The following is a 140,000-nucleotide window of genomic DNA, read 5'->3' on the forward strand; positions in this document are numbered from 1 at the left end:
GGGGGGACAAGCACAGACACACAAATACACGCGCGCGCGCACAACACACACACACACACACACACACACACACACACACACACACACACACACACACACACACATATATATATATATATATATGGCTGTGTGGTAAGTAGCTTGCTAACCAACCACATGGTTCAGGGTTCAGTTCCACTGTGTGGCACCTTGGGCAAGTGTCTTCTGCTATAGCCCCGGGCCAACCAATGCCTTGTGAGTGGATTTGGTAGACGGAAACTGAAAGAAACCTGTCGTATATATATATGTGTGTGTGTGTGTGTGTGTGTGTGTGTTGTGTGTGTGTGTGTGTGTGTGTGTGTGTGCGTGCGTGTGTGTTTGTGTGCCTGTGTTTGTCCCCCTACCATTGCTTGACAACCGATGCTGGAGTGTTATGTACCCGTTACTTAGCGGTTCGGCAAAAGAGAACGATAGAATAAGTATTGGGCTTACAAAAAGAATAAGTCCCGGGGTCGAGTTGCTCGATTAAAGGCGGTGCTCCAGCATGGCCGCAGTCAAATGAATGAAACAAGTAAAAGAGTAATAAAAGAGTAAATATATATATATATATATATATATATATATGTAAACATACATATATACGACGGGCTTTCTTCAGTTTCCGTCTACCAAATCCACTCACAAGACTTTGGTCAGCCCGAGGCTATAGTAGAAAAAACGCGTCCATGGTGCCACGCAGTGGGACTGAACCCAGAACCATGTGGTTGGTAAGCAAGCTACTTACCATACAGCCACATTGATATCTATATACAATGTTCGTGATATTGCTGGTGTAGAGCAGTAGCGTAGCTAGAGGCGTACCGCCCGAGGCAACACTTGAGTTTGTCACTCCAACAGCCGAGCCCTGAAAAAAATACAATATATTGACTTATACAGCAGACCCAAAAGTGCTGCTCGGGACGGGCCAACTACTCTCTGCCTCCCAGCTACGCTACTGATATAAAGCATGTTAAAGGACCATTGCTGCATCCTGAGCGGTTTACGATACCACAAATCCGTTTTGCAGATATAGTGGGAAATAGTCTGACATAAATTAGACTTTAGCTTTAGACGTTCATTGATGCTTGATTTCTGAATATGTTGGTAGGAACTAATGATATAAACAAAAGCTGAACTTTCTGTACGTTTGTATTTGACAGCATTTCTTGAATTACCAAATTTTGAACCAAAGTGTAATGACATTTGCTTCTAATAAGACCCAATGGAAGTGGCGCCTGAGGTCTCTATCCCAACGACGCCCACCAAAATATAGTGGGCGGAGAAGATGGATGGATGGATGGATGAATCAAAGTACCTGATTAATGCTTTAGGCCATTCGTCAAAATTTGTGTGGTAAGACATGGTTCCGGGTTCAGTTGCAAGTGTCTTCTACTATAGTCTCGGGCAGACCAAAGTCTTGTGAGTGGATTTGGTAGGCGGAAATTGAAAGAAGCCCGTCGTATATATATATATGTGTGTGTGTGTGTGTGTGTGTGTGTGTGTGTGTACATCTAAATGTCTGTGTGTCATTGTGTTTGCACCCCCATCACCACTTGACAACCGGCGTTGGTTTGTTTACATCCCATATATTAGCGGTTCGGCCAGTTTGTTCGACTAAAAGAAAAACCCTTCGGGGCGGTGCTCCAGCATGGCCGTAGTCAAATAACTGAAACAAATAGAAGAATAAAAGAATTCTTTTAAAAAAAAAGAACAACGAAATTCTTATTTTGCCCCCTTTCGTTAATTCCATTGTGCTTATCAACCGTTGGTGGAGCACCTCTGCTCGCGAGCGAGCCTATGGCTACCATTTATTAACGAAGATATATGTTGAAATGCAATACGTTAAAATACATACCAATGAGTATGGAAAATAACCAGAAGTAGACATTAAGCAGGTTCATAAGTTCAATGATACAGAATAACATAAATATATGCCTAACCTCAGATCTAACCTTGTATTACTTTTCAAGGTTTTAGATTATAATATCTGTAAAGCATTGTTCATTTCAAATAATTTTTTTTTTTAAATTGAGGACAAGTATTATGAATAGTAAAGTTATATTTAAATGCATAATATATATATATATATATATACAGATTACTGGAATAGTAAAGTTATATTTAAATGCATAATATTATATATATATATATATATAATATATATATATATATATATATATATACAGATTACTAGAAGCTGGTCTAAAATCCTGTAGGGCCGCCCGTAAGCCGCTCCTTACAGCCCAAAACCGGAAGAGGCGGCTGCTCTGGGCCCGTGCCCACAAGACATGGACCGTGCAGCGTGGCGGACAGTGATGTTCACTGACGAGTCGCGATTCAGTCTCGTCAGTGACAAGCCTGTCCATGTGCGACGCCGCAGGGGTGAGCGCTTCAACAAAGACTGCATTGCTCCCACCATGAAGCATGGTGGGGGTGGTCTGATGGTGTGGGGGGCATTCAGCTACAGTGGTGTTGGGCGGCTCTATGCCGTCAAAGGCAACATCAACGCAGCAAAGTACGTTGAGATAGTACGGAATGCTGCCCTACCCTCTGCGGGATACCTCTTTGGTGCTCCAGCAGGACAACGCGCCTCCCCACATAGCCAAGCTCACAACCGGTTTCTTCAAGGACCATGGGGTGACGGTCATGGACTGGCCTGGCCAGTCACCTGACCTGAACCCTATTGAGAACCACTGGAGTCGATTGGGTAGGGATTTGAATGTGCAGCAATACAGGAACCGACACGAGCTGTTTGGGGCACTTCTTGCTGCATGGAGGGCCATCCCTGCACAGTACCTGCAGGCACTCATAGACAGCATGCCGGCCCGCATAGCAGCTGTCATTGCTGCCAAAGGAGGAGCAACAAGATATTGACTAAATTTCACGATTAATAACAATTATGTGGTATGCTGGGATATGTTTTAATAAATTTTTGATTAAAAACGAGTTCGTTTCTGATAATAAGTTAATTAAATTAAGAAAATGTAAGAAAATGTAGAAATTTGAGAAGTGCTAATTAATTTCTGACGCAAGTGTATATATATAATTATCAATAATAATATAGGGTGAAATTAATTAATTTGGAATAATCATCAATTTCACCAAGTAGATCGGCATGTAAAACCCCCATTCAATTTCGAAACGTATGTCCGTAGGTGACTTAATATAGAATGATTGTCGTCGTTTCTTTCTCTTTTGCCTGCGTTGTTTGCCTTTTAAGTGCTATGGTTTTACTGGGATCTCCCTTTTAAGTAGAAAAAATAGCCAAAACTCTTTTGACTGCTATTTCTAAATTCGGTGTGTGGTGAGGCAAATCGTTGCTAAACCCTTAATTACTTAGTATATATATATATAATATATATATATATATTATAATATATATTATATATATATATATTATATTTATATACGTAACAGTAATGGTGAAGGTGGAATCAGTGGTCACCAGTGTAACGGTTGTTGTTGCTGTTGAGCGAACGGTCTTCGTCCCAGAGCTCGCAAGGTGGGAGTAGTCCGAAACGTGGTCCTTTGCTATTCGTAAGACCCGCAGAAGAGAAAGCAGGTCAACCCCCACGACACCGAGAGCATCGACGGATGGATGAATGCGCATCCAGGCTCAGTGGTTGCGTAGGAAGTCGGGGACAAGAAGCAGGAAGAAAGAGTGAGAGAAAGTTGGAGCGAAAGAGTACAGCATGGGGTCGCCACCACACCCTGTCGGAGCCTCGTGAAGCTTTAAGTGTTTTCGCTCAATAAACACACACAACGCCCGGTCTGAGCGAGTCCGCTGCCCTAACCACTGGGCCATTGCGCCTCCACTTGTTGTTGCTGCAGATGTGCAAGATGAAAGAACAGAAATCGAAGTTGTAAAGAAATATTTATTTACTGTTACTTAATATAATGCCGTGCTTCGATGGGCAGATGTGATATAATTGAAAGAGCAAACGAGGTTAAGAAAGGTTATTTTGACCTGTATGTGTGTACACGTTCTTATTGTTGTAGTAAACCATAGATAGTGATAGATGGGAGCACTCCGTCGGTTACGACGATGAGGGTTCCGGTTGATCCGAATCAACGGAACAGCCTGCTCGTGAAATTAACGTGTAAGTGGCTGAGCACTCCACAGACACGTGTACCCTTAACGTGACACAGAGTGACAGGTACAACAGAAACAGGAAGTAAGAGTGAGAGAAAGTTGCGGTGAAAGAGTACAGCAGGGATCACCACAATCCCCTGCCGGAGCCTCGTGGAGCTTTAAGTGTTTTCGCTCAATAAACACTCACAACGCCCGGTCAGGGAATCGAAACCGCGATCCTATGACCGCGAGTCCGCTGCCCTAACCACTGGGCCATTGCGCCTCCACATAGTGATAGAATGATGTAAGAGAAAAGAAATTGAGCTAGTGAAAGTTATAGAGTCGAGGGAAGGTATGGAATCTTTTCGGTTTGAACGGCAGTTTTTTTCTAGCGGTGTCATATGAAATTGTCACCCATAATTATGACCCTAGTATCGATCTATTGCATTTCAATCTGTTTTAGGGTTAGGGTTAGAGGTGGGGGAAGGGTATCTTCTTTTCTTCACAAATGTAAATAAACCCAATCTGTTTCTTAAACGAGGGACATATTCATACGGCACAGAATGTTTTTTTACCTCAATAGAAGTCAGTGATTGGTTGAAATTGCAGAAATTAAAGAAAGAAAAACAACAAATATCTTACAAACTATAGAATTTTCTCAATAAAGCCAAGAGAAAAAGATGTTTTATAAACACCATTCTACCAGTATACGAAGTTTAAAAGTGTTTAGTTACCTAGAAATTATGTTAAAAACTGCCGTTCAAACCGAAAAGATCCAAGTTGTGTCTCATAGTTTGCTAATTGTAACCTCCTTTCTCCCTCTGGCCATTTGGTCTCAAGTGGCTGCCTGCTTGTGGCCATGACTCTAGTTGTCCGTTCACTAACTGATTTTGCCTTACCAAATTCTAGTATGCAAAACCAGCCAGAAGGATAGATATATTGTTCAGAACAATAGATTTCGTTGGGGTCTGTTATGGCCTTGCAAAGGTTAGAAGGGTCAAGTGGAAAATACATTATTCTGCTTAGCGAAGTCATCTGGTAAATTGTAACTGCTGTCACTCACAGAAAAACTATTGTTTTACCGTGAGAAAAGTGCTGTTGAACTGTTAAGTGAAATTTGTCGATCGCGGATCGAATCCACGCCATGCCTGCATGAACCACTACACACCACACACAGATATTATATATATATATATATATATATATATATATATATATATATATAGATATATTATATATATATATTATATATTATATATAATATACTTACTACTAATATAGATGAAGTTTTTATAGAAAAAAATTCCATCAAAAAATGTGGCAGCATATTAAAATACCTTTAAAGTTAAAATTATAAACAACTTATAAATAAGGGCTAAAGAAAATTATTTCTATGCCAATATACTGATAACAGACTTTTAAATCGTCAATTTCCACAAATTATTTACTCGCTACAGAAAAACACGTAGAGCTAAAGTCTGTTATCAGCATATTGGCATAGAAATAATTTTCTTTAGCTCTTATTTATAAGTTATATATACATACATACATATATATATATATAATATATATATATATTATATATATATATATATATATATATATATATATATATATTCTTCCAACCTTTCTCATTAACCAAGAGAAACGGTAGAGCATTCGCACCAAATATATCATTGTATCTAGCTTTATCCCTCTTCTTTCTTCGTTTTAATTTGCTTTTCCATGCAGATGCACCATCCCTGTGTGCAGACCGCTTTGTATAATCACAACTGCCGTAAAGGGAAAAAAGAGCATTGGCAAGGAAAACAAAGGCAGGTCAAATGGTCTTCAGATTTGTTCAGAAATTCGACAACTTACCTGTGGACATCCATTTGTGTGTGTGTGTGTGTGTGTGTGTGTCCCACCACCACCGTTTGACAAACGGTGATGGTGTGTTTACGTCCTCGTAATTTAGCGGTTCATCGAAGGATATCGATAGATTTAGTACCAGTCGATTCATTCGACTAAAATTCTTCAACGCGGTGCTCCAGCATGGCCGTAGTCTAATGACCGCAGCAAGTGAAAAATAAAAGACAAATGAGCAACTGCATAGATGCCCCTCGTCTGCCCATATATTTTCGTCTTTGTCAAGAACAAAGAACCTTTCGTTCGCTTGCATTTCTAAATTCAAGCACTTTTAATCTCAAGTACCCTAGAATCTCTAAATTGTCTCGTTCAACTATATTATTGGCTTGGATTTAAAGCGGCGAGCTGGTTGAATCGTTAGCACGCTGGGCAAAATACAGTTCTTACGGCTTTACGTTTTGAGTTCAAAACTCCACCGAGGTCGACTTTGTCTTTCATCTTTTTCGGGTTCGATAAAATAAGTACCAGTTGAGTACAGAGTCAATGTAATCGACTTTCTCTCTCCCCCCCAAAAAAAATTTCAGGCCTTATACTAAAATTTGAAATCATTACTGACTTGGATTAAAACGGCGAGTCCCCCTCTCACAAAATTTCAGGTCTTGTGCCTGTAGTAAAAAAACCGAATTAATGGCTTGAATTCGGGTTAAGCGTGAGAGCAGATATACAATAATCCTATACAGGCGGCGAGCTGGCAGAAACGTTAGCGCGCTGGGCGAAATGCTTTACCTTTCATCCTTTCGGGGTCGATAAATTAAGTACCAGTTACGCACTGGGGTCGATGTAATCGACTTAATACCTACGTCTGTCCTTGTTTGTCCCCTCTATGTTTAGCCCCTTGTGGGTTGTAAAGAAATAGGTATTTCGTCTGTCGTTACGTTCTGAGTTCAAACTCCGCCGGGGTCGACTTTGCCTTTCATCCTTTCGGGGTCGATAAATAAAGTACCAGTTTCGCACTGGGGCCGATGTAATCGAGTTAATCCCTTTGTCTGTCCTTGTTTGTCCCCTCTGTGTTTCGCCCCTTGTGGGCAGTAAAGAAATATATACAATAATCCTATACGTTAATACCTATTTCTTTACTACCCACAAGGGGCTACACACAGAGAGGACAAACAAGGACAGACAAACGGATTAAGTCGATTACATCGACCCCAGTGCGTAACTGGTACTTAATTTTAACGACCCCGAAAGGATGACAGGCAAAGTCGTCCTCGGCGGAATTTGAACTCAGAATGTAACGGCAGGTAAAATACCTATTTCTTTATTACCCACAAGGGGCTAAACACAGAGGGGACAAACAAGGACAGACATAGGTATTAAGTCGATTACATCGACCCCAGTGCGTAACTGGTACTTAATTTATCGACCCCGAAAGGATGAAAGGCAAAGTCGACCTCGGCGGAATTTGAACTCACAACGTAACGCAGACGAAATACCGCTAAGCATTTCGCCCAGCGTGCTAACGTTTCTGCCAGCTCGCCGCCTTCCTATACGTTAGTACCATCAACCCTTACTCATCCACAACAGAAGTCTAATTATAGCGACTATTGTTCATATCTTAACAATCAATACTTATTAGAATGTTCATGAGACAGGTGTTAGTGCTACCATAACAGAATTCAGGTTAGTTTTCAAGCTGTAGAATCAATTGGGAATTTAAACTAATTTTAAAACACCATCTGCATAAAAATAATAACTAATTAGTGTCAACATGTTTACTACCAGGTCTATTAAGAAAAGCTAACGAGAAATACATATGCGATGAAGGGGGAAAATAATAATATTTGTCATTTGTCAAAGACTGACATCATTTTACGATTTTCCCGAAAACACGGGAAACAATTCTGAACATATTTTAGTCTTATTCTGATCTCCTCACTAAAGTACAGCCACCACTGAACTTACCAAACTAAAGGATGAGTTTATAAGTAGGAATGGATCATTGTTCAGAGATTAAGTAAAATTATTCTGAATATATTTTAGTCTTATTCTGATCTCCTCACTAAAGTATAGCCACTAAATTTATATTATATATATATATATATATATATATATATATATTAGTTTATAAGTAGGAATGAGTTTATAAGTAGGAATGAGTTTATAAGTAGGAATGGATCATTGTTCAGAGATTAAGTAAAATTATTCTTAATTTTTTTTCCTCGCAAGCACGGGAGATGATATCGTAAATGTTTCCATCTTTCCACTAATGGGGAAATGAGCAATAGTCCATTACGGGGGGTTATTATGCCCTAATATTAGACTATTCTCTGTAGTCAATATACGGTGAGTCGTACAAAATGCTTAGTAGCATTTCGTCCGTCTTTATGTTTTAGATTCAAATTCCGCCAAGGTCGACTTTGCCTATCATCCTTCCGGGGTCAATAAAATAAGTACCAGTCCAGTGCTGGGGCCGATATAATTGGCTTACCCCCTCGCCTAAAGTTGCAGAACTTGTGCCAAAATTTGAAATTAATATGTGGTGAAAGTTTATAATTTTATTTACATAATTTTAGCTTTTGTTTGATTAAAATAATTATTGCTTTCAATTTTTCCTTCCCTTTTTTTTTTGTCTTTGTTCTTTCTAGCAAAGGGATGAAAGAAGTTACAAAATTTAATAACCCCTGATTTACAGGAAGTAGTTGTACCTATATAGAAATTTTTTTAAATAATAAATGCGCCCTTTTAAAGCCTAGCCAGGCTCATGGGCCCGGTTTCCTGGTTTCAGTGGTGTATGTGTTCCCCAGCTGGACGGGACGCCAGTCCATCGCAGCGTTACTCATTTTTGCCAGCTGAGTGGACTGGAGCAACGTGAAATGAAGTGTTTTGCTCAAGAACACAACGCATCGCCCGGTCCACGAATCGAAACCCCAATCTTACGATCATGATGCTGACACCCTAACCACTAAGCCACGCGCCTCCACAGTTGTACCTATATAGCCATCACAAACCTTCTCACATAAGTATCAATGACACAGTTTATTACCCCCTCTTAAAATAGTTTCAAGTTAACGACCACAAAAGGAAACAAAACGTGCTAAGTGGGAATTCCTAACAGCTAACATACTGTTGCTGTACATAACAGTACGATGGTTGGTGAGATAAAAAATTTGCACGATTCAGTCAATGTTTCGTCACTGAAAGTCATATCCTAGATATTCATGAGTTACACAAGCAGGAATAATGTGCCTGATAAATTTGACAATATCTTTAAAAACAGTTCGTGAACTCAGAACAATGCTGGCTAAGTATAAACGGATGTTTGCCTGGTTAAGCTTATGCTGTTATGTTAACAATTGGTCACCTGATAAACAGTCACGTCAAGTTATGAAGCGTTGTATATGGAGCATAATAATAATGAAATATCATGTGATGATGAGAAAACAAGGTCTCTGCTCTGCTAGATAGGTTTGGCTACAGCAACTCGAGCTCTGCACTGCAAGCAACAAAGTCCCCTTAACAATAGAGTGCTATACGTGAGCAATCTCATTTGTCCTGCGTGCGTGTGTTTGAACGTCTTTATCTTTATTTCATTCCTAACAACCGTCTGATGTCACGAGAAGGTGAAATCAAATAGTTTAACTTGCTGTGGTTGTTCTTATCACTTTTACTAGTAGTTTTGCAATTATTGTTGCATTTCGTTTAGGTCTCCTGTAAGATCTATTGGCCAAGTCCTTCGAGTATCGAATTACTTTGTGGTAATTGTTACGGGATTCTCCACTCTGGTCTTCTTCTTCTTCTCATCTTCTTCTTCTTCTTCCAATCAGGACTCACGCCATTAGCCACAAAGAATAATCTCCAATTCGAGCCTACTCTAAGCTACTAAGAATGCGTGTGGAAACTTGAAGATCCATCCAACACACGCGATAGACTGGCGGTTTCGCGGACACGAAAGCTACGTTGTTATCCTCATTCCGTAAACGGTGGCTTTTAACGGGTGGAGAGCTGAACCATCTTGGGGTACAAAGGATTCGCAATCTAGACTTGGGTCTGAAAGTTTACCACACCATAGTGGGTTACACCATGGTTCCTCTGCTTTAAGGCAGAAGTAGGAAGAAAGAGTGAGAGAAAATTGTGGTGAAAGAGTACAGCAGGGTTTGCCACCACCCCCTGTAAGAGCCTCGTGGAGCTTAGGTGTTTTTGCTCATTAAACACTCACAATGCCCGGTCTGGGAATCGAAACCGCGTTCTTACGACCGCGAGTCCGCTGACTTAACCACTGGGCAATTGCGCCTAAACACGGCTGTGGTTGTACTTGGAAAGAGAAGGGCTCCACTGGGGCTAAAAATGCCCAAGACACGCTGTATATCACAACGGCGCCCCTTCCACTCTGTCAAGAAGTTGACGACCCAAAGTTAGACAAGGCATATATATATTTCTTTACTGCCCACAAGGGGCTAAACATAGAGGGGACAGACAAACGGATTAAGTCGGTTACATCGACCCCAGTGCGAAACTGGTACTTTATTTATCGACCCCGAAAGGATGAAAGGCAAAGTCGACCTCGGCGGAATTTGAACTCAGAACGTAGCGGCAGACGAAATACCTATTTCTTTACTACCCACAAGGGGCTAAACACAGAGAGGACAAACAAGGACAGACAAACGGATTAAGTCCATTATAATCGACCCCAGTGCGTAACTGGTACTTAATTTATCGACCCCGAAAGGATGAAAAGCAAAGTCGACCCTCGGCGGAATTTGAACTCAGAACATAACGGCAGACGAAATACGGCTACGCATTTCGCCCGGCATGCTAACGTTTCTGCCAGCTCGCCGCCTTGTAAAAATGAAATTCTAGCAAGTAATAAGAACTCGTTAGACATAATTAAAATTATATAAATAGCATGTTTCTTGTTACGACAGAATTTTTTTTTTCTCTGGCGATACTGCATCTGTCCAACGTAATTGAATGTGAAAATAGATTCATATAAATAGATCCAATAAAACAGATTCAATAAATCATTTGAATTCAAAGAATCTGTGATTTTCTTCCTTTCAAATTAAGGGGTAACGTCGGCGTAAATAAATATTTGGGGTAAATAGGTTAAAAAAGTTCCCCGACCCCTGGTTTACTTGAATAAATTGACTGGCCCCAGTACTCATTTTTTTAATCTGGAAATTAGTCTAGCGGTATATTTTATCAAATCGCTAAGACAGGGGATGTAAACAAGACAACACTGGTTGTCAAACATAAAGAGACACACACACATACATACACCATACACACACACACACACACACACACACACACACACATACGCATATATATATATATATATATATATATATATATATATATATATATTATATATATATTATATATATATATATATATATATAAATATATATATATATGCGACAGGCTATCACAGAATTTCCGTCTACCAATTCATTTCACAAGGTTACAAGGTATTGGTTGCCCCGGGGGCTATCGTAGAAAACCGCTATCATGGAAGACACTTGCCCAGGGTACTGTGCAATGACACTGAACCCTAATCCAGGTGGTTCCAAACCGACCGTGTAAACTACAGACCCGGACCTGTAAAAAAATCATTTTATATCTTCAGATTGTTCTCACTGTACCAACTGGCCAGTTCTGAAGCTTCTCTTATTTAGTTGGCAAGAAATCCCTTAACCTGTGGAGGCGCGTGGCTTAGTGGTTAGGGTGTCAGCATCATGATCGTAAGATTGTGGTTTCGATTCCTAGACCGAGCGACGCGTTGTGTTCTTGAGCAAAACACTTCATTTCACGTTGCTCCAGTCCACTCAGCTGGCAAAAATGAGTAACGTTGCGATGGACCGGCGTCCCGTCCAACTGGGGAACACATACGCCATAGAAACCGGGAAACCGGGCCCATGAGCCTGGCTAGGCTTTAAAAGGGCGCATATATTTTTATTTAAATTCCTTAACTTGGATAAGATAAAACAGTCACAGACAAGTTATAGAAGATGCCGGAAGTTGTTTGACTTTGGTCTAGTCATGAGCAAACTGCGGCCCGGAGTGCTTCCTGAATGGCACATATAACGAATAATTACCATAATTTTTTTTTTGTGGTGGGGTGCGGCCATGTCTCATGCAGTTTGCTTCTCGGAAAAGGTTACTCATTTCTTCTTTCTTCCTATGTCCTTCACCGAGCAAAATCATTCCAAATGAATATAACTTATTTGTTGTTGTTGTTGTTTTGCTTTCCACCTATAATAATGAAAATACTAATACTGCGGAAGTATTGAGTATTGTAGTCTATTGTAAACAATGCTTTTTCCTTTCCCAGTCACATAATTTTAAAGCATATTTCTGCCAATAATCAACCAGAAGTTTGGCTTGAATTTACAAAACATTCGGCTGTTTGACACTACTTCACGTCCCAGCATACTTTCTATTCAGCTGTCATTTGCTAATTTGCTAATTATAATAATTATACTTAGTTGGCTTCACAATTAATATTTAATTGTTAAATGTCCGTTGATCGGAGCCATCCACTTTGGCAGAAGAGCACAAATGATTTGGCATAACTAAAGTCTGTCGTTAGCAGCCGACAACATCGTCTGCAAAGCTTGGCTTCATAGCAATTTATTTAAAGCTGACCCACTTTTACGCAACGAAGATGACGTTTGCTGTTTCGTCAATATCTTATGACATGGCTACAGTAAATAGATCGCTGCACTCAGGCAAGCAAATTCGCACACATATTCATGCATACGTGTAGGTATACATACATTTGTATTAACGTGCATGCATACGAAATACGTACGTGCATACTGGCATGCATACGTGCACACACATCCATCCATAGATACACATACATGCACACACATACACACGCATATACATATATAGATATACAAATAGATACATATACATGCACACTTAAACACACATACATACATGCACACTGACGTACATAGATGCACACATACATTCCTACATTTATGCATACACATACATATCTGTGATAGCATTGAACAATTTCCCAAGGGTACCTTCTGCAACAAGGAAAATATTAAGTGTAGGAAAGCTACCAAACCTGAAGTGGAGGCTTAAAACAACATGTATGTGTGTGTGTGGTAAACCTATATAATCCTGGTTACGATATATAACTATTCAGAATGTTACTGTTGGCTTTTGTGTCGAAACTAACGATCAAGCTAGCAAGTTAGGTATCTATCTTTTATCTTTTACTTGTTTCAGTCATTTGACTGCAGCCATGTTGGGGCGCCGCCTTGAAGGGTTTAGTCGAACAAGTCGAACCCAGGACTTATTTTTTAGGTTTAGTACTTATTCTATTGGTCTGTTTTTGCCGAACCGTTATTTTACGGGAACGTAAACACACCAACACCAGTTGTCAAGCGGTGGTGGAGGAGAAACAAAGACACACACCCACACTCAGATATTTACAAATATATACGATGGGTTTCTTTCAGTTTCCGTCGACTAAATCCACTCGCAAGGCTTTGGTCGGCTCGAGGCTATAGTAGAAGACACTTGTTGAAGGTGCCACGCAGTGGTACTGAACTCAGGACCATGTGGCTGGGAAGCAATTTTGTTACCACACTGCCACGCTTGTGCCTATCTATCTATCTATCTATCTATCTGTCTATCTATCTATCTATCTATCTATCTATCTATCTATCTATCTCGTTGGTGATTTTCTTCCTCCGTCTTCCTTTTCTATTGGATTTTCCTCTGCTCGAAACGTTAAACCATCTTTCTTTCCCTCAGCGTCTGCTAATACTTTACATGTACCACGTCCTTGCGTTGTTGTTTTTTTTTGTGTTTGTTCGTTTTTTGTGGGGGGTTACTATGTGTGTGTGTGTGTGTGTGTGTGTGTGTGTGTGTGTGTGTGTGTGTGTGTGTGTGTGTGTGTGTGTGTTTAAGGACTGTATCAAGTCCTCATTAGAGGCCTGTGATATTTAAAAAGCACGTATTCTTCATGAAGAATTCAAGCGTGCTACTCGAAAGCGCACTGCTAGCGTAGTGAATGGGGAAGCTTGGTCTGCAATGTTTGCAGTCGTGTATGCTTGTCAAGAGCAGGGCTCATTAGCAACCAACGGAGCCGCAAATGCAAAATATACGTTAGTCCTAGAGCGCACAATGTTCCTTAAGGTCAGCAATGGTCCTCCTGATCACCTGTGGACGGCCATCATATGTGTGTGTGTGTGTGTTTATGCCATGCTTGTATAGTATGAATACGTGCGTGCAGGTATATATGCGTGTATATATTATGCATGAATGTCCCATGGAAGATCAACTATATGCAACATCCTTCCTCCTAGACAGGGTAATTGGATGAGTGGAGTGTGTGTAAAGGCTTGCAAATCGATTTTGAGTTTTGAAGAGAGATATACGGCAGTACACAGAGATCATATCTTACAAAGTGATCCGATCAATCCAGAGCAAGTTACAGCTTTTATTTGTCACCTATGCTTCAGACCATGTAAATTTGCAATGAGACTGAATAGAGATCTGAAAGGTCATAGGCGGAAGATCTGAAATGCCGTTGAAAATGAGGAAGCTCAGAGAGACGGCAATTATCTTGAAGATGAGGTAATCATCATACATATATGCTTGTATGCACAAATGCATGTATGTATATTCTTTTTCTGGTTTCATGGATTTTAAGCAGTTACACCAACTCAATAATTATTGTTTTCTACCTGGGAAGAATAAAAGGCAAAATCGATTTGAGGGATATGTGAGCTCTTACGAGGGATACATGATTCCGTTTACGCATGACAAAATACGTAAATAATGAATCCACAGCGATGCGATGTTCAAAGAAAATGAGAGGACGTTCGGTGAAGATGGAGGAGGTGTAAGTTGTGTAATATGATGCAATGAGGTCACGCGTGATCACGTAACCGACCAGATGGCGGTTGCACATCGATCACGTGACCGACCAGATGTTATTGCACATCGGTGGTCACAACGCGTTTTGCATTGTTTTAACCTTCCAATGATGCCACCCCGCTGGCTAGGCAAGTAGGTCTACACCCCCCACCTCAAGAAAGGGATATTCGCGTGACATGAAACGAAGTGCTTTGCTCAAGAACAAAACGCGTCGCTCAATCAGGAAATCGAACCCACGATCTAGCGATCGTGAGTTCAACAGCCTAACCTCGAGGCCAGGTCCTTTCACCTAGGCCACGCACCTTCACCTAAGCCTCACGCCTTCACACGCACCTTGACGAGATGAGGTAGCACATTAATAATAATCATTGTAGACGTAGGAGCGGCTGTGTGGTAAGTAGCTTATTCTATCGGTTTTTTTGCCGAACCGTTAAGTTACGGGGACATAAACACACCAGCATCGGTTGTCAAGCGATGGTGGGGGGACAAATACAGACACACATACACACACACACACACAAACATATATATACATATATATATATATATATATATATATATATATATATATATATATATATATATATATATATATAATATATATATACGACGGACTTCTTTCAGTGTCCGCCTACCTAATCCACTAACAAGGATTTGGTTGTCCCGAGGCTATAGTAGAAGACACTTGCCCAAGGTGCCACGCAGTGGGTCTGAACCCGGAACCATGTGGTTGGTAAGCATGCTACTTACCACACAGTCACTCCTGCGCTTAGTTGTTCTTTTTTTTTATGTTCTCGGATACAGAAAGATTGGCGTCGACAACTTTTCGTTTATCCCAAGTCAATAAGATAAGTATTAGTCATACGGTGAGATCGATCCTATCAACTTTACCTGTCGCTTACTTAGTCATCAACAAATATGTTACGTTGGGCCAACAAAGGAATTTCTATGCAGTCGCTTGACTTGCAGAAATAGCAAGCAAATCTCACTCAAATAATATCTTACCACCTTAAAGTATAAGGGGACTCGGTAGATAATGTAGTCTCAGACACTTCTAAAAATAAAATCGGACGGCCATATCTGTGAATACCTTTGAGTGTGTGATAGCTCGATCAGTATTAAGCCAGAGCCAAACAACAACGTATGTAGCCATGAGTCAAACTGAGAAATCAATAATAACACTGAATATATAAATATATATTTGTGTTTTGAATAGGTTTACATATGTTCTTGTATACGTATATAGTTATTTGTTTACGATATCTCAGTTAGTGTCACAGCGATGATTGCAGTTGACTAACGTTAACTGCACAGATTTTGATAGACTTTAAAGGTTAAGGCGGCGAGCTGGCAGAAACGTTGGCACACCGGGCGAAATAATAAATATATAAATGCGCCCTTTTAAAGCCTGGCCAGGCTCATGGGCCCGGTTTCCCGGTTTCAATGGTGTATGTGTTCCCTAGCTGGACGGAACGCCAGTCTATCGCAGCGTTACTCATTTTTGCCAGCTGAGTGGACTGGAGCAACGTGAAATGAAGTGTTTTGCTCAAGAACACAACGCGTCGCCCGGTCCAGGAATCGAAACCACAATCTTACGATCATGATGCTGACACCCGAACCACTAAGCCACGCGCCTCCACTCACTGGGCGAAATGCTTAGCGGTATTTTGTCTGCCGCTACGTTCTGAGTTCAAATTCCGCCGAGGTCGACTTTGCCTTTCATCCTTTCGGGGTCGATTAAATAAGTACCAGTTATGCACTGGGGTCGATATGATCGACTTAATCCGTTTGTCTCTCCTTGTTTGTCCTCTCTGTGTTTAGCCCCTTGTGGGTAGTAAAGAAATAGGTATTTCTTCTGTCTTCGTGTTCTGAGTTCAAATTCTGCCAAAGTCGACTTTGCCTTTCATCCTTTCGGGGTCGATTAATTAAGTGCCAGTTGCGTACTGGAATCGATCTAATCGACTGCCCCACCTCCCCCAAAATTTCAGGCTTTGTGCCTAGACTAGAAAAGATTTTAACGCGAAGTTGTGGGATCTTTTCCTTTTGAACGGCACACAATTTCTAGTTAACTTAACACTTTAAAACTTCGTATACTGGTAGAGTGTGTCAAAATAAAACATTTTTTCTCTTGGCTTTCTTGATAAAATTGTAATTCGTTTGTTCAACGTAGTTTAATTTTTCGAATTTTAACCAATGAATCGCCTCTAATTGAGCTAAAATCATTTGCTGCGTCTAAAACTGAGACAACATCCTGTCACTAAACTACACCTCAATATTTTGTTTGTTAATTGTTTAAATTATTTTCCATTGCTTTCGTTTTTTTTACACGCGTAACAATTAAATTAATTTAACAATCAAGAAAAAAAAATTTAGGGTTAGGTTAGGGTGAGGTGTAGGGTTTTTGATAGGATGTTGTCTCAGTTTTAGACGCAGCAAATGATTTCAGCTCAATGGAGGTAATCGATTGGTTAAAATTGCCGAAATGCTCGAAATTTCAGACGAAATATCTTACAAACTATAGAATTTTCTCAATAAAACCAAGAGAAAATGATGTTTTATAAACACATTCTACCAGTATACGAAGTTTAAAATTTTTTAGTTACCTAGAAATTATGTTACAAAGTGCCGTTCAAAAGGAAAAGATCCAAGTTGATCGTAAGTAAAAAATACTGAGGTTGATTCATTCGACTGAAAATTCTTCAAGGCGGTGCCCCAGCATCGACGCTGTCTAACGACTGAAACAAGTAATAAAAAAGTAATAAAAATAAAAGATATTGCCCCAATTCAGCCCCAAATTATTTATGGTAACAATACAGGAAATATAATTTTGTTTCCTTCAATGTATACCATTATAAGAAGTGGAGGAGAGCAGAAGAGTTCATTCCAAAAATATACTTTCTGTATTTAATGCTGAAACTTTGAAACATGAGCTCCAAATTGACATCTGAGTAAGATAATATTTTTGACATTTGGCGTGAATAAACTTGTTTATGATACTTAAAAATCTTGCTTAAAGTTCATCAATGATTATTAGCGCAACATTGTTAAGCGCACTTTGATTCATAATGTTTATTTGGGTAATTTTTTTGTTTCTGTTTCCTATGTTTTGTTTTTGTTTTTGTTTTATCCTTTGAGCTTTGGAAATCGCTGTTTACCACTGCATAAGAGTCGAAATACAAACAACAAAATCCACTAGGAAAGATTTCAAGTTGGTTTTCTGTAAATAGGTCTTTTTCTTTCTTTCTTTCTTTCTTTCTTTCTTTCTTTTCTTTCTTTCTTTCTTTCCTTCCTTCTTTCTTTCTTTCTTCTTCTTCTTTCTTTCTTTCTTCTTTCTTTCTTTCTTTCTTTCTTCTTCTTTCCTTCTTTCTTTCTTTCTTTTTTCCTTCCTTCTTTCCTTCCTTCCTTCTTTCTTTCTTCCTTCTTTCTTTTTTTCTGTCCTTCCTTCCTTCTTCCTCCTTCCTTCCTTCTTCTTTTTCCTTCCGTCTTTCTTTCTTTCTTTCTTTCTTTCTTTCTTTCTTCTTTCTTCCTTCTTCTTTCTTTCTTTCTTCTTCTTTCTTCTTTCCTTCTTTCTTTCCTTCCTTCTTCTTCCTTCCTTCTTTCTTTCTTTCCTTCCGTCTTTCTTTCCTTCCTTCTTTCTTTCTTTCTTTCTTTCTTCTTTCCTTCTTTCTTTCCTTCTTTCTTTCTTTCTTTCTTTCTTTCCTTCAAATGGGCAACAAAATTAGTTTTCAATGACTCACTAAGTTGCCCATACAGCTTTATGGATATACAGACAATAAAATAAGAAGACATCTACACATTATCTTTGATGTAAGTGTAACACACACGCACATACATGCACACACAAACATAATTTAATACATTTATAAACACACACACACACACACACACACACAAACACACACACACATGATGGATTCTCTCGTCGGATCCCTGGTTACTATTCTGGTTCAGAGTAGACCCGAGAACAATTGTGGTTAAAAGGTGTTCTACACTCCTCAAAAACTCGGAACTCCCGAACCAAAGCTACACAACCGGATGCAGTTTAAAGCCATACTCAGGACAAATATCTATCTATCTATCTATCTATCTATCTATCTATCTATTTTATATATATATATATATATATATATATATATATATATATATATATATATATATATATATATATATATATATATGTTTATACTTAAACACACATATATATTTATTTATATATATATATTTACATAACATTCACATTAGTTATCTTTTACATGTTTCAGTCATTTGAAGGGTTTTAGTCGAACAAATTGACCTCAGGACTTGTTTTTTTATAAGCCTGGTACTTATTCTATCGGTCTCTCATGGCAGAACTGCTAGGTTACGCAGATGTAAACACACTAACACCGGTTGTCAAGCGGTGAAAAGGGACAAACACAGACATAGAGACGTGCGCACATACACACATTTATGTATATATGCAACGGGCTTATTTCAGTTTCTGTCTACCAAATCCACTCACAAGGCTCTAGTCGCCCCGTGGCTATAACAGAAGACATTTGCCCAAGGTGTCAACGCAGTGGGATTGAACCGGGAACCATGTGGTTGGAAAGCAAGCTTCTTACCACACAGCCATACCTGTGAAAGGGGTCTAAATGGATTTTAGTAGGGTTGTTTTTTTTAATCTTTTATCGAGTGCCTTTTACTTGTTTCATGAACAGAACTGTGACCATGCTATAGTGTACCTATTTCTTTATTACCCACAAGGGGCTAAACACAGAGGGGACAAACAAGGACAGACATAGGTATTAAGTCGATTACATCGACCCCAGTGCGTAACTGGTACTTAATTTATCGACCCCGAAAGGATGAAAGGCAAAGTCGACCTCGGTGGAATTTGAACTCAGAACGTGACGGCAGACGAAATACCGCTAAGCATTTCGCCCGGCGTGCTAACGTTTCTGCCAGCTTGCCGCCTTGCTATAGTATACCGCCTTGAAGAATTTAGTAGCACAAATCGACATAAACAAACCAACACTGGTTATCAAGCGTTGTGGCGAAGGACAAACTCAGAGACATGAACATACACATACACACACGTGTGTGTGTGTGTAGACAGATAAGATAGATATGGCCGGCTTATTGGATTACCCAGGGTTTAACGTCCATAAAGCGCTTAGCTTCACAGCATCTCTTCAGAAACTAAACCGGCCATAACTAACTTTATCTAATTAACTGCTCTATAACTTAAGGTGTGCTTCTCTTTCAGATTTATGATGTAATGACGATACGGCTTCGAATGACCCGTCCTTGTTTTTTTGTATCGCCTATCTGGATGTTTTGTTGTCCCTTTTTGTATCACCTAGTTGTCCGGATGTTTTGCGTTCTTGTCCCATTTTGTATTTTATATATATCACGGGATCACGGGACCGACCAGACCATCAGATGTTGTTACACATCGCTGGTCACAATGCGTTCGCATTGTTTTAGCCTTCAAATGACGCCGCCCCGCTGGCTAAGCGAGCAGGCCAATATATATATATAGGGAGAGAGAGAGAGAGAGAGAGAGAGAGAGAGAGAGAGAGAGAGAGAGAGAGAGAGAGATACAGGCGCGGTCCCAGGAATTTTTCGGAGGGCACAAAGTCAGAAGGAAATACAATTCCAGGAGAAAAGGGTGTAATAATATTATTTAGAAAGGCGCACTTCTTTTCGGAGGGGGGGACGAGCACCCTCAGCGCTCCCCCCCCCCCTTGGGTCCGCCCTTGATATATATGACGTGCTTCCACACAGTTTCAGTCCAACAAATCCACTTACAAGGCACTGATCAGCCGAGGCGGTCGTAAAAGACACTCAGGGTACCTTGCGATGAAACCGAACCCAAAACCGCGTGGTTGCAAAGCGAGTGTCTTAAGCACAGAGCTATACCTGCACCCAAGAGAAAACATGATTCGGCATTAGTTTAATCTGGTTCTGCCTACCACAATTCGAAGAACAATTTCTAAAAGGAACATGACTTTATCAGCAATTCATCATGTGACCAAAAAGTTTTATTAATTTTTTTTCTTCCGAGTATCAAAGGTCTCCACGTACACTGGTGCAGTTATTGTTCGACCACAAATACGAAACTGAGAATGAACAGTAACGATAAAACGTTTCTGCGTGTAAATGGCTAGTGTTGTGATTTGGTATTGAGTTGATACGGACCAGATGAACACAAATTCTGTGGAGACTTTAAATACAAAAATATTTACTCTTATCATTAACTACTAAATTTTGTCGTTATCAAGAATAACATTCGTCGCTATCTTGCGTTTCTTGGAGTGAGCTGGTTAGAGAATGTATAGTTGCAGACGACACCATCGTCAACGTCGTCGACATTGTCCTGGTGCAACGGACACTGCGCTAGTCTGCTTTCTGGTTTTCTACTGCTATCTGCTCCAGCTTCCATTGGCTAGTGGCAAACATATACAACCGATAGTCTCTGCAGGAAAAGCGCGCCAATGATTTTATTCTAGTCCGCCAGAAGTTTTTGAATGGTTTAATGATTTGATGACGTCATCAATATTTGGGCGAATCACGTTCGTGTTACGGAGCTGTTTGTTTGTATCGGATAGCGGTCCCAGTTCCGTTTCTCAGTGTTTTGTGACTGCCAAATATTCATGCGGCAAATCTAAATAACTAAAACACTAACAAAGGATCTTTTCGGTTTGAACGGCAGTTTTTAACATAATTTCCACGTAACTAAACACTTTTAAACTTCGTATACTGGTAGAATGTGTTTATAAAATATCTTTTTCTCTTGGCTTTATTGAGAAAATTCTATAGTTTGTAAGATATTTGTTGTCGTTTTTTTCTTTAATTTCTGCAATTTCAACTAATCACTGACGTCTATTGAGTTAAAAAGCATTCTGTGCCGTATGAATATGTCCCTCGTTTAAGAAACAGATTGGGTTTATTTACATTTGTGAAGAAAAAAAAGATACCATTCCCCCCACCCCTAACCCTAACCCTAAAACAGACTGAAATGCAATAGATCGATACTAGGGTCATAATTATGGGTGACAATTTCATATGACACCGCTAGAAAAAACTGCCGTTCAAACCGAAAAGATCCCTAACAAAGTGTAACATTGGGATAGATCAAAGGTTCTTAACCATTTTGTGTGTGTGTGTGTGTGTGTAGCATCCTCCACCTTTTAAGTTGTTGTTATGTCTAGCGGACATTCAAGTGACGAGTGAGGTATCACGGCTAAATTAACTTAACATGGACGATAATTTAAATGGATTCTATAAGTTTTTAATAGTGAAATAATAAAAACAATTGATAAGGACAAAAACTGTAAATTTACTTTATACTGAAACAAGTAAAAGAATAAGAGAAGAAAAAATACCGGCGAGCCTGTGAGAAGCTTGCTTCCCAACCACATTGTTTCGGGTTCAATCCTATTGCGTGGCACCTTGGGCAAGTGTCTTCTACTATATAGTCTCAGACTGACCAAAGCCTTGTGAGTGAATTTGGTAGACGGAAACTGAAATAAGCCCGTTATGTGTGTGTGTGTGTGTGTGTGTGTGTGTGTGTGTGTGTGTTGTGTGTGTGTGTGTGTGTGTGTTTCTGTCTATGCTTGTCCCACCACCACCGCTTGATAACTGCTGTTAGTGTGTTTGTATCCCTGTAACTTAGCGGTTCGGCAAAACAAAGCGACAGAATAAGTACCAGGCTTAAAAAAAAGAAATACTAGGGGTCGATTCATTCGACTAAAAATTCAAGGCGGTGCCCCAGCATGGCCGCAGTCTAATGGCAGACACAGGTAAACGATAAAAGATGGCAAATTAATGATTTCCCTGTGCCTGAGGAGATCTCATTCTATTTTAATTATCACAAACTAGTTTTATCATGTATAACATAATTACTACTATGAGGCGGCGAGCTGGCAGAAACGTTAGCACGCCGGGCGAAATGCTTAGCTGTATTTCGTCTGTCTTTACGTTCTGAGTTCAAATTCCGCCGAGATCGACTTTGCCTTTCATCCTTTCGGGGTCGATAAATTAAGTGCCAGTTACGCACTGGGGTCGAACTAATTGACTTAATCCCTTTGTCTGTCCTTGTTTGTCTCCTCTATATTTAGCCCCTTGTGAGCAGTAAAGAAATAAGAAACATTACCACGCCGGCGGTATTTCCAGTTGAGTACGGAGCGGTTCGATGTAATCAACTTACCATACCTGAAATTGCTGGCCCTGTGCCAAAATTTGAAATTAATATATTTATCATTATAGGTGTAGAGGCACATGGCCTATTGGTTAGAGCAGAGGACTCGCAATCGAATGATCGCGGGTTTAAATCTCAGACCGGGCGATGTGTGTGTTTATAATAATGAAATTATTGTATGAAGTGCTCAGGTGCACCACAACTTGTCAAAAGTGCGTGTAAAGTATATGCAGTAATGTATAAATGTCTGGAAAGCGAACAGTGTATGAGTCAGATACATGCTTGCGTGTGTATGGAGGGGAGAAAATCAGGTGTAGGGTTGGCGAATCTCAGGAAGCATGGAAGTTTTGAAGGATGCAGTGCTCCGAAACACCTAAGTGAAACACCTATGAGCGAAACACCTAAGCTCCACACGGCTCCGGCAGAAGGTAATGGCGAAACTTCTGCTGACTCTTTCGCCACAACTTTCTCTCACTCTTTCCTCCTCCATCTTGCAGCTCACCTGCAACGGACCATCGTCCCGTCCAGGTGGGGGACCTATACGCCAAGGAAACCGGGAAACCGGTCCTTATGAGCCAGACATGAGAAGGAACAAACAAAACATCATTATAGGTAAAATTTAGTATGTTAATTATATTACCTCACCGCTTTCTAAAGCCTAACGCCTCCTTCGACATACCCAACGCCCCCTTGAGGGTGGTCTTGCCTACTTTGAGAACCTCTGTGATAGAATATGCAACAGTCAAGGACTAATGAATGACCTGTAAGCCTATCTGCTGGATTGACTTACATACAGACAAAAGGAATATCTGTAGAAGCTCACACATATGTCCATTGTTTATGTTAAAAGATGTCGTGAGGAAAAACAAAAAATAAAAGGCTTTTTGACCGTTGGCGATAAATATATATTTCATGCCGAAATCGATACTAACAGTTAAAGTGATTGTGTATCAAACATCAAAATAAATCTCAATTACTAAATATAACTCTCTGTGGCTGTGTGGTAACCAACCACATGGTTCCGGGTTCATTTCTTGCTTACCAACCACATGATTTTTGCTTACCAACCACATGGTTTTTGCTTACTAACCACATGGTTTTTGCTTACCAACCACATGGTTCCGGGTTCATTCCCACTGCGTGACACCTTGGACAAGTGTCTTCTACTATAGCCTCGAGCCGACCAAAGACTTGTGAGTGGATTTGGTAGACGGAAACTGAAAGAAGCCTATCGTATGTGTGTGTGTGGAGGCGCGTGGCTTAGTGGTTAGGGTGTCAGCATCATGATCGTAAGATTGTGGTTTCGATTCCTGGACCGGGCGACGCGTTGTGTTCTTGAGCAAACCACTTCATTTCACGTTGCTCCAGTCCACTCAGCTGGCAAAAATGAATAACGCTGCGATGGACTGGCGTCCCGTCCAGCTGGGGAACACATACGCCATTGAAACCGGGAAACCGGGCCCATGAACCTGGCTAGGCTTTGAAAAGGGCGCATTTATTTATTTATTATTTATTTAAAATAAGTACTGGGGTCGATTTGTTCGACTAAACCCTTTGCTGCAGTGCTCCACTATGGTTGTAGTACTCCACTACGGCCGCAGTTCAGTGACGGAAATTAGTAAAACAAAAAGTGTATTCTACAAAAATATAGCCCTCAACGGTAACACCACCAGCGTATATAATCTATCTCGAATAGGTGAACATCAATCAACAATATCAATGATCATAGGTGCAAGCTTGGTTATATGGTAAGAAGTCGGCTTCCCAACCACATGGTTCCGGGTTCTGTCCCACTGCATGGTATCTTCAGCAGGTGTTTCCTACTCTACCCTGGACCAATCGAAGCTTTGTGAGTGGATATTGTTGAAAGAAGCCCACTACTAAAGCCTCGGCCTACCAAAGCATTGAGAGTGGATTAGGTAGACGGAGACTGAAAACAGCCCTTCATATATAACCATATGGTTCCGGGTTCAGTCCCACTGCGTGGCACCTTCGGACAAGTGTCTTCTACTATAGCCTCGGGCCGACCAAAGCCTTGTGAGTGGATTTGGTAGACGGAGACTGAAAGAAACCCGTCGTATATATATATGTATATGCTTGTGTGTGTGTATGTGTTTGTTTGTCTCCCCACAATTGCTTGTCAACCGATGTTAGTGTGTTTACGTCCTCGTAACTTATCTGTTCGGGAAAAGGAGCCGATAAAATAAGTACTAGGCTTAGTTCTTCGACTAAATACCTTTTGAGGCGATGCTCCAGCATGGTTGAAACGAGGAAATTGTTGGCGTATAACAAATTTTTTTCAGATAAATTTTAACAGCAAAATTTTATATGGACCCCGGTTGAGAACCATTGGAATCTTTTCGGTTTGAACGGCAGTTTTTAACATAATTTCCACGTAACTAAAAAATTTTAAACTTCGTATACTGGTAGAATGTGTTTATAAAACATCTTTTTTTCTCTTGGCTTTATTGAGAAAATTCTATAGTTTGTAAGATATTTGTTGTTGTTTTTTCTTCAATTTTTGCAATTTCAACCAATCAATGACGTCTATTTGAGGTGAAAACATTCTGTGCCGGGTGAATATGTCCCTCGTTTAAGAAACAGATTGGGTTTAATTACATTTGTGAAGAAAAAAGATACCCTTCCCCCTACCCCTAACCCTAACTAACCTTAACTAACCCTAACCCTAAAACAGATTGAAATGCAATAGATCGATACTAGGGTCATAATTATGGGTGACAATTTCATATGACACCGCTAGAAAAAACTGCCGTTCAAACCGGAAAGATCCCGGACGTTTCTTATATTGCATCGAGATCCTTAAGAGCTGGAACTTTGGTAGTGAGAGCATGTTTAATTATCAATCAGTTGAGTATTGTAAAACATACGTCCAAGAATAGGATAATTCCTCTCATTTAAGCTATTTAGATATAGATATTCTTTCTATCATGTGGTAGTGAGTTCGATTCCTGGACCGGGCTGTGTGTTGTGTTCTTAAGCAAGACACTTTATCTAACGTTGTTCCAGTTCACTCATTTGTAGATATGAGTTGTGAAGTCACTAATGCCAAGCTGTGTTGGCTTTGCCTTTCCCTTGGATACCACCGGTGGGCATTGAGAGGGGAGGCTGGTATGCGTGGGTGACTGCTGGTCCTCTTTAAACAACCTTACTGGGGCTTGTACCTCGTGGGGGGGGGGAATTTCTGGGTACAATTTCATGGTCATTCATGACCGAAGTGGGGAGGAGGTCTTTCCTCCGATATATATACATATATAGTTATGGTATATTCTGTAAAGAACGTAGTAGAGTACAGTATAAAGCCCGTCCGCCTTCAGATTTTGCCCTGTGCTATCCAGTAGTAGCATTATACGTACTTCTAAATTATATATATACTAGCAGTATCGCCCGGCGTTGCTCGGGTTTGTAAGGGAAATAACTATATAAGCATTTTTAGAGAGTTATAGCCAAAAAATAGCAAAAAAATGCATTAAAAATGGAAAAAAAATTATGGTAATTTTTTTTTAAATCGTTGACTCATCGTAGACATTTTTAGAGAGTTACTTCCCTTATATAATAGCGAAAAAATGCATTAAAATGGAAAAAAATGATGGTAATTTTATTTTTAAATCGTAGACTCATCGTAGACGTGGGCTAATACCCAGAAGGGCTCGATATGAATCACGACTATAAGATACCCGCTTTTGGTTAAACTGCACCGCAAAATGTGGGAGTAGTTAGGAATCTAAATCGTAGGAGACAGACACACAACTTCACTTTTATATATAAAGATATGAAATACAAAATGGAACAAGAACGCAAAACATCCAGACAGTTAGGTGATACAAAAAAGGGACAACAAAACATCCAGATACATGATACAAAGAAAACAAGGACGGGACATTCGGCGTTTTCTCTCATATATATATAAAACGCATGGCTCAGTAGTTAGAGTGTCGGGCTCACAGCCATGAGGTAATGAGTTCGATTCCCGGACTGGGTTGTGTGTTGAGCTCTTGAGCAAGACACTTTATTTCATGCTGCTCTAGTTCGCTCAGCTGTAAAAATGAGATGTGACATCACTGGTGCCAAGCTGTATCGGCCTTTGCCTTATCCCCTGGGTAACATCAGCGGCGTAGAGATGGGAAGCTGGTATGTATAGGCAACTGCTGGTCTTCCATAAACAACCTTGCTGAGACTTGTGCCTTGGAGGGGAACTTTCTACGTGCAATCCCATGGTCATTCATGACCGCGAAAGGGATCTCTTTTATTCTTTCTAATTATGGCATAAGACCAGTAATTTAAAGGTAAGTAGGAAGTCGATTACATCGACCCCACTCCTCACCTAGTATTTAGTGTATCGATTCCGAAAGGATGAAAAGCAGACAACATCAGCGGTATTTGAACACAGAATGTGAAGAGCCGGAAGAAATGCCACTAATCGTTTTGTCCGGTGCAGTAACTAGTCTGTCACCTCGTCGTCTTTACTTAAGCAAAAATATGTTAATTTTTTTATTTCTTTATTGCCCACAGGGGGATAAACACAGAGGAGACAAACAAGGACAGACAAAGGGATTAAGTCGATTACATCGACTCCAGTGCGTAACTGGTAGCTGGCAGAAACGTTAGCACGCCGGGCGAAATGCGTAGCCGTATTTCGTCTGCTGTTACGTTCTGAGTTCAAATTCCGCCGAGGTCGACTTTGCCTTTCATCCTTTCGGGGTCGATAAATTAAGTACCAGTTACGCACTGGAGTCGATGTAATCGACTTGATACCTATGTCTGTCCTTGTTTGTCACCTCTATGGTTAGCCCCTTGTGCGTAATAAAGAAAAAGTACTTATTTAATCGACCCCGAAAGGATGAAAGGCAAAGTTGACCTCGGCAGCATTTGAACTCAGAACGTAACGGCAGACGAAATTCTGCTAAGCATTTTCCCCCGCGTGCTAACGATTCCGCTAGCTCGAAGTTTAGAAAAAAAAATCTAGTTACGTTAAGTGAGACACTACTTCAGAAAAAAAAAATGAACTCGATCTATTTAAGTTTGAAAACAAAAACAATCAAGCATTATTTAAGACAATCACCAATAACCATCCTTTCTTGTCTACTAAAATAATTTACCGAAACAAAATTACCCGATGTGTCGATCTTGTTTATCGCTTTTTTTTTTACACCTTTTTAACGATAGCGTACAATTTGAGGGATATTTGACGACTATTTCTTGAGAACGCATTAAATTCGTCTCTTTGGCTCGTTTTCGCAATCTTGTTAACCATTGGTAATTAATTATGGCCGCATACCACGTGGGAATGTTGCAGAATCACCTTTATTTATTTATGTATTTTTGCACATTTGATATTAAAAATTGCATTTACATTTACTTAAGTTATGAAAAACCGCGAAAAGCAGAATCTGTGGAGCTGCAGACAATATGCCTTGTAGAGTTACGTCCCTTGACATCTTGAATTTAGTACAGACAATATTGAAAAGGATAAACTGGCTACGTGCTCCAAGGCAACCTCTCCTGTTTCAGGTCCTAGGTACGTCAGTCCCAACCAGGGTTACCTGAGAGTTGGGAACCATTCGAACCCAACCTTAAAAAAAAAAAAAATAGAAAACTCAGTAACGTAACTAGAAATGGTCAAATGCCAACATTGTTTACTAAACTTAATACAGGCAACGTTGTGCGGTTCAGAAGGTCGCTTTGCAACCACATGGTTTTAAGTTCAGGCCCAATGTGCAGCACTTTGGACAAGTGTGTTCTATTATTGGGCTGGGCTCCGACCAATGCCTTGTCGATGTATTTGATAAGCTGAAACTGTAACAGTGTGGAAGATGTGTGTGTGTGAGGGAGAGAGACTAGCGTAGCTAGAGTGTGCCGCCCCCGGGACCTCACAAAAATATACATATTGCCTACAGCAGACCCAGAAGTGGTATCAACACCATAAAAGTGCTACCTGGAGCGGACCGCCCCTGCCGTCCCCTTCAAGCTACGTTAGTGTGGTGTGTGTGTGTATGTCTGTTCTTTCATTGCTTGACAACTGGTGTTGGTTTGTTTACGCCCCATCCCGTAACGTAGCGGTTCCGCAAAAGTACCAGACTTTAAAAATAAGTACCGGAGTCGATTTGATTGACTAAATCTTTCGAGGCGCAGCTCTAGTATGTTGGCTGTCCAATGACTGAAACAGAAGATTATAGCTAAAATCAAAACTTTGCAATACTACAAATAAGAATTTATTAAAAAAAAATACTATTGCGACAAAGTCAACTTCATCCTATATTACAATGGCTTAAATAATATCGATGTCTTCTTTATGAGTTTACGAGTTGTGATGTCTATACCTTGATATCACTACAACTGTAACGATTGTCTAATTTCAAAGTTTCCAATATTCTGTCGGTTACGTACAAATCTTTGCAACAAATTAAACAAACATTGAGATGCATCCCGACTATCTATTATATAAAAGTACTAACGATACATTCCTCTGGTGCAAAAAGAACTATCTGTCACGCTGTAGAAAGTGGATGATAAAAGTGTATGTACAAGAGAGTGAGAGGCGGGGTCCAGATGAACACTACTGGGATCTTTTCGGTTTGAATGGCAGTTTTTTCTAGCGGTGTCATATGAAATTGTAACCCATAATTATGACCCTAGTATCGATCTATTGCATTTCAATCTATTTTAGGGTTAGGGTTAGTTAGGGTTAGGATTAGGGGGGGGGGAGTATCTTTTTTTCTTCACAAATGTAAATAAACTCAATCTGTTTCTTAAACGAGGGACATATTCATACAGCACAGAATGTTTTCACCTCAATAGACGTCATTGATTGGTTGAAATTGCAGAAATTGAAGAAAAAACAACAACAAATATCTTACAAACAATAGAATTTTCTCAATAAAGCCGAGAGAAAATGATGTTTTATAAACACATTCTACCATATACGAAGTTTAAAAGTTTTTAGTTACCTAGAAATTATGTTAAAAACTGCCGTTCAAACCGAAAAGATCCCACTACTGTTGCGTTCGAATATATACATACTGATATAATTATACTATTGCCACACACACATATACATGCAGACAAAACCTAGCTGTGCGTAGGAGTGAGAATATGTGTATATGAGTGCACACCAAATAGCATTCCTATAACAAACGACGAAGTTGAAACAAAGAGAATGAGAATTGTTAATCAAGAAAGAAGACAAAATAAGAAAGATGATAATAAGCAAGAATCTAATCGCAGAAGCTAGAATGAGAAAACTGAATGGAAAAGGAAACATGAGCGAAGAGAGTGGACAAGATTTCTTAGAAATAAATCACAGGATTATGGAGGAAATGACAGGATTATTACTGAGTGAGGTGTTTAATGGCTGACAGTATGACATAAAATGGGTTGCAGTATTTTCACGAGTTCTTTTAGTATGTAAATGTTTATACATACATACATTTAACTCTGTGTGTGTGTATGTGTGTGTATGTGTGTATAAAGAGTAAAAGGGCAAGGCGCATGGCTCAGTAGTTAGAGCGTCGGGATCACAATCATGAGGTAGTGAGTTTAATTCCCAGACCGGACTCTGTTTTGTTCTTGAGCAAGACACTTTATTTCACGTTGCTCCAGTTCACTCAGCTGTAGAAATGAGTTGCGACGTCACAGATGCCAAGCTGTATCAGCCTTTGCCTTTCCCTTGTATAACATTGGTAGCATGGGAAGAGAAGGCTGGTGTGCATGGGCGACTGCTGGTCCTCCATAAACAACCTTGCCCGGACTTGTGCCTCAGGGGGCAACTTTCTAGGTGCAATCCCATGGTCATTCATGGCCGAAGGTGGTCTTTCTATATACATAAACACAATTGTTGCTGATGCCACTAAGCTGAGCAATTCTGTCTCAAGACGTCGAAACTACCTGAATTCTTAATGAGACAGCTGTTGAAGGGTAAATTTTCGTTGAGTATTTTTCCTTTTCATTTTTACCGTTACGTATTTTCGTTTGTGCCCATACTTTATATTTTTGACTGCCGACGCACACAGCCACACCTTTTCACGTTTGGCTTTGTACTAAATGCTGTGAAACTCGTCTGTTCTTTGTTTTTCTCCTTATCTACAACGTTGTCTCTACATATCTCCTATTCCCTCCTTGCCACTTTCTGCTTCCGTTATAATCATTGATCACTCTTTTACCTTCCGGTTCATAAAGCGAACAAACTTATTCTTCGATGCTATGTTATTTGCTGAAACACATCGTTCAAGTATTTGTGAATTTTCATTGCTTTGTACTGTTCACCTTTAATGTTCATCATAATTAACTAATGTTACATTTTTATCGAAGATGTTTTATGAGTGCACACGTTCTGAGTTCAAATTCCGCGAAGGTTGATTTTGGCTTTCATTCTTTTAAGGTTGATAAATTGAATACCAGTGAAACACTGGGTCGATGTTATCAACTGGCCCCTCCCCCAAAATTCCAGGTCTTGTACCTATAGTAGAAAGGATTATTATTATCATTATCATAATTATTATCATTATTATAATTATTATTATCATTATCATAATTATTATTTTTATTATAATTATTATCATTATTATAATTATTATTATAATTATTATCATTATCATTATTATTATAATTATTATAATTATAATTATCATTATTATAATTATTATTATAATTATTATCATTATCGTTATTATAATTATTATCATTATCATAATTATTATTATAATTATTATTATCATTATCATAATCATTATTATAATTATCATAATTATTATTATCATTATTATTATCATAATTATTATTATTATAATTATTATCATTATCATAATTATTATTATTATTAATATTATTATTATTATCATTATCAAAATTATAATTATTATTATAATTATTATTATTATCATTATTACGGCGAGCTGGCAGAATCGTTAGTGCGCTGGATGAAATGCTTAACAGTATTTCGCCTGCCGCTACTGTTCCGAGTTCAAATTCCACCGGTGTTGACTTGGCTTTTTATCCTTTTGGGTCGATAAATTAAGTACCAGTGAAACACTAGGGTCAATGTAATCAGCTTGTCCCCTCCCCACAAATTTGAGACCTTGTGCCTTTAGTAGAAAGGATTATTATTATTATCATCAGAATCAGTGTTAGAAAAATATCTCAAAGAATTTATTCCAGTACGTTCTGAGTTCAAATCCTGCTGAGGTCAACTTTGCCTTTCGTCCTTTCAGGATCAGTTAAAATACCATGTAATAGATTTAATCTCCACCATTTTACACACAACAAACAAAACAGTGCCATTTTATATTTACGTTCTGAGTTCAAATTCTGCCAAGGTCAAGTTTACCTTTCATCCTTTCGGGGTCAATAAAATAAATCCCAGTCAATATTTTATTTCTTTATTGCCCACAAGGAGACAAACAAGGACAAATGGATTCAGCCAATTACATCGACCCCAATGCGTAACTGGTACTCATTTAATCGACCCCAAAAGGATGAAAGGCAATGTTGATCTCGAGTTCAAATTCCGCCGAGGTTGACTTTACCTTTCATCCTTTCGGGGTCGATAAATTAAGTACCAGTTACACACTGGAGTCGATGTAATACCTTTGTCTGTCCTTGTTTGCTTCCTCTATGTTTAGCCCCCTGTAAGCAATAAAACAATAAAATATTGACTGGGATTTATTTTATTAACCCCAAAAGGATTAAAGACAAACTCGACCTTGGCAGAATTTGAACTCAGAACGTAAATATAAAATGACACTATTTTTGTCTGGTGTGTTTTATGGTTGGTCAATGAAATCAAAACCTCCCACCCTCACAAGCCATTCAAAAATTTGCTGGTCCTGTGCCTAAATTTTAAACTATTATCAGTCCCATTAAGGACTACTAAGCTATTAATACTTTATTGCATTGACTGTATGGATGAAAAGCAGTCTTATACTGGATGGAGACCAATTCAGTCAACAAGCCTGCCCCACTACATCCCAAAATTTCTGCCTAACCTAGAAACATTATTTCTGCCAAGGTCATTGCAGTTGGTGTAATTGACTAACTCACTTTTATGTTCAAATCCCTCCTGCTGAGGTCAACTTTGCCTTCTAGGTCAATAAGATAAAAGAACTGCCATCAATGGTATCAAATATACCTCTTCTTATAATAATGAAATTATTGTATACAGTGCTCAGGTGCACCACAACTTGTCAGAGAGTGCATATAAAGTACATGCAGTAATATATAAATTTCTGGGAAGTGAACAGTGTATGAGTCAGATACATGCTTGTGTGTGTATGGAGGGGAGAAAATCAAGTGTAGTGTTGGCGAATCTCAGGAAGCATGGAAGTTTTGAAGGATGCAGTGCTCCGACAACTAACAACTGATGCCGGCAGTTTGTTCCATGCTTCAGCAACTCTCAGCGTGAAAAAAATGTTTCCTTCTTAAATTGCTAGCCTTGTCCCTAAATCAGAAACTGTAATTTTCTGGCAAAATCATTGGAGTATTAGGAAAATAATTACCTTGTGGTATTTCTTTCGACTCTTTACACTAACATTGTTACGATTCAAATTGAAATCATGTTTGCCTTCCATCTTTTTTTTGGATCCATGAAATAAATTACTAACAAGAACAAGCTTCAGCTTGATATTACCAACTAGAATTCTTCCCTTCGAAATCGCTGGCCTTGGACTTAATTCAGAAAATGATTAGTGGCATTTCTTCTGTCTTTTAAGTGCTGAGTTCAAATTCTGCTGAGGTTGACTTTGTCTTTCTTTCGTCCTTTCAGGGTCGATAAAATAAGTAACAGTTGAGCACTGGGGTTGATGTAATCAACTAACCCCCTTGTCCAGAATTGCTGGCCTTGTAAGTAAGGCGGCGAGTTGGCAGAAATGTTAGCGGTATTTCATCTGCCGCTACATTCTGAGTTCAAATTCCGCAGAGGTCGACTTTGCCTGTCATCCTTTCGGGGTCGATTAAATAAGTACCAGTTATGCACTGAGGACGATATAATCGACTTAATCCGTATGTCTGTCCCCTGTGTGTAGCCCCTTGTGGGCAGTAAAGAAATAAGAATTGCTGGCCTTGTGCCACGTTTTGAAATCATTATCATTATTATTATTATTATTAAGGTGGCGAGCTGGCAGAATTGTTAGCATGCTAGGCAAAATGCTTAGCAGCATCTCATCCATCTTTATGTTCTGAGTTCAAATTCTGCTGAAGTTAGCTTTCCCTTTCAGGGTCTGTAAATTAAGTATCAGTGAAACACTGGGATCAATTACATCGACTAGTCCCCACACCCCAAATTTCAGGTCTTGTGCTTATAGTAGAAAGGATTATTATTATTATTATTATTATTATTATTGAGTGAGAGAGCAGTGCATGCCATCAAAGTGACACTGGGGTAAAATATACGAAGCCCGGTATAACCATCAAGACTACCCGTCTGATAAGGGTACACCGGGCACATGCATCACAACCATATGTGCGCGACATGGTGATCTCATAACAAGATAAACAGCGCATGACCTTGCAGGTAGAGCCCAGTTAAAATTTTCTTCTGATCGAGTAATCCATCCCGCTCAAAAGGTCCCCGAATAAGGGTTGTTTAAGGATGTTGAACAAAACACTCGTTTCCAGAGGTGAATTATTCAAACCCCAAAGAATCCCTCTCAATACATGGCTATGATGCTCCCCCACTACTTCTGCTCGTGATCAGAGATGCACATATCGTCAGCCACTAAGGGACATGCTCAACTGGTTATGGTCAAGCAACTGACAAGCAAATCTGTGGTATTGGGCAGAATATTTGCTGTAGCCCATCTTTTATACCAAGACAAAACAATGTACATGATAACACTTCCAATCAGTGAAGATCAGAAGCCACGAGAGCCACTGCCTGGTACTGCATCAGGGCATTTATTATTACTATTATTATTATTATTATTATTATAAAGGTGAGCTGGCAGAATTGTTAGTGCACCAAAATGCCTAGCAGTTCTTTCAGATTTACATTTTGAGTTCAACTTTGCCTTCATTCCTTTTGCAGTCAATAAAATAAGTGCTAGTGGAGCACTAGCCCCTTCCCACAAAATTTCAGGTCTTATGCCTACAGTAGAAAAAATTGTTATTTTCATGTTAAAAAAAATTCTTTTACTGATGAAAAAAATAAATAAAATACCTGCCTTTTTCTGAGTAAATTTCTCTTCCCTTTAATCAAAACAAGAGTACTGCAGCAAGCCTATAAATATGCTGCAAAGACGACTTAAATCAATCGTCTACTCATTTCGGTCATTTGACTGCGGCCATGCTGGAGCGCCGTCTTTAGTCGAGCAAATTGACCCGAGGACTTATTCTTTGTAAGCCTAGTACTTATTCTAATCAGTCTCTTTTGCCGAACCGCTAAGTTACAGGGACATAAACACACCAGCATCGGTTGTCAAGCGATGTTGGGGGAACAAACAGACACACAAATATATACGACGGACTTCTTTCAGTTTCCGCCTACCAAATCCACCCACAAGGCTTTGGTCAGCCCGAGGCTATAGTAGAAGACACTTGCCCTAAGTGCCATGCAGTGGGACTGAACCCGGAACCATGTGGTTGGTAAGCAAGCTACTTACCACACAGTCACTACTACTTCACAACAAAACTTGGCAGTAAATTCATCTTTAAATCAAAAGAAAATGTAGATGTTACATCTGGCAATAAAAAGAAATATAAATACAAAACAAAATAAAAAAGAATTATCAGCAGTAAAGTTTACTGAGGAAATGAAAACTAATGAAATTATGTACGTTTATCCCAAATGAAGTCTATTCCATATTGGAAAATTAAAAAAAAAAAAAGCACCATCCGAACGTGGCCGATGCCAGCGCCGCCTTGACTGTCTTCTGTGCCGGTGGCACATTAAAAGCACCAACTGATCGTGGCCGATGCCAGACTCCCCTGGCACCTAAAACGGTGGTACGTAAAAAGCACCCACTACATTCGCGGAGTGGTTGGCATTAGGAAGGGCATCCAGCTGTAGAAACACTGCCAGATCAGACTAGAGCCTGGTGCAGCCTCCTGGCTCCCCAGACCCCAGTTGAACCGTCCAACCCATGCTAGCATGGAAAACGGACATTAAACGATGATGATGATGATCTGTATACTGATGGGTTCAGTGGCTTTTCTGCAACTCTTGGCAAAGTTAGTTTTATTCAATAATCCCTGATTTTCATTTATCCCCCCTTTTTTTTCCCGTAACCCTTGTCTTGAGATCATGTGATGACTGTAAAATAAATATGTGTGAACAGATGTTACCTATTTCTTTATTGCCCACAAGGGGCTAAACATAGAGGGGACAAACAAGTACAGACAAAGGGATTAAGTCGATTACATCGACCCCAGTGTGTAACTGGTACTTAATTTATCGACCCCGAAAGAATGAAAGGCAAAGTCGACCTCGGCGGAATTTGAACTCGAGGTCGACATTGTGTGAACAGATGTTACCTTGCTTAGAAACAGGTGAGGGCTGGCGACAGGAAGGGCATACAGTTGTAGAAAACCTACCTCAACAGATTCCATCTGACCCATGCAAGCATGGAAACATGGATGTTAAATGATGATGATGATATTGGAGATGACGTCATTTTATAGAAACCTTTGTCATGCTTTAAGGAAATCATAATTCCTTAAGACATATACAGTGAATGATTGCAACATACTTTCGTAAAAATTCTTTGATTTCACACAAACCTTCCTCTTAATTACATTTGTAAGAAAACCAAAAGTCTTTAACAATGTCAGTAAGAAAGGAAAGAAGGAAAACAACAAAGAAAAATGTTCATTTATTATGGATGTAACTTTTTGTCAATTATGGTGATAATTTTATAGGAAGATACAATAAAGCATTATTGGTAATAGGGTATAAAGCAAAGCTCACACAAACTAGTTAGTGTAGTCTGAGGTCTTTCACGTTTCTTCTTTTATATTAAAAACTATTCCAATCTGTATGTTCTTCATATCAATGCCAGATGCCCTATTTCTACAAAACAGCCTTCTTTTTCCCAACATAGAAAATTTATTTCTGACAGAGTTTGAACAAGCTTTATCCACTAGGCCAACCTCATATGACTGAAGACCCTCTAGAGAAATATACATACACAATTAATGAACTTCATGATTAAAAAAATTAAATAGCGTGACATAATGTAGTGAAACAATGAAGGGACAAAGATGATTGGATGCAAATGAATGACTCATGTTCCAAATTATATACCCATGAACTTCAATTAACTTCTGACATATGCCAGTGGTATTAGAAGATCAGAACATAAAACTCTGTACTAAATAAAATGCCTTTAGATTTGTTCATTTACGTGGTTTTAAATCTCACCAGGATCAAACTTTGTTTACCAACCTTCTGCGAAATGATTAAATGCACTTTAATACCTCTTCCTCACAATCTCGTGGGATTGCATCAGTGTAACAAATGACTGACACATAGTTTTAAGAGTTCCACCGAGCAAGAAAAATAAGCAAATTTGTTATTCAAACTCCAAAAGGACACACATTTTCTCTGCACATAAAACATAAAGAGTGTTGTTTGGACTATTTTGGCTCTATCATGGCATGATTGTCACGCCTGCTAATAAAAAAAAAATGCCTTTCTTTAACAAAATATAAATCTTTGTTATTCTACGAGACAGGAAGCATCAGAGTAATGTGATGACCCTCAGAACCAATAGTTCTCAACTGGGGTCCAATATTTTTTTAGGGAGGGTCCACAATAGTCTTTTGATGGCTCCTGAAAAATTTTGCTTTAAATGTATGTATTGCAAGAAACAGCTAGGTTTCTTTCTCTAATGTTTTACATAGTTCAACCTACAGTAATTACTGGGAATTTTGAAGAAAAGTTTTCAATAAAACTAGTTTTTATACATTGAATGGCTATGGGGATCCACGAAATTAAAATAATAATCGAAAGGGTTCATAGATAAAAAATGGGTGAAAACCCCCTGATCATGAGTATAAGCTTTATCTCTATATTCTGTAGATTATATAATTTATCTCACAAATTGCTTGACTAACAAGTTCTAGTACTGTTTTATAGCTGAAAATTGTAGCAATAAGAAAAGGACATTCAGATGCAAATATGATTAATTGCTCTAATACTATGAAAATATCAGAAACTGTAAAATAAAGAAAATAAACCATTCCACCCATTTATTGAGAAGTGGATGCAAAATAATCATAATCATAAAAAATTAGGTATTTAGTTGCCTTCCTTTAAAGATACGAAACATGCCTAACCTAAATCTTAATGCAGAGCTTTGCAGCATATCTTAACCAAATAGTCATTGCATCTTATAATCAACTGCATGTGCAAGCAGTAGCTTAGCCTGGAAATCAATGAAATGCACTGGTAACAAAGGAATGTGGTGAATCTAAGGTACATAGGTCAGGAATATCAGGTAATGTACATGGAAGGGAGGCAACTGTGTTTACGCCAAGCTCAACTGAGAATAGGTAATGACAGACAAGATTAAAATTGCACTTTCGTTTTTATTGTACTTTTAATAAAGATTTAATCTTATATATATATTAATATATATATATATATATTAATATACATATATATATATATTAACATATATATTTATTCTCTTCTTTTTTTTTTTAATATAGCCATGTTTACATTCTTCCTTAAGTTTGCTTCATTATTCCACGAAACGTACGGAATTAATGGTTTTGTCAGGACATGTGGTATAGTACAAAGTGAGGCTAAGATAGGAGAGAAACATCAGTCACTGAAAGGAATGTTTTATAGGAATGTCAAGTGCTTTTTTTTTACTAACGAAACAAAAGTGAGCAATGAAGAGTAGACAAATATTTACAAAATCATACACTATATGAGATCAATGCCCCCTCAACCAATAGAGCGAGTTAATGGCAAAGAAAGAGAGAGAGAGAGATAAGGGAGAGAGAGAGAGAGAGAATGGGGAGGGTTAACTGTTAACATTCTTCACAAAAATGAAAATTAAAATGTAAAAAAATGAAATTAAAAAAAAAAAAAACACATTTTGCCAGCAAATGATTATTACTAGGGTGGAGATGGAGGAGGCAATATAGCAGTCAGGTTTTTTTTCAAGAGAGGCACCAACTGCCTAACTCCAAGTTTTAAAAATAAAAAAATAAACTTTAACAGCTATCATGATTAATCACCTCATTCCATAAGTGCTTTATCAGTGATGGATATAAAACGGTGTTTCTCAGAATTACCAAAATCAACATCTATAGAACAAGATAAATTACAACATATGAATAACAACAATATATATATATATATATATATATGTATATGTATGTATATACGTATATTTATATATATTCATTTTAGGCACTATGGCAAATCTGTGACATAAAAACTAAGATCAGAGACTAAACATAATGAGTGTGCATGTTTCTTCATTAATGTGTAGGCGTGTGTTTATATATGTGTGTGTGTGTGTGTGTGCAATTGTAATTGTTTGATATTTTATTATACAAGTACAAAATATGTAGATCCCTATCTTTGATGAATAAAAAATATGTTTTCTTCTATGTGGGGGGGTTGTGTGTGAAACGTTTTAAATAGATTTTACACATTAGTCAAAAAACGTAATTTTTTTTTTCTTCTTCTTTATAAGAATAACAGGTAAGAATGAGTGAAGGTAGGATCGAAATTGTGAGAACTGGGAGGGGGCTTCTATATAGCTTAAAAAGAAAAACTGTGCTGGTAATACGAATGTCTGATGTGAAGATCAACAAAGTGGTTTTTTTTCTCTAATTACAGCAACATGATCTTCGTAGATTGGAGGTGAAAAGATAAGACCAAAGTTAAGTATTACAATATAATTTATCAGAAAATAGAACAAAGAAACAAAGACAATATTACCAACATGAAAGGAGACTTTTTTTTTTTTTTTGGTTAAATCTTTCTCAAAAAGACTTATATTTCTAAAGAATAATTCTACAATTTTTCTTCATTGTAATAATCAAGTTTTATAGTTATGAACATTTATTCAAATCTCGCACACATATGTACATTATATACACGCAACGTATGTACATACATACACACACACATATACTCAAAGGGAAAAAAAAAAAAAATGAGTCCCTGGTGAAATCTGATAATAAATAACGTCAGTAAGTAAGAACCGTTTTTGTTATTGGTATTTTTTGTTTTTGTAGTTTTCGCCATAACTGAAGAAAAATTGTAGAAATTGCCAAAAGAAAACTGGTCTGTTTGACAGAATCAGTTTTTCAAAAGATTCTATTTATAGTAGATTATTTACTTTGAAGAGTGACAAAGCTTTGGTCCATAGAGATTTCCCATCAGGCCAAAACTGGGAGGCCAAAAAATGTGTTTCTTGAAATTTCTCCTTTCTCACCTATCAGCATTGAGTTCAAGAGAGAAAAAAAAAATAATGTAAGCAGAATTGGTGATGGCAGTGGGCGACAGGTATAAGCTAGCTCATCTAGTTGAACAGCAACACATTTCAGTTTAAGTATTTCCTACAACGCCTAGAGCCACAGGTGCAGGCAATTTTGATATCTTCTATGGGGAATTTGTAGTCGTAAGTTAACTCTTCGCCTCGCTTGATGCTGGAAAAAAAAAAGCAGAAGTTGTATAACACAATTTAATCCTTTGGTGTTCAGATTATTCAATCAAACAATGCCTATTGATTCCCATTAATTTGAATTAATCATGCATTATCTCATATCTTCAAGATCTTGATGGTGTAATTACCTAATGTAGAATAACATTGTAGGGTAGGTGTGAGAGCCCGGATCTGGTCAGTTTGAACATAAAACAGATTAACTATTTTGGCCGGATATGGCCGGTTTAAATACTAAAGGGTTAAATAACACAATTTAAATAATTGTATCCTAAATCTTAACAGAAATTTCATTTCAGCTAAATATTGTTATTCTGGCAAAACTAGATTACAAAGTTATCTAAAATGTCTGCCAAATGTAAAGTTTATTTATTCACATTGTTTTGAATTAATCATGCTTTGTTTTATAGCTTTGAGCTTTTGATAATGAGCTTAGTTATTTTTTTTAGAAAGACATTGTAAGGTAGGTGTGAAAAGTCAGATCTGGTTGGTTTAAACATAAAACAAGCAGAAAATTTGGGCTGGATATAACCAGTTTAACCTTTCGATACCAATCCGGCTGAAACCGGCTCTGGCTCTGAGTATAAATGTCTTGTTTTCATAAGTTTTGAATTAAAATCTTCCACCAAACCTTGGTCACAATTTACGTTCCTAACACTAGCTGAATGATAACTAAGTTATTTTACTAAATTCTTTGTTATATTTAAAATTAATCAAAAGAAACTCTGAGCATCTCAAAATAAATACAGTAACAAAAGGGTTAAATTCTAAGGTTAAATGAGAAACTGAATGAGCAAATTTAAATGTATGTATGTAATACAATATTTACTCCATGAAAAATTCAATGTTTTTTTTTTTTATTCCCTAGTTCGCTTTTAATAGCAGAAAGAATAATAAACATAACAGTACTTACGGTCTCATTGCAAAAATTACAATATGCTTTTTGCCATCAACTTGAATCACTTTAGAATAACAGTTTGGCTGAAACAAACAAATAATGATTTTGTTTTATATTTCTGTATAATTCTTAAAGCATAAGATGATTATAGTCTGAGCTGCATTTTTTATTCTATGTTTTACATAACACAAGTTGGAGCAGAAAAAAGATTCATCACATTAAAAAAAAAAAAAAGCAAGGTTTCTAATATACATTCAAAGATGGTTTTAACAATTTACTATTCAGCTCAAAACCATTTTCATAAACAGAATCATGCAAAATCATAGCACTTCTTGGTAACTGACTGACTGTTACCAAATCTGTGATCTAAATAGTTCTAAAGATAAATATGCTCTGCTTTTTAAGACTTAGAATTATCAATATACTGGTCAATACTAAGCAAACTTACACTAAATATAAACAAAACACTGATATTCTGAAATGCTGAAATATTTCTTTTTCAATAAATATAGGTGCAGTACATCTGCTTGGTTAAGAAATTCATTTTGCAACCGTGGTCTCAAGTACTACACAGTATCTGAGGTAAGTTTCTTCAAATAGCCTTGGGACAACCATTGCCTTCTCAGTGAATCTGGTAGACAGAAACTGGACAATACTTGTTGTGTAATTATGTGCCTGTACACACATTTTTGTATCCATGTAAATGCTAACATTCTGCACTGAGTTGAACTACAGTAAACAATGCATGTTGATATATCCTTGTTAACTATCAGCAAATTGCTCAGTAGTTCTGTACTTTCGAAGACAAGTGGAAGGAAAGCTCCTTTATTTGAAAAACAGATAAGGATTAACAACAGAGAGGGCATCCAGCTGTAAAAACAATGCCTTAACACAAAGTATTCGTGTAACCCATATTTGCACAGAAAAAATGGACATAATATGAACAAATGAAATAAATACGTTTATGATGAATGGATCAATACAACTGACAAATGAGTGGTGACAGGTGATAGATGAGTGAAGGTAGATGACCAAGTAGTTAATAAAACAAAGAGTAAGATACTGAAAGGAGTTAATTCCAAAATTTGTGTAAAGGATAACATTACAACGAATGAATTTGTATGATGGATAAGTCCATTTCCATGCTTAATGTATCTTTCAATGTAGCATATTATTCTTTGTGCCTTATTCCTCAATGCTACTTTGATTTCATATGGAAACATGACATTGAATATAAGAAATTTAAATGATAGGAAATGTTTTAAAAACAAACAATATGGCTGTGCGGTTAAGACGCTAGCTTTGCAACCATGTGGTTTTGGGTTCAGTCCCACTGCACAGCACCTTGGGCAAATCTATTATAGCCTTGGTCTGATCAATGCCTTGCCTCCCTCTCCATCTCCACTTGACAACCAGAAGTGGTATATTTATGTCTTCAGAATTTAGCAAAAGGGACTAATGGAATAAGTACCAGACTTACAAATAAGTACTGGGGTTGATTTGTTCAACTAAACCCTTCAAGGGAGTCCTTCAAGGCGGCGAGCTGGCAGAAACGTTAGCACGCCGGGTGAAATGCTTTGCGGTATTTCGTCTGCCGTTACATTTTGAGTTCAAATTCCACCAAGGTGAACTTTGCCTTTCATCCTTTCGGGGTTGATTAAATAAGTACCAGTTACGCACTGGGGTTGATATAATCGACTTAATCCGTTTGTCTGTCCTTGTTTGTCCCATCTACATTTAGCCCCTTGTGGGCAATAAAGTAATAAGGGAGTTACCACCACCACCACCACGGCCAGCATGGCTGCAGTCCAATGAATGAGATTATTAAAAAGAAGTTTTGAAAAAAATAAACCAATAAAAAACTTACATCACATGAATGGTTAATAAAACGGGCAGCGTTACCATGCATTGTTGCATCTACAACTTCTACATCATCAATACGGAACATATAACAACCAATGCCCTGCAAAAGAATAATCAAATACAAAGATTTTAAGATTTATTTTATAAGCAGGCAGCTTTTTTTTTTTGTGAATCACTTTAAAAAGAACAGAAAAGAAAGCCTGTCAAAAATTAACCCTTTAGTATTCAGATCACACTATCGAATATAAAGGTAAAAGGTAAAGACCCCCTTCAGTCATGAATGACCATGGGATTACACCTAGAAAGTTACCCTCCAAGATACATGTCTGGGTAAGGTTGTTTGTGGAAAAACAACAATTGCCCAGGCATACCAGCCTCCTCTCTCCACACCACTGATGTTATCCAAGAGAAAAGCAAAGGCCAATACAGCTTGGCACCAGTAACATTGCAACATGAAATAAAGTGTCTTCTCAAGAACACAACAGACAGCACAGTCTAGGAATTGAACTCACTACCTCATGATTGTGAGCCTGATATTCTAACTACTGAGCCATGTGCCTTCACATATCAAATGTAATACTTATTTATTCACAGGAGTGGCAGTGTGGTAAGTAGCTTGCTAACCAACCGCATGGTTCCGGGTTCAGTCCCACTGTGTGGCACCTTGGGCAAGTGTCTTCTACTATAGCCTCGGGCCGACCAAAGCCTTGTGAGTGGATTTCGTAGACGGAAACTGAAAGAAGCCCGTCATATATATGTACATATGTATGTGTGTGTATATGTTTGTCCTCCCAACATCGTTTGACAACCAGTGCTGGTGTGTTTACGTCCGCCGTAACTTAGCAGTTCGGCAAAAGAGACCGATAGAACAAGTACTAGGCTTACAAAGAATAAGTCCTGGGGTCGATTTACTCGACTAAATGCGGTGCTCCAGCATGGCCACAGACAAATGACTGAAACAAGTTTGAATTTATCATATATTATCGTGTAGCTTTGACATTCTGATGGTGCGAGAGTTTTATTTTTAGAATGGCATTGCATGGTAGGTGTGAGAGGTGTGATCCATTTGGACATAAAACGGGTAGGATATTTGGGCCTGATACGGCTAGTTTGAATAGTAAAGGGTTAAAACAGATCAAAAGCATTTGGTGAAAGACAACTGTAGGTACCTTGCTTTCATAAAACTTCTCTCTTTTATCAGTTAATTCTGCTCGAATGACTTCGCCAGCATACTCAATTACCATCTCTCCAGCATCTATATTTCTTTTACAAAACAAACCTCTGCCATGGATCATAGATCTAAAAAATAAATTGACATAAAAAGTTTTATGTAATTAACACAGTGTCTATTTCATTAGGTGTTTGAAAAGTAAAAGATTTAAACATAAACAGTAATATTTCAGCATTGTAATAATAGGAATATTTGTGTATATGCTAATACATTTTCGTGTACCAAACCAAATTAAATATACTCTGAATCTATATACTTCATCATCATCATCATCATTTAAGATCTGTTTTCCATGCTGGTATCGGTTGGCCAGTTTCTTATTTGTTTACTACCCACAAAGGGCTACACACAGAGGGGACAAACAAGGACAGACAAAGGGATTAAGTCGATTACATCGACCCCAGTGCGTAACTGGGAGAAACAAGGACAGACAAAGGGATTATTAAGTCTATTACATCGGCCCCAGTGTGTAACAGGTAATTAATTTATCGACCCTGAAAGGATGAAAGGCAAAGTCGACCTCGGTGGAATTTGAACTCAGAACGTAACGACAGACGAAATACCACTAATCATTTCACCCGGCGTGGTAATGTTTCTGCCAGCTCGCCGCCTTGGGTTGGACAGTCTGATAGGAGCTTACAAGCCAGAGGGCTGCACCAGACTACAGTCAGCTTCTGTGGCTGGATGCCCTTCATAACACCAACCACTTTACAAGTGTACTGGGAGCATCTTATGTGAAACCAGCACAGGTGCTTTTTTTTGTATGTGGCACTAGCCCTGGTGCTTTTTACGTGGTGCCAGCCTGGGTGCATTTTACATGGCACCAGTGCAAGTGCCTTCTACAAAGCATCAGCACGAGTGCTTTTTACATGGAACCTAAAGAACAATGAAAAGACACCTCAAAAATACTCTCAAATCTTATGTAGACAAAATAGATATTATTGAATAAGCAACAACAAATATCCAGCAATTACAAAATCAGGTTCTTTTTTTAAATACCGAGATGCAGGTGTGGCTGTGTGGTAAGTTTGCTTCCCAAACACATGGTTCCAGGTTCAGTCTAACTGGATGACAGCTTGGGCAAGTGTCTTCCTACTATAGCCTCAGGCTGACCAAAGCCTTGTGAGTGGATTTAGTAAACAGTAACTGACAGAAGCCCGTCATACATATGTGTATGTGTGTGTCTGTCTGTGTTAGGCCCCCACCAATGCTTTTTATGTCTCCATAACTTAGCAGTTCAGCAAAAGAGACCAACAGAATAAGTACTAGGCTTCAGAAAAAAATAAGAACTGGGGTCAATTCATATGACTAAAAATCTACAAGGCAGTGCCCTAGCATGGCCATAGTCTAATGACTGAAACAAGTAAAAAGATAGCATATTTTATCATGCTTTTTTTAAAAAAAAAATAGTACATTCATTCATAAAATAGGAGTATCTCAACAATTTAAGGCTGAAATAATAATATATTTTATCCCCTCTACAATATGTTTTCCAACTTTAAAACCCCGACCACTAACTTTTTTGCTTGAAATCAGAGACTGTACTGAATTCTAACCACCAGGTACATTGAGACAGCCGTCTCTGTAAATATTACTTATAATAAATAATCTCATGTAAAAGATTAGTCATAGTAATTTAAGTCAGTATATTTCAAAACACTTTAATCAAACTGTTCAGAAATCCCTGCATCTGATAAGAAACAACAAAAAGGCTTGCTAACTGCAAGGGCTGTAAAACACAACCTCAAAAAGTCCAGTCCAACACATGACAGCATGATAAATTCGATATAATGATGATGATGATGATATCAATTACTTTCTATCAGATATTCAGATTTCATAAAATCCAAAAGACAGATTCTTATTATACAAGTTTAAACTTCAACTTACCTATAAACACCAACCGCTTCACGAGCATGTGCTTGAAGATGGCGAAACCTCATAGCCATTGGAAGGTCCATGCTGGTCGGTCGCCTGGTTTAAGAAAATAAAAAAGTTTTTGTTTTTTAATAAATAATGTAAAGCAACTTAAATATTCAAAATTGGAAAGAGAGCATACAAGATTGATAGTTTGCTTCAATAAAAATTATTTCTGCAAGCGAAATGTTTTATAATCAATATCAAAATTTCCTTAATGGTTGTTTAATGATCTTACAATATTTCGGGAAAGATTCCCCCTTCTAAATACAAAATGATTTTTACATAAAAATAAGCATGTTTATGACTGAGGAAGAGTTGTTGCAATGAATTCATAATAAAATTTTAAGCTAACCTAGATGATTTCAAAGCCATTTCTTCATCACCAGTAGCATGATTTGACTGAGGACGGTTCCGGTAACGTGACATGAGAAAACTAAACATGTCATATGGTTTCCTTGTACTGAATGGTTCCGTGCGAATACAACCACTTGATGTTTCAGTAGGTTCCTGAAATAAGCAAATTAATGTTTAAGATATATATTGCAATATCAAAGCACTGATATAAAACCTTTAAAACTGGTCATATTCCTTAAAATAAGTACATATTATGTATTTCTCATGATTTACTAAGTTTGCAGTAGACAAATTTATCAACATTAAAAGTTTTAGAAACATTGCTTTATAAATTGTGTTAGAATTTTCTACAATTATCTTTAACCACCATATATAATTGTGTATAATATGGACATCATATATAATGCATACCTATAATTATAAATAATAAAATCTTGGGGAAGAAAACAAAAATCACTTGTGTGTAATAAATACAGATTTGTCTTTAGTATTACAATGTATGGAAAAATGTTTACTGAGATTTATTATAATTCTAACAGATAGGATATGTCAGTGGTTCCCAAACTACGAGTCGCGACCCACAGACGGGTCACGAATGGAATCTTAGTGAGTCGCAAAAAGTTATAAAATTACGCATTAGCTTTGATTAACTGCTGTCTATCGAGATAGCTCAGTAGAGTTAAGTGGGTCGTCATAAACTGGTGTGATAAATAGTGGGTCGTGACTCTAAAAAGTTTGAGAACCACTGAGATGTGTTCATGTATCCTAAATGAAATAAGAGGTAAATTTGAAAGTGACTTTTGAACAAATGTAAACTGTAAGTGCATCTGTTGTAAATTCAACATTTGAAAATCACATGAACAGGTTTTTCTTTTTTAATTTAACCTTTTCCACAAATAAATATGGTGTTTGTTATTACGAAATATTGGAAAACAGACTGAAATAGAATAAAACTGGAAGAAGCATTAAAAATAAATAAATATCAAATGCATACCTGATCATCTTCATCATATTCTCTTGGAGGAGAATGATAGTTAAATTTGTAATTATAACATTTCTTTGCACCATGCAGCTGTTCCAAAAGATATACCACAGCTCGATGACTTACACCAAACATTAGGGCACCATCTATATCTAAAATGAGAGAGTTTAGGAAATTTAAGTCCGGCATTGATTAGTGTACATCAAATTTGACAATTTTTCATGTTACAATGTTACTATAATGAAATTTAGCTGGTTTTCTAATTGTTAAATATATGAATAATAATTAAGGATTTATCTTTCATAGAATCAAATTCAGTCTCACTCTATGATGCCTTGCCTAAGTGTCTTCTACTACAGCCTGGACTGACCAATGCCAAGTGAAAGAATCTGGTAAACTGTAGCAAGCCTGTTGTATTTTATGTGTGTGTGTGTGTGTGCACGTGCACCATTGCTTATAAATTCCATGATTGCCCCAACTAGAGTAAAGCAGCACTGATGTTGATATCTCTTGCTGACATTAAAACGAGTCACTCTGTGCTTTCTGAGACCAACAGAATAAAGATATGCCTTACTTGAAAAGCAGGAAATGATTGGCCACAGGAAAAGCACCCAGCCAAAAAAATCATACCTTAAATAATTCCCATCTAAAACTATGCTAGCATGGAAATGTGGACATTAAACAAACAAAATTTAAGTATAAAATAAACAAGCGCTACATCAAACAGATATCTGCCCTCCTGTCTCTTACCAGTGATCCCTTGCATCTGAGAACTTGAGAAAGCAATGTCATTATATTTGCATCACCAAAGAACTTGACCGTGACAATGTCCAAACTAAACTATGAGTCTCAAATTATTTCTTCGATAAGATATTAAAACAATTCAGTTGTAGGACATCTTATGAATAAAACACCTACAATTTCTGTGTATGTGTGTTGTAATTTATAAAGACTTCTTCTGGAGAGCCTACAATCCCAATATAGCTAAAAATGAATTAAGTGAGATCGTTGCCAGAGCAATAAGCTGGCCTTCGCGCCGATGGCACGTTAAGCACACCATTCAAGCGTGATCGTTACCGCATCACCTTACTAGCACTTGTGCTGGTGGCATGTGAAATATTCGAGCGAGGTCATCGCCAGTGCCGCTGAACTGGCTCCTGTGCAGGTGGCACATAAAAAGCACCATTTGGGCGTGGCCGTTGCTATTACCACCAAACTGGCCCTCGTGCTGGTGGCACGTAAAAGCACCCACTACACTCTCAGAGTGGTTGGCGTTCGGAAGGGCATCCAGCTGTAGAATCTCTGCCAGATCAGATTGTAGTCTGGTTTGCCAGGCCTCAGTCAAATCGTCCAACCCATGCTAGCATGGAAAGCGGACGTTAAATGATGATGATGATGATGATGATGATGATGATGATGATGATGATGATGAATCAAGGCAAGGCTTTTACTTGCACTAATGTCATCAAATAACAGATAACTGTACCTAAGAAAAAGTAGCTCAAGAGACAAACTTCTCTATTACAATTATACATAAATTGGTTTTGAGTGCTTTGGTAACATACAACCAAGAGCAATCCACTGAATCTGTTCCTCCCTCTCTCTGTTTTGCTAACAAATTCCCCTCTGGTATCTAAAACGTTATGCTGAACATAAATGGAAATTTGGTAAGTTTTCTATAACAATATACTCCAAATGAACATACAATATTTATCAAAATATATTAACTACATCAGCAGAAAAATTACTAACTTGCATAGGATAATTGCTTCCTTTTAGACAAGGCACGGACATCTTGGACAGCCTCATAAACCTGCCGCCAAGCATCTAGAAAGAAAATAAAGAAAAAAAAAAGACATTATTTCAAATTCATATTTTGTTTTTCCTTTTTACATTGGACAAAAAGTAGAGAGAAAACAATGAGAGAAATGTAATAATAATTACCATCAATTGAATGAGCTCGACAGTAGAAACCATCATCACTAGAAATTTCAAATACAAGATGTGGTAGGTTGAGATCTGGTTTAGGCTGGGGTAAAGGACCAGTTGAGTTTCTCGTTTGAGAACTCATGAATGGAGTTTCCATTACTTCTTCTTCCACCTCTGCAAATGGGGCACCTCCATTCTGCTGATTACCTTCGCGACATGTTGTCTTCCTTAAATCTGAAATCGTAAAATATTTTCTCATTATTTTGAATGTTCCAATCATCATCATCATTTAGCGTCCGTTCTCCATGCTAGCATGGGTTGGACGGTTCAACTGGGGTCTGTGAAGCTGGAAGGCTTCATCAGGCCCAGTCAGATCTGGCAGTGTTTCTACGGCTGGATGCCCTTCCTAACGCCAACCACTCCGTGAGTGTAGTGGGTGCTTTTTACATGCCACCCGCACAGGTGCCAGACAGAGCTGGCAAACGGCCACGAACGGATGGTGCTTTTACGTGTCACTGGCACAGGGGCCAGACAGAGCTGGCAAACGGCCACGAAACGGATGGTACTTTTACGTGTCACCGGCACGGGGGCCAGGCAAAGCTGGCAATCAAAACTAATATTTCTAAATTCATTTTTTCCCTTGTATTGTTATATCATTTCACATTAATAGATAATATAGTTATTATAAATAATATGGTTAATACATTATTCTAATTTTTGGCACAAGGAAGGAGAACATTAATTACATACATACACACACACAGTGCTCAACTGGTACTCATTTTATTGAGTACCTGAAAGAACGAAAAGCAAAGCTGACCTCAGCAGAATTTGAACTCAGAGCCAGAGGAAATGCCACAAAGCATTTTGTCCAGCATACAAATTATTATTCTGCCCCACCCACTGCACTGGTTTCTCTTGAGATAATAATATTAATGACAAAGTTCGACTATTGTTAAGTAATTAAGCATTGAAAATACAAATTATATTCACAAATATATTTTGCATTTTCAATGTTGAAATTTCATTGACTCCATAAAGTTACCTTGAGAGGAACTGGTGATAGCTTTTCCAAACTTTTCATATAATATATATCTCTTGTATTCTTATCATTAGAACATTAGACAAATGTAAAAATTCCTAGAAAACACATAATGTGCTCTTGTCACAGATATTTAATTTAATAACCGATGTCAGGCATGGTTGTGTGGGAAGAAGCTTGCTCCCAAACCACGATTCCAGGTTCAGCCCCACTGCACAGCACCTTAGCCTTGAACCAACCAAAACCTTGAATGGATTTGGTAGGCAGAAACTGAAAGAAGCCCATTGTGTGTGTATGTCCCCCACAATTGATGTCAGTGTGTTTACATCCTTGTGACCTAGCAGTTCAGCAAAAGAGACCAGTAGAATAAGTACCAGGCTTTAGAAGAAAAAATAAGTACAGAGGCCAATTCATTCAATTAAAAATTCTTCAGGGCATTGTCCCAGCATGCCCACAATCAAATGACTGAAACAAGTAAAGGATTAAAAAGAGATAAAAGCTATTTACTAAATACTAACCTCGAGGACGTCTCCGGAAATTTAGGTTTCTTGCTTTTCGCACAGGTTTCTTTCTTAGAGTTACTTTTGGTGTAAATGGGTCAAATACTTTTGAGTCAGTAGCATCTGAAGTTTGATTGGGGGAGTCAGTTGCTGGGGTCAATGTTTGATTTCCGGCATTTTCAGTTGCCTTGTCTTCTGTGTTGTTGTTGGAATCAAATGCAACCGCACGCTCTTCTTTTTCCTTCTGTTGATCTGATACAATTCCATTTTTGCTTGAAATAAATGATAGTATGCGCTTTGTTGATTGCAATCCCACAGCAGATTGCCGTTTGCGTGACACTAGATTAAACTGTTCTTTCTGAGAAGGTAACACTGATTTATTAACATTACTTACTACTTGTATATCTGAATTAGAACTGAGACTCACCATATTCTGAATAAATTTGCTGCTTTCTTCAACTCCAGATACAATTTTTACTGCATCAGCTGAATCGGCAAGCTGACTTTTATTACAGTTCTGTTTAATAACAAATGGTGCTTTGAGTCCAGAAGGCTTCACTCTAGAAATCCTAGAATAAAGTTTACGACTAGGGGAGCGTTTATGATTGCTACTTGGTAAAGATGATAGCGATGGACTAGCCATTGGATTTTCAACTATCGAAGTGCTTGTAGTTTGACAACTATCAGATTTGCTAGATACTGTCGAAGCTATTAGAGACGTTTGGTTCGTGATAGTTGGTGGTTGTGTTACTTTAAAAATTTCCTGTAGTAATTTGCTATAATTATATGCTGTGTTTGAACTGTTCGAGTCTATACTAGACCCAGTTACAAATGAAGTGGGAGGATTATCAACAAGAATCTTTACAACTGAGCTGGAATTTTGCATAGTAGGCACAGACGTTTTATGTATAATATAAGGAGATTTGTTTTGCATTGAGCCTTCTTGTAACATCATGGTATTTGGTGCATGGTGCATAGTTGTAGCTGATTGTATCTTAGAAATTGGTTCAGAAGTGTTAATGTTCGCAGTAGACTGGAGCTGAGGTACAGAAGTTGCTATAGAAGAAAAAGGGTTGCTTGAGAGTGGCGGAGTAATATTCACCAGCTGGTCAGTAGCAGATGGTAACACAAAACTACCCACATAGTTGATGCTGAGAGTTGGAGTAGGAGGTGGTTGAGATGAAAGCGGAGGAGCAATAGCTATTGGAGTAACAGCAGCTTGGCTAAACACGGGTGATGCAAGAGTTGGTAAGGCAGAAGAAGTTAAGTCTGAAGTGTTGAAATATGGGGTGTTTACTGATGTCAAACTAAGAAGATGAGGAGAGGCACTTTGCATGGACATAGTCAGTGGCTGAACACTTTGGGCAGGAGCCACCACACATGTAGTCTGAGGCTGTACATTACAAACTGTATTACATAATGCCATAGTAACTACAGGTGTGGTTAACATTTGGGGTGCCATACTGTCTTGGCACTGTATTAATTGAGTGCTAGAACTATTTAATTCCGAGATGTGTGATGAATTAACATTTGAAGATAACGATGCGGTTAACTGTGTTAAAGATGCTTTAGATGAGGTACCTACTAAAGAAATAGCTGGGTTGTTAATGTGTGATATTTCTGCAAAAGAATTGATGGTCTTTACAGGATTTGTAGAGAATTCGATAGGCGACTTAGAAATAGAATTATTAAACATTGGTTTGTTTTTATTTAATAATTCCTGATGGGCATTATCATCTGTTTGAGTTTCATCTGAAGACATTTTGGATACAAATTTGGATTTTGCAAGAGGGTCCATAACATTTAATGACTTTGAAGTTGAGTTACTGGCACTAGCATTGTGAAATATTTGGTAAAATAAGCTCTTGTGATTACTATCTTCTAATTCTTTACATTTGTCTGTAAATAACTCTCCAAGAGAACTTTCGGTCTTATCATCAGTAATAACGGTACTGTGCTGTTTAACAGATTCAGAACTATTAGATGATGGAAGAATTTCACTGGGAATGCTGTCTCTATCACGAGAGACTGATTGTTTCAGAAAACTAGCTTCACTTATAATTCCGTTGAGTGCTTCCAATTTCTGTTTGCCAAGTCTTCCAGACTCTTCATCAACTTTCAATCTCTTCGCATCAGATTCATGACAATTGCCTGGTTTTGGTGGTTTACTGAGCTTTGAAGCTAATTCTGACAACAGATCCAAGTTGTTGCGATCAGTTGTTGATTGAGTGCCGGCAGCGGATTCAGAAGAAACCGATGCATTCTGTTTATCACAGCTTTCTTCGTTTAAAGACAAACTATGATCACATTGAGCAGGTGATAAGGTGGCATCAGAATCATCAGCAAAGCTACTTTCAGGTAGGCAATTAGAGTGAGTTAATTTGTCTTCTTTAATACTAAGATTGGTTTGTGAAGTGCTGTTTTCATTTGACAAATCAAGATCTTTTGATTCAAAATCTCCACAAGATGAACTACACACAATTTGCTCTCCACGATTTTCTGTAGGCTGAGTTTGTTCATTTCCAATCTGTCCACACAAGTCCCCTGACTTCCGACTACGACTTTGCTTTGCTTTATTCTGTATTGAGTCTAAACTTTCAGAATCCAACCCACTCATTGAATCATGTGACCGTTTCCTTGAGTGAATCTTTTTCCCAAAATTCATTTCTGCTTCAACTTCCGCAGCAACTCTCTGAATCAAAGTTGAATTACGCATGGGATAACGGGGGTTTCCAAGGTACCGCCTTGGTGAGCGGAGACCATCTTGATCATCATCATCTTCTTCACTGGTGCTTAGTTCAAAATCACACTTTTCAACGTGTGTCTCGAAGCTTTCCTTGGTTCTGTAGAGTCGCTTACATGTTGGACATTTGAAAGGTCCTCTCTCCCCCGGACTACTTTTAGCTAAGCTCTCCGCCCTGATCTTCAATGCAATTTTGTCATGCAGAGGAATATCTTCACTTCTTTTAACAACTACCTGTTCTTCAGTTGTAGTTTCAACAGTTGACAATACTGAGAGGGATGATTTAGCACGATCGTCTCTACAGCTCCTAGAAATTGCTTCCAGAGGGCGCTTTGCTAACGCCTGCTCACACATTCTTGAAACTGTTTGTCGCAAAGGGTATACTTTTACAGGTGGAGAGTTTTTAGATTTACCTGAATTTTTTCCTAAATCAAAAGTATCGTTGAGCCAAGTTGATTCAGAACTAGATGTTAAGTCTTGTACTCCTTTATTACAGCTGACTTTATCAAGATTACTAGGAATTCTTGACTTATCAGCATGCAATGAATTAGTGAGCTCACTTGAAACCATTTTCCTATGCTTTAATATTCCACCACTAGATTTATCTAATTCTAATAGTTTTACATTTTTTTTCGAGCAGAATCTTTTTAAACGTCTTTTGCTATGATCTTTCAAATTATTCTGTGAGTTTGAGGGTAGGGAATTTTTTAGAGCAAGGGCATCAGTGATTGATAGTTTATGTCCAATTATATCTCCTTTCGGTCCGTATATCGGAGAAAACCGAGTAGGTTTATCATCTTGAAATCTAGATCCTACCTTTGAATATCTATTTTGGGGTTTTTTATTCAGAGGCAATGTTTTTCTATTGAAGCTAATCACTTGAACAGGCTTATTATCATCTTCAAAGTACATCATCTCTTTGTCGCATTCAGAATGCACCTGTACCTCTGAAATGGCATCAAGTGAACTGTTGATGTTATCAGGTAAATCTCCATCCGTACATGATGGTATCACAATAGGTTGCTCGGATGAGCATTCAACAATCTCTGGTTCTACCACTGAGTCAAATTTAGGAGCTTTCACGCTATCAAGCTCTCCCTTATCCGATTCAGTCAGTTCAGTAGAGATTTCATTCTCAGTAAAGTTACTATCTGCAGCAAGAAGAGCCTCCCTAGCAAGCTGAATAGCTTCCTCATCTGTCATATCCTCTGCTTCAGCAACAACAACTACAGTTTCCAAATCTTGAGCTCCATCTCCAAACAACAACTTGTCCTCTTCACTAGATAACACAATATTATCTTCCAAATTCTCAACAACTGCCAACTGGGAATCAACATTTGAGCTTTCTTTCGCTGCCAAATCTGTTGACTCTTTGGGGTCTGTTGGTTTTGGTTTATCAGAAGAAATATTTTTAGATTGTTCATTAGATTCTGGAACTGAATCCTTTTCATTTTCCTTTGAAGTAGCTTTTACAACACTTTCATTATTATCATCATCATTTGTTATACCACCTAAACGACCACAATCTTCAGCACTCTCAGCTGTCAACGTTTTAGATTTCGCAAGTTCTTCGATTTTAGAATTTTCCAGCAACTCTGGATCTTCTATCTTAGTTGTATTGTGTTCCGCAGATTGAAGTTTTTGTTGCTCTTTGTTCGGCTTCTTAGGACATTGTGGTTTTGCAAGGCTAATACGACATGTGTAAACACACCGCTTGTTCGCATGTTTCGTACTCCAATAAACTCGAGTTGATCTATAAAAAAAAAACAAATAGAAATTTTAATAAAATGTTAACACAAACAACGGATCTTTTCGGTTTGAACGGCAGTTTTTAACATAATTTCTAAGTAACTAAAAAATTTTAAACTTCGTATACTGGTAGAATGTGTTTATAAAACATCTTTTTCTCTTGGCTTTATTGAGAAAATTCTATAGTTTGTAAGATATTTGTTGTTTTTTTTTTCTCTTCAATTTCTGTAATTTCAACCAATCACTGACGTCTATTGAGGTAAAAAAAAAGAAAACATTCTGTGCCATATGAATATGTCCCTCGTTTAAGAAACAGATTGGGTTTATTTACATTTCTGAAGAAAAAAAGATACCCTTCCCTCTAACCCTAGCCCTAAAACAGATTGAAATGCAATAGATCGATACCAGGGTCATAATTATGGGCGACAATTTCATATGACACCGCTAGAAAAAACTGCCGTTCAAACCGAAAAGATCCCAAACAACCAAACACATTCATGTTAAAATGGATAGTAAAACATAACTGAGAAGTTTAAAGAGAAAAAGAAAAGCAAGATAATGCATTTCAAAATCGTCAAATTTTGAAAAAAATTTAAGTAATGATTATATATTTACCGAAAGCCAACTGGAAGCAGCATATCATATCGATCTGAGAGTGGTGTGAGATTTCCTAAGCATTCAACAGTGCAGGAACCTTTACAAAAAAAAAATAAGAAATAAAAGAAGAATAATGAATATATGGTTGTGTAATATAAAGAAATTGTTCAAAAAGTTAAGAATAAAGGAAAAAATATTCTATACCTATAATGACATTAATGCCAGAAGCAGGTAAGCCTTTTACCCAAGATTTTTTGGGATACTTCTGATGATCCATATAAATGCAAACTCTGCGAATCACGTCAAAGTCATTATCTTCAACTAACTATAAAGCAAAGGAACAAACATTGTAAATACGTATTAGTATATGGTTAAGTTATAGAGAACTGAAACAACAATAAAGTTAGAGATGGACAAAGGGAAATATTTAGTTGTTTATATACAAAGTAATAAAGAAAATTAGTGATGATATATTAAGCTAAATAATTAATCCTACGTAAAAATGATTGCCCAAATAACGTCAATAGTAAATACTGCATTCAGAAAAAAGGTAAGAAACAATGTGAAGTGTCATGTACATTACATTGTTGTTTTGAAACCTTTTACTAATTGAAAAGTTTTTCATTATTTACAAATAATTAGGATAACCCTTTAGCATTTAAAGTGGCCATATCCAGCCCAAATATACTATGTTTTTATGTTCTAACCGCCCAGATTCAGCCTCTTACACCTACCCTACAATGTCAATGTAAAAAACATCACAACATCAAATTCTCAAAACTACAAGATAGTGCACGATTAATTCAAAAGTATTGAATAAATAAATATTATATTTGACAGAGTAATCCTGAATGCTAAAGGGATAAAGGATGTTGAACAAGTAAAGCTTATATCAGCTTTTAAAACAATACAAATTAATTATTTGGGCTCCCTTAAATTATGGAAAATTCACTTACAAAACATTTTTGTGTCTATTATAGTCTCTGCAATTAACTAATTAAATTAAAATGTGAAACATAATTCAAAAATACTGAAATAGTTTTATTTACATCTCCATCAACTTTGTGTCGATGATTGTAACAGAAGACTTTTTTATCTTCTTGGAATATACAATATTCCTGTTTGGCACAGAGGAAATGAAAATTGGCAGGACACCCTCTGTGACAGCAACCAACTGTAGCTCCGGGTCTGGTGCATTTGTCACAGCGCTGAAAATGAAAAAAATGATAAAAATGAATAGTAATCAGATAAAAACAAAGAGAGTTAAAGATTCACTAGCTGTTAGTATCAAAGGAAAAATTTGAACTTGAGACCATCTTTAACTCTAACACATGGAATATCATTTCATATTAAATATAAACATGCCATTAGAATTATATATAAGAAACTTTTGTTCAGTAATGTTTAGTTGCTAATTTAGCTATAAAACCAAGAATCTGTAAGAGGAAGAGGATAGCTAATTACATTGACCCAAAAACTTGCTTGACTGGTACTTTATTTTATTAGTCTTGAAAGAATTGAAGGGCAAAGTTGACCCCAGAAAGATTTGAACTCAGAATGTAAAGGCAGAGCAGGAACAAATACTGCAAAGCATTTCACCCAACACTCTAATGATTCAGCCAATCCACTACCTTCGATACCAAAATTAATAATGAAAAACTTTATTTTACCAAATCCTTCCAAATTCTTGACTATTTTCAAAATGAATTAAAATACAGTATCAATGTATTAGAAATACAGTAACAGAAACATTTTAATGAATTAGATCAATTTAATAAATTATTTAGGCGCAGGAGTGGCTGTGTGCTAAGTAGCTTGCTTACCAACCACATGGTTCCAGGTTCATTCCTACTGCGTGGCACCTTGGGCAAGTGTCTTCTACTATAGCCTCGGGCCGACCAAAGCCTTGTGAGTGGATTTGGTAGACGGAAACTGAAAGAAGCCTGTCGTATATATGTATATATGTGTGTGTGTGTGTTTATGTTTGTCCCCCCAACATCGCTTGGCAACTAATGCTGGTGTGTTTACGTCCCCGTAACTTAGTGGTTCGGCAAAAGAGGCCAATAGAATAAGTATTAGGCTTACAAAGAATAAGTCCTAGGGTCGATTTGCTCGACTAAAGGCAGTGCTCCAGCATGGCCACAGTCAAATGACTGAAACAAGTAAAAGAGAGAGTTTCAACATTTACTAAATTTAAGTCTTACCATCATTTTGCCTCGACTGATAGCTGGTTGAACATTTTGTAGGGTGCCATCACTTTCTTCCTCAAAAGCTTCAGCTGACCATAAAGCACAATTGACATGGATCCAGTCATCTTGGCCAACATACACAAGTCGACCTTCTTCCTAAAAGAGCAAGAAATGCACAAGACATGTATTCAAAGCAGGAATAAAATTTTACAATCTGTTTTTGACAAAGAAAATAAGCTATAATTAACTAAGAACAAGGTCAATTTAGTTGGTACGCCAAGCTGGCTTTCACACTGGCATACGCAAGATCATTTGCATCAAAGCACTCCAAGAGCCTTGATACTTTATATTTTACTGTGGCTATAGTTTCCATCAACACCAGTATATTTTTTCGGACATTTCCCAGCATGATAGTTGAAATGGTCACTACACATGGCCAAAAGTCACCAGACAGTAAATCTAAATTCCATAAATATTATCTGTAATTCTGTACTGACTCGAATGGGAACATGATGGTTCATATTTAGATGCTTTTATTAATAACATTCAGTTGTTAAACATAAATAGATCTTGGAATTAAATGGTTTTGATTTACTGTCAGTTGACTTTTGGTCAACCCTGTGTATGTATATATATATATATATATATATATATATCGTTTAAAGTCCATCTTCCATGCATGCATGGGTAGGATGGTTGACAGGAGCTGGCCAGGTACAAAATCTGCCCAAGGCTACTATGTCTGTTTTGGCAGGGACTTTACGGCTGGATGCTCTTCCTAACACCAACCACTCTGCAGAGTAGAATCAGTGCTTTTTACGTGGCACTAGCACAGGCAAAGTTAGTTTGGGCTAGATTTTTACAGCTGGATGCTTTTCCAGATGCCAACCAATGTTACAGTGTGGACTGGATGCTTTTAATGTGGCACCAGCACTGGCAGGGTAACCAAGCAACTCACAAGAAAAGGAATTATGAGAGGGGCAGGGCATTTGTGCCAGAGGATGAAAGTTAGAGTGTGGCCAAGAGACAGGAAAACAGAAGCAGGTGTCTTGCCACAACAGAGGAGGGCATTAGTGGAGATTATGTATATATATATAATAAAAAGTAGAGGAAATGAAAATGCAAACCCTAGCAAGTCAACCAAATTCCCAAATGCATAAATGAAGATATTCAATCAATGTAATTGAATCATATATAGTGATACACACCAACATAAATCATGCACGTATAAATGTAAAGATTCTCCAAGGGTACAAAGAATAAAACTAAACATGCATAAAAATATAGGAGAGATATAAAAGCATATAAAAAATATATAAAAATCACATATAAATAAGGATCACATGTAAAAAGTTATGCGTGATAAATATAGGAGGCACAACACGAATGAGAGGCTGACTGCCTAGGATTTGTGTTTTTGAATTCCTCTACTTTGTATTATTTCACATTGGCTCTCTCTCTCTCTCTCTCACTCTTTATATATATATTTATATATACATATATATATATATATATTATATATATATATATATATATATATATATATACACAATATATATATATATATATATATACACACACACACACACATGGTTAAAAACAAAAAAACAACATATCTAATGAAAGCAGGATGCTAGTTTTCTTCACTACAATTTTTAATATTTTAAAATGTACTTGTTGAACTTAATCAATGGTTGTATAATATCTGCATTAAAATTCCAATTACTTATGATTACTATTAATCAGATATTTTTTGTAAAATTTTTATACATTTCTCATTGTTTTCAAGGTTAAATAACCAGTTTAGACAAAGTTTGTGCCCTTGAAATTCTTCAACAAGTTGATAATTGTATTTTTTTTTTTTTTTGGTTTTTTTTTTTAAATAGAAAAATAAAATACCTCAGGATCAAGATCAGAAGTTTTCCAGCAGAGTACACATGTTCGAAAGTCTTCACAAACTTCCACAGCAGTAGAACCTTCCTCCGACTCATTATCTTTGTTGTTATGAGATAAAGCTGGAACAGAGAAAAGATCAAAAATAAATCATGGAAAAATGCATTAAAATCATTTCGAAACTAGAAGTGGGAGAAAAAGTAACATCAGTAGAAGAACAAATTTTTTTTAAAAAAACTACTTACAAAATGAACCTGGTTTTTTATGAGGTGTTGTACAAGTTTTCCTGAGAGGGAAATCATGAGTAGAATAAGGTTGAAATGGTCTTATCATCCACTGGGCATATGTATGATCTCCTGAAGGTGGTAGAACAGCATTTGGTAACATATCCCTAAAAAAAAAATATACCAGTTATCAATGTTTTTTACAAAAATAAATTTGTAAAGTGTCATTTCTGTAATATGAATGAAACATGATTTACACTGACAATATAACTTTTTTTACCATAGTTTACAACCTAATTATGGGTTTACTACTTTCTTATCCAGTTCTTAAACTCATGTCTAAAAATCATATGCTATTGACTGAAAATGGAATTTTAATAGAAAAGAATATTCGGATCTTTTCAGTTTGAACGGCAGTTTATTAAAATAATTTCCACGTAACTAAAAAATTTTAAACTTCGTATACTGGTAGAATGTGTTTACAAAACATCTTTTTCTCTTGACTTTATTGAGAAAATTCTATAGTTTGTAAGATATTTGTTGTTTTTTTTTTTCTTCAATTTCTGCAATTTCAACCAATCACTGACGTCTATTGAGGTGAAAACATTCTGTGCCATATGAACATATCCCTTGTTTAGGAAACGGATTGGGTTTATTTACATTTGAGAAGAAAAAAAGATACCCTTTTCCCCACCCCTAACCTCAACACTAAAACAGATTGAAATGCAATAGATCAATACTGGGGTCATAATTATGGGTGACAATTTCATATGACACCGCTAGAAAAAAACTGCCGTTCAAACCGAAAAGATCTGAATATTCTACTAACATCTTGAAAAAGAATCCAAACATGAATTAAAAGTGAGTTTAAAAAAAAGAAAAATTCAATGGTATGTACCAATTTCAATAGTATTGTGGCTGTGAAATAAAGAGTTCAAATCTTGCTACAGTTTTCAGTCTTTGCACAGCACCCTTGCACTTTTAATGCATCAGACATTTCAAAAATAGGTCCTACACTCATTTCACATTTCTTCATTTGCATAAAAGTATACAAATGTGAAAATTATGAGGCAGATGTTAGTACAAGGTAATATTTTCCTTTAGCTCAGAATCTTAAAACTTTTGACAATTTCATTTTTTTTTTAAATTGGTATTTCTATGTAAAATAAATTCTTAAAATGTTTTAAAAATCTATTTTTCATGATTAAAATCATCTTTAAATTAATCATACAAACTGAAGAAAGCTTACAATTTGCATATGATAAATAGTGAAAATTTCTTCTGGTAAGAGGCACAAGCACTTACACACATGACGATAACTTCCACCTACCGAATTCAATCACAAGACTTCAGCCAGCCCAAGGCTTTATAGCAGAAGACACTTGTCCAAGGTGCCACCCAGTGGGACTGAACCTGAATCCATGTCACTAGGAAGCAAGCTTCTTAACCACATAGCCATGGAAATTTTACACCATTATCTTCACACCATGTGGTTTTGGGGCTTCATCTCACTGTGTGGAATGTCCAGCAATGTGGCTTTTTTTTTTTTTTTTTTTACTATAGCCCTAAGTTGCTCAATACCTTGCAAAAGCCTACTGTATTCTTGCATGGTGCATGTGTGTGTGTTTACATTTGCACTTCTGAAATCTGCTGAACTATATATGCAGTGATGTTGTCATTTTCTCCCACCAACAAATCATAGATTGGCCTTGTACTTTCAAAGATGTATAAATAAGAGATGCCTTTCTTGAAAAACAAGTAAGGGTTAGCAAGAGGAAGTACATCTGACTGTAACACAATGCCTCAATAATAAATGCAACCATGCTAGGCTAGCATGGAAAGACAAAAAAAAATGAATGAATAAAATATCAAAATAATGGTACAACAAAGCTATATTTAAAATATCAATAATAACAGTCTGATACTACAAGCAAAAGAATTTTAAAATAAGCTTCTTGTTGAAAATCCATAAATTATAAAGAGTAAAATATTCCAAAAGACTACTTACACAGGCAGATTTTTATGATGATTCCATAATGCACAAACCTTGACATTGAACCAGGGAAAATATTTCTCCATTTGCTGAGAGAAAAAGAAACATTATACTTCATGAATTTAGCAACAAATTTTTTTTTTACAAATATATTAAGTAAAGAAATAGCTGTGCTTCTAATTAGTCTATGTGAGGCCTTATTATTAAAACACTATCGCTCTTGTTACAGTATTTGGTTTTGAATTAATTTCGAAAATAATAAAAGACTTATTAAAACAACTTTAGTTTTTATTAACCAGATGTTTGGAACATAAATGGAAGGTTTAAATTTCAATTTTTTTAAAACAAGGAATTTACATCATAGAACCAAGGGTGGTTTCAGACAGGCTAGACTCAAAAAGGCTTATTACAATAAATTTTGAAAGCAAGTAAAGCATTGAGTGAAAAACAAACAGTCGGAATGACTTAATCCCACCTTGATGAAGATCGACCGCACGGAGTTGTTAGCTCTTTTCCGACTCACAGTTTGATCAGCACTGTCACTTAGAGCTGTTTGTATGATCCTCACCATATCTTCATTGAACTGGTGCTGTTAATAAAAGAAAAACAGAAGTTTGCAAGTAATATTATTAAACCAATCGGATTTCATTAAGTTCATCATTGTAAAAGTGGTGAGCTGGCAGAATTGTTAGCATACTGGACAAAACGCTTAACATTTCTTTTGGCTTTACATTCTGAGTTCAAATTCTGCCATGATCGGCTTTGCTTTTTCATCCTTTGAAGGTTCATAAAATAAGATCCAGTCAATTACTGGTGTCGATGAAATCAACTAGCCCCCTTCTTCAACACTTCAGGCTTTGTGCCTGTAGTACAAAGAATTGAATCTAACGTTTTTTGGGGTTTTTTTGTTTTAAGGAAAGCAAATATCTAATCTTAAATATAATAATTTTGCTGTTAATAGTTAATTTGTTGATGAGAAACCCAAAAACATTGTATTTTAGAGCATCCTATTCTCCTCTTCTATGAAAGACAGTCTTCTTTTCATTACTAGTCTCATATGAGAAAGAGAAAGCGAGAGATGCTTTTTTTGCAGGACACTGGTGGAAAACCAAGCAAGAACTCATTAACCCTTTCATTACCAACCCGGCTGAAACCAGCTCTGGCTCTGAGTACAAATGTCTTGTTTTCATAAGTTTTGAATTAAAATTTTCCACCAAACCTTAGTCACAATTTATGTTCCTAACACTAGCTAAATGATAACCAAGCTATTTTACTAAATTCTTTGTTATCATCATCATCATCATTTAGCATCCGTTTTCCATGCTAGCATGGGTTGGATGGTTCAACTGGGGTCTGTGAAGCCGGAAGGCTTCATCAGGCCCAGTCAGATCTGGCAGTGTTTCTATGGCTGGATGCCCTTCCTAACGCCAACCACTCCGTGAGTGTAGTGGGTGCTTTTTACATGCCACTTGCACAGGTGCCAGACAGAGCATTGAAAAAACACAGAGCATCTCAAAATAAATACAGTAACGAAAGGGTTAATGATATACTCATATAGACAATCTGACATGGATATACACAGGTTGGCTGTCCAGCAAAAACTTTCATTGACCACCTCTGTACAGACTGGGTGTAGCTCTTTTGAGTTCAGGAACACATTGTGGGATCATGATGGGCAGCATAACTGAGTTGGGCAAATCCAAGAAAACTTGACTAGATGATGACAAATTTGTTTTGATATCTTTGATAAAAAAATTTTTTTTTTTTTTAAGATTTCAAAATTCAAATGACAAAATGGAAATAAAATATACTTACAACACTCTGATAGTGAAGTTTATTTATTTTTTCAATAACATCATGGAAATTCTTGGGATATTCCTTCACTTTTTCTGCTTTAAGTGCTAGCTCAGGAATACACTTAAGATTACCATCATCTGAAGTGTAGAGAGATTTATTCTTGCGAGCTTCGGAGAAGAGTTTCTGCCTTTCTTTTTGAAGAGAAGTAGCAACATCTTTGTAATTAAAGTTTGACACATCATCAGAATCTTCAGACGCTGAATCTGTTGTACTATCCTCTGATGGTACAGGAGAAGGACAGTTTGTAGTTTGTAATGAGCTTTGGGCTGTTGAAATACTGTTTGTGGAAGGCGTTTGTGTGGATGAAGAAGTCGAATGAGCTGTGGAAACAGGTGTTGCTAAACATTTAGAACTGTTATTAAAATCAATTTCTTCATCTTCTTCAATTATTGTGTTCAATTTAGAAGTCTCATGTGTAGTTTTGTTTTTTTTATTTTTTTGATTCGTACTAAGATTATCTTTAAATAGCTTATCTGAAGATTTTGTACTCTTAAGATTGTTAGTGTCTTGGTGTGTGTTCAGGTTGTAGGTGGGAGAAGAGAAAACAGGAGATTTATTAATTACTGTGCTAACTGCTGTAGAAGGCAATGATTTTGTTGTATCACTGGATTTAGTTACACTGCTAATACAAGAGGTAATGCTAGCTGTTGTTGAAGTGGTGTTGTTAGATGGAACAGTGCCAGGAAACTTTGAAGTTGCCGATCCAGTAATATTAGCTGTTGAAGAAACAGTACTTATAAAGCTACTCCCATAAGATACCGAACTCAACACATTTGCGCTACCAACCATAGACGTCCCAACAGTTGATGATGTCGTGCATGAAGTTGTAACGTTCGTACAAATCTGAGTTGCATCATTTGCAGTTTCAGTTGCCAGTGGCTGTGACAAGGAAACCTCAGTCGAAGTAGTAGTTTTGGGGATGACACCGGACGGTGCGTTATTGTTGGGGTTGTTAAAACTACTACTACAAGTTGTTACGCTGCTTACAAGTGATCCATGAGGAGACTGAGCCTTTGTATCACTAAAACATGATACGATATTAGGCGTCATAATAGTGCCATTTAGAGCTGAAACTGTACTAACTGAACTACTGGAACATACAGTACTTACTGAGGGAACTTTAGGACTATTCCCATATGAAATTGCTTTAGGTGAAAACCCTGAAATATTACACGATTCACTTGTCTGTATACTATTGCTAGGATTTAAATTAGTATTAGTCGGAGGAGACTGTGTTATTAATGTATTTGCAATAGAAGAACTTTTAGCGCTCACTGTATTATTAGATGAAACTGTAGTGGTTGGAACTTTAGTAGTGCTAGTAATACTGATACCGTGACTCCTATTACTAATATTCCTCCTAAAGAAACCAGCAGGTGACATTGGTCCCATTACGAAGCGACAAGCACCGCCTGTCTTTGGGAGACTGACAGCAGTAGTTTTAGGAACAGAACTATCAATAGCTTTTGTTTCTGAATCTTTTGGAGAATTGGTCTGAAGAGAAGAATTATTTGGAGGAGATGTAACATTAGAAATAACTTCTGAATTTTTGTTAAAACTCTCCAGGAGGCATTTCCTAGATGTGCTATAACTGCAGATGGAGTTGTTGAGTTTGTCACTAGAGTGAGTTTGTGAGCTATCACAGATTTGAGATGAAGATATTGAAGTGGCAACCTTGTTGGTGGATGAGTAAGTTGTTACAGCTTCAGACTTAATCAATTTATCACAGCCAGAGACTGAAGAAAAGACAGGGGAAGTGTTTGGAGAGCCAACAACTGTTTTAGTACAAACAATTGAAGAGCTCTTAGAGCGAGGGCTTGTATGAGGAACTTTAAAGACAGGTGCATTGTGACATGGTGAAGGGTCACTTTTACAGTGAGGCAAACCTAGGGAAAGAGAAGTTACTGCGGAGTCATCTTGAGAAGAATCATGATCATCATCACCACAAGTGTTTACTTTGCAATTCTTTGGTTTATTTTTTTTCTGAAATTTAAAAGAAAATATTTTTTTAAATTAAATTAACAGCAACTAAATAAGTAATTGTTAAAAATGTATTAATTATAAAATAACACACAAGTTATAATAAATCTCTGAACGAGATGTAAACAGTAACCGCTCGACAACGTAAAGTATACTAGCCATCTCAATATGGCTAACCACTAAGGGTGGGTGTTACTGTAAATTTTAGCCCCAGGAGATCATCGTCTCCAGCTGGCTTTAGGCACACTTTCAAGTTAATATGGTTAAAATTTTTCCAATATAACTAAGACGTACCTTTAATTTTTCTATTCCTTGCTTGGCAGCCATCGGTCCTAAAAGATGTTGTGCACATTTAGAATGTTGCAAAGCAAACATGACTCGTTTAAAGCCATGCTGCATTGTTTCTTGTATGATGCACTCCCACTCAGCAGGAGATTTTTCCGAACAAAGTGAACAAATATATTGCACATCTTCTGGCAGGTGTGAAAACATCATATACAGCTCGTCTAATAAAAGAGTGAAAAATTAAGTTTTTTAGATAAATGAATAAGATGTGAATAAATGTCTCAAAAAAAATTTTTTTTTTTACCAAAGATAAGTGGAATAAAAATATTATTTTCTTTCTCTTCTACTTCTTACTCTTTTTTTAAAGTATATTTTGACATTATAATAATAATAATTGCCTGGTGTACCCTTATCAGACGGGTAGTCATGATGGGTATATTGGGCTTCGTATATTTTACCCCAGTGTCACTTTGATGGCATGCACTGCTCTCTCACTCAATAATAATAATAATAATAATAATAATAATAATAATAATGAAATTATTGTATACAGTGCTCAGGTGCACCACATCTTGTCAAAAAGTGCGTATAAAGTATATGCAGTAATGTACAAATGTTTGGAAAGCAAACAGTGTATGGGTCAGATACATGCTTGCGTGTGTATGGAGGGGGAGAAAATCGGGTGTAGTGTTAGCGAATCTCAGGAAGCATGGAAGTTTTGAAAGATGCAGTGCTCCGACAACTACCAACTGATGCCGGCAGTCTGTTCCATGCTTCAGCAACTCTTAGTGTGAAAAAACGTTTCCGAAAGTCATGGGAGCTGTGCTGTTTTCTGACTTTGTAAACATATCTACGGGTGTTAGACAGGTGGAGTTTGAAGAGGTGCTCAGAGTTATTGTTTATATATTAAGTATATATCTATTCAATATGTAACACATTGTGAAAGCTATACATTATAAAAAAACATGAAACCAGTTACACAAAAGACAAAATGCAATAAAAATCCACTTAGACACAGTCACATAACAAATTCATAACAGTTATAATAATTAAGCAAAATACATTGAAGTATGTTCTACATGTATGCAGAAACAAATTCTTGGTTTCCTTCATTCAGTGTCATTTTTAATATTAGTTTGGATATTTCATGATTATTTAACAAATGGAGGTGCAAATGCACTTAAAACATAGCTCTTAACTGTTCAAATTTACTTCATCCAATATAAATTACTGCATACCTGTGAGTCCAGCACACTTAGAATGCACCCAGCTGTCACAAGAAGAGCACTGCACCATCTTAGAATCCCAGTCATCATCTGTATAGCATTTACGGCAAATCGGACAATAGTTTCCTGTTGAAGAAACAAAAATAATATATAACCAAAATAAAGCACTGGAACAGTAATGCGTGGATAAATTATAAATAAGTTCATAAACATATGTTTAATAGACACGCATTTAACCTCACTATATGAACAGACATTGTGGTTAAACAAGACCAGTGTTCTCAACTGTATTAGAAATCAGAAATCCTAAAATATTGTTTGTTTCTCATTATGCTTATACTATAGAAATGTACAATAATATTACCTTTGTCCATTAATTTGCCACATTCATAACAGAGGGAGAAGTCGTGCATCCACGTAGCATTGCCCGAGTTGCCAGGGGTCGTTGCTCCACAGCTCTTACACCGGACACACTTCGTACAGATCTGCCAAAACAAATAGGATAACAAAATAAACGTTATTTTTAAACAGTATACATTATTTCTGATGGTACTTTTCTTTTCTTACATTTCATTTTATTTTACCAATTGACAAGATGGTTCTGAAAAACCTACATTTGTCTCTAAATTGTTGAAGCACACAACAAAATGCCCTTTTAACAACTAGCCACACTAGTCAAGTGGTAGTAGTAATATCTTTGTTGAGTGTGAGTTAGGGTTAAACAAATAATGCATTCTGCTTTAAGACACATTACTCTGAATGCAGTTAAAGTTGCTTCCATTGTTGAACGGTACTTCTTGCACGTTAAAAAGCACCATCCGATCGTGGCCGTTGCCAGCCTCGTCTGGCACCTGTGCCGGTGGCACGTAAAAATCACCCACTACATTCACAGAGTGGTTGACGTTAGGAAGGGCATCCAGCCGTAGAAACATTGCCAGATCAGACTGGGCCTGGTGCAGCCTTCTGGCTTCCCAGACCCCAGTTGAACCGTCCAACCCATGCTAGCATGGAAAGCGGACGCTAAACGAAGATGATGATAGTACTGTAATAGAGAATCATTTTTTTTTCCTTCCTTCTCTTATTTCATGTCACTTTTGGATGATTTGATTAATTATTATTGTGGGTCCATACAACCAACAATACATACCGAACAATGACTGACTGACAGTCTTAATTCTGAAACAATATATTGCAACTGCAAACTAAGTGAAATATCAAATTCCAATCAAACTGACGTCACTTTCTAAATTTTCATTCCATTTTCTTGCCACAGACAAGTACAAAACAAATTTTCCTGATTAAACATCTTAACCCTTTACCATTCAAGACTGTCAAATGTAATGCTTATTTATGAAATGCTTATGTAATAATGGTTTCAAAGTTTGGCACAAGGACAGCAATTTCAGAGGTAGGGGTAAGTCAATTACATCAACCCCAGGACTCAACTGGTGCTTATTTTATCGACCCCAAAAAGATGAAAGGCAAAGTCGTCCTTGGTGGAATTTGAACTCAGGATGTAAAGACAGATGATGCGCCACTAGGCATTTTATTCAGCAAGTAACGATTCTCCTAGCCAGCTGCCTTAGTACTCTATACCAGTATTCTGCAACCTAATTTCACTTGCGGTATACTTATATTCCTTTCAAAATTCGGTGGCACACCTGAACTAAAAATATAACTAAAAGTATAGGGACAAAAGCTATATTCAGGTTATAATGCAGCACACCTAGCATCCGTCTCAAGTATGCCGTAGCATACCAGTTGTAGAGCACTGCTCTATATGATAATGATAGAGACTATTATGTAAAATGCAACTGAAGGATGAAATTACAGGTCCTTTGCCATAAGTGTAATAATAATGAGTTATTTAGTAATTTTCAAGGATCGTGTTTTAGATATGAATGGAAGGTTCTAATTCTTACCCATATCTTCTTCTTCTTGGACGGTTTTGTTGGATAGTTAGGACCGAGGCACTCTGGGTGATAGGTTTCGTGACACTTCTTACACTGCAATAGCTGCGATTGAAATATAAATATGCAAACGAAATTATTAGAGATACAAGAAAATAAAGTAATGGACAAATACAGAAAATATTTTTTTTTAAGTTTTAAATACAAAAGATCATTGAAGACTAAATGATGGAAATATTTGTGAAGTACATGACATGCCAAATCAATCTGAGAAAAAATGTTAAAGCTCAGAAGCAAGTTTTGCTTAACCTGTACATGCCAAAACATCCAAGGTGCATGGTTTAGTGGTTAAGGTGTTGGACTCATGATTGTAAGATTGCGGTCTTGATCCCTGGACCGGTTGACACATTGTGTTCTTGAGCAAAACACTTCATTTCATGTCGCTCCAGCCCACTCAGCTGGCAAAAATGAGTAATCCTGCAATGGACCCAGTATCCTGTCCAGGAAACTGGCCCTTATGAGTCAGCATGACTTGAGACGGTAACCATTTAAAAAAATTTTTTTTTTAAATACAAAACCATCTAACCATGTGAGGATTGGTAATATTGTTATGTCTATTAAAATAGCAGCACAGGTATCTGCACCACTTCCTAACACTGGTAAGGACAGAGAACTTTACAAATATATTCTTTTCAATATTTACAGCAGCAGATAGGTAGAATTGGCAGAGTATCAGACCTTGTGAAATTTGGTTATGAACTTTTACATTCTAAGTTCAATTCCAACAAGTCGACTTTATTTTAACTTTTTTCAAGGTTGATAAAATAATCACCAGAAACAATTATTCATTCATTTAAAATTTTGACAATACTTCCATCTATAATTTGCAGTTATGGTTTCAGATAATTTCAGAATAAATTTAGGCAAGACCAAATAATTTTGAGACAACTCCATGATAAATTTAGGTTAGAACCCTTTTTCTAAGTGATGTTTAAAACATCATTTTAATATATTAATAAAAAATAAAGTTATATATGTTTTATGAAGTCAATCTAAAGTCATGATTATCTGAGAATTTACTTACAACACATAGGGGGAGGTGTATTTTAATAAGAAACATAGTAATGAAAGGCTTCACTTGCACTTACATTGTTTTGTTGACCACATACTTGACAATAGTGGCAGCGATAACAGCACCAGTTGTCAATGTTCTTGTCTGTTGGCCGCCAATCCTCTTCCAAGCAAAACATATGGAATGGTTCACAGCACAACTGGCAGTACACAAACTGAAATGCCAAAGAAGTACTGTTTTAAAAAAAGTGTCTAAAACAAAACACATGTGCGTCTATGTGCATGCATGTTGGAAAGTTGTAATTTCAAATGAAAAAAATATAATAATTAACCTTTGCTTAGAACTCCATGTAAACCTATGTCTGTCCAACTTTTATTAAAATACTGAACATAATTTGTCATACAATTTTTATTTGGTATTAAATACATGTGAACAGAATACAGTGTGTATATCCAAGATCAGAATAAAACTGGAGATTCAGTTACCAAATTTAATAAACAGCTAATATTTAGCCACATTTTAACCGTACTGTAAACAATCAGAGACTTTTCATCACTTCAGTTTTGTTCCAAAAAGAATTCCAAATGTTTTGACTGTATAAAATTGATTACAAGTTTTACAGCCCATGAAGGAAATTATATTACATCATCATCATCGTTTAACGTCCGTTTTCCGCGCTAGCACGGGTTGGACAGTTCGACCGGGGTCTGGGGAGCCAGGGGCTGCTCCAGGCTCCAGCCTGATCTGGCAGTGTTTCTACAGCTGGATGCCCTTCCTAACGCCAACCACTCCGCGAGTGTAGTGGGTGCTTTTTACGTGCCACCTGCACAGGTGCCAGACGGGTCTGGCATCGGCCACGATCGGTTGGTGCTTTTTATGTGCCACCGGCACAAAAGCCAGTCGAGATGTACATATCAATTAGAATTTGCAAATATGCATAAGAAATAAAGTTTTTAAAAATCCATCTATTAATAACTTTCATAGAAAAACTTCTTTGGATATTGATAGTTGGAGAGAAATTATAGGCATTTTATGGATTTTTGGTCATTTAAGACAATGATTTAAAAAGTTCTACTAAAGATACAGGTCACGATATTAAAAGAGTTTATCATAAGGGACAATTCCAAAAATGTATTAAGAGCTTACACAATTTTGTGAGCTATTAAGAATCTGTTGGCTTTGAACAAAAAAAATCTTTTCATCAATAAAAATGTAAAAGAAACTAAAAATAGAATAAAATAACACTTCAGAGGAAATTCACAAAATTATCATCACTTAACATCCACTTTCACATCCTTCCTAAAGCCAACCACTTTACAAGAGTATACTGGATGCTTTTTACACTGCACTGGCTCTAATAAAGTCACCAAGTAACTCGTAAGACCCACAGCCATGGGGGTATAGGAATGAGGAAGGCTAAAGTATGAGAAAGGAAATGGTATCTTTTGCAATATAGTAGATGCATGGCTACAACAATTATTTAATACTATAATGCAATTAGATTAATCTAGAAACAAACCAAAGCTGTAGAGTTCAGATTAAAATATTAGTTTCTAACATAAGAACAAGGTGTGAAACTGAGGAGAGAGGCACAGGTGATTTACACTGGTCCTTGTACTTCAATGGCACATATTATGCCAACTCTGCAGTGAAAGACAAAGCAAAACTGAGAATAAAAAAGAAGTATAACTAATACTGCATGTCATTTTGGCCAATTCCATCTATCTACAACTTTGAAACATTAAAAAGTATTTGTTAAACCTAGATATTTGGTTATCCTTATATTTGGCCATGGTGTAGTTGTGGTTGTGTAGTTTCTGGTTCAATTCTACTGCATGGCGTAATAAGTAAGTGTAGTAGACACTAGTCCCAGGCCATCCAAAGCCTTGTGAGTGGATTTGGTAAGCAGAAACTAAAGAACCTCTCTCTCTCTCTGTCTCCTTGTCTAAATAATATGTGATTGTTGTAAATCAATGTCATTTATTTCCAATATTCTGTGAAAACATGTCTGACCATGGGGAAATATTTACCTTACTTAGAAACAGTTACAGGTTGGCAACAGGAAGGGCATCCAGCTATAGAAAATGTGCCTCAATAAACAGTATCCAACCCATGCAAACATGGAAAAGTGAATATTAAATTTATGATAATGAATGATGATAATCTTTGTCGACCAAAATATATTCGACTTTTTATATATATGCTTCATGGGGAACTGCTTAAAAAGATTAAATGAAATAAAAGATGGTTCCAGCAAGAAAATGGAACACTAGAGAAAAAGATTAAGATTGTTAAATTAAACTTGCTTACCTCATGCTGGCCTGCACTACCACACAAGTAACACATAGTGCGAACACATAAAGGTGTAGAAACAAGGATAGCTAAACCCTGCTCCCATACACGACATAAATCACAATCATCCTGAAAGAGAACAAATATTTTTAATTTTAAAAAAAAATCAAATCATGATGAAACAAGGAGTAATAAAAAAAGCATGTAAAAGTTTAACCCCTTAGCATTTAAACTAGCACAAATGTTCTGCTTGTATTAGGTTCAAACATGCCTGATCTGGCCTCTTACACTTTTGCTACAAAGTCATTCTAAAAATAAACTATCTAAATAAATAAAGGCACACTCGCAAAGAGCACCATACAAGTGTGATCGTTGACAGAGCGGCTATTCGAGTATGATCGTTACCAGCGTCGCCTTACTGGCACTCATGCCTGTGCTAGTAGGGTGCCAAGAACACCATCCGAGCGTGATCGTTGCCAGAGCAGCCAACTGGCTTCCGTACCCGTGGCACGTAAAAGGTCACCATTAAAGCGTGATCGTTACCAATGTCACTTCACTGGCACCTGTGTCGGTGGCACGTATAAAAAGATTCATGCGAGGTCATTGCCAGTACCGCCTGACTGGCCCCCGTGCAGGTGGCACGTAAAAAGCACCCACTACACTCTCGGAGTGGTTGGCGTTAGGAAGGGCATCCAGCAGTAGAAACTCTGCCAGATCAAGACTGGAGCCTGGTGCAGTCATCTGGTTGCCAGTCCTCAGTCAAAACCGTCCAACCCATGCTAGCATGGAAAACGGACGTTAAATGATGATGATGATTGCATTTGACAGAGTAATTATGAATACTGAATGGTTAAATGGGCACATGTTGAAAGGGTTAACACAGGGCTTTTAATAAAGCTGTGTGGTTAAGAACCTTACTTCCCAAACACATCTAGGGTTCAGTCACATAACATGGCACTTGGCTAGTTTTTTCTACTAGAGATCTAGGCCAACCAAAGCCTTGTGAGTGGGTTTTAGAGACAGAAACTGAAAAAGCTTGTTGTATATGTGTGCTTCTTTGTATCCTTGATCTGACTTTATATGACAGTTATAAGCAAGCATCATCACCATACAGGTGATGTCTTGTTTCCAACCTTCCATAAACACAGTTTACGGGGAAATATTATACCATACTAGAAGACAGACAAGGGTTGGTAGCTGGAAGGGCATACAACCATAGAAGAATCCACCTCAACATATCCCATCTGACGCATGCAAGCATTGGAGAAGTGGACGTTAAAATGACTATGATGACCATCATCATCTTGTTAACTTCAAAAAAGTTTTTAATCTATGTGACATGGAACTGGGTTACAAAAGTCTTCAAACCAACGTGGATTAGTATCAAAATTTCATTAGCTGTAATAACCACTCGGTGGTGGAGTAAAATAAACAATGAAAATGATATTGTTTGGAACACCAAACTCCTAATTCAATTCTATATTTCTGAAATGAGGAATTTATATTATGTATTGGTCGGGGTGGTGCCCTCATCTTGGTTGTTGCTTTCACTACACTTCAGCTGTGTAACCTCCAGCCTTCTTAATGTCTCTTGTGATTCTCCTTAGTGCAGTTACCTAAAGATTCTTAGTTCAATCCCAGGCAAAATACTAAGGTGAATCACAAGACAGCTGAAATGTAGTGAAAGCAACAATCAAGATGAGGACATGACTCCAACTAACATTAAGATTCTTGTTTCAATAGTTGTTCCACGAAAATTCAAATAAAAATTCATGCATTTCTAAAACACTGTAAGTAAGGTATCAATATGTTCAAGAAATATGACAGAAATATTTGTCATCACATATAATATTCACAGATTTTCTTCCAACTGTACATAATTAAAATGTAAATAAATGGATCACAGTTAAACGTTCCAATCACAAGTTTTCAGTTGCTCAACCAACTGTACTACAGGGCATGTCAAGTTAATGCACAAGTGGCTGAATATTCTACAGACATGTACCAATATTGTAATTTTAGGACAGAATCAGCATAACACAGCGTGCCAAGGCTGGATCCATTACAGGTACACCTTGTTATAAAGGAAAAGTTATAAAAATGGAAGTTAAACTTCAACAAGGATCTATTCTGAAACATCTTGTATTTGTTTTTGAATGCTAAATAAAAGTAACAAATTTGATTATCATTTAATTCATGATCTGATTCTCATTTCAGTGTATTATGTGGGTGTAGGCCTGACTGTGTGGTTAAGAAGCCCATTTTGCAATCATGTGGTTTCAGCTTTAATTTCATTGTGTGGCACCTTGGGCAATTATCTTCCACAATAGACTCAGGTCAGTCAATGCCATGTGAGTGAATTTGATAGATGGAAACTGTGAAAATCCCCATTGAATGTGTGTGTGTGTGTGTGTCTGTCTCCCACTACCACTTGACAACTGGTGCTGGTTTGTTTAACCCTTTCGTTACCAACCCGGCTGAAACCGGCTCTGGTTCTGAGTACAAATGTCCTATTTTCAAAAGTTTTGAATTAAAATCTTCCACCAAACCTTAGTCACAATTTATGTTCCTAACACTAGCTGAAAGATAGCTAAGTTATTTTACTAAATTCTTTGTTATATTTAAAGTAATTGAAAGAAACACAGAGCATCTCAAAATAAATACAATAACGAAAGGGTTAAGTTCCCATAACAGTTCGGCACAAAAGATCGCTAGGATAAGTACCAGACTTAAAAATTAAACACTAGGGTCCAATTTGTTTGACTAAACCCATCGAGGCTAAAACAAGTAAAAAAAAATGATAAAAAGCCTGAGTAAGCTTTCAAAAATAATAAATGAAATCTTACCTTATAATCAACCTTGATACGGTATGCTGTTGGAGAGTACATGTAATCCTGACTAGTCCATTTGCGCATTGCAATATGTTCAAGATTCTTTGAGCTCAAAAACCCAGCTGCTCCTGAAAACATTGGTGGTGCTTGAACGTACATGTTCACAGAATCCGTAGACTTGCCATAGAGGGTCACTGCCTAGCAGAAAGGACATTCACACATTTACAGCTCCACACAATGAGGTTCAATTAAATAAAGGAGTCAAAAATATTAGAATAAAATTTTCTTTGAAACAACATGAAATCTTTTCATAAAAACTAAGTCTTTACCTGTTGGAGCACTGGAAGTAAAAATATTTGTTGATCATGCATGTACCTTCATACATTATTCAAAGTGAAGGTATATATTTTTTTGAAGCCTGTGTTGCCTTGTCTATATGTTGAAAGACATACAGAAACACACACACACACACACACAACCAAAAAAAAGCTATATATATATATATATATATATATATATATATATATATATATTTAATCAATATAGGGTGGTGAAAAAAATTTTGTAGAATTCTTTCTGCCACCAGCGGCCTAGTGGGAAAAAATTAAATAGTCGTAGACCATTTTTAAGTTCAACATCAACAATCAAGGAACGGCCATAATAGGCCATTCACCCACTAGAAATAACAGCCAAAGCTTCAACCGCAAATAAAGATCAATTCCGTAAACAGGAGAAAATTTAAAAAAACATTTACCTGTAATTTCTTGTACGATGCACCGTTTCGTCTGCTGTTTAATGGTAAACTAACCTGATTAAATTAAATCAAGCCAATCTTCCATAGGCCCTCAGATTCTTCAGCAAAAATAGCCAAGTCGGAACAGATATTTTCACGAGGCATTTCCGACTCCTGCCAAGGCAATATCTTGGCAGGAGTCGGAAATGCCTCGTGAAAATATCTGTTCCGACTTGGCTATTTCTTGCTGAAGAATCTGAGGGCCTATGGAAGATTGGCTTGATTTAATTTAATCAGGTTAGTTTACCATTAAACAGCAGACGAAACGGTGCATCGTACAAGAAATTACAGGGTAAATGTTTTTTTAAATTTTCTCCTGTTTACGGAATTGATCTTTATTTGCGGTTGAAGCTTTGGCTGTTATTTCTAGTGGGTGAATGGCCTATTATGGCCGTTCCTTGATTGTTGATATATATATATATATATATTTATATATACAGAAACTTATGTCTTTATTTTTTTTGAGGTCTGTGTTGTGTTGACAGACTTGCATTAAAAATTAGTTACTAAGGTGACAACACTACCTATTTAACTAGCTTTCACATACACACTCTCTCTCTTTCTCAATGTATTTCTTTCAACAACTTTTTCTCCACCCCTCCTTCCCTCTCTCTACACAGATGTTACAGACAGACAGAGATCAGCTTCTATTTTATAATAGTAGCCTTGAGGCCGCCCAAAGGGCAGCAATCAGGTTAGCTCCTGCAAAGAGCACCTTTGAGGCCTTCAGTCCAACTATCGGGCCACTTCACGACCCTCTACCCTTGTGTAATGTAATGGACTTAGACACATTCCTTGTATATATCTCCTGGTATTAATTATCTGATACCTCATTCCAAACTCCCTACTTGACATATATCCACACAACCATACCCGTACAATCAATACCTATACTTCACTCAAACCCATACCTAAAACCCATGTCCCATTAACTTGTTCATTCAACATGTAACATGAATTCCATCTCTGTAACAGTGTGTCAGTATATAAACCCTTGGACCACTTTCTGCCAGCTTTGCTGATAGACATACAGCTAGTTTCTAGCCTTGAAGCCACTCTTCAGGTGGCATTCAGGCTAGCTCCTGAGGAGGGCTTCTTGGAATTTTGTAGGGTATTCAGGTAGGAAAAATTCTAGAACTCTGGGGCTGAAGGTCCAAGCACCAATATGTAACCGGAACAGGAAGATTAGTTTTCCACGTAGACCTAAGTTTCGTAAACTACAAAATATAAATATCCACACTACCACACTTAAAACATACCTTGTTATAACTCTTTATCTCGATTTGCACGTGAAAGTATTTAGAATGCCCAAACTCATTTCTGCAAATGTGCTAAGCACTGATGCTGATCATAGTTTAATCAATAAGTGTATGAGCAAGGTAAATGCAGTAAAAATAGAAAGGTCACTGGGGCCCTGTTTAAGGAGCCCTTCAGAAATTGAACCTCCTTATGATACTCCCTGGGAGTTCATAGTATGAAATTCATTGTCATTGCTCCGATTTGGTCGCCAAATGCAATAAAATAGGGGGCTGTCAGTGGGACCCTAATTAGGTGGCTCTTAAAAAAACAGACTCCCTTAGGACATTCCCTAGGATTATGGGAGTTGCTGGTTTGAGTTTTACTGTCCTTGCACCAAAGGTCTAGGAGGAGTTAACGAACATAAAAACGTAACAAACACAGAAACATCACTCAAATTTATATTAAGATAAGATTATGAGAAAAAAGTACACTAACAATATTTTTCTTGCAGTAGAAATATCTGTTTTGTTAAATAATATTAAGTTGAAAACAATAGTTTTGTACAAGGAGCATTTTTATTATGTTTTTTTTTTAATGAAATTTATTCCTAAAGACAGTTATACTTTTTATCCTCACCTTTTCTTTGGTCCTTTTCTTCAGTTGTTGAAAAAGAAACTGTCTCTTTAGTTTAACATTAGGTTTGCTGAGTTTGGGTTGATACCCGGGAGAAGTGCCACTGTCTAGCTGTCCACCACCACTGCCACCACTTCCAGCTCCCCTTCGGTGACATCGTTGGCTGTTTGATGATATGTTGCATTGTGCATCTGAATCAACTTTGTTCTCAGAACTCTCTTTTTTGGGTGTGATGAAAGAATTTGTCGCGAATTTTGTATAGCGTGGGAATTTACAACGTCGATTACTGAAAAAGAACATATAATCATTTTTAAATGATTTCATCTATTTTTTTAACTAAACAGTCCAATATATAGAGAGGGAGGCTGGTATGCATGAACAATTAATGGCCCTTCATAAACAACCTTGCCCGGACTTGTGCCTTAGAGGGGAACTTTCTATGTGCAATCCTATGGTCATTAGTGACCAAAAGGGTTTTTACCTACTATAATTTATTGTAATATTACTATCAGTGCCATAAGAGTACCACATATAGTAATATGCTGAGCAGTAATTAATTTTGTTGATTAATGGCAGAGTTGAAATCCTGCCAGTCAGCTTCAACATTACATTTTAATCAACTGTTGGTCTACAAGAAATATTTTATTCAGTAAAACACACTAAAGCTGTTCCAACACATCATCTATTACATCATCGTTTAACATCCATTTTAAATGCTGGCATGGGCTGGACAGTTTGACTGAGGTCTGGAGAGCCAGTGGCTGCACCAGGCTCCATTATATTACAAAATATATACAATAGAAATTTATAAAGGACCAAGGGGCATCACCAAAACCCAAGTAATGAGGTGAACAGAGATGACAACTACAGGACTTTTCAATTAATATAAGACATATTTCTAAATACAAAAAGAATTAGAAGAGATGTGTTTTCGGGGAAAACAAATTAACTTACATGCAGGCTTGCTTGATAACATTTTTGCCACCATATTTTGGTTTGTCACTGTAATTAAAAAAAAAGTTAAAATAACTTACATAACTAACATTTAAATAACTAAATATTAGTTATACAAAGAGATTATTTTTTGTTTTCCAAATTGAGTGAAAATAAAAAATAAATTTAAACATCCAGTTCTATGATTTCAAAATAAATTTTAGATATATTGATAATTACAATATTTTAGAAACACTTATTTATATTTCCTTTTAAAAGCCACTACAAACTTAAAAGCAAAAAGACAAAAAATAGATTAAAATATCTCTTATAGAATATGAATCATTATCAAAAATATCCACCACTATTTACGTCAGAGCAGATGAATCAATTTAACAGAAAAAGGAGACAGAGAAGAAATTATTTAAAATAACTTGAAAATTATACAATCAACCAAAAGCAGAATACAAGACACCAAAGAAAGCCCAGAAGCTGGTAACAGACAATATTTAGACTAAAAATATTATTCACTGTAAATAAGCTATCAAATTATTTTTGATATAAAATTTAAGAACAAATTAAAGCTAAAATAAAGAAAAAGACACAATTTCTGCAGCAGAAAAAAATGATAAATAGAAGTCACTGATCAAAACAAGGAAATATATATATTTTTTAGAAGCTATATTTTTTCATGGCTTAGTCAAGGGAGAAAGGGCAGTATTCACCTCACCAGACTCCATTCAAGTTCTCTAGGACAAGAGGGAGAAAGTAATTCACAGCCCAATTACCTGGTGCAAATGTTTGCAACAGTTTAACCCTTTAGCATTTAAACAGGCCATATCTGGCCCAAATATTCTACCTGCTTCATGTTCAAACGGACCAGATCTGGCCTCTCACACCTACCCTACAATGTCATTCTAACATTCTAAAAATAAACAATCACATCATCAAAATCTCAAAGCTACAAGATAATGTAAATAAATAAGCAATACATTTTTGACAGAGTAATCTGAATGCTAAAGGGTTATACTCCACTAAGTGCACTCAAGGGCTAGTTGGTGATGTTAAAATCAGGTGACTGATTAAGTGTATGTCTCAAAGAAACAAAGTCCATCTAGTGGACCTCCACATAGTACCTGTTACCAAATCTCACTGCCAAGGTTTTAGTTGACCAGAGGTTATAGTAGAAGAATACACTTGCCCAAGGTGCCATATGGTAGAACTGAACCTGAAACCACAAACTATATTTGACAGCTTATAATGTGCACATTTTTCAACAAAAAAAAATATCTTCCAGAAAATCAGCCAGCACCTTATAAACACAAAGTAAGTATTTAGGTTATTGGCAAAAAATGGTTCAGCAACAGATCTAACAAAACTGTAGTACACTTTATAAGTCATCCAGTAGTTTCTTATGCATCTTAAATAAAAGCCATTCAATACAGTAGTTGCTAGGAAAACTCCAAAACCACATAGCCCATATAAGTATCAAAAAAAGAAAAGATTAAATAAAGAGAATGTTTATATTCTTCAATTTTACAATAAATCAGAGCAAATACTGAACAGCAATATCTTGAAAATTAAAGATTTAATGGTCACAGCTAGGAAAAGAAAATTTAATTAACCTTCTACAAAACACCAGCAATTTACACCTCAGAAGACAGAAAAAAATGCTGAAGATTTTCCATTAGGAATCCGTCACTGCTGTGTAGTTATCATGCAGCTATTTCCATTTTTTATTCATTAACTGCAGGAATAACATTCCAGCTTTTATTCCTCTGTATTCTAATAATTCATTGATTCTCTAGATGAATGGTTCTCAACCATTTTTTACCTGTAGACCCCTTTGATTACTATATTATTCGATGTTTAAAAACTAGCTTTATAGATATTTTTTTCAAAATTCCTATTTTGTTTTTTCCGCATGTTCCCTAGTATAAGTTTGCAAAAGCACTCTCTGAAAGAACACATTTCAGTTGCCAGAAAGATGCCAGAAAGAAAACTATGTTAAATGAGTGAAAAGTAATCTAGCCGCTTCTTGCAATAAATACATCTAAAGCAACATTTTTTCATGGACCCTTAAAATGGTTGAGAAACATTGTGTTAAATGAAGAAACAGGGTCAAACCCAATTTGAAGCACAAACATCAATTCATTAGTGTTTGTAAAGTATTACCGATGTATTCATCTATCTCACATCATGGGGGCTACACAGCCATAAAATTATCAAAAATAAATTTTTACAGAAGTTCTAACTTATAGGATGTTGACAATATCTGTTGTTCATCATAGGTAGTTTGAGCATAAACATTAGATTTACAATACAACTGAAGTTAAAATAGGACAATAGGATGCTCTACCAATTATAAAATAATGTGACAAATCACTGACATACATTCAAGATTTGGGGAAAAAAACAAACAAGAAATGTCATAAAAACATGAAAGACAGCATTCATTATTAATTAAGGGGAATATTTATATCTTCTAAAAAAAATTTTAATTATCTACTTTATTCTTGTTTTAAAAAAAAAATAGATAAAAAAAATGAATTTTACAAGCTGGTGAAGTCTTGACAAAATCCAATATTGGCCACTTACAGACAATACACACAGACACCGCAGTCATCAGCCAGGCAGCCCTCACATTGTTTACAGCGCACCTTGCGACGGCGACGTAGTTTCAGAACACTTCCAGACTTGGTAGTAGTGCCCTTGTTACCAGTTGGAGTCCGGCAGGTGGAAGTATCATTTGCTGCGGAACTTGATTCACTCGGATTACAGACATTGTCTTCGCTATGAATGATTTCTTCTTTCAAGCATTTCTCATCAGAAATATCTAAGAAAAGAGAAACATTTTTATGCCTTATAAAGATCTGATCGTAATTGTTACAGTTGTTGGAAGTCAAAATAAACTAATACAAGTTTATTGTTTATAAACAGTAAAATTTTGCTAGTTCACTTTTAAACAAGTTGAAATATTTTATAAGATGAATAAAAGTTTTAAAACTCATCGTATATTAGCAATTTCATTTACTAAAATTTTAAACAGAAATATCAAGCAGCATAATAGCAAATATTTTAACAAATGCTCACCAGCTTAAAGTTGACTAAAGGTTGTATCTGATGAGCAGACTTGCTACACAGAACAGAAGACATCAACAATTCAAAATAAAGTATGCTAATAATTTTCTATTTCTTATAAAACATGTCAGATACCAAAGAAATTGAAACATGCTGAATAAGCTACATTAAAATTGCAGTACAAATACATTCTTTTTACAGATAATACGACCAAATAATATGAAATTGGTTGAATTCTAAATTTCAAAAATGAGATATCACTGTAAATTTTTACAGTCCACTATTACCATGTATTGCTTTTTGTTTTCAGTATTTCCTAACTGTTTGACAAAAAGGTGAAAATTATGAAAAAAATGTTTAAAAAATAAATAATAATAAAAATATGCCCAAATCAATTGCTTAAACAATTACCTTTTGATCGTCTACTCCTGCGATTATTTTGCTTATTTTTTGGTGACATTAACTGAACAAAATCTGCTTCATCGCAGCTAACTGCAGTAGATGATATTCCCTCTCCTTTTTTCACGGAGGGTGAGGATCTTTTTGCCGGAGAGAACACCAAATCGTTATCAGATAATTGTTTTTCACTGCTTGCAAGAGTAACTGCATCAATGTCACTGGGGAAAATCTCTTTACATCGACGTAAACGGCAAGCATTGCACTGAGATTTGTTTAACCGAGTTATAGAACAGTTCCCTGAAGAAAAAATACCAATGAATAATAAGTAACATCATACATATACACACAATTTCCAAAGCAAGGTAACCTCTTAATTAAAATCTAACATTATAGTTTAAAGAAAATAAGTTCTCATACACAGAGCCAACATTAAAACCCTATTTCCTATTATATGTTTGGCCAGCATTTATTTTACTTCACAATCACAAGAATAAAAATGCTTCAAAACTGCTTAATAGCTGCATGTTTAAAATGCTGGCTTTCTAACCAAGTGGTTCCAAGTTCAATCCCACAGCACAACAACTTAAGCAAGCATCTTCTATTATAATATTAGGTTAACCTGACGAGCGAGATTTCTTTGATTTAGAAGCTTTGCAGAATCTGGTCTTTTATACATCAATTTAACAACTGCATTTTCATGCAAGTATGGCATAGACAGAAGCTATCTGAAGCAGAATTTTTATGGTTGCATGCCTTTCTCTTCACCAATCCCTACCTATTTTGCAAGAAAGGGAATTTTTATTCCAGACTAATTCAAAAGCACAGAGCTAGTGGAAGGTTTGCTGATAGTAAACATCAAAATGAGTCATTGGTTGCAACCTGGCTGCAAACGACATCTCATTTGTATCCTTATCTCAGCATAGGTTACTGACACATATACACATGAATGTATGTGTGTGTGTGTGCGTATATATATATATAAATCTCTGAGCAAGGTATAAACAGTAGCAGCACAATGTCATGCTGCTACTGTTTAAACCTCGCTCAGAGATTTATTGCTGCTTGTTTCCACTTTTTGGAGATCAGTGACTTTTCGTCACTGGAAAAAGTATATATATATTTGCATTGAGAACCACTTCCCATCACCAACCGGTGATTGTCACACGCTGATGACAGGTCAATACCCAGAAACTCAGGTCCATGTGTATCACGTCAGGCTAGAGATGGGAACGATGATTTCCCTTTGCAAATACTGAGAGGGCACAAATAGTGTGTCAATAGCCAGCTGGAGGAGATGTCTTCCTGGGGCTATAATAGAAGACACTTACCCAAGGTGCCATGTAGTGGGACTGAACCCGGAACCACATGGTTGGTAAGCAAGCTACTTACCATACAGCCTGTCCTGCACCTATATTTTATTTACATATATATATATGTATATATATATATATATATATATATATATATACACACACACACACACGTATAAAGAGTTTCCATCAGCCAAATACCCTCTCAAGATATTCATCAACCCGCAAAAGTTAAAATATTCAAACTGTCATTTGATAAACAGAGAGACATCAAGTAAATATCAGACTCAAATCAATACTTGGTCTTATAGGATCGACTAAAACTTTGAAGGCCATGTCCCAGTATGAAAAGTGTGTAAATGTAAGGACAAGCAAATTAGGCAAGTTGATATACACAGAATATTAAATACATTTAATATTCATTAAATACATTAATATATTAATATTTTACTGAAACCTGTAACTAACAATGCTATTGTCCCTCAAATACAATATAAAATAAAAATAATGGGGAGTAAGTTTCCAATACATGAATATTACCTGATTTCTTACAACTGTGTGGATTTTTTTTCCTTCTAGCATTAAGTGTGTAGAATTTACGACAACCAGTGCAACATGGCACACCCAAAAATGGGAAGACTCCAATCTTGTCTCCACATATAGCACACATCTTTCTTGATCTCTTCAAAGCACCTTCTTTCGCCGAAGAACAATCTTCATCATCTTGACTTACTGATGACAATGCTACATTCTCAAAAGGTACTGTACTTCCACCAGGACTTAATGGATTTGCAGTACTACCTACAATAAAAAATAAAACAATTAATTTGAAGCATCAACAAAGAAAATTTCAATTATAGCACAAATCTAAAAGCTTTTTCGCTTTTTAATGAAGGCTCTTTATCCAAACTAAATGTAACTCTTTTAATATAACTGAAGCAATGAATAATAATAACATTGGTGACAAATTTTAGCACAAGGCCAGTAATTTCATGGTGAGGAGTTGAGTTGATTACAACAACCCCAGTAATCAACTGGTACTTATTTTATCAAACCCAAAAGGATGAAAGGCAAAAGTCAACCTCAGCGGAAATTGCACTCAGAACGTAGAGATGGACAAAATGTCAATAAGCATCTTGTCCAGCATGCTAATGATTCTGCCAGCTTTCCACCTTAAAGAATAATAATAATAATAGTAGTTTCAAATTTTGGCACAAGGCCAGCTATTGGGAGGAGGGGGGGGCTAAGTTGATTACATCAACCCAGTGCTCAACTAGTCCTTATTTTATTGATACTGAAACAATAAAAGTCGACATTGGCAGTATTTGAACTCAGATCATAAAGACAGACGAAATGCAACTAAGCATTTTGGCCGGCATGCTAACATTTCTGCCAGCTCACCACCTCAATTTCTCAAAAATATTACAGCACACAACAAACAGAAATTACAAAAAAAGTGACTTTTAAAGTGGAGTTCCATTAGAATAAGGTGGGTTTGGCCTGCTTGCTTAACAAGTAATAGAATTTATTGCGTTATTACAATTTGAAGCATTATAGAAATTATGGTTAAAATATGAATAAAGAAAATGAACAGCTAGAAATCTAAGTTAAAAGAACAGCAGCTTCAACTCTGTATTAGTCACATTACACACTGCTAAAGAGAAAAAAAAACTGATAGCTTATCCAAACTATATACATCTTTCTCTATGGAAATACAATGTTTCTAGCAGAATGATAACCAAATATATAACAGAGTGTATGAAATAAAAGACTGGTTTTATGATACCTCCCTACTGTATTTTCCAGTATACAAATCAAGTTTTTCAGACCAAAATACACAGCCCAAAAGGGTAAGTTAACTTACACACCAAGACAACTTTGGAAAACCAAAAATTCCATGTGAAATGCTGTAGGATTTGGAAAGATAGTAAAGGTGCTTGAACGTTGACTTGAATGCCAGAAAATATGGTAAGAGGTAATAAAATCAATAAACTGTATTTTACAATGAGTTCAGAAGGTAATGGGCAATCAGCTGAGACACTGATGGTGCATATCCTGTCAGTAGCTCTGTATTGTAACTCTAAACAACTAACTACACACTAAAAGATACCACAATTTGATTCAACAAACACATTTGTTTTGATAAATTACTACGCTTCAAACAATTTATTTTTTTGTTCATCATTATTGTAATATAATCAACATGTGAAGGCGCATGGCGCAGTAGTTAGAGCAACGGGCTCAGTCATGAGGTACTGAGTCTGATTCTCAGATTGGGCTGTCTGTTGTGGTCTTGAGCAAGACATTCTATTTCACATTGCTCCAGTTCACTCAGGTGTAGAAATGAGTTGTGACGGCACGAGGAGGGGAGGCTGGTATGGAAGACAGCTGGTCTTCCATAAACAACCTTGCCCAGACTTGTGCCTTAGAGGATAACTCTCTAGATGCAATCAAGTGGTCATTCATGACCAAAGGAGGTCTTAAACCATTACCATTATCAACATACATTGTATTGGAATTCAGAAACCTTTGTTTCACATAAATACTCCATCACTCTTATCCTGTCTTTTTGGAATAAAACATTTGACAATTTAGATTGCATTTAAACATATTTTTTATAGTAGCAGGCATATTAGCTGTCAATGTGCATGGATTAGTGGTTAAGGTATTGTACTAATGATCTTATGATTGTGGTTTCAATTCTTGGGCCAGATGGAACATTTTGTTCTTGAGCAAAAATTCTCAATTCTATATTTTTCCAATCCATTAAGCTGTAAATGAGTTCCAGCATTTAACTGGAAAGTTAATTCTGACAGAATGGCATCTCATTTAGAGGAATTATTGTAATCTAGTCGTTTATACACCTTGGAAACTGGGTCAAGTTAAGTTTCAGCATTATGAATCCTGGGGCTCATGTCAGATATAAGTCATATTAGCTAAACCCAGAATTAAATTTCATAATTAGAGTTTCAATTAACATAATATGTGGTGAATATAGACAAGAAAACAGTGCTCAAATATAAACACATTTTCCAAATATTTCAGAAGTTAAGAAATGAAAGCTGTATGAACAAGTATGTCTGTGTGTTTGTCTCTCATCACTGCTTGACAACAAATTTGGGAGTGTTTACATCTCCATAACTTGGTGGCTTGATTAAAAAAAAAAAAAAAGAGAGAGACTGATAGAATAAGTGCCTGGCTTAGAAAAATATACTGAGGTCGATTGATTCAACTAAAGACTCTGCAATGCAGTGCCCCAGAATGGCCACAGTCTAATGACTGAAACAAGTAAAAAAAGTAATAACCCACCCCCATCAGATAAGTCACAAACCTTCAGGAAGCTCTAGGCAGAGATGAAACAGAAAAGGCAAAACATGTGAAAATGAAAACATATGTGCCACTATGAGATAGAGAATTCTATTATATGGACAAAGAATCAGTAGAAACAAAGGAAAATATAAGAAACAGTACTTAAAGCACTGAGAACACAATCAATGTGAGAGATTTAGAACTAAATTTGGTCCTAACCACCTGCCTTCACAAAACCTGGCCTCAAACAGAATCTAAATTGATAAACATGGTTGTGTGGTTAAGAAGCTCACTTTGCAACCATGCTCAGTCCTAAAGCACAGCTCCCTGGGCAATGTCATCTATTACAGCCCCAGGCCAACAAATCCTTGTGAGTGAATTTAGCACACAGAAACTGTATGAAAGCCTCTGCTTGTCTCTCTCTCCCTGTGTGTGTTTTTGTTTGTTGTTTACATGTCCATAACTTAACATTCAGCAAATGACTATCAGAAAAAGTACCAGGCATAAATCCTGAGCTTATTAACATAATAGATCGGGTTATGTCTCAAGATTTGCTCCATCACTACTAATTCATCTAAGAACTGTAGGCTTGCTGATACATTTAATGCCTAATGTTCCCATTAATTTTCCTATATTCACCATTTGGTCCTATTTCAAACTTTATTTGTTATCACTGAATGGAGAACGCTTCATCATTTAACATCCGCTTTCCCAAACTTGCATGTGTCAGATGAATTTGTTGAAGCAAGATTTTCTACACCTTGATGCCCTTCCTCTTGTCAACCCTCACCTGTTTCTAAACAAGGTAATACATGTTTTCCACAAAAGACTATGAATGTTGCTTGTATATGGCAGTGATGCTCATTTACAACCACCACATTGAGACAACAGTACCAACACACATTCATGTGTATGTGTGGGTGTACACACACAAACACACACAAATGATAGGTTTCTTTTAATTGCAGTCAAATGAATTCACTTACAAGGACCTTTTGGTTAGCCTGGGGCAATAATAGAAAACACTGTCCAAGGTGCTGCACAGTGAGAGAGCACTCAAGATTTCGTGGTTGGAATCATGCCTGCAGCTTATTTTTCAAAAATTACAAATTTATAATTAATTTGTTATATTATAGGCGCATGAGTGGCTGTGTGGTAAGTAGCTTGCCTACCAACCACATGGTTCCGGGTTCAGTCCCACTGCGTGGCACCTTGGGCAAGTGTCTTCTACTATAGCCTCGGGCCGACCAAGGCCTTGTGAGTGGATTTGGTAGATGGAAACTGAAAGAAGCCCGTCGTATATATGTATATATATGTGCGTGTATGTTTGTGTGTCTGTGTCTGTCCCCCTAGTATTGCTTGACAACCGATGCTGGTGTGTTTATGTCCCCGTCACTTAGCGGTTTGGCAAAAAGAGACCGATAGAATAAGTACTGGGCTAACAAAGAATAAGTCCCGGGGTCGAGTTGCTCAACTAAAGGCGGTGCTTCAGCATGGCCGCAGTCAAATGACTGAAACAAGTAAAAGAGTAAGAGTAACTTCATTTTTCCTGAATGTACAAAACCACACCTGCTACATTTACAAGAACCCTTTTGATCATCCTGCATAATCCTTTTACAAAGAAGGGGGGGGGGCAAAATATTTTCTTTTTAATAAACATGAACTTGCTAAAATAATTTTAATAATTTGCAATTATTAAAAATTATCCTTCATCAAACTTAACTCTTTTTCCTATTCCCCATGCCCCTGGACAAACAAGTTAAATGCAATATAAGCAGTTCAATGCTTATTAATAAACTTTATTAACCCTTTCGTTACCAACCCGGCTGAAACCGGCTCTGAGTACAAATGTCTTGTTTTCGTAAGTTTTGAATTAAAATCTTCCATCAAACCTTAGTCACAATTTAAGTTCCTAACTCTAGCTAAATGATAACTAAGTTATTTTACTAAATTCTTTGTTATATCTAAAGTAATTGAAAGAAACACAGAGCATCTCAAAATAAATACAGTCACGAAAGGGTTAATAAAGTTTCAGAAAATTTGCCAAAACTGTGAGAACTTTAGGAAAACATCATTTTTAATAATTAAAGTGTAAATCAACATAGAACTAACCAGCTTCACTAAACTAAAATATTAACCCTTTTGTTACCATATTTCTGTTGAGATGCTCCGTGTTTCTTTTAACTAATTTTTAATATATAACAAAGAATTTAGTAAAATAACTTAGTTATCATTAAGCTAGTATTAGGAACATAAATTGTGACTAAGGTTTGGTGGAAGATTTTAATTCAGAACTTTTGAAAAGAAGATATTTGTACTACAGAGCCACAGACAGTTTCAGGCAGGTATGTACCAAAAGGGTTAGATTTCATCAAGTCAGGTAAAACAGCTATTACTATTACTATTACTACTACTACTACACACAAGAGCAGCTTAGCTTTAGATATAAATATACACAAGGTATGTGCTAATTTTAACATTAGATCACATTTAATTCTGCCAGAAGATTTATTACACCTCACTGATGAAGAAAATATTAATGGCAAGCAATACAACAGACTGTTCATTTGTAGCAGTAGATTGATCATTTTTTTTAATATATATATATATTACTCTTACTCTTTTACTTGTTTCAGACATTTGACTGTGGCCATGCTGGAGCACCGCCTTTAGTCGAGCAAATCGACCCCAGGAATTATTCTACATAAGCCTAGTACTTATTCTATCAGTCTCTTTTGCCGGGCCGCTAAGTTACGAGGACATAAACACACCACCATCGGTTGTGAAGCGATGTTGGGGGGACAAACACATATATACATATATACGACGGGCTTCTTTCAGTCTACCAAATCCACTCACAAAGCTTTGGTCGGCACGAGGCTATAGTATAAGAGACCTGCCCAAGGTGCCACGCAGTGGGACTGAACCCAGAACCATGTAGTTGGTAAGCAAGCTAATTACCACACAGCCACTCCTGCGCCTATGTTAAGATCACATTAACATAAACATATAATGTGTGTATTGTCAAATCCAATTTTTCACAGCATTTATGAAGCTGCAGTTAAAAAGAGACATCTTGAGAAATGTTAGACGTAATGTCATTTCCCTCAAGTCAACTGTGAAATTTTATGTCATGGTTATTCCACTAATGATATTAAATATCTGCCAAAAAGTAAAATTGGTATTTTCTACAAGGTCACATTGCCTCAATAGACTTAACATACCCCACCTCCAAAAAAAAAATATACAGTAATCATTCGCCATTTCACGGTTCACCTATCATGCACTCAGTACACTGCAGATGTTTCTGGCTAATATATGTAAATTTATATCATGGACTCCTCAGTATATCGCAGGTTTCTGTAGGTAATAGGTATTTATATTCTTTTAGATTTTAATTATTTCTGTGGTAAAATAGGTGTAGGAGTGGCTGGCTGTGTGGTAAGTAGCTTGCTTACAAACCACATGGTTCTGGGTTCAGTCCCACTGCGTGGCACCTTGGGAAAGTGTCTTCTACTATAGCCTCAGGCCGACCAAAGCCTTGTGAGTAGATTTGGTAGACGGAAACTGAAAGAAGCCCGTCATATATATGTGTGTGTGTTTGTGTGTCTGTGTTTGTCCCCCCAACATCGCTTGACAACCGATGGTGGTGTGTTTACGTCCCCCGTAACTTAGCAGTTCGGCAAAAGAGACCGATAGAATAAGTACCAGGCTTACAAAGAATAAGTCCTGGGGTCAATTTACTCGACTAAAGGCGGTGCTCCAGCATGGCCACAGTCAAATTACTGAAACAAGTAAAAGAGTAAAATAAACATTTTCACACCTAAAAATTAATAAATGAAAATACAGTACAGTACTGTATAACACATTAATTAAAATATATTTCTAAAAAATTTGTAGAGTACCGTAGATGAGTAAACAAAGACTCGTACATACTCTATGGAAAACGAAAGTCAGGTGAGTGTGTGATGCTGTTTTGCATTTATAATAAAATAAATATATACAAATTATAAAAATAATAAAAAAATATACAGTACAGTGCTGATTCTACTTTGCAGATTTTCACTTATTGCGGTGGGGTTTTGGAACATAATACCCACGATAGTCGAGGGATTACTGAACATATATTTCTAAACATGACATTCAACAAAAAATAGATTGGTATATAAAGCTACTTTCTATAGTTAAGGTAATGAAATATTGAGTGGATGGGTTAAAAACAAATCAGACACAACATCACACCCTCTATTACTTACACAACAGGCATTTCAAAAGTTAACTACTGTATTTACTTGTATATAAGTCGCACTTCTAATTTAGAGATAAATCTGAGTTCAAATTTTTTTCTCTTCACAGTTTTTGCATTGTCCTGAGTGTAAGTCACACCCAGGTTTCATCATCATTTAACGTCCGCTTTCCATGCTAGCATGGGTTGGACGAATGACTGAGGGCTGGCGAACCAGAAGGCTGCACCAGGCTTCAATCTTGATCTGGCAGAGTTTCTACAGCTGGATGCCCTTCCTAATGCCAACCACTCCGAGAGTGTAGTGGGTGCTTTTTTAAAATCAAAAATAATATAGTGTGATTTATACATGAGTAAATACAATAGATTCTTTATTTTATTTAAGTTACAATATCACACTGCTCAAAATGCACAATAAATAACAAAATATAAAATCAGAATACTGGCCTTCTATTTTTACTGCTGTTTGTTTGGGGCTACCATGTACATCTATCAAGCCTCTACTTAAAACCGATAGAGATGATAAAGGAAGAGGACTTGTAGCAGATGTTTGTTTGAGTTTTTGCTCTTGTGCACGGAGTTTCTTTTTTTCCAACCTTTCTTCGTGGCGCATTTTAGCACGCAAAGATCTAGCAAGAGCTGCTTTTGACCTATTCAACGCGGCCCAATTCAATTGAAACTTTGCCTTGCGCAAAATGTTGTTTCCACTTCGTCGAGTAGCATCGACGTCTTTTTCAACTGGTTCGACCATTTTTTGTTTCTCATTTGGACTAACAAATGATCCTCCGCAGCCAGTGGGGCTGAAGAGTTCTAATTTGGGGCAAAATGGACTTGTTGGGAGGGTGGGCAAACTTTGTTCAATTTGTGGTAGACTAGGCTTGTTTTCCATTTCACTAGTCTCGTTTCCAAAGGAACTATTCCTCTCGTCATTATCGTCTTGACTAAAATTATCACTATCTAGATTCTTTTTAGTCTCTTCTTCTTCACCTTCAATTTTACGCAAATCTACACGTTTAGTTTCTCGGACACCAAATATTTCTTCTGACTGTTTAAGTCTCATACGTAAACTTGGTTTCCGTTGTCGTTTTCCCTCAACAATAAGAGGCATATCATAAAGTCCTATCTTTCCACTTTCTGTTGAGGTGTAACCTTTTTCACCAGGAGTATTCAAACCTCTTAATTCCAGCCCAGAACCAAGCATCCCAGTGATTCTAACTGAAGAACCTTCATTTATATCTTGTTCAGATAAAGCTGGACCAGTTAGAGATGTTTCATTTAAAGGTGTGTGTAATATTCCAGACTTACAGTCCCTTTTCGCATCTGTACACTCCGAATGTAATCCTAATTGAGAATATGTAGGCGCAAGGGGAAGGGAGTCCATTTTTGAACCACCACCCCGCCTACGAGTTTTTTTAGACAAGTCTGAATTGAGAGATTCACTAGACTTCAAAGGAGCTGTTTGATCAGAACTAGCATAATGAAAAGGTATAAATCCTTTCGAATTGGTTTTGTCTTTTCCAAATGTACCTACATCTTTTCCAAGATGAAGGTTGGATGATGTAATTGTCTTTGTAGCTGTTGAAACAGCTAAATTTCTTGAATTTTTACGCCAAGTCTTTTTTGTAGAATTTTCAGCATGTAATCCAGAATTACCAGAAATTAATTGGACATGTTTTTGCCCCTGGTTACTTTTGCGGCGAGTGGTAGGGTTAATTACATTACTACTACATTCTGTCGATGGAGCAGATTTTTGTGAAGCTTCACCACTATCTTTCCACTTCTGGTTATCAACTTCTAATGGTAACAGATTAGCCTCAGCAGCTGGACAACTATTATCAGAAAACCATGAGGCTGAGTGAGAATCTACTTTATGAGACTTACTAAACATAATCTGATAGCCATCATCATCTAAAAAGCGTTTATTCGGTTTAATGACTCTAGAAGAACGGGAACTTTTAGTTGGTAGGATAAAGCGTTTTCGATGGTAACCAGGAGCAGCAGTCACATCTACGTGGCCATCTTTAGAAAAAGATTCATGTCCTTTACGTGCTTTCAGTAATAGCTGCTTTGCTAGTTGTTTTCCCAAACGTTTGGATTTTGAATGAGGAATAACTGATAATTTATGGCCACTTGCAACAGTTTTGCAAACTGCCGAAGCATTGTGTTTTTGAGAAGAGTCACATATATTCTTTGAGTTATCAACTGACAACTTAGCAAGTTTCTTTTCTTTTACAGTATGAACATAAAGAGATGGTCGTCCACGACCACGAACAATTTTAGCTTGCTTGCCATCAGGTTCCAACCGGATTTTTATATTTTTGAGCTTTGCTGTAGCAACCTTTTCGGTTGCTGTATATACACTTTGTACAGTTCTGCTCGAATGAAAGCAAGATTTATTATTTATTCCTTTTTTTATACAAGGTACAGCCGAAGCCATCTTTTTACGAAGTCTTTGGCGCCGAGTTTTGCTTGCACCATGTCCATGGCAACTTGCCAAGGGAATTGAACTACTATTGTTTGAAGTTTCTGGACTGTCCTGTTCATTTCTGAAATTTGATAGCATAGCTGTGTATTTTTTTGTACTTGCACGAACATCTTGCAATGTGAAACCTTCAAATTCTTCATCCTGCAAATAGAAATTAGTACAATTAATTTTCTTTTATAATCTGTGAATTGCAAATAATAAATTTACATTAAGTCAAGACCTCCTTAAAATGAGAATGTTAGAAACTTAGTGTCAAATAAGTACGCTGTTTTTAGCCACCAAAAATTGGATGACATGACCGTAAAGCTTTGGTAACAACCAGAAGTTGAAGTTAAATATGTATTCCATTCTAACCTCAAACATTTTAACACTGTAGCTTATTATACCAAAGTTTACTATTGAAATTGCCTTGAAACTGACAAAATACAATTAGGCATTATATAATCCATATTGTATTTAAGTGAAACATGAGTAAAAATTTGCAAACTAATTTATGGTAAAATTTCATATTATTCGAAGTGGTTGATAATCATAATTAGAGAATCTAAAAATAAAATAAGACTGAATATACATTTAGTTAAAAAAACTAGATTTTTAAATAACACTTATGTGTATACTTTTTGTTACAACTATTGCTTTGATTAACTTTCAATTTCTTTTTAATATAAATTACAGTAAAACTGAAAGAATAAACTCTTGAGTTAGAGACAAACAGAACTGAACAGGAATTTGAAAAAAAAAAAGAAAAATGGAAAGTGGTATTTGTGTATCAAAGTATTAATATGTATCCTATATATAAAACAAAGCAATTTACATAAAAATGGAGTTATTGCAAAACTTGTGAAGCTAATGTCAAATGAACGTTTAAATAACCTAAACAATGGTCTAAGAAATATAAAGGCTCAAAGACTTTTTCAAATAATTCAGTTTCACCTGTACCAAAAAATATAAGAAATAGTTTTTATTAACCAGCAAAGGATTTGTTTTGTCCCATATCTAAATCTTAATTCAGAATGTGTTACTTTTTTTTTTCTCATTAAAAGACTGTCTTAATAAAATGAAAAATTATGCAATTTAATATCTGTAAAATCAAATTACATGTGTATGATATTAAATTACACAATTTAACTTCAATACAATATCAAATTACAACATTAATAATCGATATTATTCTAGAGTACAAAAATATATTTATATGTAAATTTAACAAATATTTAGGCATTGGATAAGAAGTTATTCTTCTTTAGTGATATGACAATTTAAGTCAATTCAATAAACAAAAATAACTATCACATCATATATGCCGTATTTCCTAACCAACAAAGCAAAAAAATAAGTCAGTATTAATACACTAAGTGGCAGAAATATTGTGTACATCATCAGTTTATAAAAACATCCAGTATTAATAACTGATACACAATACCACTTATAAGACAATTGTTGACTAAAATATTTTCACATTGTGAAACTTATTAAGGTTTTCTGTGAAAATCCATTTAATTTATTGAAAGTTTTTTTTTTTTTTAAGTAATTAACTTAAAACAAATGGAAGGTTCTCATCATATAGCAATAGTTAAATCCTGAAAGCTGTAGAAAAGAGCAGTTTTAACTGGCAAGGGATTAGATTTTACAAGATACTAACCAATTAAAAAAAATTTTTTCGGCAATATTTTGGTTTAACCTAAAATATAACCAGAATGAAGTCATATAATGAATCAAATAAAATATGCAAGAAAAGATTTTGAAAAATCATTTCATGTTAATTCATTTAAGCTCAGATTTTAGGGAAATAGAGGGAGAGGAGGGGAAGGCACCAAAGGGAGATTATTCTTGAAAGTTAAATAATGGTAATGCTTTTTTTTTTCTTCTAAATAATTTATATTTTGATTTACTTGCATATTCAATGAATTTTAAATATTCTACTGAAAATTTAATGGTACAATTATCAGTAGTACAAATATTAAAGGTTACAATTATTGAAAATTTAAATATCATTTACTAATTAATAAAATATAACCGAACTGCTTTAATTATAAAAAAAAAACTTTAGAAACATTTATTATAGAATAATCAAGTGCAAATTAAAGAAGATAAAAAAACTCCTCGGTTCTAAAATGTAGTCAAAATGGAGTTACTGAAATATAAAATAAATTACTAAGGCAGTTGCTTCTTTAATTAAAAATAACAAAACATTAAACACAAATGCAAGTCTTGGCATAATGTAAATGAAAACTTCAATACTTTACCTTAAATAAATCATCTTTCAAAAATTCTTTAAATTTTCAAAATTACTTTTATAAAGATTTAAAACTTAGTAAGAATTCGAATCTCAAAACCAAAGTTTCAACAACAGGAGATAAAACGATCCTAAAACTTTACCAAATTTTCAAATGATTTTAAAACTCAACTGGAAAACACAAAACAAGATTTCATTAAATCTTTTACAAGATTTCATTTTTTTTCTTCCTACTATCCCAAGGCAAGCAAGACAAAATCAGAAAACTTCGCAACAAAACCAATGCTTAAAATTCCAGAAATCACCTAAAAAGAGATAAAAATCAGGACTAACAAATTTCCTTTAGATTATTTTAAACAACTGCGAGTTTCCAAGATAAGATATTTAAATGAAACAAAATTCAGAACCCCAGGGATCCGGTACCAAAAAAGCAACAACAGATGGGAAATACATCATTAGACAAGGTCTGAATTACCACAATATTTTGTGATTCTATTCTAATCATTAATACCCTTGTATTAATAATGCTAATGATGAAGATGATGATTTCTATTGACAAGAAAGCGAGAGAGAAAATATTTTGATCCTGGAAGCATAAAAGGTGGAACCAACAATAATACTTTGAGACACCAAAATTCTTAGTCAACTACAGTCATTTATTAAATATTCTTCAGTCACTAATATTTTTAAGGAGAGATTTTCTGAAATATCTCTACTTGGACCACCTGTTCGTCAAATTAAAAATATTCTATGGAGCCTCACCAACAGCTTCAAGCCTGTTATTTTCTAAGACCATAAACTTTAAGATCATAAAACCATTCATTTTGTAAGACTACTAACAACGATGCTACTTCTCTCTTTTCAATGATCTTAAATTCTAAGAGATTAGAAAGCAAAAAATGATTTTAGCTAGACTTAATAGTTCTACTTTTTTTACATCTAGGGAAGGTTATATTATTTATGTATATATATATGTGTGTGTGTATGTGTGTGTGTGTGCAAAAATGTATGTATAATAATTCTTACATTGTCAGGAGATTTCTTGAAAGTATATTTTCATACACGATTATGTATGGGAGTCAGAATCAGCAATTATTAGATGCATGAACATGACACTAAGATCAGGTTGTTAGTTGGATCAGCTACTTCCGGGTCCTGTCATTGTCGTCCATTTCAATTGAAGATGTACTCTAACAAAAACAATAAGTTAAATAGTTTAACGATTATACGAGTAACTATGAAAGATTTAAAAAAGACGATCAGAATTGATTCGTAACATATATCAGACCGACACATTTAGACAAATATGACACTATTTATTTATTATAACAAAAAAAAACAATAATAATAAAGCTACTAAAATAATAGTAAAAGCAAATTATTAATTGAACAAAAGTTGACTGATATTGATTGAGATTAGCTAAGCTATTTTAAAGCATTTTCAAGAGGGCACAACTATCATTAATAGAAAAGATTTTAAAACATAAAGGAAATATGAGGAAGTAACATATACTTAGACCTAATAAAGGACTCAACAAAATAATACTACAGGGATATATAATCGCGAAAATACTTATCAAAATTAAAGACTGATGTATATAATAAATAAGTAGCATTATTACAAAAGAAGATCGGGGGGAAAAAATTCTCTAAAATCAACAGATGCGAAATCGGTGTTCACAATAAGACTCATTTTTAATATCTTGTTTGATATCTCGGTAGCATGCATGTATATATATATAGATATATATATGCATGCACATACACAAATACATGCACGCATATATACATACATATATAGAGAGAAAGAGAGAGACACGCGCGCAAATACATTCACATCATACATACAACAATAGCCCCTTTACACCTCCACCCCGCGATAGATACTAAAGACTTTTTTTAATCAACTTTGAACCTCAAGATGGCGACTGTTGCAGATCAGAGACTGAAATAAAAATAATAATCAAAACAAATTGCCAAAGAAGAACGAAAAATAATTTAAAAAAAAAAAAAATAGGGAGAGAGGAGGAAAGAATATCATAATAGAAATAAAATTAATATTATTATTAAAAAACAGAAAACAGCAGCAGCAATAGCGATTATGATAGCAGTAGTTGTAGTACTAGTAGTAGTAGTAGCAGCAGTAATAGTGATGGTGGTGGTTGTTAATGCAGCGGCAGTACTAATAGTAGCAGTAGTAGTAGTAGTGGCATTAGTAGCTACGGCTGCTACTAATGAGATTCAGCAGCACAACGCCCACACGGTGAGCTTTTATAAAATCTAAGAGAGAGATAGAAAGAAAAAGGGAAAAAAAAAAATGGTTAAAAAAAAAATAATAAAAGGGGGGGAGGGAGTAGTAGCGATCGTATGTATTATTGATCTATATCAAAGAGCGCTATAGGGAGGTGGGGGGAGGGAAGAAACGGGAAAAAAAAATTAAGGAAGGAAAATGCTAAGTATATATTTATATATATATATATATATATATTTATTAGAGAAGGGCTTTTGAAGAAGAAAGCATTGTGTTATGGCAAGTGCGAGATCAGAGTGCAGCCAGACTAAGAGAGGTGGTGGTGGGGGGAGGGAGGAAATTATGGATGGATGAAGGTAGGAAGGGGAGGGGGGACAACGCTACCAATGGTTTTCAGATTGGAAACTGGTGCGTGCAAGTAAGTAGCAAAAGATAAAGCTGACAACATCCACATCATACCATACTACTACAGTTTAACAAACACACGTCAACACATGCAAACCCCCCCCCGAAACTGGACAACCATAAAAGCTTGGCTTGCTTGCTGCTGCACACAACACATATCGACTTAGCACAGCCACAGCACAGCACGGCACAGCAACCGCAGTGCTCCCCCCTTTCTTTCGTTTTTCAATTTCAATTAAAAGGGGAGAAAAGAAAAAAAAAAGAGGGATTTTTTTTTTTTTTGGTTTCGAAAAAGAAAAAAAAAAAAAATATATGCAACAACGAAGAATGAAAGACAAATAAATTCTATATAAAAGGTAAAAAAAAAAAAAATAGTTATCATAATCATAATATAATCATGCAAAGGATGAAAAATAGGGGTACGAGATGATTATGGGGTGTGATGGAAAAGGTATATAAAATATTAGAAATATTAAAAATAGACGTGCAATTTGTACGAGCGCTAAACTGTATCGCTACACAGAATTAGATAAGTAAAAAAGAAGAAAAAAGTGGTGGTGATGGTGAACAATTCTACAAAAACATTCGAAATAACCACTTTTAAGATAAATTTGATAAAAGCATTGTACTTATTGGAAAACAAAATATAAATAATAGTCATCCAGCTATATGAAAACAACACAAAAAACTTCAATTAGCCTAATTCACAATAAACTAAAATAACCAAAGCGAATAAGCCGCCATCTTGTCAGTGTAGTGCTTTAAAGTCACTGTAGAACAATATTGACAATTTTAGATTCACTGTAACCTTAAAGCCATTTTCCACTCAATTAACAACGTTAAACAAAAGATGAGATAAGTAGGAACACCGGCATTTATATATTTTAGAGTTTTAAGAGTCGAAAGGAGAATATTTCAGAGATTTTAGCACAAATTTGGCTGATACACTGTACGATGGCAGCCATTTTGGTAAGAATTAGAAGATATGATAAATATTACCTCGTCTGATTCGCCAACGAGTTCCCGGAATAGTTTCAATCCACAATAAAAGCTTCGTACCAATCCTAAGTTTGGATCTATTTGCGTTCTAAACTCTTCTTCGCCATAGCGAACAGATATTCGCTCGTATCTACAGCCAGGACGCCCTGGAAACCGTGGCCGCGCCATTACTATAAACCTGCTAACATCGAGGCCTGGAAAGATGGCTCCGTCAACAGTACACACCTTCTGAGTTAAAGATCTACGATCTCATCAATAATAATTATTTTTGCACAAGCAATCATTTTAAAATACTTCGAGAATCAATTATCAAGTGTTTGTTTTTTTTTTAACATTCGATCAACATATTAGAAACTTTTCGGATAAATGTTGATGAAATTTACACATCCTCGATCAGGACCTAATATTGACCAATCAGATTGATGGTATTCCCCGCCAAAATTTTCTGACCTTAACATTCTTTACTGAATTGAAACAACTTCATATTTATTACAACATATAGAAATATATGACTTTTATTAATCCTTCCTAAGGGCTCTCATAAATCCTCTAAGATCTCTTGAATAACTGACACGCTATATAGACATATATTTATAAATATATATTAATATTAACTTTGGTTTCTCTGTATATCAACAGACGTATTCACTACCTGAGCATTAAACATTGTGTTGTTTTGTTTAAATTAATAAAATATTTGTGAAGTTCTTCAACCTTGACTTTCAGATAATAACGAAATATCTTCTTGTTTAATTTTACAGTTATTGTAAAGTACTCATACTCGTCTTTTCCGCTTAAAAATTAATCAGTTTATGAAGGGTCTGCAATATTACAATGTTCAAAATCAATTCTTTCGAACTATAAACAAACTCTGCAGCATGCGCCTGCGATTTTATAAGTTTCATATGCTGTTTTCTTTAAAATATTCATACATATGCAAATATCGAAGCCCTTACGACGAGTAGAAAATGGATATAATTATCTTAGCAACTTCTCTTTTTACTGTTGACTCGGCTTCAGGTGAGTGTGAAGTTAAGAAAATGCACCTGGCTCGTTCGTCTAAGGCTGTTACACGCAAACTATTTAACATTTTCATAACACAGTAGGCGGGACTTAGAAACTAGCAACAAAGTTCGGGAAAACGTCCCGAACGAAGAAAGACGAAATTCGTGGTTCGATCTTCAGATACGACCACGAACTGATTGGATTGTTTTCCGTAGCTTGACACTGCTACCTGTACAGACACGACAAAAATTAGTCTCTGAGATATTTAAGGAGTTGGAGTTTCGTCCGTGAATGAGGTTCTTATAATTACTGTCAACAATACCTGATTTTAAGAATTCTACAACCTGAAGGATATTTATTCCTTACTTTGGATACCTATGTACAATTATATAGAATAGTCCTGTCATTTCTCTTTGAATTTATTTCTAGTTGTCTCTTGGTGTCTCTTACACATCTAGTGTTGTTTGTTTCGATCTTATTCTGTTGATGAACACTATTTGCAAAAGAAGACAATATAACTAAAGCATGTTTGGAGTTCCCCTCCACATTGTAGACTAAATGAAAATATTAGTAATTGACTAATATTGTCTTTTTCTCGATGTGTAATTATTTCTATGTAGCTTCTTTGTGTTCCTAACTATTATAGTGACGTCTGGTTTCACATCAGATCCTATGACAATACACAAAAGCGTCAGCGAAGTCATTTCTTTTTTCTTTTTTTTTTTTTTAACATCCCTTCCCAAACATATCTGCAATACAAATCATCCGTAGAATAACCCCCAAGACAGGAATTTATATCATGTTTTGAGATATTCAAATAATACTGAATCAAATTCATCATCAATTAACTTCCACTTTCTCATTCATGCATGGGTCAGACGAGTTTCTTGAGACGGTTTTTCTATGACTGGATACCCTTTCTGTCACCAACCCTTATTTGTTTTCAAGCAAGGTAATATTTCCCCATAGCTAGATATGTTTTACTTGGAAGACTGAAAACAAGCAACCTCACTTGTATGACAGTGATGCTCATTTATGACTGAAAGTTGCGATTCACTGGATTGTTGACTACATGATCAGCGAATCTAACCAGGCGTGACTTCACCTGGAAAGAATATTGCCCACAGGATCAACGAGATCTGGCCAACCACAACCTAGTGTGGAATAGGCTCCCAGTGACTAATATCCAATTTTGTCACGCTCCTTTATGAGCTACCACCATCGGAATAAAATCAACACACGCGACCAGATAGCTTTGGGATGTAGCATAGTCAACCAGTAGTAGATGGCATGGCAAATACAAACAGGCAGCAGCTGAATCGAGCTAACATCGTCATGACTAGCTACCAACGGCAACACAGAGCTGACTTTCATCGTAACAAACTGTCCACAACAACACAATGACTAGCTGTAACTTTACTAATACTATCTCATTTACAATGACATCCAAACCTTCTCAACATTTTTCGTAATACTATTTCGATTACACCAAGCACAATTACCTTCAAACTCTCACAGCCAGAAATAAATTTAGTTCATAAAACCTCAACAGAGTTTTGTCGTTTTCTCCTGTGTACAATTGTTGATTTCCAATGCTAGAAATAACAGCTAGTTTCTTACATAAACAGTTGTATACAGCTCCTTGCAGTTAGCAAATAAACTCAAGCACAAATGGTTTCAACATCTAACTATTATATAATGTCAAGTCGAAGGTACATGCACATACATACATGGTAAGCTTCTTTCTCTCTCTCCCTCTCTCTCTAGATATATATATATATATTTATATATATATATATATAAGCTCCAGGCTGACCAAAGCCTTGTGAGTGGATTTGGTAGACAAACTGAACGAAGCCTGTCATACGTGCACACAAATATATATACTCTCTTTACTCTTTTACTTGTTTCAGTCATTTGACTGCGGCCATGCTGGAGCACCGCCTTTAGTCGAGCAACTCGACCCCGGGACAAGCTAGGGGGACAAACACATATATGTACATATATACGACAGGCTTCTTTCAGTTTCCGTCTACCAAATCCACTCACAAGGCTTTGGTCGGCCCGGGGCTATAGCAGAAGACACTTGCCCAAGATGCCACGCAGTGGGACTATATATATATATGGCTGTGTGGTAAGTAGCTTGCTACCCAACCACATGGCTCCGGGTTCAGTCCCACTACGTGGTATCTTGGGCAAGTGTCTTCTGCTATAGCCTCGGGCCGACCAATGCCTTGTGAGTGGATTTGGTAGACGGAAACTGAAAGAAGCCTGTCGTATATATGTATATATATATATATATGTATGTCTGTTTGTCCCCCAAGCATTGCTTGACAACAGATGCTGGTGTGTTTACGTACCTGTCACTTAGCAGTTCGGCAAAAGAGACCGATAGAATAAGTCCCGGGGTCGAGTTGCTCGACTAAAGGTGGTGCTCCAGCATGGCCGCAGTCAAATGACTGAAACTAGTAAAGAAAGTATATATATTTGTGTGCACGTATGACAGGCTTCTTTCAGTTTGTCTACCAAATCCACCCACAAGGCTTTGGTCAGCCTGGAGCTATATAGCTGAAGACACTTCCCCACAGTGGAACATGGTCAGGAAGTAAACTTCTTAACCACAGAGCCATTCCTCTGCATATCATTGCAAACATTATTAAGAAATGAAGATTGTTCTCATCGCTGTCAGTACCAGAAATGTCTTATATGGAAATGCAAAGGGACTAGAATAGATAAAATAGTTACTTCTGCCAAAGGGGATATTTGAAATAGAAAATGTACAGTTCTTAGTTTGGTATCTCATAGCCCTAAATTACTTAGAGTAACATGTGTTGGTGACAAATACCAATTATCAACTAAAACTGCTGGCCCCAAATTTTTTAGCACCGCAGACTGGTTTCCTGCAAGGCAATTCTTCCACAGACTGAGATATTAGGTGCATAACAAATTACAATGAAGTGCATAATATATAATTTAATTATTATCTATATAATACATATATAGTGCAAAAACATCCTGCAGGGTTTCATTGATTGTCAATCAAGTAGAAATAAAATTTTTAAGATTATTCTTTCTCTGTAACCTGGTTCTAAATGATCAATGGTCCAGTACTGGTCTATGGCCTGGTGGTAAGCTGGAAGAATCATTAGTACGCCGGGCGAAATGCTTAGCGGTATTTCGTCTGTGGTTACATTCTGAATTCAAATTCAGCCAAGGTCGACTTTGCCTTTCATCCTTTTGGGGTCGATTAAATAAGTACCAGTCACGCACTGCGGTCAATATAATCGACGTAATCTGTTTGTCTGTCCTTGTTTGTCCTCTCTGTGTTTAGCCCCTTGTGGGTAGTAAAGAAATAGGTTAGGGAACTCCTGCCTCAAATGTCACTTCAGTAGTATCTTTATAAGTGCTCACGAAGCACATAGCTTTCTCGTGAATAGTCTCCAGACAAACCACTTTCCCAGTTTTTTCTCTCCATAACATGATTGCACAATAATTCCTTTCCTTCCCAAAACATCTGTCAAGTAGAATGTTTTACCTATGACATACCCTTTAGCTTAGAACTGTTCAAGAGGTACATTACTCATTTTGATCTCACTGATTTCAGATGTTCTGTGAAATTCTGTGGACACAAACCTTTCAAAAAGATCAAACCATTCAAAATATAAAGCATGGTCATGTGGTTAAGAAGCTCGTTTTGTAATCACACAGTTTTGGGTTCAGTCCCACTGCACAGCACCTCGGGCAAGTACCTTCTACTATAGCACCAAGCTGACCAATGACTTGTGAGTGAATTTTGTAGACAGAAACTAAGTAAAAATCTATCATATATGCATATATATATAAATATATGACAGGTATATAGCTAGATAAAAAGGGATGGGGGGATGCAAACAAGAAAATAGGACTCAAAAGATGAGCATGTTTTTTAATATTAATACCGTAAATCCTCGAGTATAATCCGCATATTTTTCCAAAATTTAAAGGTCTAAATCCTTAGTGCATACTATATATGAGGTTAAAAATGAAAATTATTTTCTAAGCAATGTCCGAGTCTCTATTTGCTGTCCAGCAATGTTTATTCAGACACATTTTGTGATGGCGGGCATGAAAATACCTTAAGCTAAGCCTGAAAGCAATGAAGTCATAAAAGGATCATCCATAAACTTGCAATAAGCAACATTTATTAAACGTTATTGCTGTTATTTCTTTATTTTCTGCAAAGAAAATGCACAAAAAAGCTACACGTTTGCATTATGTTATATATACAATAATAATAAAGGACATTACCGTATACATTTTTACAAACCAAGAACATTATATAGACCTCCTTGACTCAAGTTAGAGAAGGGGTGCGTATTATACACAAAGTTTAGGTTTTTCAGAGGTACAGCCTCCTAAAAATCCACTGCGTATTATATTCAAGGGTGGACTATACTCGAAGATTTACGGTAATCCCTAAAAGGGGTAACTAGAGAAAAAGGGTTTTTAACACAACCAGTTCACAAGATGTTATTTCAGGATAAATACCACAATAACTGGCCTCTCAACAGTGTATGTAAATTCAAAATGACATATAAATAGCTTATATTAATATAATACTGCTTCAGTTGCATGTACCAGAGTTTTATTCAGCCAGGCAGCTGTTTGCAACATCAGTGGATGTTTTATTCACTGTTTTCTATTTTGGTAAATAACAAATTCTTATTTCACATCTTTGTTCCTTATTGAGCCATGCCTGGCTCATAAGGACCGGTTTCCTTGGCGTATAGGTTCTCCACTTGGACAGGACGCTGGTCCGTTGCAGGTGATCTGCAAGATGCAGGAGGAAAGAGTGAGAGAAAGTTGTGGCGAAAGAGTCAGCAGAAGTTTCGCCATTACCTTCTGCCGGAGCTGCATGGAGCTTAGGTGTTTCGCTCAGAAACACACACATCGCCTGGTCTGAGATTCGAACCCGCGATCCCTCGACCGAAAGTCCACTGCTCTAACCACTGGGTCATGTGCCTCCACTGTTACACATGTGGGTAGTTGCAAATACGCATCATTGAAAAGGCTCAAACAGGCCAAATCGAATTTGGCATTCCCACTGACCACTGTTGGAATCATTTTTCTTCTCCCTTCGATATGTATTGTAGTTTTAACACAGTACACCCATAAGAGATGTTACCTCTGGACAAACACTGCAGTATCTGGCCTATACATTAAGTATCATACAGACATGGTAAAGAACAATAATGCAGGCCAATGGGAAAGCCTTGAAGTCTATGAGCATCTTAATATTTTAAGTCATAAACACATTTCATTTAAGAGAATGCAAATGTAATATGCTAATGAGTTGCCCTATAAACTACCGTATAATCTCATATCATATTCTTCAATTCCTTGCAAATTTTAATTTCTTCTCTATTTCTCAAACATAATCCTTTACATGTGCTTAATTAATCAATGATTAAATTATCTTAAGACAACTTTTTTTTTAATTAGATTACATAATACTCATATCACTTCTCTCTCTTTCTCTGTTTCTCTGTGTGTGTATGTATGTGTGTGTGTAAGTGTGTGTGTGTCTGTCTGTATGTGTGCATCACTAAAAGTCGAGAACTGCCCAACTATGCCTGCTATGAAAGGTTGCTAAATGAAGAGAATGAATGGGAGAAAGATAGTCTGCCAAATGTTGACCCAACAGAGGGCCCAGCTATCCGAATTGACAGTACCTTGGTAGATAAAGCAATTGAGGGTATGAAGACAAGGAAAGACCCCAGCCCATCAGGAATCACCGCAGAGGTCCTTAAAATATCTGGTGGTATTGGCTATAGTCTAGTCACCCGTATAGTCAATCAGGTGATACATGAAGGAGTCATACCAATGATTGGTGTAGCAGCACCATAGTCAACTGCTACAAAAGTAAAAGTGACACCTTAGAAATAATTACAAAGATATCAAATTGTTGGATCAGGTATTGAAAGTCACGGAGAGGGTATTAGCCCAACTAATTAGGAAGGGAGTCAGTCTAGATGAGATGCAGTTTGGGTTTGTGCTAGGGAAAAGCACCACAGACGCTATATTTCTGCTAAGACAGCTGCAGAAAAAATACCTAGTCAAAGATAAATGCCTATACCTAGCTTTTGTTGACATGGAGAAAGCCTTTGACAGGGTCCCCTGATACCTTATTTGGTTGTCAATGAGAAAACTAGAGATAGATGAATGGTTAGTGAGAGCTGTACAAGCCATGTACAGGGATGCTGTCAGTAACGTGAGGGTTGGCAATGAGTACAATGAAGAATTCCGGGTAGGGGTCCACCAAGAATCAGTCCTCAGCCCCCTCTTATTCATCATCAGGCAATAACAGAGGAATTCAAGACAGGATACCCTGGAAGCTTCTCTATGCTGATGACCTTGCTCTAATAGCTGAGTCACTATCAGAACTAGAGGAGAAGTTTCAGGTTTGGAAGCAAGGTCTAGAACTGAAGAGCCTTACAGTCAACCTAGCAAAAGCCAAAGTCTTAATAAGTAGGAAGGCAGACAAACCATGAATCCCTTTAGGTAGATGGCCCTGCTTGATCTGTAGAAAAGGCTTAAGTAGAAACTCCATAATATGTACCCAGTGTAAGCTATGGACACATAAGAGGTACAGCAATATCGAAGGAAGGCTAACTGGGAAGATAGTTTTTGTATGTGGCAGATGCTCAGGAGCAATAAACACTTAGAATGTGCAGAAAACAGCTTCTGTCACATTCCAGGGGGAAAAACTACAAGTAGTTGATAGCTTCCGTTATCTAGGTGACCTAGTCAGTAGTGGGAGTGGATGCTCTGAAAGTGTAGCTGCTAGAAAAAGAATAGCTTGGGCAAAGTTCAAAGAGCTCCTACCTCTGCTGGTGACAAAGGGTCTCTCACTCAGAGTAAAAGGTAGACTGTATGATGCATGTGTGCAAGCAGCCATGCTACATGGCAGTGAAACATGGGCCGTGATTACTGAGGACATGCATAAGCTTGCAAGAAACAAAGCCAGTATGCTCCACTGGATGTGTAATGTCAGTGTGCATACACAACAGAGTGTAAGTGCCCTGAGAGAAAAGTTGGACTTCAGAAGTATCAGATGTGGTGTGCAAGAGTGACAACTGCACTGATATGGTCATGTGTTGCAAATGGATGAGGACAGCTGTGTGAAAAAGTGTCACACCCTAGCAGTAGAGGGAACCTGTGGAAGAGGTAGACCTAGGAAGACCTAGGATGAGGTGCTTAAGCACGGTCTCTGAATACTGGTCCTCACCAAGGCAATGACAAGTGACCGAGACCTTTGGAGATATGCTGTACTTGAGAAAACCGGGCAAGCCAAGTGAGACCATAACCGTGGCCTATGCCAGTGCAACATAACCAGCCCATTTAAGAGTACCCTTCAATCATTGGGCAATAAACTGCACTTGCGAAGACCTGTTGAGGCAAGTGAAATCTTTGTTGTGGTCCATGATAGTACCGCCTGATTGACACCCATGCCAGAGGCACGTTAAAAGCACCATTCAAGCATGATCATTGCCAGTGCCATCTGACTGGCTCCCATACTGGTGGCACATAAAAAGCACCATTCAAGCATAACTGTTGCCAGTGTTGCCTGACTGGCTCCTGTGCCGGTGCCGTGTAAAAAGTATCCACACTATATTCTCGGAGTGGTTGGTGTTAGGAAGGGCATCCAGCTGTAGAAACTTTGGCAGATCAGATTGGAGCCTAGTGAAGCCTTCTGGCGCACCAGCCCTCAGTCAAACCGTCCAACCCCTGCCAGCATGGAAAGCAGAAGTTAAATGACGACGATGATGATGATGATGTGTGTGTAGGTCTATATATTTGAATACTATCTTTAACATCTCATGACATTCTTAATTGCTTAAATTCAGTCTGACTATAAAATTTACATATCTAAAATCGCATTAGAACACATCACACTTGAGATGCTAAATACAATTGACCCAGTCATTAATAAAACCAAGTACTCAACCAAACTTCGTCACTATTTTACCATCCAAATCTAATTAGGTTATCATGTAGGCACAGGCATTGCTGTGTGGTAAGAAGTTTGCTTTGCAACGACATGGTTTCAGGTTCAGTCCTACTGTATGGCCCCTCGGATAAGTGTCTTATTCTATAGCCTTGGGCCAACCAAAGCCTTGTAAGTGGATTTGGTAGACAGAAACTGAAAGAAGCCTGTTGTATGTATATATGTGTGCATGTCTGTGCCTTTGTGACATATATACATATATGACAGTAAAGGCTATAAGAGGAGAAGATGCAGATATGTTGTATTGCAAAGCCTTTATAAGTGGGGGTGTTGAGCCCAGATACATACATATATGTATGTATATATGTGTGTGTGTATATACATATATGTATGTATATATATATATATATATATATAAAGTTAATCCAAACAAGAAGGCACAAAAAACACAACAATGCGAGGATGTGGAACAAATATAGTATTATTGGACGATATATATATATATATATATACATATTCATATACATATACATACACACACACACATATATATATGTATGTATTAATCAAAGTATATAGTATTTTAGATTCATTACAGCCAATCTTACCAATTGGTTTTGCACTGGATATAAGATAACTGGGTTGTTATATAATTGATGTGCTCTTCAGGGATGGCAGATATGGTAAAATTATAATGACAGCCTTTCCTGAAGTTGTCCATTTCCATTTTCGCCAGGGATTTTATTATGGTAGAAATGTAAACTCAAAATTACTGAATAAAAACAGAAGTGGTTGGGGTGGTAAAATTACTTTCAAAATGCTGCCAGAGAGTAAACAGAATGTAAAAGTACAATATTTGCATTGGATGGGCAGGTATCCTCACCTTGTTTGTTGCTACCACAATGTTTCAGCTGATGTATTCTCCTGCCTTCGTCAGGTGTCCTTGTAGAATTTTGAATCATGATGACACCTGATGAAGGCTGGAGAATACATCAGCCAAAACGTTGTGGTAACAACAAACAAGGTGAGGACACCTATCCGTCCAATGCAAATATTGTACATAATTCCTCATCTCTAAAATATAGAACAGAATGAAAATGGTTCTTTTATTTGTTTCAGTCATTTGACTGCAACTATGCTGGAGCACCACCTTTAGTCGAGCAAATCAACTCCAGGACTTATTCTTTGTAAGCCTAGTACTTATTCTACCGGTCTCTCTTGCTGAACCGCTAAGTTACAGGGATGTAAACACACCAGCATCAGTTGTGAAGCGATATTGGGGGGACAAACACAGACACACAAACATGTACATATTTATACGATGAGCTTCTTTCAGTTTCCATCTTCCAAATCCACTCACAAGGCTTTGGTCAGCCTGAGGCTTTAGTAGAAGACACTTGCCCAAGGTGCCACACAGTGGAACTGAACCTGGAACCATGTGGTTGGTAAGCAAGCTACTTACCACACAGCCACTACTGCACCTATAAGGCTGGGAACCTTTACTTTATAATATTCAATCTCAACTACTTTTCCTTTGTTTGCTGGTGTTATTAAACTTTAGCATTTAAACCAGCTATATCCAGCCCAGATAATCTACTTATTTTATGTTCAGACAAGCTAGACCTGGCATCTCACACTTACCTTAAAATATACAATCTAAAAATATACAATCACATCATTGAAATCTCAAAGCTATGAGGTAATGCATGATGAATTTAAAACAATGTAATTAAAAAAGCATTACCTTTGGCAGAGTAATCTGAATGCTAAAAGGTTAATGCTTTAATTTTGACTATGTTCTTGAAACCCCTGAAATTATATAAATTGACTCTTCTGAAGATACTAACTCTCTGCTACACACACATAAGCCCATTCTATACATTGTTACTCATCTTGATACTCTTAGTGGATTTAATCTCTTATACATAGTAACAACCACTGTGTGCAAGACAAATCTATCACCTCACTATGTTTAATGATCTCACATGGTGATCTACCATATATAGCATATACAAAATTTTCTCTCCAGCAGTAGAAAACACATAGACCGGATTAGTTACTTTTGTAGATTTCCATGACTCTCTGTCGGCATCCAACTCCATTATTATTAATTTGAATTGGAAGCTTGAGTCGTAGTGAACCTTTTGTTAGTTGTGGCTGTGTGGTAAGTAGCTTGCTTACCAACCACATGTTACTGGGTTCAGTCCCACCATGTGGCACTTTGGGCAGTGTGTCTTTTGCTATAGCCTCAGGCCAACCAAGGCCTTGTGAGTGGATTTGGTAGACAGAAACTGAAAGAAGTCCTTCGTGTATATATATATATATATATATGTTTGTGTGTGTGTGTGTGTGTGTTTGTGTTTGTCCCCCACCATCGCTTGACAACTGATGTTGGTGTGTCTATGTCTCCCATAACTTAGCGGTTCAGCAAAAGATACCAATAGAATAAGAACTTGGCTTACAAAGAATAAGTTCTCGAGTCAATTTGTTCGACTTAAGGCACTGTTCCAGCATGGCCACAGTCAAATGACTGAAATAAATAAAAGAGTAAAAGAGTAACTATGGATGCCACCCCTATAGATGCTTTGCAGTTACTCTTTGATAGGGCTTGGTGATCCTACCCGTCAATCTAGGATTCCTCAGCTCAGTATCGATGTAAGAAGCTCCATTGGCCCAGTTGAGCTCTTCTGCTACTCCTCACAATCGACCATTCTGCAGTTCCACAACTTTGCTATATCTCTGGGAGGGTGGCTGAACAGATGCTATGCTCTGCCAAAGGGCAACCTGTAACTATGCAGAGCACAGCTGTCACTCTGTGCGGTAGTTTCAAAATATTTACATACCCAAGATCAGTTACTAACACTTTATAAAGCTCAAGTAAAACCCACATCAAAATACTATTCATATATGTGAAACTATACTAATATTGCACACACAAATCTTAAATAAGACTGTTGATTGACTGATTGACAAATATTAAAGCACACAACATGTTTCAAGCACTTGTCACTTGACTGTGTTGTTTCTTCTCTTTCTTACTAGCAGTATCGCATGGTGTTGCTCGGGTTTGTTTCGACCCTTTAGAAGTGGAATTTTTGAAAAGTAAAAATTTTGCATTTTGTAGCTTGAAGTGAACATTTTTCTGGTTGAAATACACTGAAGAATGGTGACACAGCTGTCAAAAAATCGTAAAAAGTAGGGATTTTCATAGAAAAAAAGCACCTTTTTGATGTAAAAAATTTTTGGTGTTAACATGGTCCGATTTAAATTTTATCTTCTACGGAATGAAGAGCAAGCCTTCTTCTATCATATTCTCAATTTTGGTCAACTTGCGCCACAGGATCTCAGAGGAGATAGTGTTAGTTGAAGGCTACCAAACCTACCACACACAGACAACTTCAGCTTTATATATAGAGATTGCTATTACAATGGCTTCTAAATTTGCTTGTATACCTGTTCCATTCAGATACCTCTCCCCTCATGCCTCTCCTCTTATAGCTTTCACTGTCTTCTCTCACACAGTAAACCATTTTAGCAGCAGTGAAAGAGGAAGACACTATGATAATCCAGAAATTAGAATAACAAATCATAGTACTAGCTGTAACAGCAATAAGAGAAGTGGGAATTTAAACTTTTAAAGGAATAAGAATTTACTGACCATGTGGATATTTTTGTCTGACAGTAATAACAAGAAATACACAAACCTATTTAAGAGATCTGGCAAATTGGCTGTTACAGAGTGTCACATAGAATGTCTTATGATATTTATTTTGATTCTTTGAGTTTTTAATTTAAATTCTACTGAAGTCAACTTCCTCTTTCATCCTTCCAGAAGTGATAAATATAGCACTAGTCAAATACTAAGGTTGGCTCTTTTCTCTCTTTCTCAGCATTGGGTATTTTGTACTGTGAGAGTGATTGAGGGAGACACTGGTCTCTTTCCTCTGGAAATGGAGTCAATGAAGGCTAAACTCTTTATCATAGAAAATCTGATATATTGGAACTGTCCAAGGAAGGCCCAATGTGCAGTAAAGCACAGAACAAAATAACAAAATGATTTCAAAAGGTGATTCGAGTTGAAACAATTCTTTGCTCTGATGGACAATAAAACAAAACTTAGTAGTTTAGCCTTATTAAATATACAAGGAGAGATCACTGGAGATAGTGAATCCTAGCCTTTATAATTGTTATGAGAATTGGAGGTACGGGACTGTTCATTGTGCAATCAGCAAAGGTCCTCATTATTGAAGAGTTTGTTGAGAACTGTTGATGTCAGCAGCATATAAGATATGGAATTTAAAAGGGACAGAATGGAGAGTTGCATCACTACAATGGGGTTAAAAATAGAAAAAAAAAGAAGCAAAGTTAATGTGTAGAATGGAAGAAGGGATCAACTGAATAATAGATGCTTAATTGAAGTTCACAGTTTTTGTGAGATTCTGGGTGGTGGCTAACATGTATCATCCACATTAATTGTCTCAGTTTTAACAACACATGGTCTTAGATCAAGTTTTCTAGACAAGTACATCACTGAAATACAGTAATCTGTATCTGCCGATAAGATGTTATGTTTATAATATTCTAAACGATATAAAAATAAATTAGTCCTACGTACTTTAATTTATAAAGAACAGGGATCTTTTCGGTTTGAACGGCAGTTTTTTCTAGCGGTGTCATATGAAATTGTCACCCATAATTATGACCCTAGTATCGATCTATTGCATTTCAATCTGTTTTAGGTTTAGGGTTAGGGGTGGGGGGAAGGGTATTTTTTTTCTTCAGAAATGTATATAAACCCAATCTGTTTCTTAAACGAGGGACATATTCATACGACACAGAATGTTTTCACCTCAATAGACGTCATTGATTGGTTGAAATTGCAGAAATTGAAGGAAAAAAACAACAAATATCTTGCAAACTATAGAATTTTCTCAATAAAGCCAAGAGAAAAAGATGTTTTATAAACACATTCTACAAGTATACGAAGTTTAACATTTTTTTTATATAGCTAGAAATTATGTTAAAAACTGCCGTTCAAGCCGAAAAGATCCACTGAAAGTAACAGTCATATTGCAAAAGCATAATATAGTAAGCAGTGAATCTGTGTCAGTGACTAGGTCGCAGTTTGTGTGACGAAAATTTAGACGAGTTAGCGATTTTAGAAAAGCTAATGTGTCTTCGACGCTGTGATTGCGATATACGGTCTAGGATCAAAACTTCTTTTTCCAGGCAAATACATTTCTGAAATTAATATAATAATCTACATCTATTGGTAAGAGGTCATATTTAAAATATTCTAAACAATACAAAATTCAGCTTTATATATACTTTAATTTGCAAATAATAATTGTTGTGGAGTTGAGGTGCTGGTATGAATTTCAAAACATCAACATGGGCATTAATCATAATTAGTTAATTATAAACTGAAGGTAAGTCATATTGCAAAAGCATAATATAGTAGCAGTGAATCTGTGTCAGTGACTAGGTCGCAGTTTGTGTGACGAAAATTTAGACATCAAATAATAGATATTTATGACGAGTTAGCGATTTTAGAAAAGCTAATGTGTCTTCGACGTTGTGATTGCGATATACGGTCTAGGATCAAAACTTCTTTTTCCAGGCAAATATATTTCCGAAATTAATATAATAATCTACATCTATTGATAAGAGGTCATATTTAAAATATTCTAAACAATACAAAATTCAGCTTTATATATACTTTAATCTGCAAAGAATAATTGTTGTGGAGTTGAGGTGCTGGTATGAATTTAAGCCTCGCTACTGCCATTGTTATGACATACAGGAAGTTACATAACTATTTGTCGTCCGTCTGTCTCGCTGACAACGAACAGGTGCTCTTTCTTTATGGTTGAGCAGGAAGGGCTCCGAAAAAAAAAATCATTTTGCCCCATATAGGCTCAAACATGACTGCGTGGTTAAAATGTTTGCTTCACAAATAAGTGGTTCCAGGTTCAATCCCACTGTACAGAACTTTGAGATTGACGTGAGTGTCTTACTTGTCTTCTACTGTAAATGTCAGGTTGACCAATAACTTTTTTTTGTGAATGGAATATATTTGTGCAGTCGTTCGCGCGCGCTTTTGCGCCCGAGCTTTGGAGCTTGTTACAGCATACATAATTTTACATAAATATTCTATATTAAAATATAAATCGAATACAGAAGAAAATAGTAATGTAATTAAGTATGCTGTGACAATAAATTCATATTCGTCACTCCCTCGTTTTAGAGCTTAAAAATAAACCGCGTCTATGTTGCTTCTTAATGTTGGTTCTTCTTAAGAAGAGTGGTCCCGGTGCGCGCACTCGCGTACTCGCGCATCCGTGATTGCTAGCTAGTCGTGACTAGTCGATCCTTACTTTGTGTTTTTGTTTTATTTACTTTATTTTAAAAAAATTATTTACTTTGTGTTTTTGTGTTTTATTTACTTTGTGTAAAAAGATTATTTATTTCGTGTTTTATTTACTTTGCTAGGTAGTCGCTGTAGGATCGACTAGTCACGAATAGCTAGCGCGGATGCACGAGTACGCGAGTGCGCGCACCGGGACCACTCTTCTTAAGTAGTGCCCTTAATGTTCTGCAACTTAGTAGTTTGGCAAATAGCACTTGATAAAATAAATATCATATGGAAATAACCACTGGGTGCAATATAATCAACTAAAACCCTCGAAAGCGGTGCTCCAGCATGACCACTATCTAATGACTGAAATTATTGAAAAACAAAAACAAAAGAATTAAAAAAGTAAAAATATTTTATATGCTTTGTAAAAAGAAAAAAAAATAGATGTAAAAGTAACATAAATAAATAAAAGTTCTAACTAGTCAGTCTGCCTTGCTTCTGTAGTATTTGACAATATTAGTCACCTTTCTAATTTTAAACTCATTCTAATATATTTGTTCTAACAAGAATTGGATTCATAAATTTGAAGTCGATAATCCACGTTGTTGACATTGGTTCGTGTCTTAAGTTTGATATAATCTTTAAAACTTGAGTGAGTTAAATTAAGGTAACATAATCTTTGTTCAGATATCTTAATATTGGAATATGAATGATGAAATATATTTAGCTCTGTCCACTTCGTTCCTTCTTTTAAACCACCTACACCACCAACAAATTAGTTGTAATGCTATAGTAATTAATTTATAAAGTTTGTAAACTTTAACAGAAATTTGTTGAAACAGTAGAATATATATAAGGGAAGTAACTTAGTTTTTAACCAATACATGACACTAACCATTTGTAAATGATTTTGACTTTTAATCTATAAAAAATGTCATATTCGTCATCTTTTTTAAAAAAAAGATGTTTATAATATATTTTGAGTGTTTTTTTTTTGCTGTCTTAAATTTCACCGGCAAATGTCAATATAATGTGGTAGAGCTTGGATTACACACACACATACATAAATGATTATGAGATATGAAAGAGGTATATACCCAAATTCTAAATTAATACTTACATAAATGATATATATATATATGTGTGTGTGTGTATTTGTGTGTGTATATTTGTATATATATATATATATATATATATATGTATATATATTCGTATATATGTATATGTATATATATGTGTATATATGTATAGATATATACATATGTATATATATGTGTATATATGTATAGATATATACATATGTATATATATATATATATATGAATATGTATATATGTGTATATGTATATATATATATATATGTGTGTGTATATATATATATATGTGTATATATATGTACGTATATATATATATATATATATATATATATATACATACACGATTGTCATGAAGGTACTATATAGTATTTATTAACTTCAAAGTGTTCTCTGATAGATTATAGGGATTTACTTTTTGTTAAATCATAAAATTTCATATTTTAAATTAAATGTTTTCTTTTCCTTTCTACCAAGACATATATCTTTCTTGTATATATGAGTTGATACACTGAAAATTAGAAATACTCAAATCCAATATATATGTACAGTAATTCTTAAGTTGTTTGTTTAACAAACTTTTCTATGTTAGATGTGAGTTTTAGTACTCAGGGTTGTCTTAATATTGCAAGCCTCTGAGCAAATCAATGCATTGGACCCTATGGCTATAGTCTGAGACCCCCTTTGGTCACAACACAGACCATGGGATTGCACCTAGAAAGTTACCCTCCCAGGCACAAGTCCAGGCAAGGTTGTTTATGGAAGACCAACAGTCGCCCATACATACTGGCCTCCCCTCTCCATGCCACCAGTGTTATCCAAGGGAAAGGCAAAGGCCGATACAGCTTGGCACCTGTGACGTCGCAACTCATTTCTACAGCTGAGTGAACTGGAGCAACGTGAAATAAAGTGTCTTGTTCAAGAACACAACACACAGCCTGGTCCGGGATTCGAGCTCACAACCTCTCGATCGTAAGCTCAATGCTCTAACCACTGAGCCATGCACCTTCACTATCGCTATAGTATTTATTTATTGGCAGTAAGGGGCAGAATACATAGACCAGAATTTAGCACCCCCAACCTGTGAGGCCTCAGTGTGCCCATACATAATAATTGCCAGTGCAATATTATGTATGGGACATTAAAACAATTATAATTATCATCTATCTGCTCAAAATTCTTCTTTTACAGATATCAATACAATTGCTTTTACAGAATTCAGTCCCACTCTAGATTTCTGCTCACTAAACAAGAGTAAGAAGCACAGCTGGTCATACTGATTAAGAACTTTCCTGTCAGATAAAGAGTCAACACAGTTTAATCTATATAACTGCCACAATTCTGTGTCACTGACAAATTCACTTAACTCTCAATGGCTGCAACTGCTTTTCGCAGACGTTGCCCTAGGGTTATTCTAAGAATTTCTTGGCATGACCATATCAGAAATAAAGTCATGGAAAAGACCAAGCTGAGTAACCTATGAAATGCCATCCTCATGAGACAGTGGAATATTGCTCCTTCCCAAGTCATATTGACCCACAGATGGTTTTCTGGTTCCTGTGGCATATATATTCCTCACTGGACAGGGCACCGGTCTGTCGCAGGAATACTCATTTTTGCCAGCTGAGTGGGTTGGAGCAATGTGAAACAAAATGTTTTGATCAAGAACACAAGACATCACACAGCCTAGGAATTGAAACCACAGTCTTATGATCATGAGTCCAACATCCTAACCACAAAGCCACTTGCTGCCACACAGTGAAATATGTTCAACCATATTGAGGCATAGCGATAGCAAAAACTATTCTGGTGTTATATGTGTGTGTTTGTGTACCCATCCCACCGCTTGACAGCCGGTATTGGTTTGTTTGTGTCATAATAAGTTAACGGTGCACTAAAGAGACTGATAGAATAAATACTAAGCTTAAAAATAAGTGCTGGGGTCGAGGTATTCAATCAAAACCCTTCAAGGTGGTGCCCAATCATGGCCGCAGTCCAATGACTGAAATAAGTAAAAAGATAATAAATGTGTGCCTATGTACCATGCATATTCTGAACCTGAAACCATGTAGTTAGGAAGCAAGCTTCTTAACCACACAGCCATGTTGGCTCCTATAGTCATGTCTGTGCCTATACCAATGTCTGTAAGAAAAGAAATACTGTATAAATGAGTTTTGTTAGGTTGTTATTCTGATGGGCCTAGATAAAACAAAAGGGAATTATTCCTGCACCTCTTTCCATGAATATAGGTGCAGACATAGCTGTGAGGTAAGAAGCTTGCTTCCCAACCACATAGTTCTGGGTTGAGTCCCACTGCATGGCACCATAAGCAAGTCTTTCTACTACAGCTTCAGGCCAACCAAAGCCTTGTTTCCAAGATCAGTGTCAAGTGATGCTCATCATTGACTCAATAAGTTCTGCCAAAATAGTTTACGTCTAGGTGCAGGAGTGGCTGTGTGGTAAGTAGCTTGTTTACCAACCACATGGTTCCACATTCAATCCCAGTGCGTGGCACCTTGGGCAAGTGACTTCAGTCACCCGGCTGTGTGTTGTGTTTTTGAGCAAGACACTTTATTTCACATTGCTCCAGTTCACTCAGCTGTACAAATGAATTGTGACATCACCGATGCCAAGCTGTGTTGGTCTTTGCCTTTCCCTTGGATAACATTGGTGGCTTGGAGAGGGGATGCTGGTATGCATGGGCGACTGCTGGTCTTCCATAAACAACCTTGCTCAAAGGGTAACTTACTAGGTGCGATCCCATGGTCTTTACCATAGATATTATCATCATCATTTAATGTCCACTTTCCATGCTAGCATGGGTTAAGCCAGGAGGCTGCACCAGGCCCAGTCTGATCTGGTAGTGTTTCTACATCTGGATGCCCTTCCTAATGCCAACCACTCCATGAGTGTAGTGTGTGTATTTTACGTGCCACCGGCACAGGTGCCAGACGAGGCTGGCAACGGCCACGATCGGATGGTGCTTTTTAACGTGCCACCGGCACGGAGGCCAGTCGGGGCGGCGCTGGTAATGGCCATGTTCAGATGGTTCTCTTACGTGCCACCAGCACTGGTAACACAACTACAATTTCCATTGATTTTGATTGATTTCAATTTCGATTTATATATATATATATATGTATGTATGTATATGACATTTCCTAGTACATATAAACACAAGTATTATGTATTATTTCTATTGTTTATTTTAATGCATATATATGAGAGAGACATGAGAATTATGTTATCATGTTTGCTAAATTTATTGCTGTTGTTTTCCATAATGTGTGACTGAGTTGTGAGAGAAAGGTGACTACCAATGCGAACTGTGTGCGAATTGGTTTCTCATGACCTGGATGTATGACATAGCCTCCAGCTGTATTAAGCTGGTCTCTGGTTAGAATTTAGAATCGAAACTTATTTATAAGAAAATGACAAAATTCTGGAAATTTTCATCAGCATTTTGGCACATAAAAATGGAAGTAGGTCTGATTCTTAAAGTTTGATGACAATTTATCAGAGCAGTCATGAGACATTTACTCATTGCCCACATCATCATCATCATAATCATTTTAACATTCACTTTTCCATGCTTTTATGGATTGGACAGAGTTTACTGAGGCAGATTCTCTGCAGTTTGATGTCCTTCCTATCACCAACACTAACCTGTTTCCAGCCAAGATAAAATTTCCATTGTCAGATATGTATCTGCAGAATATATTAAATGAATGACCCAGCTTCTATGACAGGGACAACCATTTACAACTGTCACATAATGTCAAGGCAAGGGGACACACACATACACACACACACTATAGGTTTCTTTCAGTTTGCTTCTACCAAATCCACTCACAAGGCTTTATTTGACCTTGGGTTATATAGTATCAGACATTTACCCAAGGTGCCAAGCAATGGGGCTGAACCCCAAATCATATCTCACTCATAAAAATATCCCCCAATCCTGTGAGGGCTCAGTATGCCCATACATAATAATTGCCAGTGCAAGATTATCTATGGAACATTAAAAGAATTATAAATATCATCTATCTGTTCAAAATTCTTCTTTTAGAAATATCAATACAATTGCTTTTATAGAATTCAATCTCACTCTAGAATTTCTGGCTGTGTCACTTCATTTTACTATTATCAGTCAAATATTTAATTAATTCATTAACCAATCAAAATATTTGATCAATCAGTTGGTTCACCAGCATCCTTTCTCTGCAGTCTACAACCGTATCGTCGAGGTGCCTTGATGAAATAATTGATTTGGTAATTAATTAATTAGATAAGTAGTTGATTAATGATAATAATGATATAATGAAAACGACTAATATGTGTATTTTCTATTAGCAAAATGACTGTCCCAAAGCATATCAACATCTGATTCAACACATGATTTCTCTGGAAGAAATCTTGCAAAACAAATACAAAAACAATGTGTCTGTCTGTCTACCTACCTACCTACCTACCTATCTATCTATCTATCTATCTATCTATCTATCTATCTATCTATCTATCTATCTAAATGTGTATACATATATATATATATAATATATATATATATATATATATATATATATATATATATATATATAGGGAGAGTTTACGAAAAAAACGAAAGACGAAGACAGGTGGTGTACAAAACAAACAGATGTATTAGTATAATGCAGGTGTGACTGTGCAGTAAGAAGTTTGGTTTCCAACCACATGGTTCCGGGTTCAGTACCACTACGTAACATCTTGGTTAAGCATCTTCATAACCCTGGTTCAACCAAAGCCTTGTGAATGAATTTGTAGACGGAAACTGAAAGAAGTCCGTCGTACTATTTATATATAAACATTGTCATTCATATATATGTCGATCATGAATGATATTTTTGTATTTTCCCGAATTGTTTGTCTGTCCTCTCTGTGTTTGGCCCCTTGTGGGTAGTAAAGAAATAGGTATTTCGTCTGCTGTTACGTTCTGAGTTCTAATTCCGCCGATGTCAATTTTATCTTTCATTGCTTCGGAATCAATAAAATAAAGAACAGTCTCCCAGTTATATGTATCTAAAACCAAAGATAGGCTTGCATCTTTTACTTATATATGTATATATATATTTAGATATAGATAGATTGATTTCTAGATATATTTTGCTAAGACATAGCGATAGCAAAAACTATCCTGGTGTTATATGTGTGTGTTTGTGAGTCTATCTAACCGCTTGACAACCGGTATTGGTTTGTTTGAGTCATAATAAGTTAACGGTGCGCTAAAGAGACTGATAGAATAAATACTAAGCTTAAAAATAAGTACTGGGGTCGATGTATTCGATCAAAACCCTTCAAGGTGGTGCCCAATCATGGCCGCAGTCCAATGACTGAAATAAGTAAAAATATAATAAATGTGTCTATCTTTGGTTTTAGGTACATATGATTGTGGGATTGCTAAAGAAACCAAAACAATCCGGAAATAAACCAAAAGAGCACAAGATATCGACATATACATATGCAAGACAATGTTTATATACATATAAATGTTTATATATAAAAAGGGAGTGTAAACCGAATAGGGAGTGTGTGTGCGCGCGTATATATATTCTTTTAATTTTTTTAATTAGAGCAAAATCGACGTGAAAATGAAATAAAAATTATTAAATCACAATTTCACGCAGCGAAAATAAGCGAAAACGTGGAAGCACATCTTTTTATGGGTTGAATTAATTTTTTGCTGTTCATTTTTTTTTCTTTCACGTAGAATTTGCTTTTTGTCATTCTTCGAATCCAAATAATAACGAAATACTATTGTTTATTAACCCGAAGTTTCCCATCAGCTGCCAAACGAAATGTTACACACTGCAGTTTGCTTAAAGTACAAAAGGACCCCCGTATTCAACCCCCGTTTTACCCCAGTTTCCAATTTAATTTGCAAGACTTAACTCAACCTTCGGCTATCATGAGAGAACAAAAAAATTGTCGAATGTAGTATGATCGAACCCGAATTCTCCAAGGCTGGGTGGTGAACCTCTTAATCATTGGGGTATATTTCTCGTCCATGTATCACTAATACTGTAGATATTTTGCTTAAATGATTTTGCACAATAAAATTGCTGGTAATTAGGTTTATATCTATTTCCTTTTGGTTAATTTTTCGTGAATTATGGTCTCCCATGGAGGACAGACACCGGTTGCAGAATATTGTTCTATATAATGATAATAAATAGCATAATAATGTTTGTTTAACTTTAAGTCTAGTCCTTGATAGAGGAGACGTGTACATTTTATAATATATCATTGCTTTTTAGCTCCCTAGTTAATATGGATAGAATAGACATGTAATTTATTAGGGATGCAGAATATAAAAAGGTGGATTATTGAGTGAGCTGTTCTCGTAATCGGACAGCTGCTGTATGTTTCTATTAAAACATCGTCAACAATACATTATAGTGTGTATATATTCTTTACCTCAACACTATATTGTTTGAGTGAATGAATAATATATATATATACTCGTGCGCGCATGTGTGTGTGTATATATAGAAAGACCATATATATATATTTATATACTAAGTAATTAAGGGTTTAGCAACGATTTGCCTCACCACACACCGAATTTAGAAATAGCAGTCAAAGAGTTTTGGCTTGGTGAGGCAAATCGTTGCTAAACCCTTAATTACTTAGTATTACTTAAACCTTCCTTGAATGGGGCTTTTACATGCCGAAATCAATGATTATTCCAAATTAATTAATTTCACCCTATATTATTATTGATAATTATATTTATATATATGCACACTACTTCAATACTAAAAAGTATGTGTTTACAGATGCTAATTCATACAGAAGTAAACATGAAAAACACTAAAAAACATGATATTTAGATTACTATCGTAATATATGAATAATTTCTGAGATCATTTGTTGAATAGTACAGGAAATATACATGATATATATATAGCTGCTATATCGGGTCGTGCTTGGCGCGTTAATTTACACCACTATACATTGTATAAATTTATTTAAATTTAATTTATTGTAGGAAAATATAAACGAAAAAATCTTATTTAATTAGTGCCATCATTAAATTCATGCTCCAGGTGAAAAACGAACAACGACTGAAGCTTGCAACGGTTGTTAAATACAATGGAAGTGCATTTATAATCCCAATGATAAATGACCGCCAACCACTTGCTGCTGGACTGCAGTAATAATAATAAATGAATTTGAGTCGAAAAGTGATGAGGAAGCTGAGAGTAAGCTCTGACTGTTTTTCATTCACGCGGGTTTAATCTCAAACATATATAAATGTAATTTGACCGTTGTCGGACCTATTTATCATTTGGGGCTGCTAATTTAAGAAGAAAGCCACCTTAATTTCCATTGACATATAACTAGAAAGAAAGACATATATATATATATATATATATATATATATACGTGTGTGTGTGTGTATCGATGGATGTATATGTATATACACTGGATGGTGCTTAGGAAATCGTATAGAAAGTATCTACTGGTGTCATCGGATTTAATGGAAATCATACATAAAGTAAGTTATTAATAACAGATTTTTACAAATTTACTGTTATTTGTGTTATCATTAGGGAAATAATTAGCACATATTTTATTTATATTTTTAAACAGACGCACTTGTTACTGTAGTTACTAGATTTCACTGAAATGGTGCCGTGCACTTGCTTACTTTAAACAGATAAAAATCGTATAGTATTGATATTGATATCGATGATCAAATATTTCGTTAATAATATTTGCATCGCCATTTCTCAACCACACACATATAGAAGTATATATACACATATACACACACGTGTATATATATATATACACACACACATATATATATATATATATATATATATACACACACACATATATTTATATATATACATATACCACATGATTCTGATCTATATCGAAATAATTAATCAGTGACTAATACTGTTTTTTCTTCATCTCATAATTTATTTATTGGTACTAGTACCTTATTTATATAAGCTTTTTTAATGCTCATTATATTAAACTGTCCCACTAACATAATGACACACACACACGTATGTATGTGTGTATTTTTACAACCGTGACATTTGTTGTTATTTAAATGATATTTGTCAGATGTTATTATCAGATGTTATTATTTGTTCAGTTACTGTTGTTAAGGTGAGAAACAATATAATTAGAACACCTGTACACATCAACACAAAACCGTCAAGCATCGTTTAAACGTACCTTAAAAATTACCATATTTTTTCTAAATGAAATAGTTTCAAATATAAATCTTTTTTTATAGCCGTGATAGATATATAATACTATACATTTCGGATAATAAAGATCAACCGCGTATACATGTGTGTATGTATATATATATATATATATACACATACATACTCACACATTTATATATTTATAACCTCCTTGACATGTCTCGTAATTGCTACGTTTTATTATAATTAATATTGTTGGCAATATTAAAACGGTTGTTTTTAATAATTACGAGGTTATATATTAGTAATTGTTACTGAAAACTGCTGTCGAAGTTAAGCTTTGAATGTTTTGTTTATGTATGTGATGTGTGTGTAATATACATACATGCATATATATACATATATATATATATATATATATATATATAATATATATATATATATAATATAATATCAACCATGTGGCTCGTTATAAAATGGACAATTAATAAGTTCATTTCTATCCAAAGAGTAACCTTAATTTATTCTGTGCACATGAAGGCATAACTGTCATGTCATGACAATTCTGAAAGTACACTTTTTTTTTGCAAATGACAGCAATTTATTTCAGTTAAAATACAGAAAAAAAAATAACATTAGTTAAATTTATAGTCTGTTATTTTCTCGGTAGAATAAAGTATTTCATTTAATTAATGCATAACTAAATCAGCAATTTATTAATGTTTAAAAATGCGTTTGTATCAGGCAGGGGCTAATGTGTTTATATTAATGTGTGACAGAAGAAAAAAAAATAGTAACATTAGTTTAAATTTACATTCCGTTTATTTGTTACTAGAATAAATACAAAGTGTATTATTTAATTAATACATAACCAATTAGATGATTATTTATTTATGCTTTAAAAAAAGATAATTGCGTTTGAATCAAGACACGGGGTCCCTTCTGTGTTTGCATTGGGTGTGGCGATATATGATGGTGTTATGTACCGACTCTAAACACCAGTTGCAATTTCAGCTTGTGTATATATTGTATACATCACATTATTATTATTATTAGGAGCCTTGAGTTAATAAATTTTTTAGCGGAGCAAATTAATCATTTATGAATATTCTGTTGATAATTTGTTCCTTGCCAGTCGTGTAAATCATAACTGCAATCAATTTACTGTAATATAATATACTGGAATTGTTTAGTCATTGCGCACTTATTTCACACCTTGCTTCCTCTTTGTAAAAACGTGTTGGTATTTTTATTATTAACCCTGGAGAAATGTAACGCAAGAACTACACCAGTTCAGCTGAAAGCTTTTTCAATGAGATAATGCAATAATGTAACGTATCTTTCTTTAGTTCTTTCAATGTTTTTTTTTATATATATATATATAAGACAGAATTTTATCTTTGGAATGACATAATTTAAATTTACTGTTATTTTTTTTTAATTACTACTAAAAATACCTATATTTTACTTTCACATTAAAGCTGGAATTAAACATGTGATTTTTCTTTTTTTTCCATTACAAATCATTTCCCTAATAGTACATAATATCAATGGAAAACAAATATATCTAGTTTTCACTGAACACTGATGTAAACCAGAGAACTAGGATGCTAGCATCCCTTAAAGCATTATAGGTCCTTGACACAATTATATATATATATATATATATATATATATATATATATATCATTGACGTTTCTCTAAAGATTACAGACACTTGTTCAACTAACAGCATGTTATCATCGTGGTTAGATTTTGATAATATTTGTCTTATTGTAGAGTTTATTTTATAAAATTTCGATTGTGCCTACTACATAAGTAAAACCTGAAGGATCCATCCATTCTTTCCTTCATTTAACGCTAATCATAATCTATATTGAAGCTCTTATCTCATGATGGAGCAACATATTTTGCAGTTGTTTTTTTGTTTTCTGTTGTAATCTATTTGTAAATGAAGGTACGAGGGTTCAAAGCTATTTCGTATCGGAATTAACATTTAGAATAAATATTTTTTTTTTGTTAATGTATGTATTTATTTATAAATTCGTTGGGAAAAAGATTTGAGTAATCGTATTCCTTTTGGGATTAATTATCAAGTATTATAGTCCCTAAATCAGTTCTTTTAATTAAATCGGATTATTATATGTGTTACTGTTTTAATTTATAATATGTATTATCAAGCTGTGTGTGTGCGTATTATTTATAACCTTTGTTTTGGGGAAATACGAGTGGGAAAAAAACAAAAGATTCCTTATCAGTTACGTAATTCCTTGATAAGGGATTAAAAAATAATATGGCACTAGAGACGAAAGATCGCCAATATATTTTTATATATCGTTAATTTCAAACGGACTGATGAAGTTTTAACATTCGATTCCGAAATGTCTAAGCAGTGTTTATTAATTAGTAATAAGGTTGACAGTTTAATTTTAATCAACAGGTGCGATTGTCAACGGAACGTAGTGGAGATAAGGCAAAGTAAGGCATTCACGATAATGCTGGATACAACACACACTATCAATAATCTAGGACGCATCTCTGATTAATTAAAGCATTAAATCTAAGACCTTGCACTTGAAATGGATGCAAATATTCGAGTAGTATGCATCGATTGTACTATTATTGATCTCAACGATTTCATCATTCTACTTTACGTTTCAGTTTTGTATATTTTCCGATTGTCTTCAGTTATGTGTAATAAAATTGAATTCACATGCTTCTTTTTTCACACGGTTTAAGGCTCTTGATCATTAATTACTTCGCTTTTCTCTTCATTAAAATGAAAAAAAAATATTAGCCACATTTAGGTCCTTTTGAAATGAACACGTCAACTACGATTACTTAGGGAAAAAATATCAAAAAATCCCCAAACATACTAAAACAGATCGGCAAACTGTATGTTCAGATCGATCCCAGACTAAAGTGAAACTTTAAACCTGACAAATTTATTGTCATTCAGGATCTTTTCGGTTTGAACGGCAGTTTTTAACATAATTTCTAGACAACTAAAAAATTTTAAACTTCGTATACTGGTAGAATGTGTTTATAAAACATCATTTTTCTCTTGGCTTTCTTGAGAAAATTCTGTAGTTTGTAACATAATTCGGATCTTTTCGGTTTGAACGGCAGTTTTTAACATAATTTCTAGGTAACTAAAAAATTTTAAACTTCGTATACCGTCATTCATTGAGGTATCAGAGTTGTATGTTAATAGAACTAATGCAGAATGGAGTTTCAAAAACATTGTCATCATCTCTTCCGTTATTACTATCTTGATGAATAGGACCTCGGTAATATAACGACATCTGGTTTTCTTGTTTAGTTGTTTAAAATTAAACCATACAACTTCCCTCCACGTCTTTCTTTCGATATCTCCGCTCTTATTTTGAATATTGTTTACTTACAACTCATGACTTATTCAGTAACCTAGAGTGCTTTGTTCATTCATACTAATGCTAATACTTTCAGTAGCTTCTATCTTATCAGCAGCATCATTTTTTAAATCCGATCATTGCTTATTTTAAAATCCAGTGTATATCTCAGTTTGTGTGTGTGTGTGTGTATTCGTGTTAGTATTCACAGTATGTCTTGCCAAATGTTGCTGTTCTTTATCATCTCTATTGTAAGGTTCAGCCTCTTGCGATAACCTACTCGTGTCTTCTTTTTCCAAAAGTCCCTCCCATTTGAATTACTTGACATTTCATTTATCTTACTGTCATTTTTCAAATGCATCACAGTCTTCTCACTTGCATGCTACATCTGATTCCTCTAATACCCATTTTTTCCTCTGCACATTGTGTGCTCTGTTATTCATGCAACTAACATTACACATCTTGAGAGTATATTTGCCTCATCTCTTCTTTCAAGACTGCATTCATCCTTTGCATTCAATGCCCATGTTTCACCACCATGCCACATTGTGCTTCATGCACAACCATCGTACGATTTATATTTCACTTCAAAAGAGAATCTCTCTGATGCCAGTTTCATTCTTACTGAGGCCACTATACTGTTGGACATGCTCTTGTGATCTCACAGCATTTCTTGTGTGCCCATCGTTTATATAAAGTACCTTGTACTCTTTTTCTGCATATCAAGTATATTGAACATGATTATTTCTCTGATTACAATGGAGTTCTGTTTTCTTTCATGTGAAGTAAATCTCTCGTCTTATTATAAACTAGCAGTATCGCCCGGCGTTGCTCGGGTTTGTAAGGGAAATAACTATATAAGCATTTTTAGAGAGTTATAGCAAAAAAATGCATTAAAAATTGAAAAAAAATTAAGGTAAATTTTTTTTAAAATCGTTGACACATCGTAGATATTTTTAGAGAGTTACTTCCCTTATATAAAAGCGAAAAAATGCATTAAAATGGAAAAATATGATGGTAAATTTTTTTAAAATCGTAGACTCATCGTAGACGCGCGCTAATACCCAGAAGGGCTCGATATGAATCACGACTATAAGATACCCGCTTTTGGTTAAACTGCACCGCAAAATGTGGGAGTAGTTACGAATCTAAATCGAAGGGGACAGACACACAACTTCACTCTTATATAAAGATGCTTTTTTTTTTCAGTCATAGAGTTAGATTTATGAAGGTCTTCAGTAGAAAATCCTTCGAGATCTGACTCGCTGCTTGATATAATGAAATTCGTATCCATTTTTTGTCAGAATTACAAATTTTGAAAACACAATAGGAACAAATTTCGGAAAAAATCTCCCATAATTCACGGAATTAAAATTACACTTCGATTTTTGTACAAAACTGTATTTGAAGTGTTTACGAAGTATAATACGTGTTTTCACGAATGTACTAAAGAGATTTACTCTGATATTCTCATTTAAATATGAATAGGTAAATTCGGGTGGTTTGGTAACGAAAGGGTTTATATAAGTGTCGTCTGTTTATACATAAACACTGTTTCATACTTTCAGTTTAGTCTTCCTCAAATCACTCTGTCGCTAATTTACTCTCTTCCAAGAACATTTTCACTCACTTTTATCTGTTAGCTTCCCATACATTTTACTCATGTATCTATCAGCGTGATAGACAGAAACAACAAATCACTCTGTCGCTATTTACTTTCATTTTATTCGTTGCCCACTGTGTGTGTGCGTTTGCGTGTGGTGTAAACCAGACTAAGAAAAGCATTTGACACACACACCAGAATGTGAGTTTTCTGTAAATTTTGCTTAATTGGAGTTTAAATTTAAAAAACTGGACCCGGCATGACGCGATGCATTGTACTCTTAAAAATGGTAGGTAAATTGTAATTGAAGAAATCCTATATTGTAGATTTGTATAACTCCCAAAGGGAGGCAGATAAAATCTGCCTTTTATAATAAGAGATTAAGATACCTTGATTTTAGGTTTTGTTTCCCCATCTTGAATTTCTTTACTAATTCTTTTCTGCTCTAGGCACAAGGCCCAAAATTTTGTGGGGGGGGGGGCAGTCGATTAGATCGACCACAGTACGCAACTGGTACTTAATTTATCGACCCCGAAAGGATGAAAGGCAAAGTCGACCTCGGCGGAATTTGAACTCAGAACGTGCGGCAGACGAAATACCTATTTCTTTACTATCCACAAGGGACTAAACACAGAGAGGACAAACAAGGACAGACAAACGGATTAAGTCGATTACATAGACCCCAGTGCGTAACTGGTACTTATTTAATTGATCCCGAAAGGATGAAAGGCAAAGTCGACCTCGGCGGAATTTGAACTCAGAAGGTAGCGCTAGACGAAATACCGCTAAGCATTTTGCCAAGTGTGCTAACGTTTCTGCCAGCTCGCCACCTTTTTCTTTACTAATTCTTCAGCATATCAATCTATGAGAACTAGGTCATCAACATGCAAACGTTTCCATTGACAGTCAATCTTCAATACCAAAAGCTGTGCTTAGTAATAAAAAGTTGACAGTTTATCTTTAACTCTTTAGCTTTTAACCCTTTAGCGTTTGCATTATTCTATCAAAATTAATCCCTTTTTATCCACATTGTTTTGAACTAATCATGCCTTATCTTGTAGTTAGGAGATTTTGATGAGGCAGATGGTAATTTTTAAAACGATATTGTAGGGCTGGTGTGAGACCAGATCTGGCCAGTTTGAACATAAAACAGGCAGAATACTTTTGGCCGGTTTAAATGCTAAAGGGTTAAACCAGCCATAACCAAACATTTTGTGGACGGATGTGTGAATTTGATGTTGTTCAAAGGGGGTATGGAACCAGCATGATGCGGCAAAAGCAAACCAGCATATGCTGTCGGTCCTGCTGCTGATATTGGGGGGTTGCATTATATATCTTGACCTGACCAAAGAATGGGGCTCACCTCTTTGAGCTGGGAAATGAATGGAATGCCTGGTGTGTGTCTTGTTGTGGCTACCCACTCCTAGAAAAATGGGGAATAGGCCTGAGTATATATAAAAAAAAATAACCAACCAGGAGTGGCTGTGTGGTAAGTAGCTTGCTAACCAACCACATGGTTCCGGGTTCAGTCCCACTGCGTGGCATCTTGGGCAAGTGTCTTCTGCTATAGCCCCGGGCCGACCGATGCCTTGTGAGTGGATTTGGTAGACGGAAACTGAAAGAAGCCTGTCGTATATATGTATATATATGTATGTGTGTTTGTGTGTCTGTGTTTGTCCCCCTAGCATTGCTTGACAACCGATGCTGGTGTGTTTACGTCCCCGTCACTTAGCGGTTCGGCAAAAGAGACCGATAGAATAAGTACTGGGCTTACAAAGAATAAGTTCCGGGGTCGATTTGCTCGACTAAAGGCGGTGCTCCAGCATGGCCGCAGTCAAATGACTGAAACAAGTAAAAGAGTAATAAAAAAAAAAAAAGAGTAACCAAAATATTCTACTAGTTTTATGTTGAAAATTACCAGATACAGCTGCTTACACTTACTCTACAACATCATTCTAAAAATAAACAGCCACTCCTACATAGGCGTAGGAGTGGCTGTGTGGTAAGTAGCTTGCTTACCAACCACATGGTTCCGGGTTCAATCCCACTGCGTGGCACCTTGGGCAGGTGTTTTCTACTGACCAAAGCCTTGTGAGTGGATTTGGTAGACAGAAACTGAAAGAAGCCTGTTGTGTATATGTATATATATGTGTGTGTGTGTATATATGTTTGTATGTCTGTGTTTGTCCCCCCAACATCGCTTGACAACCGATGCTGGTGTGTTTACGTCCCCGTAACTTAGTGGTTCAGCAAGAGAGAATGATAGAATAAGTACTAGGCTTACAAAGAATAAGTCCTGGGGGTCGATTTGCTCGACTAAAGGCAGTGCTCCAGCATGGCCACAGTCACATGACTGAAACAAGTAAGAGAGTATGCCGTTGAAATCTTGAAGCTATGAGACGGTGTATGATTAAATCAAAACAATATGAATAAATAAGCATTATGAGTGACAAAATAATCTGAATGTTAAAGAGTTATGAGTGTGATTGTGAATGAAATGGAACATAGTGGAGATTAAAAGATTGAGGCATTCTTGGCAATGCTGGATGCAATGATTAGTGTCATAGCTTATCAATGTAGGACATACCTTTAATGAGTTAAACCATTCATTCTAAAATATATATTTCCGAATGCTTTAATACCTTGAAGAGTGAAGCTTTAAATGAAATTTTCCACCTTCAGTTACACTTAATATGAATGCAAACATTTGAGTCACATGCATTGATTGTACTATATTGATCTCACTGATTTCATCATACTACTTGATGTTTTGAACTTGATATATTTTCCGATTGCCCTCAGTTGTTATGTGTAATAAGATAACAATACACTGTTTAACCCTTTTGTTACATATTTCTGTTGAGATATGCTGCCTTTGATTTAATTACTTTTTAAAATCATCATCATCATTGTTCGACCGTGTCGAGACAATGGAGTTTACTATGCTACGCCAGACTTCACAGTCCATCATAGCATTACGGAGGTCCTGTTGCTGGATGCCTGTATCCCTGGAGATTACATCAGGGTAGGAGAGTGTGCGCTCTCTGGTATCGTGAGTAGATGGCTTCCAGAGGAGAAGAGTAGAAATTGCCTCGTTTTGAGCTCTACAACAATGTCCAGCAAACTGGACTTTCCTACCTTCCACAAGAGGTGATACAGGTGGTAATTTTCCATATGTTTGTATTTTGGTTGGATGGCGCTTCCACGAGAGATTTTGAGCTCTCATAAGGAGGCGAGTGTAAGTTCCATCCAACCGCCTCTCAAGCTTCTTTGATAACGTCCAGGTTTCTGAGCCATATAGTAGAATTGCTTCGACTGTGGCTTTGAAGATTTCAAGTTTGAAGTCTCTACTTAGATCTGATGACCAGATCTTATGCATATCATTACAGGCTGACCAGGCCATACCCTTTCTAGTTTAAAATACTGAAGAATTTTGTGAAATAACTTTGTCATTATTAAGCTGGTGTCTGGAACATAAATTAACATAAAATTATGAAGGAAGATTTATGATTCATATCACTTGAAAACTAAGTTTATGTTGCAGAGCCAGGGACAGTCTCAGACAGGTTAGTATCAAAAAGGGCTAATGCTTGATTGTGCAAATACATGACAGAAACTTGTGCCTTTGCCACAAAGAAGAGCAAGAATGGCTTCACCAAATAATTCTAATAGGGACCAATTCATTGTAGAAGATAAAATGGTCCATCAGCTCTATCCTAAATCAATTGGAAACCTGAACTTGATCTTGCAAAAATTTTGACCAACAGAAATTATGCAGCATAAGGCACAGGTATAGCTGCATGGTTATAAACTTGCTTCCCAGCCAAGTGTCTTCTACTATAGCCCTAGGCCAACCAAAGCATATAGGTGCAGGCATGACCGTGTGGCTAAGAAGCTTGGTACCCAATCATATGGTCTTGGGTTCAGTTTTCCTGCAAGGCACCTTGGGAAAAGGGTCTTCTACTATAGCAACTAGGTCAGCAGAAAATTTGTAAGTGGATTTGACTCTTGAATACTGTTGATCGACTCTTTCTGCTGTTACTATTGCACTGCAACTACCAAAACGACACCTTACGATTTCCTGTAATTAATGCCTATTCACCCCTTCACTCACTCTCTTTCTCTCTCTCTTTCACATGCATGTCCATTTCATATACACATACATACATCTTTTACTTTCTCCTCTCTTTCACTTTAAAACAAAAGTAAATAAATTTTAAAAATTTACAGAAATTAACGAACTGTGGATGACAAGTGAAAGATTGCCATTCACTTGAAAATAATTTTAAAAAACATTAAAATGTTGTCTGTTTAAAGACAGCTAAAATATAAATACTTACTGTACAAACAACTTACATTTTTGAAATCACATTCTGTTGAGAATATTTCTAAATGATTAAAATATTGTGTATGTCAAAATGTTGATATTTGTTTTTCTTAGTGTGAAGACTGTATGTGTACATCTCACAGACAGCAGACGTGTGTTTGTATTGATTAACACAGCATGACATTCATTATATGTGTGTGTGTTCTGTATACATGTATGTTGATGTCACAGATGCCATGTTTTTTGGCATCAAGAAATAACAAACAAAAAGTGTTTAATCGTTTTCATTAATAAATAGAGGTCCAAATATCACAAAAATTTGTACTGCACTGTCGAAGGTAAGTATGAAAATAAATATGCAAAAAATGTTAAGATAAAATATACTATTTCTGAGATATTTCGGGTACACACAAACATCTCTAGAGTTTTAGTATTATTAAGATATGTATATATATATATATATATATATATATATATATGTATATGAAATTAACAAAATTATCGTTCCTTTTTGTATTGACTTTAATTCATTTTTTACTTATTTTCAGGTAAAAGAGATTTTGAGCGTTTGAAACAAATAAAATGACTAACTGAATAGAAGAGGTATTGTTATAAATTTGAAGGAATTTTATAAACTGAAATGATGTCAGCCCATGTTTTATCACCATCAACTTCACAGGACTCATCGCCTGGTTCAGATAGTCCAGTTTTTATGGAATGGAAGGTCAGTATTTTTTGGCCATTACTGTAGTTTTATACATATTCTTTTACACATTCTTGTCTGTTCTTTACAGATAGTAAATGTATATATTGGTATTTTTAATTCACATTTTTTAATAAATGCACGAAAGCATTAAAATATCAGAAGTATTAGCACATTGGATGGAATGTGTTGAAATATTTCTTCCAGTTCTTTGTATCCTGAGTTCAAAACCCCACTGAGGTCAGTTTTGCCTTTCATCCTTCTAGAATCAATAAAAAAGAACCAACTGATCTTGGATGGTGGACCGGCAGAATCACTAGAATGCCAGGAATAATAATTTGTAGTATTTATTCTGGCTCTTAATGTTCTGAGTTCAAATCCTATCACAGTCTTAAGCAGATAGAAAGGATTGAAACTTTATTATGTACAAACTTATAGTTAACTTTGGATAGCATTAGAACAATCCATGGTACCCAACCTATTACTCTTTACTCTTTTACTTGTTTCAGTCATTTGACTGCGGCCAAGCTGGAGCACCACCTTTAGTTGAGCAAATCGACCCCAGGACTTATTCTTTGTAAGCCCAGAACTTATTCTATCGGTCTCTTTTGCCGAACCGCTTAGTTACGGAGACATAAACACACCACCATCGGTTGTCAAGTGATGTTGGGGGGACAAACACAGACACACAAAGATATACACACACATATATATATATACGACGGGCTTCTTTCAGTTTCCGTCTATCAAATCCACTCACAAGGCTTTGGTCGATCCGAGGCTATAGTAGACATACTTGCCCTAGGTGCCACGCAGTGGGACTGAACCCGGAACCATGTGATTCGTAAGCAAGCTACTTGCCACACAGCCACTCCAATGCCTATATATATTAACATGAAATTTTGCTGGAAGGTTTTAATCTAGATCACTTTAATCCTTTAGTGTTCAGATTACTCTATCAAATGTAATGCTTATATATTCATATTTTTTAAAATTAATCTTGTATTATCTTGTGGTTTTGAGATTTCGACAGCATGATTGTTTATCTTTAGAAAGACATTGTAAGGTAGGTGAAAGAGGCAAGATCTTGTCAGCTTCACATAAAATGTAATCTGTTAGCTGTATGGGTAGGATTTCCTTTATTTGATCTGAAAATTGATAGTAACATTTGGTCTGTCTGAAGCCGAATACTTCTACCATGGAGAAATCTGTGAAATTTCTTCATGACAAAAATAATCGCTAGAGCTTCTTTCTCTATCTGACTGTACTTTTTTTGTGCTGCAATCAGAGCACATGAGGCATGAATCATCAGCTTCATATTACTGTCTTTATATTTGTGTAGCAAAACTGCTCCTACTCTGTATTCAGAAACATCAGAAGCTACAAACAATCTCTGCTGCAGGATTGAAATGAGCCAGCAACAAATCCAAAATTAATATTTTTTTAATATCTTGAAACGCCTTTTCACAGTTATTTGACCAATTCCATTAGGCGTCTTTCTTTAGCAAATTATTAAATGGAGTTCTCAATTCATACATGTTTGGTATGTAATTTTGATAATGGTTTGCTAGGCCAAGAAAAGCTTGTAATTTAATATTCACTTTGTTTACTTTTGCATGTACAAATTTCCCCTTTTTGGTGTCACTTCTACTTCTTGTTGAGAAAACTTTAGAATTTTTTATGTTTGTCCTTCCTAACTTTGCTCTGCAATATGAGCTCTTGTGCTCTTTTTGGCAATTGTAACATTTTTTTGCATTTTGAAAGGACAATCCTTCCTGAAATGTAGGGCTCCACATCTGTAGCATGGGTTTGGTTTTAACTTTTTTTTTTGTTCATACCCTCCCGGTCGACACACTTGTACTTGTGAGAACTCCTCTTCAGTTTTCTTTATGTCCTGACGTAAGTTTACCATTCTTTGGCACTCCTCTGCAACTGTCTGCAGGGTTAAGCTTTGGTCCACTGGTTCGAGTTTTGTGAGAATTCTTGCATGTATCTCTGCATCTTTGTTTACCATAAGCCCTTGTACAAAAATGAGGCACTTAAACATATCGGGTTAGTTCCTTCAGTTTAAACCGTTTACACATTTGGTTTACAGTTCTGGCATATGTGACAAAGTCTTCATCTTTTTTTAACTGGATTCCAACACTCCCATCAAGTATTAAATAGGGAACTCTTATCACTGAATATTTTTGATAGTAGTTAGACTGTTTCCTGGAAACAAATTCACTAGTTTTTTTGGGTCGTATGAAATTACAATTTTTTTAATGTTCATCCGGTGCTAATTTACATAATAATAGTCTTGTTTTTATGTTGTCCATCCATGACTTGCAATCTTCCTTGAAGATTTCTTTGTGCCTTCTAAAGTACGCTGCAAATGTTATACCCTCCTCTGGGTCATAACTGAATTCTGTTATAGAGTTCGATACACATTATAAGTTCGATACAATGAACTTATAATGTTTCTGGACATCCATATTAATTCCAGCAACTGCTGTTCGACTCTTGGGTACTGTCGTTTTGACTCTTGGGTACAGTTGTTTTGACTCTTGAGTGCTGTTGTTCGACTCTTGAGTGCTGTTGTTTGACTCTTGAATACTGTTGTTTTGACTCTTGAATACTGTTGTTTTGACTCTTGAATACTGTTGTTTTGACTCTTGAATACTGTTGTTCGACTCTTGAATACTGCTGTTCGACTCTTGAATACTGCTGTTCGACTCTTGAATACTGCTGTTCGACTCTTGAATACTGCTGATCGGCTCGGTTCTGCTGTTGCTATTGCACTGCAACTGATTGTGTTGTAGTTGTTGCTGTTGCAGTTGTTGGTGCAACTCCTGTGGTTGTTCTTGCTGTTGTTTTTGCTAATCAGTCTTCCATAATTAACAGCTCTGCATCACAGAAATTTGTTAACTGACCTGCGTGAGCTTCGAACCCTCGTTGCCAATATCATAACATAGTTACTCGTCGCCAATTATTGTAGTATCACCACTATTTATGATGATACTTGTTTACACTATAACCGTGTAGTAACAATAAAATGTATAATGTAGCAGATAACAACAATGTAACAATTCAACAAACTCTCCACAAACTATATACAAACCAACAAATGATATTCCGACAAATTACCAAACTACCTTATACCTTCCTGTAATTAATGCCTATTCTCTCTGTCTGTCTCTCTCAGACTGCTCCTGTTTATAGTTGTTTGGTCAAGTCTATTCTTGCAGGGGGTGTTGTGACTCTCACCACAACACACACACACCTGCATAAATGTGCTTGGGGCAAGGTGTATATGTCATCATCATCGTTTAAAGTCCGTTTTCCATGCTAGCATGGGTTGGACAGTTCAACTGGGGTCTGGGAAGCCAAGAGGCTGCACCAGGCTCCAGTCTAATCTGGCAGTGTTTCTACAGCTGGATGCCTTTCATAATGCCAACCACTCCAAGAGTGTAGTGGGTGCTTTTTACGTGCCACTGGCACAGGGGCAAGATGAGGCTGGCAAACGGCCACGATCGGTTGGTACTTTTACATGTCACCGACACGGACACCAGTCAGGTGGCGCTGGCAACTGCCACGTTCGGACGGTGCTTTTAACGTGTCAAGTCATATTGTGTATTTGTATAAATTTATGCTTATATTCTTACATCCCAGGTAATCCACATACTTGTTCATATCTGTTTAAAAGCTTCATGAGATTCCCTCATTAATGATTTTGTTTAAAACTTAGGTAAAGCAAACCTTATATCAATCAATATACTGTATATTGATCGACAGTGGGCTGGCTGACTCAGTAGATTATTGAAGACTAGCACTATGACCTGGCAACGCCAGGTCATAGTGCTAGTGCATGCATATACAGCTGCATGCGTGCGTGCGCACATACACACGAGTGCTGTCCAAATCTCAGACCAATCACATACAGCTAGCTGGCATTCAATTGGTGTATCAAGTTTTGGGCAATTTGATTGGGTTTTGGATAGAAAATTCACAAAAAAGTCACTTCTATTGATTTTTTAATGGCTTTACGGGGTGACTGGGGAAACGTAAAGATGTGCACGACCACCCTTGGACAGTTTTGAATGACCATAGAAAGTGCGAGCCCTCTAACTGAAAAATTGTGGATTTGTATAAAAGACACACACACGCAGACATTTTGCCGTTTATATATATAGAGATGATTGTGCTGGATTTTCTAAGAATATTTTAAGAGATATAAGAAATGGAAATAATGAATAAAAGGTTACAATGATGTTATTTATTTCTATCATGTTATATGTTTTTATAAGATAATTTTATAATAAGAGATATGTAGTTTAACATCTAATGTACTAGATAATATGTGTGTATACTTATAGTAATGCAACAGTTTTTATTACTATAAAAAATTTGTAATCTTTTGCAAAGTATTTTAATATTTACATCGTTTTATAATTCTGTGATAAGTAAGTAATCATTAATGTAAATGTTTGTGAAAATAATTTGAAAAAAAAAATTGGTTCATCCTGCATTGTCAGTGATGAAATTAATGCTGATGACAATGTAATCAAGTTTGAAAATAATGAAATTGAGATTCACAATGACAAATTTGAGATTGCTGTTGATGAGGTTGAGAATGTTGAATCTGGGAGGGAAACCTTGTGTGTGTGTGTGTATATATATATATATATATATATATATATATATATATATATAAAATAAAATACAAAATGGGACAAGAACGCAAAACATCCGGACAACTAGGTGATACAAAAAGGGACAGCAAAACATCAAATAGACGATACAAAAAAACATGGATGGGTCATTCAA

The 140,000-nt window shown here is 36.3% G+C and overlaps 1 protein-coding gene and 1 long non-coding RNA gene across 5 annotated transcripts; one reads left to right on the plus strand and one right to left on the minus strand.

The window, feature by feature from the left end:
• The first annotated feature begins 4,380 nt into the window (after positions 1-4,380).
• LOC118766989 lies at positions 4,381-14,479 on the plus strand. Its single transcript, XR_005002909.1, has 3 exons — positions 4,381-4,442; positions 4,871-4,872; positions 14,469-14,479. It is a non-coding gene; the product is annotated as an uncharacterized LOC118766989 (long non-coding RNA).
• A 22,353-nt stretch (positions 14,480-36,832) lies between these two features.
• On the minus strand, positions 36,833-100,885 carry LOC115221301 (histone-lysine N-methyltransferase 2A). 4 transcript variants are annotated; one of them, XM_029791461.2, is made up of 35 exons: positions 100,540-100,680; positions 97,911-98,074; positions 96,291-96,329; positions 92,611-94,789; positions 85,152-85,412; positions 83,314-83,598; positions 82,420-82,657; positions 79,843-79,890; positions 78,892-79,174; positions 76,239-76,421; positions 73,411-73,521; positions 71,177-71,314; positions 70,041-70,133; positions 68,483-68,603; positions 68,131-68,244; positions 66,902-67,113; positions 64,586-66,610; positions 63,246-63,359; positions 62,786-62,859; positions 60,799-60,944; positions 60,560-60,675; positions 58,676-58,816; positions 57,521-57,679; positions 56,676-56,796; positions 56,490-56,568; positions 51,401-55,878; positions 49,856-50,074; positions 49,664-49,738; positions 47,924-48,063; positions 46,928-47,082; positions 46,546-46,629; positions 44,594-44,723; positions 43,429-43,524; positions 41,577-41,644; positions 36,833-40,649 (listed from the first exon to the last, which is right to left on the minus strand). In XM_029791461.2, the coding sequence occupies exons 4-35, from the start codon at positions 94,724-94,726 to the stop codon at positions 40,544-40,546; spliced, it is 12,729 nt and encodes a 4,242-aa protein (XP_029647321.1). In that variant the 5' UTR covers positions 94,727-94,789; positions 96,291-96,329; positions 97,911-98,074; positions 100,540-100,680; the 3' UTR covers positions 36,833-40,543. The 4 variants fall into 4 exon arrangements, with proteins under 4 accessions (XP_029647321.1, XP_029647320.1, XP_029647319.1 ...); XM_029791460.2 differs by lacking the exon at positions 96,291-96,329; XM_029791459.2 differs by lacking the exon at positions 97,911-98,074 and having other exon boundaries at positions 100,540-100,677.
• Between the last annotated feature and the right edge of the window lie 39,115 nt (positions 100,886-140,000).

This window comes from Octopus sinensis, linkage group LG18, assembly GCF_006345805.1.
Source record: "Octopus sinensis linkage group LG18, ASM634580v1, whole genome shotgun sequence".
Taxonomy (NCBI): Eukaryota; Metazoa; Mollusca; class Cephalopoda; order Octopoda; family Octopodidae; genus Octopus; species Octopus sinensis.

Bases quoted from the DNA above. Each gene is read 5' to 3' on its own strand.
- LOC115221301 (XM_029791458.2), bottom strand. From the start codon at position 100,707: ATGGCGCGGCCACGGTTTCCAGGGCGTCCTGGCTGTAGATACGAGCGA. The intron at 49,739-49,855 runs GTAATTATTATT...TTTTCTTTCTAG, and splicing joins TCGAGCTCATTCAATTGATG to ATGCTTGGCGGCAGGTTTAT. The intron at 43,525-44,593 runs GTACCTACAGTT...ATTCTTTTGCAG, and splicing joins AGAAGTTTTATGAAAGCAAG to GGCATTGGTTGTTATATGTT.